Source organism: Cnephaeus nilssonii (genome assembly GCF_951640355.1).
Source record: "Cnephaeus nilssonii genome assembly, chromosome: 17".
Taxonomy (NCBI): Eukaryota; Metazoa; Chordata; class Mammalia; order Chiroptera; family Vespertilionidae; genus Cnephaeus; species Cnephaeus nilssonii.
In genome coordinates, this window is record NC_137088.1 from 58,588,376 (window position 1) to 58,731,448 (window position 143,073).

General features: G+C 51.5%; 1 protein-coding gene, 1 long non-coding RNA gene and 1 pseudogene across 5 annotated transcripts; 2 read left to right on the plus strand and 1 right to left on the minus strand.

Annotated features, from left to right (window-relative positions):
* The first annotated feature begins 15,082 nt into the window (after window positions 1-15,082).
* On the plus strand, window positions 15,083-20,032 carry LOC307113664. Of its 2 annotated transcripts, none has more exons than XR_013814882.1 (4): window positions 15,083-15,447; window positions 15,688-16,466; window positions 17,045-19,459; window positions 19,544-20,032. It is a non-coding gene; the product is annotated as an uncharacterized lncRNA (long non-coding RNA). The 2 variants fall into 2 exon arrangements; XR_013814883.1 differs by having other exon boundaries at window positions 17,045-18,694; window positions 18,867-20,032.
* Window positions 20,033-31,416: 11,384 nt separating this feature from the next.
* RYBP (RING1 and YY1 binding protein) lies at window positions 31,417-117,576 on the minus strand. Of its 2 annotated transcripts, XR_013814890.1 has the most exons (6): window positions 117,401-117,576; window positions 116,660-116,785; window positions 35,823-35,999; window positions 35,631-35,729; window positions 33,988-35,181; window positions 31,417-33,542 (listed from the first exon to the last, which is right to left on the minus strand). XR_013814890.1 is itself a non-coding variant. In XM_079795700.1 (5 exons), the coding sequence occupies exons 1-5, from the start codon at window positions 117,430-117,432 to the stop codon at window positions 34,929-34,931; spliced, it is 687 nt and encodes a 228-aa protein (XP_079651826.1). In that variant the 5' UTR covers window positions 117,433-117,576; the 3' UTR covers window positions 31,417-34,928. The 2 variants fall into 2 exon arrangements, 1 of the variants encoding a protein (XP_079651826.1); XM_079795700.1 differs by having other exon boundaries at window positions 31,417-35,181.
* On the plus strand, window positions 100,119-100,724 carry LOC307113774 (non-histone chromosomal protein HMG-17-like; annotated as a pseudogene). The gene has a single exon. The product of its transcript is annotated as a non-histone chromosomal protein HMG-17-like (transcript).
* Window positions 117,577-143,073: the final 25,497 nt, after the last annotated feature.

The window sequence follows — 143,073 nt, forward strand, 5'->3', positions numbered from 1 at the left end:
CCACGCATGCCCCCACCCCCCTGTTGTCCGTGCCCATTGGTTAGGCTTATATGCATGCACACAAGTCCTTTGGTTGATCTCTCCCCCTTATCCCCAACCTCCCCTACCTTCCCTCTGAGGTCCGACAGTCTGATCCATGCCTCCTGTCTCCGGGTCTGTTCTTGTTCATCAGTCCATGTTGTTCATCTTTTCCCCTAGATGAGTGAGATCATGTGCTACTAGAAATACACTTATAAGAACCGAAAATGAGAAAAACAATAATGGTTATGCTGAGAGGCAAATGAATCAGCCTGTAGTGAGTTTCTTTCTGGGCCAACAGTTCTTTTGAGTCCCAATTTCAATGTCAAACAGTTCCTTATGTGTACATGTCAGCAATGATATTTCAGTCCTGGATGGTGGACAAATGGTGGTAATGCAGGTCCGACCCTCTCTGGTTTGGTCCTGGGCAACCTGCAGTGATGCACAGCTGCTGACTGCTAGTATGGCAAGGCATCGTCAGCATCTTCCATCTCTGGACTGTTTCTCTTCTGTCTTCATGGCTAGGGTAGTCCTGCCAATTCCTCTCTGTTGCAGGAATCCACATGGTCTCAGAGTTGTTTGTTTGTTTTTTTAATATATTTTATTGATTTTTTACAGAGAGGAAGGGAGAGGGATAGAGAGCTAGAAACATCAATGAGAGAGAAACATCAACCAGCTGCCTCCTGCACACCCCCTACCGGGGATGTGCCTGCAACTAAGGTACATGCCCTTGACCGGAATCGAACCTGGGACCTTTCAGTCTGCAGACCGACACTCTATCCACTGAGCCAAACCGGTTTCGGCTCAGAGTTGTTTTCTGAAGCATCCACTCTTTCTGCCACCATTTTTTAATCTCCCACCATTCCCTTATTAATTTTTTCTCTGGAAGATCTAGCCATTGATGTCAATGGAATGTTAAAATCCTCTACTATGAATGTATTACTGTCACTCTCTCCCTTTATGTCCATCAAGATTTGCTATTCCTATTTAGGTGCTCCTCTGTTGAGCACATAAATGTTTACAAGGGTTATATTCTCTCGTTGAATTGCTCCCTTTATTATTATGTAGTATCCTTCTTTTTCTGTTACTATAGCTTTTGTTTTAAAGTTTATTTTGTCAGATATAAGTATTACTACTCCACTTTTAAAAAAATTTTCCATTTGCATAAAAAGTCTTTTTCATCCTTTTACTTTTAGTCTGTGTGTATCTTTTGTTCTCCAGTTGGTCTCTTGTAGACAGCATATATATGGGTCTTGTTTTCTTATCCATTCAGCTACTCTATGTCTTTTGATTGGAGGATTTAAGCCATTTACATTAAAGTGATTATTAATAAGTAGGCCTTTATTGCTATTTTATTCTTTTAACTCAGTTCCCCTATAGTTATTTTTCTCCTCCTCCTCCTTCCCTTCCTCTTTTTCCTCCTCCTCCTCCTTCTTCTCCTCCTCTTTCTCCCCCTTATTCTTCTTGAAGGCCCTTTAACATATCTTGTAGTACTGGTTTGGTGGTAACAAACTCCTTTAGCATTTTCTTGTCTGGGAAGCTCTTTATTTCTCCTTCAATTTTAAATGATAGCCTTGCTGGGTAAAGTAGTCTTGGTTGCAGGTCCTGGCTTTTCATCATTTTCAATATTTCATGTCAAACTACTTTAAAAAAAAACACACACATGGTTGATCATTTAATTTAGATCAATATCAAATAACTTTTAAACCTTTAGATCTTTAGATATCCACCTGAGTTTTGGCTCAGATGTTCTAGATTCTTTGCAAGTCCCAGCCAGCTCTGCTTGTTAGTGAATTCAATTGTGGAGTGCAGATCTTCAACTTCCAGTGAAGCTCACTGCTCCCTTCCAAGGACCTATGTCCAGAGAGGAAAAATAATTAGCTATTAAAACAAATGCTTCGGAAACATGATAACCGTCAAGCCCCAGTCTTGCAGCTGGAAGGCATCCTGACATTTATAATAGTTCCACAGCCCCCTTCCAGTGCTCATGATGCATTATAAATCTGGTTTTCCAAGTTATAGTTGGTGACTCAAAGAACCCTTAGGCTGCCCTGCTGGCTGCAGACTCCATGTGCCCTGGCATGTTATGACTAACTCACTTTTTGTCATCTGTCTGGCAGATGTGGCATTACACACAGTGTCCCATGCTAACAATGCCAAAGTCATGGCCCTGGCTCCTACACACCCAACCACCAACCCACTTTTATTCATCCACCCACCAACTCACACACCTGTTTCTCCTTCTATTCACCCATCTGTACACCAACCTAGCTACCCACCCACCCATTCATTCATCCATCCACCTATCTACTCACCATCCATCTACCCATCTATCCACCCACCCATCCTTTCAGACCCAAGGGCATCCATCCTTTCATTTATTTACCCATTCATCCATCTATGCACCAACCTACATATCCACCCACTCCACCATTTAACCATCTATCCATCCACCTATCAACTCAACCCATTCCATCCATCTACCAGTCAACCCATCCATTTATCTAGCTGGGCAATAAACACTTAATGAGCACCTATTAGCCATTCATGTATTTATTAATTTACTCAGCAAGCATTTTTAGCAGCTACTATTAATTCATCCAGCCAGCCAACCAACATGTATAGAGAACTTAATATCTCATTCATTTATTCAGCAATGAGCACCTAGTGTTTATGCATTTACTTAATAATGATCAGATAGCAGCCATTCATTCATTCATTTAACAAACATTTGAGTAATCATTACTAGTCATCATCCAGCAAGCTAGCATTACTAACGCCAGACCCTGTTCTAGGCAGTTGGGATACTGTAATGATTAGGATAAGTCTATACCTTTAAGCAACAGACAGTCCAAGCAAGAAGATAGACCTGCAGCAGATGACTGCTATGCAAGGGTCCAGTGCCTTGACATACAGGGGGTGCAGGGTCTCCAAGAAGGCGTACACAGTCCATCTGGAAGCTTTAGAAAAGGCTTCCTGAGGGAGTGAGCTGAGTTTGAAATTCAGACCTTGCCTAACCCCGGGACTTGGGTAGTGACTTGCCATCTGAACGCCAGGTTTTCACTTTAGAAGAGAGAGGGTAGCAGTGCTCACTGTGTGAGTTGTGAGAGGGAAGCATGTGTGCTGACTCTCTTACTACTTAGACTTAAAGCACAAGTGAGAAGTGGGAGGGAGGGCGCCCCAGGCAGCAAGGCCCAGAGCCACGATCCAGGGGCCAGAAGTCTGTGGAAAGTGCGGCCGGCGCATTGGAGGTTGCTGCCAGCGTGTGAGGGAGGACAAGGAGGGGGGAGGCTGGGCAAACCCTGGCCACAGCGCCTAGGACAGAGGTTCTTGTCTCCCTGCCCTGGCCGGGTCGGCTCAGTGGATAGAGCATTGACCTCGGACTGAAGGGTCCCAGGTCCAATTCCGGTCAAGGGCGCAGACCTCAGTTGCAGGCTCGATTCCCAGCCCTGGTCAGGGCTCATGCAGGAGGCAACCAATTGATGTGTCTCTCTCACATCCATGTTTCTCTCTCTCTCTCTGTCTCCCCCTCCCTTGCACTCTCTCTAAAAATCAATGGGAAAATCTTCTTGGGTGAGGATTAACCAAAAAATAAAGTTCATTTCCCTGAGGGCAGCACCCGCATCAGATGTGCATGTTCGTGGCCCGACCCCACACCTGCTGGACAGGACGCTCGAGGCCCAGGCACACGCCTCCCTGTGTCTGCGATGCACTCAAGGTTGGGGTCTGGAAACACCTGGGATAGGAGCTACCCCACACTGCGGGGAGGGGCGCAGAGGAGCCCAGCGAGGCTTCCGTGGGGTGTTTATCCGCAGACTCGCTTTCCTTACCAAATAATAAAACACCTTTAGATGCAAGCTGTTGAAGACAGGATCACGGGGCAGAGCGTGTCAGAAGAGGAAACCCATCTCTCCTGCTGACAAGGCAAATCGCGGCCAGTCCCTGGTGGGAGGGGTGGCGCAGGGGCCCCGAGTGAGGAACCCTGGCCTTGGGTCCCCTTTCTCTGAAAGCAAGGAGCAGCTTCTGGCTAAGACCCCAGGCACCAGCCCACGGATCTGCCCCACGCCTCCCAGCCCGCACCCCCGCCTGGCACAGGATGCCACAGGAAGCCGGTGCCTTCGCGGGCGCCCGCTGCGTCGGCGGCTGCCTGGCAGCGGCCTCACCGCCACTCTCATTTCCTAGGAAACCGGCCCCACGGGTGCCGCTGCGCAGCCTCCGCATTTGGAGCTGCATGTGGCGCTGGGAGCTATTTTTAGCCTTTCCCTGCCTGCGTTGCAGGAAGAATGATTTGATGAAAATACTAAACGCATTGAAAGCCTGGGGGTGGGAAGGGAGGACGGGCAGCCGGAGCAGGAGGCGGCCACGCCGGCTGCGGCAGAGGCCCTGCAGAGGAGCCGCGCCTCCGGTGCCGGCGGCTGGCACGCGCTCAGGGCTGTTCCTGCATCGCTCTGCGTCTGCCTCACGCTCCCGGGGCAGAGGAACGCCTCGAATTGCAGATGAGGAAACTGAGGCTCAGGGGCTCAACCAAGTTGCTCAAGGTCATTAGCTTGGAAGCTTGTGAAGGGACCCGCGTGCTGCCGCTTCGAGCCGCTTTGGGGTGACGGTGTTCAGCTGGTTAGTGAGAAACACGGCTCAGGGGAGCTTTGACCCTCCCCTTTCCTGCCCAGGAGATGCAGACAGAGAACCTGCTTCAGGAGGGAGCCAGGCTTAGTCCCCCCTCCCCTCCCCCCAGCTCTAGGGGGAGACCCGGCCTGGGAGCAGTCCCCGCCCCGTCTCTGAGCCCCCAGCAAGGCCTCCCGCCTGGTCCGCTCTCCTCGCCCTGTGGCCGCCCCTCTCCCACTGAAACCAGCACCCACTGCCCCTCCTCCTGCGCAGACGTCTGCACCCCCAGCGCTGCCCCGCGGGCGCTGGGGTTTCCGTGGATTTCTCGTGTGCATGTGAGTGCCCACGCACGTGTTCAACTTCGGTTTCCTCCCGTGAGTCTGTGTCTGTTCCTGTGAGTGCCAGGCCAGCCAGAAGAGCTGAGCCGAGGGAGGGAAGGTACACTACCACAGCCCCACACGGAAACCCGGGACTCCCACCGGCCACCTGCAGAGAGCCCTGCGGTGGCCCCGTGCTCGGAGCGGAGAGGTGACTGGTCACAGGGCTGCGCTGTCCCATGCTCCTGGGCTCCATGTCGAACCCCCAGCCCTGTTGCACAGGAACCTGTGTTTGGTTTTGTTCTGGGTCCAGGTCCTGCGTGGAGAGCCTCTGGCCCGCTCAGCGGTCTCCTCGGATTTGCGTTTCCAGCGCGTCCTCTCCCTGTTTTCCTTCCTCCTCTTCAGCTCGAAGGGCTTGCCTTTTGCTGTGTTTGTGGCGAAGGTCCAGATGCTGGAGTCCCGCCCCATGTGGGTTCTCATCCCCGCACTGACCAGCTCTGTGCCTCCTCCCCGAGCCTCGGTCCCTCCCCCGAGAAAACGGAGACAATAACAGCTCCTCCCGCCTGGCCGCCCGGCGAGGCCATGCCTTGTGGCCAGGACGCAGCGGGGTTCCCGGGTCCGGCTGTCGGGAGTGGAGACGGCACATGCCTGTGGTTTGCCCACGGCCCGCGCGGCTTCCAGGCTCTGCAGCCCTCCACCTGCCTCCTGCCTGGGCCTCCTGGAGTGTCCTCAGCTGTGACCCCAATGCCAAGATGGCTGAATGGACCCCACCTCTAGGCCAAAGGCCTGTGAGGCTCCCAGGACGCTCCCAGGCTCAAACCCAGAGTCACCGCCGTGCTGGGAGGAAGCCCGCGCCGGGGGAAGACCCCCAGGAAGAGCCCGGCCAGGCTAAGGTGGGGAGACACATCCGTGGCCTCCTGGTCACTGTCACGCGTCACGGCACATCTCCCGGGAGGGAGCGGGAAGCAGGCCCGCCGCAGGCGCAGAGGGGGCGCGGGGGAGGGGAGGCTGTCCAGCCGGGACCAGGCGGGGACCAGGCGGGGAGCAGGCGGGGAGCAGGCGGGGAGCAGGCGGGGAGCAGCAGGCACAGGCAGGGGGAGGCAGCCCCACGAACATGCCCTGCACAGGGCTCAGAGCCAGGCCAGGCCGGGCCGGGCAAACAGCCAATGGCCGCCCCCCCCCGCCCCCCGTCGCCTGACCCCCAGGAGAGAACCTTCACCGACGCCTTCAGCCAAGAAGGTTTCCAATGCCCCACGCAAGCCAGCTCCTCCCGGCCTGCCAGCCCCGCCCCCCCCCCCCCCCCCCCGCTCCTGGACGAGGCGCCGGCGTGAGGGGGGCTCACTCAAGACAGAGACCCATCATTCTGAGGGAGCAATGTGCCCCCCAGGGTAGGGGCAGGTCGCGGACTGAGGGAGACGGCAACTAGAATCCTATTTTCTTTGGAGAACATCCGGAATCAGGGCGCCCGCAGAGGCCAAACTGAAGCCCTGCTGTTTGGCCTCCAAAGGCTGCTGAGGTGGGCACGGGGGGGGGGGGGGGGGGGGCGCGGAGAGAGTTGTTTAAATCCTACGGAGCTGGAAGCGGGGAGCAGCGGCATCTCCCCCGTGTGCGACCGGCACGCCTCCCGTCGGAGGAGGTCCGTCCTCTGTTGCCAGTGAAGGTGGCGACCTGAGAAAAGGCTTTCAACACGCGTGGAGAGGCTGAACCGCGAAGGCCAGAGCCTCTGTGAACTGAGGGCCGTGGAGGGTGGGCAGGCCCTACAGCCCCGCCCGCCTCTTCTTGGCTCAGGTGAAGGACAAAGAACCATTCAAACCACCCAGCCGAATTCCTTACGTTTCCTGGGCCTGGACTGGGCCCTCCTCCCAGTAAATTCCATGGTTTCCTGGCCTCGGTCCAATCCGATTGCCTTTCGGATTGCTGGCAGGCGAAGCCCTGCCCTGACCCTCACGCGGATCGCATGCCGGCCGCGCTGCCGCCCCGCGCCCAGTTCCCGCAGGTGCCGCTCGGGAACGTGCCCCTCGCGCCGGGCCAGCAGTCTTGGAGACGTCGGGTCTCATTCCGAGGCCTGAGGCTCCTGCTGTTCCGGTCCTGCTTCTGCTTCCCGCCATTCAGACTTATTCCCTTTGGCCTCCTTCCTCACCTGAAGGCTGGCTGCCCCGCTGACTCTCCTGGAATCCAGCAGCCTCGCGGCTTTGGTGGAAACGACACCACGTGACCCCCAGGCTGGGTCCCAACAGGCCGGCCCTTCCACCTGGCTCCGGGGACCTGGCTCCGGGGACCGCCCGCCGTGCTGGGGGAAGACGCGCAGGAAGAGCCCGGTGCTTGGCCCCCGCCTGGCCGGCTCCCGCCAGCCAGCACCTGCGGGAGGGCCTCCGTGATGGCGTGGGACTCACCCTCCAGCTGCAGCTCCGCTTTTGTCTCTCCCCACGGAACTCCGTCCAAACTGCGGACTCACGGACAGAACCTACGGCGGTTGTCGTTTGAAGCCCCTGAGCCGGGCGGCGCTGAGCTCGCAGCAGCAGGCCTGTTGGCGGAGAGGGGCCCAGGCCTGGGCGCAGGCTGCGGGTTCCCGCCTTCGTGCAGGGAGGATCTCGGAGCCGGTGACTGCGGGAACGCTCATTAAAGCTGGAGACGTAACCAAGGAAGGGCTGCGCCTGGAAGAAGCCACAGGAGAGCCAGGCGGGCCACCCAGCTCTCTGGGGAGCGCAGGAGAGGGGCCTTGGGGGCCGGGTGGGGTGAGCCTGAGACGAGCTGCCGCTGCCCATTGCTGCCCATTGCTGCCCTGGCTGCAAGTCTCCCGGGGTCCCCGCGGGTTTAGGAGTGTGTGCCCGTGGGGGGCGGGGAGGGGACTGCAGGGCTACTCCCTGAGGGAGGGCAGACTCGGGGTCCTTTGTCTGGAGGCTCGCGCGCTCTCTCTCTCTCTCTCTCTCTCTCTCTCTCCCCCCCTCCCCCCTCGCAGGCGGGAACCTTAGGGAGGCCTCAAGGGAGGTTCCAACAGAACATGCCTCAGTTCCCAGGAGGGCTCCTCCTGGGCGTGGTCTCCGCCGGTGGTCAGTGTCACGCAGGGGCTCGTCAGTCACCGCAGCTGGTGCTGGTGCTGGTCCTGGTGCTGTCCACCTGGTTCTGCTGCTTTTCTGGGTCCACAGCTGAAATACAACTGAGGCCTAGCTGTCATTTCTAGGAGGGGACCTTCTGTACCTGCTGTTGAACCATGTGTCAGTTTGTTCAGCTCTCTCTCAGCTTCCCCATTCCACTTGTCCTGGCTTACTGGCCTGTCTCAGACTGATTCAGAGAGGTTAAGGGACTTGCTCAAGGTCACACAGCTGGTGAGTAGAACTCAGCCTCCAATCAAAGCCCCCAGCATCCTGGGGCAATTAAATCTTCTTTTCACAATTCTCATTGAACAGATGAGGAAAAAGGGCTCAGAAAGGTTAAGTAACACACTCAAGGTCACAGAGCAGTGTGATGGGTTGAATTGTGTTTCCCAAAAAAGACATGTTGAAGTCACAGCCCCTGGGTCCTCAGAATCTGACCCCATTTGGAAATGGGGTTTTTACAAGTGTAATTAAGTTAAGTCAGGTCATTAGGGTGGACCCTAATTGCAATATGCCGGGTGTCCTTATGAGAAGGGGAAGTCTGGACACGGACAGCACACAAAGACCACGCAATGCGAAGGCACGGGGAGCGTGCCATCGCCCAGCCAAGGAGCCGAGGCCTCTGTGCGCTGGGCAGGCCGTTCCTTCTCGCGACTCTCAGAAAGAACCAACTCTGCGGACACGCTGGTTTCAGACTTCACCAATGAGTTCCGATTGTTTGCGTCCTAGAAAACCTAATACAGCTGGAAGGAGGACTCTAACCCGAGTATGGCTGATCCTAACAGGTATGCTCTACTGCCTTTCCCCTGAGGCATTCTAGGAAGGCTTCCTGGAGGAAGTGGCATCCAAGTCCTAAAGGATGCAGAGGAGTTAACCAAGAGGTGATGGGAGAAGAGTATTCTCTATAGGGGCAGGTTGGGTGGCCAGGACACCTGCTCTGAGGACCAAGGACTACAGAAGTCCCCACGGCTGGAAGAGCTGCCTGTGGCCAAGGCAGGGGCAGGAGCCAGGCCTGGAGGCCAGACGCAGCCAGCCTTTGCTAACCCAGCAGGCAGCCCTGCACTGTCCTCCGAGGGCAGTGGGAGCCAGCTGCCTTTTCTTCCGAGCCTGTCACCAGCAGGTTCTTTTTTTTTTTAAATATATTTTATTGATTTATTACAGAGAGGAAGGGAGAGGGATAGAGAGTTAGAAACATCGATGAGAGAGAAACATCGATCAGCTGCCTCCTGCACACCCCCTACTGGGGATGTGCCTGCAACCAAGGCACATGCCCTTGACCGGAATCGAACCTGGGACCTTTCAGTCTGCAGGCCGACGCTCTACCCACTGAGCCAAACCGGTGAGGGCACCAGCAGGTTCTGAGAAGAGCCTTTTGTCCGCTCTGGCCGGCTCTCGCCGGAGCGGGACACGAGGGGAGTGTGGGGCTCAGCAGGGAGAACTGTCTGCAAAGCCCCTCTGTTGGGAACGAAGGGCTCTGCCCACCCCCCTGAGCCCCTCAGGAGGCCTCCCCGCCCAGTGTGAACCCACGTCTAAAAGGCCACCGCGGGGCTGCCGGGCGGGCGCTGCCAGGGGCTGCCGGAGCCGTGGGCGCTCACTGTGCTGCGAGGGGCTGGGGTCTGTGAGGAGCTGCTGTTGACACGCCTGTGGTCTAGAGCAAGGCCTCCACGTCCCCCCAAAAGATGCTCCATTCCCTTCGGGCTCAAATTCCTCAGCCAGACCCGAGCCGCGGAGTCACCACCTCTCGCCCAGTCTCCCGAGTGTCCCGGCTCCAGCCACACCCCCCCAGCCCCATCGGACAGACAGGGTCCCATGGGACAGACGGATGGGTCAGGGAGCCCCTCGGGAGCCGAAGGGGGCAGACTGCCCGGCAGCGGCAGCAGACAGCACAGCCCTCGCAGGGTCTGAGGAGCCCGGGACTGTCCCGTGGAGGCTGCGTGAGAGGAGCCGGCTGCAGGGGCTCCCCACAGGCCCCGCCCCCAGGACCTGGTGTGATGTGCAGGGTGGGGACTGGGAGTGCAGGGAAGGCGGGCAGAGGGGTGTGTACCAGGCTTGGTGTGTGTCCTTGCTGCTGGGAGGACTCGGGAGGAGACCCTTCGTGGCTCGTCACACAGGGCCTGGGGGGCCGTCCTCACAGCTGCGGGGCTCGAGGCCACCTCCCCTCAGCGGCTGTGCCAGCTGCCGGAACCTAGAGGATCAGGCTGGGTGCCCACAGGGGAGAGAGGAGAACGGTCCCGGGGAAGAGGATGGGGGCCGGGCCTAGGAAGCAGTGGCCAGGCCTGGGGGGAGGGGGCCGGGCCTGGAGGAAGGGGGCCGGTCCTGGGGGGAGGGGGCCGGGCCTGGGGGGAGGGGGCCGGGCCTGGAGGAAGGGGGCCGGTCCTGGGGGGAGGGGGCCGGTCCTGGGGGGAGGGGGCTGGGCCTGGAGGAAGGGGACCGGTCCTGGGGGGAGGGGGCCGGGCCTGGGGGGAGGGGGCCGGGCCTGGAGGAAGGGGGCCGGGCCTGGGGGGAGGGGGCCGGGCCTGGGGGGAGGGGGCCGGGCCTGGGGAGAGGTGGCCGGTCCTGGAGGAAGGGGGCCAGTCCTGGGGGGAGGGGGCCGGGCCTGGAGGAAGGGGGCCGGTCCTGGGGGGAGGGGGCCGGGCCTGGGGGGAGGGGGCCGGTCCTGGAGGAAGGGGGCCGGTCCTGGGGGAGGGGCCAGTCCTGGGGGGAGGGGGCCGGGCCTGGGGAGAGGTGGCCGGGCCTGGGGGGAGGGGCTGGGCCTGGGGGAGGGGCCAGTCCTGGGGGGAGGGGGCCGGGCCTGGGGGGAGGGGCCCGGGCCTGGGGGGAGGGGGCCGGGCCTGGGGAGAGGTGGCCGGGCCTGGGGGGAGGGGCTGGGCCTGGGGGGAGGGGGCCGGGCCTGGGGGGAGGGGGCCGGGCCTGGGGGAGGGGCCAGTCCTGGGGGGAGGGGCCAGGCCTGGGGGCAGGGGGCCGGGCCTGGGGGGAGGGGCCTGGGGAGAGGTGCCCTGGCCTGGGGGGAAGGGGCCGGGCCTGGGGGGACGGGGCCAGGCCTGGGGGGAGGGGCCGGGCCTGGAGGGAGGGGGCCGATGATGAGGGCCACGTGTCTCACTGCAGAGCCCCATCTGACACCAGCCCAGCCCCCGCAGCTTGGAGCTGGGTCAGGCTTTCACGGAGACACTACAGACACGGCCACTCCTGCAGCCCTGAGTCCCTGGAGGTGGAAGGGCCAGGAGAGAGGGCGGGAGGACAGGTAGAGACAGAAGGAGACAGACGGACTGAGGAGGGGCAGGAGCAGGAGGGCTGGAAGGAAGAGGCGTCCACAGGCGGACTGGAGCAGAGGAGGACCTGCTGATGAGAAAGAACCCAGAAAGGAAAGGAAGGCATGTGGGTGGAGGGGAGGGAGCGGGAGGGGAGGGCTGAGGGGGGAGGGGGAGGGGGGAGCGGGAGGGGAGGGCTGAGGGGGGAGGGGAGGGGGGGAGTGGGGAACAGAGGGAGGAGAGGAGGCAGGGGAGAGGGAGGGAAGGACAGAGGGAGAGAGCAGGGAGGAGCAGAAGGGGAGGGGGAGGGGCAGGAAGTCCAGTGGCCCAGGCCACATCGCTCACAGCACAGGCTCCCTCTGCTCCCTCTGGGCCCTCGGTGTGCGGGGGCGGAGCCACGGCCACGGCAGCCTGAGGCCCGCGCCCCTGAGCCTGTGCCAGTGCCAGGCCTGCCTCTGTGGGGTGAGGGGAGCGGAAGGCCCAGGCCGCTGGCCCGCCTGTGCGCTGGGGGGCTTGCGCCCCTTTGCGCCCCTTCTCGCTGGCGCAGCCACGCCAGCAGGTGCTCAGAGGAAGGGCCGTTCTGACCCAGAGAGGGCGCCCCAGAGGCGCGAGCAGCCCGGTCCCTCCACTCAGGCCTTGGCGCCCGCAGCTGGGCCTGCGGGAAGGGCAGTGCATTCCGGTCACGGGAGGTTCCGTTCCTCTGGAAGCAGGACAACAAATGTGGAACAGCTCCAGGCAAGAGCAAAGCGAGTGCGGGGCCGGAGGCCAGTGTGGACGGAGGAGGGAGGAAGGCTGGAGGTGCCAGAGGTGGGTGCTGGGCAGTGGGGGTGCGTGTCATCGGAGGGGAGTGTGCCTTGTCTCCCTGGGCTGCTTGTGGGGATGGACTTCGTGAGGGTCCGCGGGAATTAGCATGTCCAGGCCCCCGGGGCCAATGTAACGTGGCAGACAGCTGCTTCCTGGTCTCCACAGCCCCGTTTCCCCTCACCGGCATGGAGCAGTGTGCCCACGTCTGCGTCAGGCAGCTGTGCCCACCGGTCCGGGGGGGGGGGGGGCTGCCAGGCCGTGGCCATCGGGGTGGAGACCAGGAAGCCAGGAGCACCCGAGCACCAAGAGCAGGAATTCCTGTTTGGGGGTTATGAGCCCCACATTTCTGCTCACTTGCAGTGGCCACGCCCATTCTAGCCAGTGTCCTCTTTCCGCTGTGACTGACAGCAAGCAGCTCCCCTAGTCCCCCAACTTCACTGGGCATGCGTCTGCCTCCCCTATGTTGGCCGCCGGGGAGTGTGAAACTGCAGCTTCTGGGACCTCCGCTTCTTCCTGTCTACAATGCGGGGCTGTGTGACCAGGGGGAGAAGGGGCGCGGGAGCCGCCTCTCGGAGCCCTGGCCTCGCACCTGTGTGCCTGCAGGAACACCGTCCCACGTTGGCAGTCACAGACGCTGCCTCCTCCAGGCCCGGCCCCTCGGCTCCGCCTCACCCAGACCCTGGAGGTGGGATCATTCTCGTCTTCATCTTAATGAGGGAGCCCGCTCTAAACCCAGCTGCTGTGCCAGCGTTGCCTCAAGGCCAATGCACGGCGGAGCAGGTGCCGACAGGGTCCAGAGCCCCCCCTGCGAGGCACAGCCTCGACTCAGAGACGGACAGTCTCCCGGGCTTAGCCCCCGTGGACGGAAGCTGCACGGAGCCAGTGTCTGCCCAGCAGCGACAGTAACAAGGGCAGCGGCCGGGAGCCCTGCCTGGCCTGGCTCCCGGAAAGTCCCTCCGGCCCTGTGTCTCTGAGCAGGACACACGCCCTCCCGGCCGCTGCGTGCTGTCCCTGCGCAGGGGCTTGGAGGAGGCCGCGCTGCAGCAGGAAGCCCACACCCCATCACTGCACGCGTGCCAGGAAGGGGAGTCCAGCAGGGCCGGGCCTGGCAGGAGAACCCGAGGGCGGGGCAGGCAGCTTGGAGCAGGCTGTTCTGAAATGAGAAGGCCAGCCAAGAAGCCAGGCGGCCGAGCACGTGTGTGTGCGTGCCTGTGAGTGTTTGTGTGTGTGCGCGTGAGTGTGTGTGTGCGTGTGTGTATGAGTGCATGTGTGTGCATGAGTATATGTATGTGTGTGCGTGCATGTGAGTGTGTGTATGTGTGCATGTGTGTGTGCACGCGCGCGCACTCAGGAGTGGCACTGGGGGGCGTCAGCTGCAGGGTCTGAGCTATGGGAAGTGGTGGGCGCCTATCTGGGCAGAGCAGGGGGTTCTGATGATGGAGGAAGGGGGAGGCGCCGAAGATTTCAGGGAGGGGCCTGCTCTCAGTCTCCCTTGCTCGGAAGGCCTGGGGCCTGGCTCTGAGAAGACCCTCAGGCGTGGGGGCAGAGAGCTGCCAAGGTGCCCTGCCCGTCTCCACGGCATCCTCCTCCGCGCCTCTCTGGCCGACACGTGGGAATCAGGGCTCAGCCCATCCCTCAGCCTGTCCTTCCTGTGAGCCAGAGCCGGAGGCTGGCTGGGGGCCACCAGCTCTGGACGTTGCTGAGGGGCAAAGGCACATCCCGTTGGATTTAGGGTTTCGGTCCGTGAGTCCCAGTGGCTGGTCTGCTCCTCGGTGTGGCCGAGGCTCACGGAGTGGTGGCGCTGCGGAGGCTGGCCTGCTGGCCAGGGCCTGACGGCCTCCCACACGGAGCCTGTGACTACCCACGGCCGCCTGGCCAGGCCCGGGCCGACGGGGGGAGTCTGACGGGCGAAGCGCCTGGCCGGCTGGGAGGCTGGCTCACTGCCAGGGCTGCCTGGCCGGCTGGCTGCTTGATGGCAACGGGCCTGGTGTTTGCTTGGTCGCCTAATTCAAACTGATCGGAGAGCGAGGAGCTCCCTGTGACGGGTGCTTTGGCTGCGTGGCTGGCCGGCGCCTGCAGTGCGGCTGCTGCTCACCCCGACGCTGGGGCTGGGCTCCGCCGCTGGTGGGGAGGGCGTCGCCTGATTTAGCTGGCTGCGCAGTGACTCGTGCTGACCCAGCGGGTGACGCTGTCCAGTGACCCTGGGGCCTGTGCAGCACTTCTGACCTGGAGAACGCCTGGCTGGCTGGTGTTTCTTCGTGGCTGTGACTGACCGGCCACAGACGGCTGCCGCCTGGATGGAGTTTCACAGACAGAAACTCAGAAACTGACATTGCCCGGCCGCCTGGGCCGACGGGGGCGGATGATCTGCGTAATCATTGAAAAGGACGGCCTGAGGTCGCCCAGGGCCTGGTGCACCCGGCCGGCTGGTGTGGATGGGCTGGCAGACCTGCCTGCCTGCCTGGCTGCGGACACACTGAGTGGCTGCGTGTGACCCTGCAGCCCCGGCGTGGCGCTGAGTGTGACCGCGGCAGTGACTGGCTGGGTGGCGGAGACCCGCCATGACTGGTATGAGCAGGTCCCACTGACAGTCAGTCCCTGGCTGCCTGGCCAGCTTCTGTGGGTGTGGCCCTGACCCCTAACGGCCGCTGGGCTCTGACGGTGACTGATGACAGGCTGCCTGCTGTCTCGCTGCCTCGGGGGCAGCCGCACAGTCCCTGCCTGTCCCAGAGGCATCCGGCCTACTGGGAGCTGCGCAGCCTGGGGCAGGCAGCCGGGGGTGGGGGGGGGGGGCAGGATGCGGGGCTGCCAGGGGAGAGTGGGCATGGGCCCTGCCCAGGGCCGGCCCCACTGTGGGCTCTCCACCTCACCCCGTGGGGGCGGCACGTCACTGAGCTATGGGGGTAAGGCTGGAGGGGAGGGAAGCAGGTAAAACCTATAAAGATATTGAGCCAATAACTCCCCAACAGCACTCCAATCCAGCAGCTTCGTGGGGGGGCGGGGGGTGAAGGAAGCCCGTGGCGGGGAGGGCAAGGCCACTGGCAAGTCAGGCCTGCAAGCTGGGCCGGAAGGACAACTCCCCGTTACCTGCGCCTCACGCAGCCCCAGGAGGCCGTGAGCTCCGCCTCCTTCGCTCCCGGGGAGGCGCGGGGCTGGGCGGCGGGAAGCCTTGGGAAGGCTCGCGCCTCTCAGAGCCTCAGTTTCCTCTTTCGGCAGACAGGTGTTTCTAACAGGAGGCCGGGCAGAGCGCAGACAGTTCACAGACGCCTCTGCCCAGGCAGCCCGCTTCCTCCCACACAGACGGAGGAAGGCCGACGCGGCTCTCAGCTGTCGGCTTGTCAAGAGGAAAAACCCCGAATCCAGGTAAAGGCTTCCGCTTGGCGCAGGCAGCGAGCGAGCAACCAAGAAATGTAGGCTCCCACGGTGAGCGGCGCTGTCTGGGGGTGGGGGTGGGGGGGGCTCTGTGTCAGGTTAATGAAGGTGCTTGATGCAAATGCACCTGGGAAGCCACGAACCCCGCCCCGAAAGGGGAGGGAGGGGCGGCAGAGGCTCCTTCACTGAGCCGGGCCAGCCCCCCTGAAATGCTTACCTGTCCCCCCACAGGCTCCACAGGCTCTCTGGGGAACCAGCTGCTCCAGACACCGCAGCGATGGGCTCTGGCCCCCAGGGACCGGAGGCCCGGGAGGAGGGACGTCTCTGGGTCCCCCTGGGAGGAGCGGGAGCCATGGTCAGGAGCAGGCCTGCTGGGGGGCCCTCTTTCCCGGGGCGGCCCGCGCTCCAGGGCAGGAGAAAGGCCACGCGGTCCTCTGAGTCGTGGGTGGGGGCGGACTCTCCCCACAGGCTGAGAACGCAGTGTGAGCCCAGGGCACCCTCCGCACTAACGCTGCCGCACGTTCCCCGGCTCCGGAGGCCCTGAGCCTCACAGCTACCAGAGTGTAAACCACCGGGACCAGGCGGGCAGCCCGTCCGCAGCCAGGGGGTGGGGGGGGCCTCCTGGGCCCCTTTGCAGGAACTCCTTCCTGGGGCGGGGACTCAGCCCGGAGCTCAGCTGGCTGCTGGAGCGGTGACCTTGGGCAGTGACCGCCCCTTCGTTCCCATTGTAGCACCACAAGGCCAGGACCTGACAGAACGCTCAGTCGGTGCTGAAGGATGTCGGGCTCGGGCACTGGGCGTGTCCCGTCTGCCCCACAGCAGGCCTCCTCTGTGGCCTGCAGTCAGGAACCTCCAGCCGTGGCTCTGAGCCGCTGGCTGCCCGCCTGGCACAGCTCCGGGCGCAGCTCAGCCTGTTGGAGCAGCCGCCGCCGCCGCAGCCCTGCTCACAGTGGCCTGCCCGCACACGAGGGCTGTTTGCGCGGAGAAGGAAGCCGGCACTTCAGCCCCGGGTGAGCGAGGGCACACGCAGTGCGGGGAGAGTGAGGGCGCGTGGGAAGTTTCCCTCGCTTGTCTGCAGGTTCCCCTGCAATCGCTCGCCCCCACGAGGCCGGCTGGGCCCTTGTGCTGCCATCGCCTGGCCCTGGCGGGCTATGGGTCGTCGCTGAGGGGCTACAGCACAGGCCTGTTGGCACCAAGCCTGCGGTCTCCCAGCCCTTCCTCCCGCCTGCTCCCGCCACTGCCCTCATGGCGGGCAGAGAGGAGCCCGGGAGTCGGGGCCACAGGACACCTGCAGAGTGGCCGCACCCCCCCCCTCAGCCTCCCCTTCAGGCATTCATCAGCCGGAGGGGGAAGCCATGTGCCTGGAGGAGCCCTCCCCCCAGGAGCCCTGCTCGCTCGGGCCCCACCAAACGTCCCCCAGGTCCCTTCCCCGGAGGCGCAGGGAGCCCAGGAGAAGGCGTGTCCAGGCCCTGCCCTGGAGCCTGTGGCTGTGTTTAAACTGGGGGGTGCAGTGGCTGTGGCTGTTAGGACCTCAGTTCTGGGTGACCCGGTAGGTGGGCCCTGAATCCAAGGCACGTGTGCTTTTAAGACACAGACGGAGGACGAGCCGCGTGGAGAGGCGGAGAGGAGCGCGGAGAGGAGCTCGGAGAGGAGCGCGGAGAGGGCGGAGAGGAGCGCGGAGAGTCAGAGAGGAGCGCAGAGCAGCAGGAGCGGGCGGGAGCGGGAAGGCCTCTCCCTCGGACCTGGGGAGGCCCTGCCACTGGTCAGACTGGACTGGAAACGCACTCCGTGGCCACAGCCCTCCGTGCGGGCAATCCTTGCAGCCGCCGCAGGAAAGGCTCCCCCCGGACAGGACTGCGGCCACAGGACGCGCTGTGGGGATCACAGACCTGCCGGGAGGGACCCCCGCTGCACACACCACCGGCCGTCCCCCAGCGCTGCCTTCCAGCGGGCCTCCTCCTGCCGCACGAGTTTCCGAGAGAACTTTCTCTGGAGAAGGGAGAGCCAGCGCCTGGGGTTCCCCCTCTCCCCCTGGACTCACGGACAGGACGCCAGGGCAGCGCCCGTGTGGCCCACCAGGCTCTGGAGACCAGGAGGAAGCAGCGGGTCCCCGTCTTGGGGGCTGGCATTCTCATGTGGAAGGCCTGGAGGACAGCTGACCAGATAAATACAAAGCTGTGACCATCGAAACCACCCATTAGCGTGTCCTCTAACACTGTCTCTGACCCACAGGGCAGCGGGGGAGGCAGCGACCAGGTGTGAATTCTGGGGGCGCCACTGATGAGCTCTGAGAGCCTCAGTGTACCCCACCCGGCTCCTCGGCCCTCCTGCAAGCCCGGGGCGCTGGCGGCAGGGACGTCCGCGACTGGGAGCTGTGGGCAGACAGGCTGTGGGCCGGGCTCCCAGGAGCAGGAAGGCCCTGGCGCCTGGCCGCAGGGAGGAACCAGCATGGCGGCGAGGGGACGGCTCAGCAGGCCGCAGCTCCCGCGGAGCCCGGTCTGGACCCAGGGCTGATCGTAGCATCTCGCTCCACCACCTTCAGCTCTAGCTCTGAATTTGTAAGGTGCTTATGGTGCAAGGAGCAATATCCAGTTCAAACGGCTGAGGCACACCTCCGTCCCCGGAAAGAATTCACTGTGAAGTGCAGGGCTTTCAGCACAGCTGTCGGATGTCAGCGCTCACAGCCCCTCCCACCTCTGGCCCTCTGGCCTCGCTCGGCGTGGCTCTGGGTCCCAGAGGTGGCCCGGCTGCTGCCTCCGTCACAGACTCACTGGAAACGTGACCCTCCGTCCAGCAGTTCTACCCAAGTCCCGAGTATCGTTATCATCATCATCATCATCATCATCATCATCATCAGCCCAGCGTGGGTCACATGACCAGCCTCTAACCAACCATTTGGCCAAGGGGATGCAGTATTCCCATTGGCCGGAAATGGATCCGGTGTCACTGCTGAAGTCGCCGGTGAGGACAGCACTCACCCCACATCACAGAGCCTGGGAGTGGGGCGAGGCGACTCCTCAGAGCGAAATCGAGACCGCGACAGCTGGCTGCCTCTTCCTTCAGTCTGCGGCTCCTTCGCAAACTCTCAGCGTGCCGTCAGGGAAGGAAGAGACCAAGCCCTTGCCGGGCAGCCGGCTGGTGCCCCGCGTGGCCTGGGTAGGAGTCGGCCGCAGCGAAGCGGATTGTCCATCATCCCACACCGGCGGACGCTGGCCGTTTGGCTGCGTGTGGCCAGCAGGTGGGTGTGCGGCAGAGGCGCCCAGCGTGTCTGCTTCCTCTGTCCTGGTCTCTGTGCCCCTTCCCTTCGTCATCATTCTCGGGGTGACCACTGGTCCCCAGTGAAGAAATACACGGGACAGGCCTGGTCACAGACCCCAAGCCTAATGCAGACCTTCCCCGATGACCCACAGCCCAGAGCGAGACACCGGGGCCGCGGCTCTTGTGAGTGCCGCCACGTGGGGAGTGTTTGCCGTGTGGCCGTATCCCAGCAGGCCTGCCCCACACGCCGTGCCAGGGGGCCACGCCAGGAGGGCCACGCCAGAGGGCCACGCCAGAGGGGCACGCCAGGAGGGCCATGCCAGGAGGGCCACGTTGTGGAGTCCCCAGTGTTCCCGGGGGGTCGGCGCTCAGGCCACACCATCTGCATTCGGGGAGACGCTGTGGTGAGCAGGAAGGCACCCACGGTCCAGCTCCCAGTCCTCGCAGCGGCAGCGGCAGCGGCAGCGGCAGCGGCAGCACCTCCTCTGGAGCCTGCAGTCCCTGCCTCCCCCGGCCCCTCGGTCTGCCGCCGTGCCTGGCCTCCTCACCCAGTGTCCTCGCTGCAAAAGGGTGTCAGAACCATCCCGGGCTGGGACGAGTTCCAAGAATACACACGAGCAGTCCCAGGGCCGGGCGATGCGCTGGCTGCACACGTCGCTGGACGCTCGCGCGCCCTCCAAGCCCCCGGAGGAGTGACGCTCCTGGGCGTCCTCTGCTCCTTGGGCCTGGGGGACGGATGCAGCAGGTGTGTCCCTTGGGGAAGACGCCCGGGCTGGCCCGGGAGAAGGGAACCGAGCCGGGCAGCTTGCCTTCTCTGTTTTCTGTTTAGTTCCTAGAAACCACACGGCCAGTTCACGTGTTTGATTGTTCATCACACGAGTAAAATACACAGAGACGTGCGAACAGCGCCAGCATTCCTACAGCTTAACCCGAGCCAGCGCGGCGGGAAGGAAGGGCGCGATTCCGCCTGGTGGAAAGCATGGGGCGCCCACTTCGCTTCCGTCGGAAATGCTCTGCGGGTGGAGACGTTAATGCCGATGGACAGGCAGGCCCCAGGCCAGGCTGCAGGCTCGGCTCTCTCAGACGCGAGGGCCGTGGATGCAGGGATAAGCCTTGTTCCATGGGAGCAGCAGAGCAACAACTGAACAGGCCTGGCGCCAGGTCCTGTGGTGCATACATGTGTGCAGCCAGGCCCTGTTACATGTGTGTGTGCAGCCAGACCCTGTTACATGCTTGTGTGCAGCCAGGCCCTGTTACACACGTGTGTGCAGCCAGGCCCTGTGGTGCACGTGTGTGTGCAGCCAGGCCCTGTTACACACGTGTGTGCAGCCAGGCCCTGTGGTGCACGTGTGTGTGCAGCCAGGCCCTGTTACACACGTGTGTGCAGCGAGGCCCTGCTACACACGTGTGTGCAGCCAGGCCCTGTGGTGCACGCGTGTGTGCAGAGTCGCACTTGGTTCTCCCAGGCTCCTATGGGGCTGCACTCGTCCTTCCTGAGATGAGGAAATGAGGCTCAGAGATTCCCAGGGGTGTGCCCACATCCCACCTCGCACGAGAGGCAGATTCAGGACCTGAACTCAGACCTGACGACCAAGCTTGTGCCCCCAGGTCCTCTGCCTCATGGTCCTGGGCACTGCCAGCCCCAGGGGATGCTGGGTCGGGGAAGTCACCTTGGACTTGTGTGGGGCCCCAGAAAGAAGCTCGACGGGCCTTGGGCCCTGCCTCCAGCCCCAGCCTGCGAGTGCAGGGAGGGCGGGCGTGCTCCGACTCAGACGCCCAGCGCACTGGCAGCCCAGGCCTCGGGGAGGCAGCCTGCTTCCCGCAGGGCCGTGGAGTGAGGGCTGCACACCCACCACCCGCCCTGGGGGGGGCCTCTTCCCAGCTGTGTGGCTCTCAGGCATCGCCCCAGGCTCAGTTTCCCCATCTGTAAAAGAGGGGCCGCACTCAGCTCCGGGGTTCCCAAACAGTGACCTCCAGTGAAGGTCACCAGACCTCCCCTGCGGCTGTGCCGAGCCCTGGGCCCCCCACAGCCACAGCTTCCTGTGCCGCGTGGATCTTAGTGATCCCAGACAAGCTTTTCTTCCCCAGCGTGTTAATCAGGACACTTGGTGGCAAAACTCAATTGAAACCAAGTTAAGCACAAAGGGGACCATGTGGACAGAGGCCCCAGCCTTCCACCTGGTTTTCAGCGTCAGGCCTTCGTGAGCGCTTCTCCCGGCCCAGCAGGGGGCGCCCTTCGTCTGCCCGGCCGGCCTCCTTCTGAGCCTCACTCCGCTTCCTGGGGGCCTTTGCGCGCTCTGATCTAGCTCATGCTCCCCATGCAGCTTCCACTCGGATGCCACCTTCAGAGCGCCTTCCTGTCTGCTCTCCCGAGGCACCTGCAGCCACTCCTTCCGCCTCGTCTGGCCCCGTTTCCTCCCCGTGGCAGACACTCACCTGCATGCCCGGGGTGTGGTCCATCTCCCCACGGAGTGCCCCTCGCACAGGCGCTCTGCCGTGTGCCCTGCTGTCCTGGCGCCGGCGGGTGTGTGCGTGCACAACTGCTCAGGCACCCGTGCAATGAGCAGATAGATGACCGCCACTCAGTCTTCGTGCGTGACCGAGTCTGGACTCCTCTGCCTCAAGTTCAACATCACCGGCTGTGGCTTCCCGGGGCTCCCCGTGCACTCCAGCCTGACCCCTCGGTGCCACCCGCTCCTGTGCCCGCCGCTCCACCAGCGGGAGCCCAGTGCCGTCCGTGCTTCCTGCCTCTTCCTCTGGCCGCTCAGCCAGCTCCGGCCCAGCCCGGCCCCCAGGTGGCGCACCGCCCGCTGTGGCGAGGCGCGGGCCTGGCTCTGCCCCGCCGGCTCCTGGCACTTACACATGGGAAGTGGAGAGATGATGAAAGTGGTTGAACACTGACCATGTGGCAGACATTAAGCTAACGTGAACATACCTTATCCCATTTTCTCAGCAACCTTGCGATGGAGGCACGTTTATGTTGACGCATTGAACACATGAGTGAGAAAGGGACTTAAATGCGGGCAGAGCCCAGGCCAAGGGCAGCAGAGGCCGGGCCGTGCTAGTGGGAGGCGCCAGGGAGGCCCAGAGAGGCAGGAAACACAGCGAGCTGCAGGTTGACGTGTTCCCTAAAAAGGCCCGTTGGAGCCTTCATGCTCAGCACCCGGAACGTGGCCTTCCCAGGAGAGGCCTCGCACAAGGTGGGGGCAGCCGGGGCACGAGGAGGCCCCGAGCCGGGACGCCTTGTTCTTACGGGAAGGGGGACTTGGACCGAGGGGGACGCGGGCGTGCAGAGACACCGGGGCCCTGCGGTGGCTCCGTCTGGCGGCACCTGGTCCCGGCACCACAAAAGTTGCGGGTTTGAGTCCCGGTCGGCACAGCCGAGGTTGCAGGTTCCGTCCCTGGTTGGTGCAGGTGAATGGGGAAGACAACGGATGGCTGCGTCTCTCTCATGCTGAAGTCGCTCCCTCCCTCCCTCCCTCGCGCTGTAAAGCAGTAAAACAGCATGTCCTTGGTGAGGACTTTCTTTAGAGACACAGGGAAAGTGGCCTCCTGCGAGCCAGCAGAGCCGGCCCTGTGAGCTGCTCGCTCAGCTGCAGAAGAAAGCACCTCCACCTTCACCTTGACTTCTGGTCCCCGAACTGCGACACCGTGAATTCTTTGACGCCGCCAGGCTGGTGCTTCCTGAGGGCGGGCGCCTTGGCAGGCCCCGCAGCCCCAAAGGCGTTCACACCCCGCGCTTCCCACGCAGCGATGGCGGGCTCTGGGGAGCGGAGGGCAGACGGACCGAAGGGGCATTCGGTTGCCGCTTGGAGACAAGTCCGTGAGCACCGACTGCGTGAGGGCGGGCTGGAGCGGCCCAAAGCTGGGTGCTGCCCCTCCCAGCTGGTGCCAGGGACCCCAGAACCCCCAGAGCGGAGAGATGGGCTGTTCAGACGTGACGGCCAGCGAACACCCGCACTCGCCCTCCGTAACGCCGTCGGGACTGCCGCTTCCGAGCACCTGCTGATGACTAAAGGGGAACCTACTTTTCCGGCTCCTTTTAGCCGAGAAACTTCATGTGACACAGAAAGGCTCCCCCAGACCAGCCTCGAGCCCCCTTTGTTGGAAGTGTCTGTTCCAGTTTCTCCAAGAGGAGCCCTCGATCTCCACGCCGGGGAGTGCGGGCTCGCTGGCTAAGCAGACCCCGGCCCCCACACCCCCCTGCAGTGCCCCCGGCCCCTCTGGCCCCCACGGCCCGGAGCCGCCTCTCCAGGGGCCCGAGGGAGCTGGGTGAGCCAGAGGCCGCGCCGTGCCTCCCAAACCATCTAAAATGTAGGTTTTCTCGTTTTTCCATTTAGACTGAAGACCACTGTCCTTTTCAACCTGCTGGTATGTTTGTAAAAGTAAGGGGTCTCCAGTCCTGGGCCCCAGGGAGAACCCGGGCACGCTCCGTCTTCTGGCTCCGACTGTGGGAAGGGAAATGGTGCGTCGCTGGTGGGGACATGTGCCACCTATCCTTCCCCCGCCTCCGGGGAGCGCCAGGCCTCTCTTCCTGTGGTCGCTGGACGGCAAGCACAGAGCAGGCCAAGCCCTTCCCCATCACAGCCTTCCCAGAATCCACTTCTCTGCTGCCAAGTGTCCTTGAAGATGGGGCAATGCTGGCTTCTGCCTGCGTCCTCCGGCCCCTCCTCACCCCACGTGTCCACATGTGGTCACAGGCTGTCAGCGCGGCCCCTGTCCTGGGCTTTGGGCGGGCCGAGCCTCGGGTCCCAGCCTGTTTGGGTCAGGCTCCCTCGGACTGACAGCAGTGTGCGCAGACGGGCCTCCTGGTGGGAAACAGATTCCGTTCTCTGCTGTCAGGATCATGCCCAGCTTCCAGGACCAGCTTTCTTGCCGGATGGAATGGTTCTGGCTCTGCTGGCTAACGACAGAGATGATGATGATGAAGAAGAAGAAGAAAACAGTTAAGTATTGTACAGTGTTCCTGTTCCACGCAGTACTCTAAGCGCACTGCATACACTACCTCAGCGGATCCCACAACTCTCCTCTTCCACCATCACCGGCCACAAGGCCGGAAGCCGAGGCCCAGAGGTGATGGAACTTGCAAAAGGCCCCATGACGAGCCAGAGTGAAACCCGGCACCAGAGTCCCCACTCCCACCGCTCCGCCTCGCGAGCAGGCAAGGAGGCGGCGAACCCCAGTGACACGCCAGTTCCCTCCCTCCGCCCAGCGCGTTCTTTGTCCGTCCCTGCAGCCGAAGGAGTCCGGCCTGGCCGGTCCCTGCTGGCATTCTCCCTGTGGCAGCCGGCGTCTCCTGGAGTCCATGCACAGAGTGCTGCCTGGAACAAAGTCCTCTCTATTGATCTTGTTCCACAGACGGCAACTGAGAGGCGTTGCCATTCACCCAAGAGCCCCTCAGGCCTGCCGGGCCCATTGTCCAGGACCGGGCCTCCGAACCTGCAGGGCATTCTGCCGATTCACAGCTCAGCCCAATCACTACCTCCGCCACCCAAGGCTCGCGTAGACCTGCAACGCCAGACACCCACGTGTTCTTAACGCAGATTGATTTATATGTTATCTATGGTTCATACCACACAGCCCACCATGTGAAGTGTAAGTCATGGTCTTTCAGCATATTTATAGAGCTGTGTAAGCATTGCCGAAATAACCTTCAGATCATTTCCTCACTCCCCAATACACCCTGTATCAGTTGCCCATTTTTCTCCAACCCTCTCCCCAGTCCTAGGCCATCACTACTCTGCTCTGTCTCTATAAATTTGCCAGTTCTGGACATTACATAGCAATAGAATCATACAATATATGTAACAGAGTTAGGGCTTCCACCTATGAATTCTGGGAAATAATTCAATCATAGCATTTAGCATTCCTTATTGATCTAGGACAGTGGTCGGCAAACTCATTAGTCAACAGAGCCAAATATCAACAGTACAACGATTGGAATTTCTTTTGAGAGCCAAATTTTTTAAACTTAAACTTCTTCTAACGCCACTTCTTCAAAATAGACTCGCCCAGGTCATGGTATTTTGTGGAAGAGCCACTCAAGGGGCCAAAGAGCCGCAGTTTGCCGACCACGGATCTAGGAGATTCTCTTGACTCGGGTGTTTCGAATAGGGTGTGTCTGGAGCACCGCCACGTGTCAAGCATCCTGCTTTACAGCCAGGATGGGGCCTGGAGAGCCGGCTAACCATGGACGCTGTTAGACACCATGAGTCCTTCGGGTCATCAGAGTCGCCGTCAAGAACTACAAAGAGGCCCAGATCCACACGGAGCTCTGCCAGAGCAGAAGCAAGGTGTGAACCTGTGGCTGAAAGCACATCTCTTCCCGCCCCGAAGCTCAGACCACAAGCCTCCCAACGCTGGTGGCCGTGCTCCGTCTTGGCTTTAGAGAAGTCTGAGGAGAAGCCAAACGGTGGGGGGACCGGGGAGCTCCCCCCCAGCATGGCCCTCCCTAATGCCGCCTGCAGCCGCTGGCTTCGCCTTTCCTCCAGCTGCAACAAGGCAGCGAGAATGGAGAAACAGGGCCCTGGCTGGGGGGGCTCAGTGGATAGAGCGTCGGCCTGTGGACCGAAGGGTCCCAGGTTCGATAATGGTCAAGGGCACATTCCTTGGTTGCAGGCTCCTCCCCGGCCCAGGCCCTGGTCAGGGGTCGTGCAGGAGGCAACCAATCGATGTGTTTCTCTCACATCGATCTTTCTCTCTGTCCCTCTAAAACTCAATGAGCGGACACACGAGTAACCTCTCAGAGGCTTGGTGGCCCGAGCTGGGTTGCTGCCCCTTCTGCCTGAACACTGACTATGACATCCGAGAGGGGCTGCTCCATCGGCCGGTTTCCAGAGCAAAGGTGACACGAGATGGAGCTGAGAGAGATTTTCAGGGTGGGTGACAACCAACCTTTGTGTTGTCAGCTCTGGAGCTTTAAGGGCATTTGTTATAGCAGCAAAATATAGCTTGAGCTGACTAAGGTGAGGAATTCTTCCGTTTGAAGCTGCCTCAACAGGTCCCCATTAACTCATACAGGCATCACATTCTCTGAATAATATAGATTCTTCCTTTTCATGGAGGACATCATTTAGAAGGAGAAGAGAGAGCCATACCAAAATCATCTGGATCCTTCTTAGCCTGTAGTGGTACTTCAATTTGGGACCGTGGAACCATTCTAGAATCCAATAAAACCTCTAAACACTGCCCTCTGTAGAAATGCATAATTGCAGTAAAAGACACACATTTTTAGTAAATAAATTCAAGGACTTCACCACACCTCTGAATCACCTCTGATTTAAGGTCTAACTTCAGTCTTTCTTCAAAAATCCCCGGCAGCAGGAGCTAAGCTGGAGAGCTGAGACCTGACAGGGCACGTCAGAGCCTCCGCTGGAGGAGCCTCCCCAGCTGCAGGGCACCAGTGTCAGCACAAGCAGACCCCCTAGGCCAGTGTGCTGAAGGGAACACAACAGTGTACTGGGAGGCATTCATTGGACAGGAAAGCTCCAGGCCCTCCAGCTGGCAAGTGAGAACTGGATCTTACCCTAAATCCACCGGCTTCAGACCTGGCATTGCCCACGGCCCTGCCACTCAAACCCGGGCACAGGACCCTGCATGAGAAATGGAGCACATTTCGCTGAAGCACCATTTCACTAGGAATTTTTTTAGCATCTGCACATAACAGAAAACCCCCAAACAACAGTGTGTGATGGTCAATTCTACCTGTCAACTTGCCTGGGCCCAGGGACACTCGGACAGCTGGTTAAATTATTTCTGGGCGTGTCTGTGCGGTGTGTCCGGAAGAGAGAGCAGTGGGATCAGTGACCGGGAAGATCTGCCCTCAGCCCCCAGAGGCCCAGCAGCACAGGAAGTGGGGGAAGGGTGCACTCCCTGTCCCTGCCTGAGCTGGGACACGCCGTCTCCGCCCTCAGACACCAGCGTTTCTGGTTCTTGAGATTATGGACTCAGACTGACGTTTCTATCAGAGTCTCCCGCAAACTCAGACTGAGTAACCCACCGTTTCTCCTGGGTCTCCAGCTGGAAGATGGCAGATTGGGGGACTTCTCAGCCTTGTGAGCCAATTTCTATTACCCCCTCCCCCCAGGATGCAGCTTCCATCTAAGGTCACTTCATAGTCCAAGATGACTGATAGAGTGTCAACCCTCAAGGTCGAGTTCTAAGATGCAGGCATGAGGAATCAGGCACAGCAACGGATGCTGCCCTCCTCCCACCTTCCAGAAGTGAGTGGGTGAACTGCTAAGCCTTTCCACGAGCCGTGGGAGGCTGCCCGCCCCCCCCCCCCCCCCCCCGTCCCTCCCCAAGCCTGCTGCCCTTGGGACGCAGCTCCCTGCAGGACGGGCTGGAGTGGGCGAGCCTGGGCCCGGTGAGGGTGGGGTCTTCAGTACGGGGCGGAGCCCAGGGAAGGGACGAGGGTGTCAGCAAGGTCACTGCCTGGAAACAAGGCCATTTTAACATCAAACAGTCAATGTGGTCTTCCTGAGGGGGAGTCAGCTTCATGGGGACAAACCACAGAGGGCGGGAGGTTCCCGAGTTTCTGAGGCAGTCGGGGTGGGAGTGTGCGAGGGCTGGGTGCTGCGATGCACCCGCAGGGCGGTGACCCGCCCCTCCTTCAATCACGTCCAGCCGGCTCCGAGTTCGGCTCCCTGGTGGGCAGGAAGGAGACAGGGTGCCCACTGCAGCTGCAGCACCCGCCAGGCAGGAGCGTAGCTGGGTCTGTGCTTTATTTCTTAACCCAGTGGGGTGTTCCCCCCGCACTGCCAGGCCGAGCTGCCTCCGGGAAGGACAGCCGCCCCCAGGCCCCGGCTCCAGCCCCTCCCCTCGGCTGGGCGGGTGGGGAGGGGGTCTTGAAGGCGCTTAAGTGTGGCTGCCACTGGGCTGCAGCTGCCCCTGCTGCCCGGAGAAAGGCCTTGGTGTCTGGGAAGGGCCGTGGCTCTGGCGCCCGCAGCTGCCGATCGCAGAGGCCGGGCCGGGCACGCGGCGCTGTGGGCAGCCTGCCGGGCGCTCCTGTTCGCAGTGAGAAGCAGGCCTTCCTGCTGGGGGTGTTGTCTTCGCTCCCACGGTCCTGCCTGCAATGAACGGGCGCCTGGGGTGGGCAGCAGCAGGCAGGGCTGGCGGGGTGCGGGGCGCGGGGCGGAGCCAGGGCCGTCACTCACGGGCACAGGGCTCTGTCCGCGTCTTCCCCACAACACACCACGAGGCCTGCCCGTGACGTCGTTGGGAGAAGGGCCACATGAGCTTTAAAAACATTAAAGAACGTGCCGAGCGCCCTGCGCCGTCGACATGCTGGCGTGACCGCACGCCAGGCGGGGTGTGAGCCGTGTCCGCAGCGGCGGCCACGCTTCCCTGGCGCAGGCTGCGGCTTCCAGGGGCCGCGGTTTGGAACAAGCTCCCCTTCAGCCTCTGGGCAGAGCCGGCTGGGCCGAGGGCGGACTCCGCTCCCCCCACAGCCAGCGGGGCCCCTCCCCCGCCCCCCCCCCCCCCCCCGGGGCGGCGTGCGGCGCACTCCGGACCAGAGGTGCGTCTTCCTTGCGGTGCAGGTAACAAACCCAGCTGCGAGGGCCAGTCCGTCCCCAGGACGCGGAAAGCGGCCCTAGACCATCACTGCGTGAGGTGGGCGCAGCCCGCTGACAGACGCCGTCTCCTCTGACCGCAGTCCCGGCCCCGCAGCCACTGAGGCCCCTCACAGGCCCCCGCCTCGCAGCGGGACAAGGGGTGCCGCAGGGCCCACCCCACGCACGTGTCTCCAGGCCCGCGTTTGTGGATGTCAGCTTCTACAGAAACGCGGGGACCGGGCCAGATGCCCACCAGAGCGGTCCTCGCCTCCTGCCACCTCGGGGGAGGCCGGCACGGGGTGGACAGGTGGTGGTCGCCTGTTTGCTCACCGCCTGTCCGCCGGTCAGGATGACTCTGCAAGTGCCATTCGTCAGAGGCCCAGCCGCTCGGACGCCTCGCCGGCACCGCTTCTCCACCCTGGCAGGCGCTACCATCCCAGCCCGGTCCACGTCCCCACCGTGCCGGTCCCCTCGCCGTGAGAGGCAGAGAGCGCATGCAGGTCTGCCTTGCCCACGCACGCAGCTCCTCCTGGGAGGCTGCTGGTGGCGGGGGCTCCGGCTGAGCATCAGCGCTCACCCAGGGCCACCGAGGGCACTGTGGCCGCCCAGCGGGCCTGCAGCCCAGACTTCTCTGTGCTAGCGGCTCGCGCCATTCACGCCTGAATTAACAAACCCCACGTGTGCCCTGAGACTCCTCGGGGTGACCACATTGTAAGGGGTATCAGTGTGCACCACTGCTGTACACCTGAATCTAACAGAACATCGTATGTCAACTGTAATTGAAAAACCAATTTTAAAACTCCCCTTCTTAACTGATATGCCGCTCCCGTGTGTGTACACAAGCGCGTACACGTGACCCAGCACTCACTCACTACGCGCCACTGTGCAGGGTGCCAGGCTCTCTCAGACCTCCCTCTCCCTCTCCTTTACTCACACCAGGTCAGCAGGCACCAGGACACACTCTCAGTGGAGAAAAGCCGTGTTCACTGGGAACATTATTTGCAGACAGACATACCCCGGGCAGCTGTCAACAGTACCAGGGGCTTTATTTCCCTGTGACCGACTGCCCCTCCCTCTGGGCCAAGAAAACAAATACGTAAATAAATAAATGACATTTGACCTTTGAAAACAGGATAAAACAATCGCAAAAACAAAGTAAGCTCTTTCGTTCATGCCTGGTGTTGACACCAGTTAAGCATTAGAAAACGTGTCCAGAAAAAATCGCCGCTTCCCGTTAAAAACACAGCATTATTACAAGCAAGCACTGGGCACGCGCAGGGCCCTGGCGCAGGGAGGGCACGGGGGGGGGGGGGGGGGGGGAGTGTTTCCGAGAGGAGCCAGTGAGCGGGGCCGCGCCCAGGCCGGCGGGTGGCTGGCGCCACAGGAGCATGTGGTCTCCAGGACTCCCGCGGCCTGGTGCCGAGAGCCCCGGGGCTGACAGAACCAGCGTGCCGCTGGGGCAGGTCCCGTCGGGCCTGCATGGCTGGCAGGCCATGGGTCTGGCTTTTCGAGCTGCACCAGCCGCTTGGTCTGGTCCACTTTTGAAGGGGGGCCGAGCCTTCGGAAGAGTTGGGTGTTCTCTTCGTCCTGACCCTCCAAGCCGCTCGCCAGCTCCCTCCAGGGAAGAGCTGAGTAAACACAGCCGCCCAGGTCCCAGGTGCTTTGGGTGGGTGTGCCCAGGGCAGGTAGGACACGCGTTGTGACTCACAGGAACATGGGGTGGTGGCACCAGAGCAGGTGGAGGGAGACACGCAGTGAATCCGCTGACCCGGAGTGCGGTGATTGATTGGTGCTGCCTGGCACAGCCCAGGAGGGCAGCCGGGGTGGCTTCCAGAGCACCTGCACCTGCCCCAGGAGTGGCCTGCCCAGTGTCCCCCTCTGCACCCTGGGGGCTCCTGCCAGCACGGGCGGCTCTACCCCGCACATCTGGATGTCTCCTTTCAGCCCAGGCTCTAGCCCCACCCCGTCTTCCCAGAGGTGCCCTAGGAACTTTCTGATGGAAGTCAGAGCTCGCAGGGGCTCACTGAGTGTGCTCAACAGCCCTTCCTGACAAAGGCCGTGACGGCGGCCGGCCCGGACTGGCTCCTTTAGACCCGCAGCAAACAGGAGTCTGAGCAGACGCTCCTTTTCATCCCCCAGGGCGGCCCTCCCCTTTCCTTGCCATGGTGTCCAGGTTTCAGCGTAGCCCCTCGAACTGCTGGAGTCAGGGACCGAGGCCCCGGCCGCTCTCCTCTCCTCTCCGCTGCCCAGGAAGATGCTGAGAGCAGAGCACAAGCTGGGGCACGTTCCAGCTTAAAACCTCTTCCGACCCTTGACCAAGATTAACCCAGCAAGAGCTGACCCCATGGAGCCCATCCAGCCAGGGCACCCTGCAGGGCAGCTAAACGTGGCCGGCGCCGGGGGAGCCTCGCCTCCCTCCTGGCACTGTCCCTGTCGGGACCCACCCTGCGGCACGCTGTCCAGTGTGGGGACAGCTCCCGTCCTCCCAAACGGCGAAGCCAGTGCCCAGCAGGACTCCGACCCTCAGGACTCCCCAGGTAGCACAGAAAGCCTGCAGCCACAACGCCGCTGGGGGACACCAGACACCTCCCCGATTTCTGAGGGGCCAGCCTTGGGTTTGACTCCGGGAAATTAGGACAAGGACAAAGGAACGCGCCCACCTTCTGTCACCAGGACAAACTGTCTTCACATGAGGGTCCTGAGCCATTTCTAGTCCCTTCTCTTCAGTGCTGGTGCACTCGCTGACGGGACCTGCCCCCCGGGGATGCCTGGGGCTCTGGAGGCAGGGAGCCAGCTCTGCCTGTGGGGCGCCAGGTCTGACGCTGTCTTCTGCTTCAGCCGAGCGTTTACCTAACTGCAGGGCCAGAACCAGGCTGCCTTCTGAGGCTTTCAGCGTCACTGAACTAACCACTGTGGCGCCCTCCCCACCGCCTCCTTCAGCTCACTGCGCCCGTTCCAAAGGATGCGCGTGACACATCGCTCGTTTCCTTCCAAAGCTCGGCCATCCCTTGCCCAAGCACTTCCTGCAGCCACGTGCCACGCCAGCTCCCCAAACGCCCTTGCCTTCTGCTCCCAATGGGCATACTCCACCAGGTAACAAACTTAAGTTCAAAAAGGAATCATTTCCCACACAAAACTAAGATTTCAATGTAAATTTTACTATTTTATTTGTGAAAAAACTACAAGCAGAATTCATAAATAGACATTTCTATTTAAAGCAGGAAAATGATAAAGTGGCTTCTAATAACACAGTCGTGCACATGCCAGCAACAGGAATATATTAACATCTTTATTTGCTAGACGAAGAGCAGTGTCCAATATAAATTCCCCCAAACACTTAAGACCTGTGAATTTCTGACCAGTTCACAAAACCACCAACTGACACTTGCGCATGAAGAAAAATCAGACCTAAGACGCGGCTATCAAGACGGACAGAGCAGAAACCTCCGAAGCGAGACAAGCGGTCTTCCTGGGAAAATGAAAATATAGCTCGTATAATACAGTAACGAAAATTCACAAGGTTATGTTTGACATACTTAACAAGCATTCTCTATTTGTCTCCAACAAACAAAGCTAAGGAAATAATGTAACCATCTTTACACAGTAAATTAAGGTTACAAGTCATACACAAGAACAGAACTGCTTGCGCATTAAAAACTGTTCAGCTCCATTGTCATACTCTAAATGTTGGCTCTTAAACCATTTTCGGTTACATACAAGCAAAGGTTATTATATATTCGGCAATTAATAAATTTTCAATAATTTACGATATGGTAGCTTAGAAAAGGAGGCTGAGAATGGTCTTGATAAGGCAGGTGAGACGTCTTTGTGGAACGCAACTCCCAGAAGCTTCTGCCATAGTTTTCAAATATCCAGACTGGAACAGAAGGGCTTAGATGAAATGTTCTGTGGTGTCAGGACACTTCACCTTTCAACGGCTCCAACAGAGCGTGTCAGGTAAGCCGTGTGCTCGCGCTGAAGATCGGGTGGTTAAAACCAACGGAGACTTGAAGGGTAACACTGTGCTTTTTGTTTTGGCTTTATGACCTGCTGACTGTGCTACCGGACACCAGGTTTCTGACCCTTTAATATATTCCTTTCTAATCTACACTGATGTTTGTACACACTGCCCACCCTGTAGGGCAAACTGCAAATGCAGGAAGCTCCACGGATCCTCGTCTCCAGAGCACACGCCTGAGGGATCTCCATGTCAGACATGAAGCCTCAAGTGCCCACCACCTCGGGCCTCGGCAGCCTGCAGGCGCGGGGCCGGCCCAGGACGCGGCCCAGGAGGCTCCTGTCACTTGCAGGTCCACCAAAATGGCCACGTCATCCCACCGGTCCTAAAGCACCCTTCCATCCGCCACCTCCCGTTCTCTGCTCATCACGGAGGCAAAGCCAAAACACCAAGACATTGGCCATCACTAATTAGCAGCCGCGTAGCTGGTTCATCAGCTTTCCCCACTAATGTAGGAGTCCAATCACTTTACAGGAGACTAATTCTGAAAGTTACACAGTGTTTCTGAAATGCACACCAACACTTTATGGTTCGGAAAGCAGTGCAACCCACGAGTTTGGTGACATCTAATTTTTCTTATTAAAAAGGTAATTTTCAAACTTAGCAATTCCTTAAATCTCTGGAAAATAAATATGGCTGACTAATTTACCCTCCCTGAGACCCTTAATAAAAGGAATATTAAAACTTTAGAAGGAATGTCTTTGCAATATCCCACGAATATTAAATTGTGGATTTAAAATTCATAGTCAAATCACTATGTATTATATATTCTGATACTTACAGAAAGCATTTGATTTCCTTTGGTTCATTAATAAATACTTGAAAAAGGTATCTAAAAAGGTAAGCACAGCTTGCATCCCAGATGCAAGCATCATTGTGAAGAGGGGACATGTCCGAGCGTTTGCGAGCAGGACCCCAGCCACCACGCACTGCGTTGGACCCTGTGCTTGGAGGACAGACTGAGCTCACGCGCAGCAGTGACGGGAGGGACCTAATGTCAATGGGAAGGAGCCTTTCCTGTCGGCTACTCAATCAGGCTGTTGCTGTTTCCTTGGCCCTGTGGCCTCCAGACAGAAGTGACTTCTACTCTTCAGCATACCAGGCTTCTCACACCCACACGGGGGCTTCCTCACAGCAGCGGCCCTCCCAGGCACCCTCCAGGTATGACCAAATAAAGGAAGGGGCATCAAGTCCCCGACAGGACTCAAGTCTGGGACTCTGGACACGCGCGGTGGGAGTTACACCGAAGAGAGACCCTAATCCAAAGGACAAAACACAACATTGTAAAACGCTGGCGGGTGGAAACCTCAGTGGTCTTTGTTTTCGTCGTCCTCCCCCGCCCCCCCACCCCCCCAGATAGTAAAAACGGATGAAAAGAAACATTACAACAGCGTTTACTCGTTTCCCTCAGGCCCAGGAAGGAGCCGCCGGCTCCCACAGGTGCTCTTCCCAGCAGGGAGGTGAGCGCCTGCAGCTCCTCAGGACCAGAAAGGAGTGGGTTTTAGGGAGAAAAACAATTCCCACCACTGAATAAAGGAACACAGGAGGGAAAGGAGGGCAGGAGGCAAACCAATTTCAATGACAAAACCACCAGGGCAAGGCCCCGTGCGGAGTGGAGTCAGGGATTTGCTTCTTGTATGGACCAAAAATGCAGTTTAGTCAGTTTTAATCCTAAAACTAAGCGACAATTTATAGACTGACCTCAGCCCCGAGCAGAGGCCTGGGAAGTGGTGGGATCGCGGACAGAATACCGTGTTTTCACGAGCGAGCGCCATGTAAGAACAGCACTGTGAACACCACCGCATTCCGCGCGACACTCGGCATGGGAGCTCGCTGGGTGCTGCTGATGGACAGAGCCTCCAGCCAGCCCCTGGGTGTCAGCTATTCCGCTGCAAGTGCAGGCTATCTGGAGCAGTCCTGAAATGGGAGATCACATTGTCTAAAAATGTGTTTTCCTATCATCCAGTACTCTTGAGAAGGAGAGAGCCAAGCTGCCCGTGGGCCGGAACACAGCTCGTGTAAGACCGATTTTAATGCAATGTCAGCGCTCCCGTGGAAGGGACTGTCCCGGGTCTGTAACTGTTCAAGGTTGTACTCACTTCACAGTGTATCAAGCACCAGCGTTGCCATGGATTGGTTTCAAATAACCCTTTATATATAATTTTATATTTATATATAGTTATATCAAAACTGATAGTACATAGTATAACTGGAAGAAAGAAATAAACTTAGAAGGATATGCTGAGAGGATGGAGCTTGTGAACATAATAAATAAAAGTTCCCTCCCCCTCCCAGGCCACCCCCCAACAAAACAAAAACAAAAACCAGTTGTAATGTACATGGAAAATTGTGCACAGCAGATTTTTTTTTTTATATATAAAAAGTAGATTCAGGAGCACATCCAATTATAAATGATTGTTAGGAAAATCATATAAAACAATGGAATACATAAAAGTGTCAAGAGTAATCGTCAGGGTGCGAAATTCCTTGGTGGCCAAATGCCCATGGCAAGCAGAAATGATCCTGGCAGCATCACGATAGGTCGATGTCCACAGAAGGTTCTCCAGGTGCAAGCAGCATGGGCAGGTGGAGATTTGAATTTCAGACCCTGATTCATAGTTTTCACAATTCCATGTGCAATTTCAGAAAGACTCGTCGTTCACTGCGGACAGGTCGCCCTTGGGAGTGGAGGAGCGGGAAGAGCCCTTGTCTGTGCTCTCTGACCCCGAGCTGCTCTGGTGCTGCTGTTCGGACCCTGCACTGGAGGTCACTGTGGAGGAGGACGTGGAGGAGGAGCGAGTCTTTTCCTTAAAGTCTGTGATGATGACGGTGACGTTGCCCACAGTCACTGCCAGCTGCTGTGCGGTGCTCCTGTCCACATTTTTCAGTCGGGGCCTGCAAGCACCACCACGGGGAACAGTTACATAAGCTACGGGTTGGAAGCGGTTCTGGCAGACATCAACACACAGACTTCATGACACCCACCACATGCCACAGCTGACCACACAACCTGCAGCTTAACCTCAGCAGTAACAGAAACCACCGCCCGTCAGCAAAGCTCTGGACCACTCAAAAATTATCATCAATGCATCTGTCTCCTGTTTGGCCACAGTGGTATAAAGCAGCGCGCACACGCATGGACATACACAGACACAGACACACACACACACACACACACACACACACACACACACACACACACACACACACACAGCTGACAGTCTCGGACCTAGTTCTCCACCCTCCCCCTCGGCCTATATACCCACAGCACAAAACCATCTGGTTCTCGAGTAGGACTCAGGACACCAGAGCAGCACTGGAGCTTTGCGTTCTAGTTTCGGTACCTGGAGGTGTGATTTGACTCGCTGGTCTTGGTTGTAGCATTTGCAGACTGTATACTGTTTGCTTCACTAGGAGGATCTTTCAGGACATCGGACTTTGGTCTAAAGGGGCGGGGGGACCAAGAGAGACATTTAAAAGGTATCTTCGATTCACCTGTAAAATAACATATCATGCCGAGTTACCCAGGAACTTACTTTGTTTTCTTGTTGGTATTTTTCTTGGTAACACTGGGACTAATTTCCTTATCTTTCTCGGGTTTCTCTCTGTCTTGCTTTTCAACTTTCTCCTTCTTCTCCTTCTTCGGGGGGGGTGGGGTGGCGTACTGCTGTGCCACCTGCTGTGCCACCAGCTGAGAATTGATTCGAGGTTTTCTGAAACGTTCAAGGAAAGACACACCATTACTTGCTTTATAAACACCAGTCTTTATCTTGGTCTTCTAATTTCTCAGGTATTTTATTATTAGTGTCTGGCATCTCAGAACTCAATTAGATGGTGCTATTTCTACATTACTACTTCCCTGTAGCATGGAGGAGTCCATAAACCTTCTTCTCTTTCAAACTCACGTCTTGCACATCTACCTTTAAGGGCACGTACAGGTGCTTACACGAGCAGCCAAGTGTCTCTCAGCCATGAGGGCCCTGCGTTGGCTCTGGGAGTGCTGAGAGCTACTTCTTTTGAGCTGTCAGGATCACACAAATGCCCCCCCCCCCGCCCCCGCAGAGGGTTCACCTCTCTTCATTACACGGACACTGGTAACCCCTTGAGAAGGGGATAAAATCACAAGTGTGACATTGCTCCTCAATGATCCCGACGTGGTCTGCTGCCCGCAGCTCTGTGATCGGCACGGACAACAGACAACACAGAGCAATAAAGGGGGTGAAGACGGAACGTCACTATAAAAACGCTTAGATGATGACACGTCCATTGTGAGAGCAACCATCATGTCCTCACCAACCTGCAGCTGACGCTGGCTCTCAGCACGATTGTTTACCAATTGTAAGTGGTGCCAAACCCTTCTCACTCTGCACGACCATGCAGGCCCACGGGGAAGGCAGAGGGAAGGAAGCCTGTCCAGTACTCATCTTCAGAGACAGTCCACCAGGCGGCCATGTCCAGCATAATAACCTCTCTGAGCACAAGGCAGGGAACAAACAGAAAATGGATCCACTCTTGAGGGGAAACAACTAGTTGCCACCATTAATGATGCCCTCAGACCTACAGCTCCCTCTCTGCTCACCAGGATGGAGGACTGGACAAGAGAAAAGCAAACCAAAACGAGAGTTTGCTGGATCCATGGCTGCTCCGCGCTAGGCACGGTCTGCTCCGGACGGCCAGCGCTCAGTGGCATGTGCCTTCGCCAGAAACATGCCAACCAAGAGGCACGCTCAGAGCCAGTTCCTGGGGCTCCGGCAGCACAGGCCTTGGTACCATGGAAGCCAGTCAGGTACACCTCACACTGGATCGCAGAGGGCCACACTTGTCACTGGGCCAGGGCTTCAAACAGGTGGGAGCACCCCTAGAAAGGGAGGGAGGGACTGACCCTAAGCCACGCCCCCAGCAGGAGCCTCCTCCATCTCCGGCTCTAACCAAGGCAGCAGTAGCCATTTGGAGCCTCTCCTTCCAGCAGAAGTGTGATACGGGCACCCTCATGAAGAAGGTCATGCATCTCACAGACGCTAGCTGGGGACACAACAGCTCGCTGTCCACAGGGATCACCAACCATTTCCGTCTGCGTGCCATCCACACTAACCAGACTCAGCCAGTGTCAACCCTGTGAACAATCCATTAAGACTCAGAAGAGCTACACCTTGAGAACTTACACTACGCCAGTACGTGTGCTGTGCTCCAGGGAAATCTCACCCGAGAACAAGAAGACATGTGGACACCAGTCCAGGAGTATCTTCAATAGTCACCAGGCGCCTGGCCACTCCAGGACGCCTGCCCCATCTATGATGTCACTACCACTGGGCACTGTAATTGCCAATCAACTGTGTACTCCTCAGTGGCAAAACTGCATCCTAATCATCTTTGTTAGTAAAATTATCTACTGGGTAAATAACGAATAAACAAACATTGCAGAGAAAAACAAAGCAGAATGAGGACTGAGGAGAGGGCCTGAACTCTGGTGGTGCAGGAAGTCACTGCTGACTTTTAGAGCAGGCCACATGGGAGCAGGTGGCAAAGGCCAGGGCACCAGGGACCACCAGGGGGTAATTCAGAGCCTTCTGTGAGAACCTACTAGATAGAAGGGTGAGCAGGTTGGAGATTTCTATAGGGAAGGGAGACACACTGTGTTGTGCACTGAAAGAGGGAGAAAGACGGACGGCCATCGAGTTAATTCGGGGGACAGAGGAGAGAAAGAACACACTAAGAAGTCCTGGGGAAGAAGTGGGGACACTTTTCCTGAGACAGGAGAGGGATAGTAGGTAAGGGGCTGTAGCGGAACATGGAAATGAAAAGGCAGAGAGGAGATTCAGGAACCACGGGCACTAGACATAGTGCTGGTCTGGTGGGCAGCAGGCAGAGCAGCAGCAAGAGAGCTGGTGATGAGCAGAGAGAAGGGCGTCCTGCATCTCACACACGGCCTGAATGGCCGAGCGCGGTGTGCTTTAGGGACGCGCTCAGCTGCCCGACAAGCTTATCCAGGATGGGCCATCCCCTACTCAGGCACTCCACTCGGCTAGGGGCATCCTGGGCACCAGGGAGCTGCCCATCGCCATGGCTCTGCCACGGGCAATCCTCTAACATGTCGGCAAACACACCCCCAACATTCTTCAGCCCAGCACCACAATCCAAGATGGGTAGAGCAAACTTACACATGCAACAGGTAAGATGAGCTACACCCCTTCACAGGCAGCACGCGTGCCAGCCGTGTGCATGCTCTCCCGTGCTCCTAAGAACATGACTAGAATGGCAGATAGTCCAGTGCCCCTCTCCTCTAATGCTCAGCCAAACAAAATTTCACAAGTGAGGAGGAGCCAAGGCTATCTGGGATCTGCCTTGTTATCAATCAAGAAACTAGAGGCCCGGTGTACAGATTTGTGCACACTGAAAGGAAATTAATTAGAAGGTGGCTGGGGAGCAGGACTGGGTGAGATGGGCCGGACACACCCTGGAGCCAGCCTCCCGCGGTCCCTGCCAGGCTGGCCGCACCTGGGGCAGCACCGCAGCTTGAGGAGCATCTGCGGCCACCGCAGCTCAGCAGTAAACCAGACTGGGGGCTGACAGTGCCCCAGCAACAACATAACCCATGGCCAGAGGTGGACTCGCACGGCCCTGTGAGGAATCGGGCTCCCTCCTCTCGGTTCTGGGTGCGTTACCCGAGAACCACCGATGCCAAGTCACTGCAATTCAGCAGCTCCTGCATTGAGCATCTGCCCCCTGGTGGTCAGTGTTCATCATACCTACCGGACGGTCGAAGGGTCACTTAGCCTTTTATATACACTAGAGGCCCGGTGCACAGATTCGTACACATTGAAAGGAAATTAATTAGAAGGTGGCCAGGCGGGGCAGGGCTGGGTGAGACGGGCTTGATATGCCCTAGAGCCAACCTCCTGCAGTCCCTCCCCAGTTGGCCTCACCTGGGGCGGTGCTGGGGCTCGAAGTGTGTCTGTGGAGTGAGCGGGGTTTCTCTGTCAGGTGGGGGGGGTCCCTCGACCTGGCCTGTGAGTATCGGGCCAAAACCGGCAGTTTGACATCCCCCGAGGGGTTCCAGAGTGCAAGAGGGCACTCTGCAAAGCTGCTGTCGCGTGGCAGCTCCTGTGTTGAGCAGCTGCCCCTGGTGGTCAGTGTGTGTTCATAGCTACCGGCTGGGCATCCGGTCGCTTAGGCTCTTATATATATAGATTACAGCTGCTATTTCAAGTGAATTCTCCCAGGACCGAGGGATGTGGGTGAGGTAGAAAAATACACCCGACTTGTTTGGAAAAGGCCCACAATGCTTCTGAGCAAAGAGCTACTAGCACTTCCTGGCTAAAAAGCAGCACAGCCCTTTGGAAGGGGAAGGTGAGGAGACCCCCTGCTCTTGCAATGAAGGTGCTACGTACCCCAACGCTCCGGCAGCTCCTGCCATGTGCCCCTCCGTGTTTCTAGGCTAGTGTGCTCTGACTACGTGCGACAGAATGGAGATGGCCAGCCCCCAGGAACAGAGCTGCACACACTTCACTCCTGCGCAGCCCAAAGCCGGCTAGCTTCCAGGTCAGGCATTACCAGCTGCGCCTGGAGTCAAAGAGGCGGGGTGGTCCAGGCAGCCCAGACAGGCCCCCCACGCAGCTGGATGTGGCACAACAGCCTCTAGAGGAGGAAGTCGCTTCCCTTTCACAAGGAAGACAGAAAGATTAAGAAACGTAGCTAAGGGTTAGTTAAGTGGCTGAAGTGGGATTTTAAACCCAAATCCATCTGGAATTCCCATGGGTTCCTCTTACGAAGGAACTGCAATGAGTCTCTACTTTGGAAGAGCCCAGACTTGATTTTAGGGGTGTGTGTGGGGGTGGGGTGGGGGGGTACTCCGGCAGAAGGCACTAGGGATGAAAAGCCCAGGTCAACCCCAGGCTATGGTTCAGACACTGCCCTCACTCGTCTCACCAGCTTTACTCTGACAAGAAGAGACCACTGGGGTGTCCTTCAGAGAAGGGAAAAGGGGCAGGAGAAGCTGGCAAGCATGTCTCCCCTGTCTGTAAGGAATGAACCCCGATGAGATGGTGAACACTGCTGACCCTGACAGAGTCCTTCCCACAAATCAGCTGCTCAGTGAAGTCTTCCCCGAGTCACACAACAAACTGCCAACAGCTCGTCTGATGGGCAGAACTTTTAACGTGTTGTAGGAAAGAAAGTCAATGCTCCACTGTGGGTCTCCACAATGACCCAAGTTTCCCAACTAACAAACCTTAAATAAGCAATTAACAGCCACCACCATAGAGTGGAAAACATTAGATGACAGCACATGGCTTATAGCTTTTGGTGCCTAAGCCTCCAATGAAAGCTCATCAACCACCACCACCACCAAACAAGTAAAAAGCCTATTTGACCAGAAATGCTATCAACAGGGGTCTGGTTTCCTGTATGAAGCAGTTTGGCACCAAACAAGTTTCTGTATCTTCTTCTTCAAAACCATACATTTTTAAACAAAATACGCAGACAAGCAGAACAGAAACAGACTTACAGACACAGAAAACATTTTGACAGTTGCCAGATAGAGGGGGGTTGGGAGGATGGGTGAAAAGGCGAAGGCAGTAAGGAAGCTACAGAGCAGTCACGGGGATGTCAAGTACAGCACCGGGAATATCCTATATGACACAGAGCTAACACGCAAATGGTTGTCACACCCTGGACAACCGGGGCTGGAGGACCTGAGGCTGCACCCCCCACCCGGCGCGGGGCCAGGGGAACTGAGGCTGCGCTCTTCGCCCCGTGGGGCTTGAAGGCAGTGGGGCCGGCTGCATTTGGGTCTCATACGATTTCGAGGTGCGTGTGGGGCGGGGGGTGGGGGGGGGGACGGAACTTGACTCTGGTTCCCATGGTGTGCCCCAGACTCTGAGAGGAGGGAGATTTTCATATACATTTCACTAATTTTCTTTCATCACTGACACTTCTATTATAGAGAAAGGACAAGTAGCAATATTAAATTATTTTCTCTAATTAATTCCCTTTTAACGTGCATGAATTTCGTGCACCGGGCTACTAGTAGTCAGTAATATTGTAATAACTGTATGGTGTCAGGTGGATACTAGACTTACTGGGGTGGATCCCTTTATAAGTTATATAAACGTCTAATCGCTATGTTGTACACCTGAAACTAATATTGTACATCAAGCGTGGAAAAGTGTGCCTTCTTAAAATTATTTTATAAGATCTATTTTTATTTCAATAGAGTTTACAAGTGAAAATCTGTTGTGAAATTGCAATAAACAGTCATCATCAGGAAAACGTTTATTTGCATTTAAACAGCTAATACTTCAGAAAAGTCTATTCCATAAAAAGTGAAGTAAATCTTTATCTAGAGACATCAATTTGAAAAGGCAAAATTTCAGAGCTCAAGCATATCTGAGTGGGATCACAAACAAGATACCTTTCAGGGTTGTTTTGATATGTGTACCTGTGCCACTGGGGAACACAGGCAAACCCTACCTTTTAAAGAGACAGGTCTACCATATACCGTATTTTCCGGCGTATAAGACGACTAGGCGTATAAGAGTTTCCTGGTTTAAAAAGTCGTTTTATATGCCGGAAAATACAGTAGTCCAATATATCTAATCCCATCAGTATAGTCCAATATACCGTATTTTCCGGTGTATAAAATGACTTTTTAACCCAGGAAAATCTTATACGCCCAGTCGTCTTATACGCTGGAAAGTACGGTACCTTTCCTTTCCCTCTTGAGCACTTGGGGAACCTGAGATCTTGCCACTCGTTTCTCACTGTGATTCTCCATACAAGCAACAGGCATACAAGCCCTGTGGTTCAGGCAACCAAGAGCAACAGGCATCTCCAACAAATCATGGCTTTTCCTCAAGTTCAGCTCTTCCTAAATGATCACTTGTGCCTTTTTCATTTAAAATAAACCAAAGGCGTTAAAATCAGACAATTCATCTACCAAGGAGGGGGGCCCTAACCAGTTTGGACTGAAGGGTTCCAGGTTCGAGCCTGGTCAAGGGCATGTACCTTGGTTGCAGGCACATCCCCAGTGGAACTGAGCAGGAGACAGCTGATCGATGTTTCTCTCTCATTGCTGTTTCTGGCTCTCTATCCCTTTCCCTTTCTCTCTGTAAAAAAAAAAAAATCGATGAAATGTATTTGAAAAAAAAAAAAAGAAAAAAAGGAGGGGGTTACAAACGGTGTTCAAATTGCCCTAGCTGGTTTGGCTCAGTGGATAGAGCATCAGCCCGTGGACTGAAGGGCTATGGGTTCGATTCCGGTCAACATCATGTACCTCAGTTGCAGGCTCAATCACTGGCCCTGGTAGTTGGGGTACGTGCAGGAGGCAATCAATCGATGTGTCTCACATCACTGTATCTCTCTCTGTCTCCCTCCCTCCCTCCCACTCTCTCTAAGAATCTGTGGGAAAATATCCTTGGGTGAAGATCAACAACAAACACTGCCCTGGAGTTCTCTGGACATGGCCCCCCAACCCCTCCCTGCCCCAGTCCCTGTCTGCTGAGGAATGAACGTCAGGAGTTTTAACGACGCTGTGAATGCCTTCCCACTGAGCACTCTGTCAGGAGCCCGTGGTCCTTCATGCCAACCCATGGTACTTGAGCCTCTCCACGTGACCCTTTTCCTGTCCCTACGCTCAACAGATGGTCCTAAACATGTGCATTGGCGGGCTGGGACAGGGATGAATTTTGCATTACTGATATCCCAGAACATAAGTACTAGCTTGGGGGGGGGGGGGGGCAAAGTATTCTGTGCATGGCCGTTATTTAGTAATACCCACTAAAACATCTAATCTAATATGCAAATTAACTGTCACTCCACCACAAAGATGGCGGCGTCCGGCGCCACGGCTGCAGAGGGAGGGCGTGCGTCTGGGCAGGCAGCATGCCCCACCCCAGCAGACACAATGCAGGGGGCCTCTGTGCGTGAGCTGCAGAGGAAACACCTTTTCTGACCGCTCATTGGCTAAGCTCCCGGTACACCACACACACTGTTCTTGGTAACTTGGGTAATAAGAACCCAAGAAGGTGATCCAGGGTTTTTGCACCTCACTCCTGGAGGAAAAAACTAAGGTCCGCTGCTGGAGGGCTAAGAAATGTCATATCCTGCCCTAGCCAGTTTGGCTCAGTGGCTAGAGCCTCGGCCTGTGGACCGCAGGGTCCGGGTTCGATTCTGATCAAGAGCATGTACCTAGGTTGCAGGCTCCTCCCTGGCCAGGGCCCAGGTCAGGGCTCAAGCAGGAGGCAACCAATTGAAGTGTCCCTCTCACATTGATGTTTCTCTCTGTCTTTCCCTCTCTTTTCTACGCTCTCTAAAAAATCAATGGAAAAATATCCGCAGGTGAGGTAAAAAAAAGAAAGAAAGAAATGTCATATCCTATGAAAGAGACATCTTTAAAATGCCTAAAGAAAGTTGTCATCTTTTGTGGTGAAGGGACTGGAGTCCATGTTGATGAAAACACCCGGAGGGAGCGGGCCTAAGTCTGTGAAAGGGGGCAGGCTGGGCTGAGGGGACCGCCGCTGAGTGCACAAATTTCATGCACCGGGCCCCTAGTTCTAAAAATAAAATAGGAATAACAGTAAATTCAACCTTAGGAAATTGGGTAGGCCAAATGTGTAAAAATGCTTTATAAAGGAAACAAAATTTTTCTTTGCAGAAGTATCTTGTTAAACCACAATGAGGTTAATAAATCTGATCTTTGAACTAGTCTGCATACAATAATGCATTCCAAGTTGTAAACAACCAAATTTCAAATACATTTGTAGACTACAATCCACTTTTAAATTGGGTAAAGCCTGCATTTCTCTCTAAGGCAATGTAAGTGTTAAACATGGAGGGTTTGTCTGTCCCAACAATACCTTCCACTGAACAGAATGCTCCAGGCTTTGATGACTAATACTGGAGAGGCCTACAGGAACTACTTGTTTTCTGTCCATTTTACCCCGCTCCCAATTCATTCAATTTTGGAAAATGTCAAAGATAACGGAGAGGTGGGGAGGAGAAATGCTGCGAGTGGAACCCAGAAGAGTTCTAACTCCAACATTAACAACCACAAGACCTTATGTCGAATGAATCCGAGATTTATCGAATGACCACTTAGTAAATTATGTAAGGTCAACCACTAGGGTGTATACTGGAAACTAATATAATATTGTATGCCATCTGCAACTGAAAAGTAAAAAATGATTTAAATTTAAAAAGTAAATCACACACACACTATGAGACCTTTAAAGGTGATACAAGACTTTTTAAAAATCTAGAAATGCATAGGACAGATTTAAAGTAAGCAGGCTACTTTTTGGGGTCTTTCCCCTCCACCTGTATTTTTTGTTAAATGACTAATGCCCCACTTTAGCCTCAGCAATTCTAAAAGATAAGTTAGACAGCTGCTAAAAAAAAGAGAGGGTTAACAACCAGACCCAAGAGAATCAGAATTTCTAGACTATTAGTCTGATATCCTTTCAGCTATACCATGCTAGCTGAATGCTTCTTTTAAATAAAATCTTTTAATACCTTAAAGTTTTCTGTACCTTTTTCATATTTCACATGTTGTGGTGTTATAGTTCAGTATTACTAAGAATCACCAATGTGATCCCAATGAAGAATAAATAACACATGAGGAAATACGGTACATAATTTGGTTTATAAGTAAATTCCCAGGGAGTTTCCAGGTAAGTGCTTTCTTTTCAGTCATTTTATTTATTTATTTATTACTTTCTTATTGGTTTCAGAGAGGAAGGGGAAGGGGAAGGGGGAGAGAGAGAGAGAGAGAGAGAGAGAGAGAGAGAGAGAGAGATATCAATAATGAGAAAGAATCATTGATCGCCTGCCTCCTGCATGTCCCCTCCTGGGGATCGAGTCCGCAACCCGGGCATGTGCCCTGACCAGGAATCGAACTATGATCTCCTGGTTCATAGGTCGATGCTCAACCACTGAGCCACGCCGGCCGGGCCTTTGCAGTCATTTTAAAGGACTGAAACTTTGAGAACATTGGACAGATATTCATCTGTTCAGCTATGGGGAGAGGAAACCACACCACAGCTCCAGCCTCAGTCTCCCCGATGCAGGAGAGAAGACCTCGTACTAGTGGTCAGCCCCCGTTCGGCGGCCGGTTCAGGCCCATGTCTCCTTGACTCGTCTCCTTGACTCACATCACAATGCTCCTGCCATAGTGTCAGGCCACGAAGCCAACACCAAACAAGGATCACTCCGAGGTTCCCTGTCACCGTGCTGGGTCATCACGGCACGGCATTATTATTTCCCTCTGCTCCCCAGTCTCTCTCTCGTGTGTGTGTGTGTGTGTGTCCTAAACAGTTCTTTCCCCTCTCATGTAAGCACTTGTCTTCATGACATTTCTCAATCCTTTAGCTCGTCTTCTAGAATGAGCCAGTGGGTGATATGAAGGGGTGTTAGTTTGTCTTCCAGGTCATTCTTCCCCATCAGTACATATCCTTCACTCAGGAGAACTGCTGCTCAGACAACGAGTTATTTCCCCTCAAACTGACTACAAATTATTCAATGAAAAAACAAGGTGGGGGAGGAGACAAGCCGTCCCCTTTCTCCCACCTATCCTTCCTTCCGTCACCTTCAATGCGAGGCAGGTATGGACTTTGAGTATGACAGCCTTTGGACTTTTATCCACACCTAGCTAACTAAGCTCAGGTAAATTACTCAAAATGGGGACACACCTAATTTAACAGTGTTGAAGTAGATTAAATAAGGTCAAGTTCACTTAGTTGTTGCAATAATGTATGTACATACAGCATGTAGATATTCAACAAAATAATTCCCTTAAAAATAATATACACATTTCAAAGCAGCACCTCCCACCGGCCTCAGCGCTGGGCTCCGCGGGAAGCTGCACAAGCAGAAGGCGGGCAGGGCAGTCTTCCTCCCGGCCGTGGCTCTAGGTCAGAGCCCTCACATTAGCCAGGCTGTCCACAGCAACAGCAGCACTAAGCATGCTCACTAACTTAACCTGCTTTTCCTGCATGTTTCAGATAGAGTTTTGGTTTTGCAGATATTCCTTTTAAAAAAGGATGCCTTTAGGAGGCCACCAGACTTCAACTGTACAATATACATGGTACCACATGCACACTCACCACATACAACTTGGTTAGGAACAACTGGCTCCAACAGAACTAACATATCATTCTTAACGTAATAGACAGCAGAATCAGAAATGTTCTACTCTAGGTTCACAATGATCATTTTGAATACTCAGATGTGTCTATGTCCTGAAAGCACACTTAGTGTGGGCACTATGACTTTTCTGCAACTCAGGAGCATACATTCAGTAAGTAAAAGGAGCTACAAGTAGCTTAGATTCTTAAAAACAAAACACAAAACATCTATTTCATAAGCCAACCTGGCAGCAACAGATAGGTGTCTTAGCCTCTTAGGGGTCCTCAAAACCCTTGGGGGGGTGGGGGGAGAAGGGGAGGCAACGAGGCCACAACTACTTCCATAGTGATTTTGTTTTCTATAATAATTGTAAGACATTACTAGCCAGGGCGGAAAATAACAATTTTAAGCTTACTAAACACCCGAACAACATTCAAGAAGTGGGCTTCAGGTATTTCTTTTCTTTTTTTAAAAAACATTTTATTGATTTTTTTACAGAGAGGAAGGGAGAGGGATAGAGAGTTAGAAACATCGATGAGAGAGAAACATCGACCAGCTGCCTCCTGCACACCCCCCACTGGGGATGTGCCTGCAACCAAGGTACATGCCCTTGACTGGAATCGAACCTGGGACCCTTGAGTCGGCAGGCTGAGGCTCTTATACACTGAGTGAAACTGGTTAGGGCTGAGCTTAAGGTATTTCAACCAGAGTATAGATTTGGCTTCCTCTCTCCTGTGGTGCCTAAAAATAATTGTATTGTGGTCATTCGAATAGTTTAAGTAAATGTCCCATAATAAACACGCCCTTTGGATCTCACACAGCATTTCCCCAGAAGCCAGCCCACTGAAAAAGAACGTACAACGTGGGCCAAATCCTCAGAGCAAGGCCAGACCTCTGCTGAGGACTGGGTCTGGGCTGCAGTGCAAGGTCCCTGGCAAACTGAGCCGGTGTGCGTGTCCCAGCAGCTACGGGCACCGCAAGCACGCCTTTCCTCACCTGCCATGTTTCCGAGGGGGAAAGCCATGGAGGCCTCCCGTGGCTGCTCTGTCTGGGCCACGTCCCGTGCTTCCCAAACCCTGCTGGGGTGAAGAGGCGGAGATGTACCATGCCTCTGCTGCCCCCTCTCCGTTTCACCTTTGGCATTCTGGCTTATGGTTCCAAATTCTTCAGAGAGACTTTTCCTGGGACCTAGTGTATGCTGGGACAGGTGCTGCTTATGGTGTGCTTATGAGCGCATGGTGTGGATATGTGCTCATTCTCCATGAGTTGCTAAGACATGACACGATAGACGTCAGTGGCCTAGGTCTCTGGTGAAGGGCCCTTGTGTTTATGGGGTGCAGACTGCACACAAGCTGGACCATAGGACTTCACAGGCGAGGTGCCCGAGCTCTCCCCTCTACTTTCTGTCTTTCTTTGGGAATCTTACTCGGTGACCTCGGATGAGTTTTATGCTCTCCAACACTTGTGTTTCCTCACTAGTAGAGAGACTAGAGTAAGCCATTCCTACCGTTCCTTTAACTCAGGAACTTGTATTCAACATTTAATATAGACATTTAATAAAGACAACTAAATAGAGCATTTGTTCTTAAGGCACAACAGGCAAGCTTGCAGTTTATGCTGTTAGTAACTCATTTAGTCCTTATTTTGAAAGTCAGAAATAAGCATCATGAGGCACATTCTACAAACTAGAACTATAGTGTTGGTTTAGTGACTTTGATATGACCTCTCCCTTGCCCCCAAAAAGATAATAAAAAATCAACTTTTAAATCATGTCAATGATTTAGGAGGACTCACAGAAACTACAAATCTCTAAGCAAACCATATCTTCAAATAAACATGATAATGAGTCAGCTCTTTCTCCAAGAAACACTACACTAAAGCAATCCAATATGCTCTACAAATTACTTCATAGTTGTCAAAATCCCATTTAAAATGCATTTAACCATTTTGAAATAACAGCTCATGTCAAAAAAAAAAACTGGGCACTTGCAAAACACACAAAAGAATTAGTAATTCCTCAAGGAATAAAAAGCTCTGAGGTAATTCAAAGAAACCCAACGACTGAAATCAGCTGCTCTCTTCAGGTCTGGGTTTCCTCACCAGTAAAATTTAAAGAGTTCGACTCTTTAAAGAAGCCCTTCAATTCTACTGCTCCCAGTAGAAACATGCATACTAGAAAATGGCAGTTCTACCCAACACCTCGTTCATGGTCAAGGGATGTTATAATGGGCCTCCTAAATCACTGGGAATATCAAAGCTTTCTTAAAGCCCATCACCACTTCAGAAGGATGTCTAGTTTAGGGGTTCTCACCCACCGTGCTGCTGCTGGAGGGACCCCACAGTCTTTGCTACGGGGCTGTGCTGACGCACTGCAGGGTGTTTCGTGGCAGCCCGGCTTCTACCCACTAGAAGACAGTAGCCCAACCAACCCCTAGTGGTGACAGGTAAGAATCTCTCCAGCCTGACCGGTTTGGCTCAGTGGATAGAGCGTCAGCCTGCGGACTGAAGGGTCCCAGGTTCAATTCCAGACAAGGGCATGTACCTTGGTTGCGGGCACATTCCCGGCAGGTGGTGTGCAGGAGGCGGCTGATTGATGTTTCTCTCTCATCGATGTTTCTGACTCTCTGTCCCTCTCCCTTCCTCTCTATAAAAAAATCAATAAAATATATTTAAAAAAAAAAAAAAGAATCTCCCCAGACATTACCACATGTTCGCTGGGTGGGAACATTGCTCCCGAGAGAGAACCACTTGTCTACACAGGATACAGGAGAATGGGAATATTCACAAAAGTGTGAAGGCATCCCAGGAAAAACAGCACTTCAAACATTAACCCTGTAAGGCGTTCATCACTCTTAAAGAGAGTAGGGTTTAGGAGGAGAATCCCAGAACTCTGAATATACTGAGATTGTGGGGGTGTTTTTTAAACACATATTAAGTTGTAAGATCGTGCTTCTCAAAAATGTTGCAGTAGTTTGGAAGATGGCGGTGTGGGTAAGTAAAGGCTTGTATTTGCTGCCTCCCACAACCACATAAAAATTACAACTAAAACACAGAACCACCATCATCCAGACCCAGAAGTCCTGCAACCAGAGAGGTAAAGAAAGAGGCGCACCGAGACTGGTGGGAGGTGCGGAGGCGCGGAACGCCTGGTCCAGCGCCCACGTGTGCTGCCTTCTCAATCGAGATGGAGACCGTCTCTGAGGAGTGAGGGGTCCCAGAGCTGGGACAGGAAGTCCCTACGGGCAGTAAGATCCACGGGCTGTACAAACCAGTGCAGACTGAGGCTCTGTGACACACAGGCAGCTGGAGACCCAGCTGCTCCTCTTAAAAGGCCAGCACCACAAACTGAACTTAGAAGGCCCCACTTCCTCTGAGCTCCCGCACCAGGACAAGGCTCTGGGGGACACAGACACATATGAAGAGGTTTCAGGGCTGACGGGCAACCATTTCTGTTTGCTCCACCCTGGTGATTCCCTGAGACCCCGCCTCATCCAATTTACAGCCCCACCCAAGCGGTGTACAGTGGCTTTTGCATATGAATGGTCTGTCCTGGCTGAGGGTAACAAAGCTCAAAAAAGCTGCAGCTGGGTCAGGGAATACCAAACCGATCAATAAAAGGCGCAAGGCCCGGCACCAGCACCAGCCTGTCTTGCTTCACAGCTGGGCCTCGTCTGAGCCCTTCCAAACTGATACAAAGAACAGGAATCTGCAGATCTCTCTGTAGCTCCTGCTGGGTGGCCCCAGGCAGTGGCTGACTTTGCACCTCCCTGGAGACCCAAGAGCCAGTGTACCCAGTGGTCAGAGTGAGACCATCCAGATTACAACTCTTTACATCCATAAGCGACACACTCAAGGGGCAGACTCAGTGAGCACCAAAGCCACACTGAAGCAAGTCCTGCCCCATAAGGGTGTCTCCTGCACAGCAGCTCTCCTACTGTAGTCGCAGCTGGTCCCCACAGCCAACTGGCCCAGAGGTCAATTCCTCCCAGTGACACCAACAGCAATAAAGGCTCAACTGCGACAAAACTGTGCTCACAACCCACAAAGGGGTGCATCTGGAGTGCCCAGTTCAGGTGACTGGGGAGGCTGAGCCACTGGGCACTATATGACACCTACTACAAAAGGACACTCTACCAACTCAAGGAGACATAGCAACTCTACCCAATACATAGAAGCAAACACAGGGAAGCAGCCAAAACGCAGAGTCAAAGAAACATGTCACAAATGAAAGAAATGGAAGAAAGCAAACTATTGGATATAGAATTCAAAATTACAGTTATAAGGTTACTCAAGAATATTCCAGAACCCCCCCCCCCAAAAAAAAATAGAAAAGGACCAGTCAGAAATTAAGCATACACTGACTGAAATAAAGAATAATATACAGGGATTCAACAGTAGAGGATTCTGAGAATCAAATCAACATTGTGAAATATGAGGAAGCAAAAAACACCCAAACAGAAGAGCAAAAATAAAGAAGAATCCAAAAATATGAAGATAGTGTAAGGAGCCTCTGGGACAACTTCAAGCATACCAACATTCGCATTATGGGGATGCCAGAAGGAGAAGAAAGAGAGCAAGATGTTGAAAACCTATTTGAAGAAAAAATGACAGAAAACTTCCCATACCTGGTGAAAGAAATAGACTTACAAATCCAGGAAGCACAGAGAGTCCCAAACAAGAGGAACCAAAAGAAGCTCACACGAAGACACATCATAATTAAAATGCCAAGGGCAAAAGAAAAAGAGAGAATCTTAAAAGCAGCAAGAGAAAAGCAGTTAGTTACCTACATGGAGTGCCCACCCGACTGTCAGCTGATTTCTCAACAGAAACTATGCAGGCCAGAAGGGAGTGACAAGAAATATTCAAAGTGATGAAGCAAGGACCTACATCCAAGATTACTCTACCCAGCACAGCTATTATTTAGAATTGAAGGTCAGATAAAGAGCTTCACAGACAAGAAAAAGCTAAGGAGTTCATTCACCACGAAATCAGTATTATATGAAATGTTGAAGGGTATTCTTTAAGAAGAGAAAGAAGAAGAAAATGATTTAAAAAAATATGAACAGCAAAATGGCAATAAATACATACCACCTATCAACAACTGAATCTAAAAATAAAAATAAACAAATAAGAAATCTAATGAACAGAATAAACTGGTGAATAAAATAGACTCAGAGGCATGGAAATGGAACAGACTGATGATTCTCAGAGGGAAGAAGGATGGGAAGAGATTAAACAAAGATCTTACTAGCATATGCATACTAGAGGCCCAGTGCACAAAATTCGTGAACGGGTGCGGTCCGTAGGCCAGCGATCCAAGTGCGAATGTTTGGCATGGAAGGGCAGGTCCCAGCTGCCATCTGGGCCCTGAGCAGCACCTGAGCCCCTGCGTACCCCCCTCCACCAGAGTCACGGCGCCCAAGTCCCCACGCAGAGATGCAGCGTGGGCCTCTAGGCTGCCCAGAGGCACTGCACAGAAGCCAGGTGGTCAGCACACTCTCTCCTGGCCGGCCTCGCAGACCAGCTCCTGTGCGAACCCAGGGGGAGCCCAAAAGGCCCCTGCTGTCCCAGCAGCTGCAGCCCGGCTCACCCGGAAGAGGCCATGCGGGCGCGGGGCGGGCTCCTCATGGGCGCCCAGCACCTGAGCATGGGGCTTCCCCGGCGCACGAGCCCTGGTGTCCTGGGGGAAGGTAGCAGGGACAGTGAGAGTGAGCTCGGCAGACACCACGCATTATCACCCCACCTCCATCCCTGTCACCCCCAGGTAGTTGGTGAGAGGTCGCAGCCCCCCGCCCAGGCGCCATGGGAGGCTGGTTGCCACCACCCACCCCCAGTTTCTCATCCCAGCCTGGGGCCCAGCCCAATCAGGCGATCAGGGCCTGCCAGCCACCCTCTGCGGGGCGATCAGTCGAGGCCAGGCCCCCCACCTGGCTCCCTCAGCACCTGGGAGCCGGTGGCGACCCCACCCCATGCCACTGGTCACTGTCTGCGAGGCAGTCGGGCCCCCGCTCTGGTTGGGGCCCATTGGGGCTGGCAGCGCCTCCACTGCCGCCTGCGGCACGTCGCCAATGCCCATCCTGTTCTGCGCTGCCCCCTGGTGGTCAGTGCGCATCAAAGCGAGCAGTCGAACTCCCAGTTGAACAATTTGCATATTAGGCTTTTATTGTATAGGATATGCATTACCTATGGACACACTCAATAGGATGGCGAAGGCCTGGGGCAGGAACTGGGTGAAGGGGAGCAATAAAGGAGAAAAAGAGGGACATCTGTAATAATCTCAACAATAAAAATTAAAAATAATTTTTTACAGTAGTTTTATTAAATAAAGTCCTGTACTGCATAGCAGCACACACACTCACTCATCGTAAGATATACCATTTACACTTTTTAAAAATGATGTCTTTGGTTCTTCTAAGCATCACACTTGGTCAGGAACCTATCAGCTGCTTAGATCTAAGGAACATTATTTTCATGTGCAGCACCTATTCTAGGGGAACCCAGGACAATGTGAGGAGAACCTCTGTGTATAAGACCTGAGACCAGCTGGGCCAATCACCAGACAGAGGCTTGAGGGAAGACTACTTTGATGATCTCTACACAATTACAAACTCTGACAGTTCATATCATCTATACCTCAGGCATTTCGGGTTAATCGTGTTCTTTATTTCCAGGAAGGGAAGGGGATTTTAAGGTGTCTTGCTACTTCAAATAGTTAAAAATTAGAAACTTGAGTAAACAGGAGAGATTTTGAGATTACTGTTAATAGTCATATCTAACATCCTAACAAATCACCATATCTCAGTGCCTGGAAAATCAGTCCTGCTAACATCAAAAGCCACGTTAGCTAAAGAAAACATTGTGGGAAAAACTTGATAACAAACTTGGTCTGTACCCTTTTAATTCTGAAGGACCTGAAGAAATGGTGTTCCGGACATTACATCAACAAGCATGTGCAGCCCCTGCCCATGAGTACTTTTCTTACCTAAGCAAACTTCTCAAAAGAACTTTCCTAGCAAGGAAGTGTGGCGAGTGGCGAGTGTGTCCTACTGCCATGTCCCAAGCACTTCCTGGGAATACTCTGGAATTCGCTTTCTCCTCTTCCTCATTCTTCACGAGCCACGAGGTCTCCGAACACTGCCCACCACCTCTATCAGCAAGTCTTCGTCGCCCTTTTCCCTTTAGTCCAGGACCGACACACCTTTCTCCACAATGTCCTGGTCACTTTTGCTTTCCCTCTAGTTACCTTAGATGATACTATTGAGACTACAGGTCCAAAAAAGAAAGTGCAACTTATTTCTATGCTTGGAACGTCTGCCACACCTGTGCTTACGGAAGTAAATCTTACCTCTCTAGCTGGGTATCACAGGGCTCCTACAATTCAGTTCCAACATTCCCTACCAGCTCACCTTTCCTCTTCCTCCACTTGCCACCCCACATTGCTTCTGAGTTCTCGCTCAAGCCACACAAGCCTGTATCTTTTCAGAAGGTAACCCGGCCACTTTCATCTGCGGACCCTACGTTTCTGAAACGTCCTTCTGCATACTGCACATGCAGAACCCACACCTGCTTTAAAATCCCGTTCAAATGCCAGCAGTTGCTCCATTTCTCTGGCCAGATAACAGTGTGTGCCCGGATCTGCAGGGTTCCCACACTACCCTGACATGCCTCTACTACTTAATGCTCTTAAACATCACCCGGCTTCTGTCTCTCCCTACTAGAGATTATGAACATCTCTGAGGCGACAGCGGCCTCTAAATTCTATGCTATACTCCCCCAAAACCTGCTTCAAAATAATTGTTTTCTGACAGTAGCTCCTTTTATGCAGCTGCAAAAACGTGTGTCCTCTGGAGAGTGGTGCACGGCAGGGAACACCACACTGCACTGTAATGTCAGACTTCACAGTCTCTCTGGGCCTCAGAACTGAGGGACTTTGAGTAACGCATCTGTCATACTGCCATCCCCAAGCAGAGAGCCTAGGACACGGGAGGCTCTCAATGAACATACCTATCGACCGCAGTGACAGGAACTCCCAGTTTGAAAGGGAGGAAAGCAGGAAACCTCACAGGTATGATAGTGCTTCTTCGTGTAAGGAGGCACTGGGATGAACAGTCTACCTTCTCACAACTTTGTGAAGTTGCTGAAGGACGCCACACTGCCTGCCCAATGAAGTGTGACAAGAACTGCTCACTTCACCCTAGACCACCACATCGTCACAGTTACGAGTAAGCACCATGGCCTCAAGGGAGATGCGCAGGACCCCAAGCTCCCCACTCCGCGGATGTGGACACACTGGGAAGGTGGTGCAGCGCAGACATGCAGACAGTTGCCATCATTCTCATGCAAGGTTTTCAAGTTGGTATTCCACAATTATCTTTGGTGTCAAAGTAAGCCAATGTGCATGCCTTCCCATAAGGTTGCAATAAGGTGAGGATCCTATTGTGTCTCATAAACAACTCTGAAATGTGTGTTTGAAAAAGACTGCTTTTCCTCGTAAGCTAAGTTGCTGCAAGCGCACTGTCTTCAAAGACTCACCGCAAGTATAATTCACTAAGTCGCAAGGATAACGCAGATGTCTCTAATGCCTTTTGTAAGTCTGAAGTTTTAGTCATTTCCTTTTAACTGATGTCAGAGTTGCAAACAAAGTACAGAGTTCGTGTACCTCCTCACCCAGCTTCTAATGTTCACCTCTCATATAAACATAGTATAATTATCAAAACCAGAAAATGAGCCCTGGTTTAGTTAGTTTACAACACTGCTAACTAAACACCTTTTTTTGATTCTCACACCAGCTTTCCCATGAACTTCCTGTTCTGTTTCAGCATTGTAACCAGGTTCCCATGTCACTTTCTGCTGTTCTCATTTTTGTCTCCCGTTTTTTAATGGCCTTGACACTTTTGAAGACATTAGTTATTTTGTAGAAATGTCCCTCAATTTGGGTCTGTTTTCTTTTTTTAAAACTTCACCTGAAGATGTGTTTTTCTTGATTTTAGAGAGAGGAAGGGAGGCAGGGCATAGAGAGACGTTGATATGACAGAGAAACATGGATCGGCTGACTCCCGTAGGTACCCTGACCAAAGATCCAAGCCCATAACCTTTTGGTGTACAGGACGCTCAAACCAACGGAGCCTGCTGGCCAGGCTGTGTGGTGTTTGCTTAGGGCCGAGAATGAGGTCATGCGTGTTGACAACACCACAGCAAAGATGTGTGTCCTCCTGGTGCTTTTAATTAAGGGGCTCATGATATTTCTGTCTTATTACGGGCGATATTAACCATGATCTTGGGCTATGGTGGTGTCTACCAGGTTCCTTCACTTTACAGTTACTATCCTATCTAATAAAAGAGTAATATGCAAATTAGCCATCACTCCACGACAAAATGGCGGCCCCCATAGCCACAAGATGGCGGCACCCAGTCCCCTCAGCCCCACTGCTAGAGTGTCTGGGCCTGTCCACCGGTGCTGCAGCGGTTGGGCCCGTCAGCCCTGCGGGGGTTCGCGCGGACTAAGCGGCGAAGCTGGATCTGCCCCCAGACACAGCAGACAGAGCCCAGACAGCAGGGCTTGGGGGCTTCCTTAGTAAGGTGGTGGTGGGAGCACCCCCAGGCCCTGCAGACAGAGCCCAGACAGCAGGGCTTGGGGGGCTTCCTTAGTAAGGTGGTGGCGGGAACACCCCCAGGCCCCAAAGACAGAGCCCAGACAGCAGGGCTTGGGGGCTTCCTTAGTAAGGTGGTGGTGGGAACACCCTCAGGCCCCAAAGACAGAGCCAGGACAACAGGGCATTGGGGCTTCCTTAGTAAGGTGGTGGTGGGAACACCCTCAGGCCCCACAGACAGAGCCCGGACATCAGGGCATGGGGGCTTCCTTAGTGTGTCCCTGTCGGCGAAGCCCCCAGGCCTGGCAGACAGAGCACACTGCAGGGCATTGGGGCTTACTTCGCATGGCGCATGGGGAGGCCGGCAGAGAGCGACAGTAGGGCATAGGGGCTTCATCTCCAGCGAAACCCCCAGGCCCCGCAGAGAGCAGAGAACCACGGGAGTGGGCGTGAGCCATCAGTAGGACATCCCCTGAGAGCTCCTGGATTGTAGAGGGTGCAGGTTGAGCTGAGGGACCCCCGTGCACGAATTTCGTGCACCGGGCCTCCAGTCTTTTAAATAAATATCTTAGAAGAGACATTTTGAGATTAGGATCCAAATGTAGATTCTGCAAACATTACTATTTTTGTTTGTTTTGTTTTGGCCTAATGGGGAACCCTTTCCCTCTGCATCTAGTGACTGAAATTCTTGTGTAAATGTCTCTTCTTTCCCACTTCCTTACTCATGAAGTGACTGACATATGTACAAGATCACAAGTATTCATTTTATCCCCTGGGTCTGACCAGCGCTACATGCTTGCTGCTCACGGGGCCCAGCTTTTGGAGCTGCCACTTGGAGCTCTTCCTTCAGGTCAAGATCTTTGGATGACTCCCATCCTTGAGCCCTTAGAATCAAGACGCTTTTAGGAACGAATAAATGTTTCTTAGAATATTTTACAGTCCTAAGCACTGTACTAAAAAAAACACAAAACCACCACCACCACAGCAAATACACTGCAGACCAGCTAGAGAAAGAATATTATAACTTGTCAGTCGTGAAAAATGATAAACCCTTACATCCTATCCTAATGGCATGACATCCCATTAACAGAAGCTGGGTGGTGTGGAAGACAGTGGGAGCTCTGATCTAATGAGAGCATTTTCTCAGAATGCACACACTCATCTAATGCCCTTTACACACAGGAAACTACAGACATCATATTCTGCAGCCAGAGGTCAAAGTGCCAGGAGGAATGAGACAGAGGTCAGAGTAGCGGGATCCCGACAATTACTCCCTGCTTGCTTATGGCTGCGTGGTCTCCTGCCATACACACAAACAAAAAAGAGGACTAGGAAGAGGAACAAACAAGTGCTGAGGTTTGCTGACTTGGCCAATTTTTTTCTAGGATAAATTTTAATGAAGTAGAATCCTATCTAATAAAGAGGGAATATGCTAATTGACCCTCACACTGTCACAAAGATAGCAGCGCCCACAGCCAATAAGGAGGGAATATGCTAATTGACTGCCCTGCCCTCAAAGATGGTGGCACCCACAGCCACAAGATGATGGCGCCCAGTCCTCTCAGCCCTGCCGGGGTGGCAGGCACAGAGCAAGGCCACTCAGCGTGCCTGGCTCCGAAGTCCCCCAGTCCCCTTAGCCCCCCAGCAGCCCAGGGCCAGCCTGAGGCACAGGTAACCAGGGCCAGCCGAGGTTTGCACTGCTGGCAGTGGCAGCAGCAGAGGTGTGATGGGGCATTGCCTTCCCCTGATCGCCGGGTCACCTCCCACCCCTGAGGGCTCCCAGACTGTGAGAGGGGGCAGGCTGGGATGAGGGACCCCCACCAGTGCATGAATTTTCATGCACTGGGCCTCTAGTTCAGATATAAAAAACCACGCATTTTTTGGTTAATACTCACCCAGGATATTTTTTTCACTGGTTTTCAGAGAATGCAAGGGGGGCTGGGGAGAGTAAGAAACATGATGCCACATTGGCTGGCTGCCCCCACACTTGCCAATCAGGGCCGGGGATCAAGCCTGCAACCAAGGCAGATGCTCTTGACTGGAATCGAACCTGGGACCCTTCAGTCCTGGGGCCTATGTTCTAGCCACTGAGCCAAACTGGCTATGGCAAGGACGCACTTCTATACTTGCATAGTTGATGGCTTTTACAATATTTGTGTAGACCCGTGGTTGGCACACTGCAGCTCGCGAGCCACATGCGGCTCTTTGGCCCCTTGAGTGTGGCTCTTCCACAAAATACCACGGCCTGGGCTTGTCTATTTTGAAGAAGTGGCGTTAGAAGAAGTTTAAGTTTAAAAAATGTGGCTCTCAAAAGAAATTTCAATCATTGTACTGTTGATATTTGGCTCTGTTGACTAATGAGTTTGCTGACCACTGGTATAGACCAACAAGCTTGTCAATATGATAACTGACAAAGCTGGATGACTGACAGAGAGACTGTTGTCTCTATTGTGTGTTAAACTGTGTTCATTAAAAAAAAAAAAAAAATACATATGCATACCCAGGGGCTGTCTTAATGTCTGAACTGAGGTACAAGGGCCCAGGAAGGAGACCCAATCAGCAAGGTTTGTAGAAGTCAGTGGACAGGCCCTGGGAAAGGGTGGCTTGGGGGCTGCCTAGCACTTCAGACAGCAGAAGGGAAATCTGAAGGGGTTCCGTGAATTGCAATGGCAACTTTGAGATCGCTACTGGCTTTACAGGATAGCAGCATTTAAGGAGATAACCTGCTTGCTGTGTTTCTTCATCTGAACGTAACTGGCCCAGTGAAGAGTGGCGATGTCCAGAAAGCAGACGTACAGCCCTAGTTCTTTTCATCCATCTGCAGGATGACTTGTAACCAAGAACCACAGGCTGCAGCCTCAGGGTTCCCGCTGATAAAAGAGAGCGCGTATCTGTCCTACGTGTGGTTGAGGATAAAACGCTGGGACCAGCCAAATACTTGGGGGCAAAGTATGGAAGTGATTTTGGTTTTCACATTCGCACATATACACATTCATAAGCAAACTACAGTAGAAGAATCTTTTCCCAAGTTTTACACCAATACGGGCTGACACTACGTCAACACTCCAACCAGAAAAGGACAGACCTCACTGGCCGTCCTGTGCTTCAGGAGCGAATTTCCTGGAAAAGGCACTCTGCCCAGTGCCAACAGTGTTTTAAACTGGTTTAAAAAGCGGTTCTGCGCATTCTCATATAACTGAGCACAACACAGAAAACGTCTAACCTGACTGCAGTAGGCTGCGATCACAGGCAGAGCTACTGCAGCCCGCGGAGTGGGCCTCCGCGGCCACGGTAGGCACCAATGACGCTGTAGTCTATTGTGCCCTCCTTACCCTAGAACAGGGTGGGGGCCTTTTTCTGCCAAGGGGCGTCTGGTTATTTATACAATGTCATTTGTGGCCCATACAAAATTATCAACTTAGAAATTAGCCTGCTCTATTTATTCAAACATTGAATTAACTCACCCAGACCAAACGATTTCTCATGGCCAGATGTTCCCAACCCCTGCCCAGGAGCTATCCACTGCTCCTGCTGGTAATGTAGAATATCTACACCCACTCTCATTTTGGGAGACTAAAATTCACTTAAAATAATATGCTAAAATTGAGAATATAATTTTTCAGAAGCAGATTACAATGCTTCTGACCACTAATTTGGCATCGTTTAAAGAAAATTGTTCTTGCAAATGAGTTATTGCATTGAATCAATCATAAAAAATATATTTTAACCTTTTGCACTCGGATGTCGAGTGTGACTCGACACGGTTAGCATTAGAATAAAGGAATCGAGAAAAAAGCAAGCGAGTGCAAAGGGTTAAACTTCCTCCATACTTAACTGTTCTTAACAAATAAGCTACAACCATGCTTTCTCAATATGTATGCACATCCAAAACTGAAAATCCAGTAAGGAAAACTTCCAAGACACAAACACATTAATAATCATATTCATTCTGTAAGTATGAAATATTATCTCATGGGAATGACAAATACAGTAATTTAAGACCAAAGTCCTTCACTTCAAACACCAGCTAGGAAATATACAGTATTTTTGATCCACAGGGATATGGTGAAGACGTATCAGACTAACCATTAAAATCTTAATCATAGAGAGGTGTTTCCTACCGAGCAAATGACACGTCTTCTGAAAGAATTAGAAAACTCAATCCCTAATTTTTACAAAAGTACAAAGCTCTAAATAATATTAATTATTATTTAAACTGGTTTGTTGTGAATAATCACAGAATTAGTTTCATTCAACCTTTTTAGCTGCTGAAGAACATTATGAACCTCTGATGACTAAGCTTTGGCAAAACTGAACAAACGATCCCACAGAATTAAGAAAATAGAAATGTGTTTAAAACAGAGAATAAGGAGAGTAAGGGGTAACTGTGGGGGGCGGGGCAGCACGAAGCAATTTCACACTCCAACCTGTTGGGGTGTGAGTGGTTATCCACAGTCCAAGATCCACAGGTGGCAGTGACTAGTCTGGACCAGGGGGCTGACAGTCAAGCTTCCATATGGCACCAAGCTCCTGAAAAGCCCTTCTGTGGGCCAACAGGATCTGGCCAGAAGCCCCGATCCTGTCCCTGCACAGCTGCACTGCGGAGAGGGAAATAAGCAGTGCTTCAGAAAAAGCCAGAGAGATGCCTGTCTATGTCTTGTGCTGTTTATCAGGGAGGATAGGGTTTCACACCTATACACATTAAGGGCCTCCTCTTAATGTACTGAATGCAAAAGTGACCCCTACTAGATGCTGTAAGAAAATAACAAGACAGGACCATAGCTACAGCAGGATAAAGAATAAAAAGCCAAAAAGTGTATCCGAATTTCATGCAAAGAGGAAAGTAAGTGTAGTTGGTGTGACGAAAAAAACCCACAAAAAACCTTACAAGGGAAGGCTTCAAGTGGGTTTTAGGGAATAAACAAGATTTCAAACCCTTCAAGATTTAGCTTGGCCCTGCAGTCCTACTGTGACTTACAGAAACCCAGAGCATTTGTCAAGCAGTGTTTGGCAAAGTGCAAACAGACGCTTCCTGAAGAAATCCGTTTGAGAAACACACCTCACAGAGGCCTCTTTAAGGTTCACAACAGACTTAGGTAAGCCTTTAAGACCAAGATCTATAGTAAATGTGTGCGGCTTTGTTTTACCCAGCGGTTCCACATTTGATCGCAGAACCTTCTGTGCTTGGGTTGTTTTCCGGTCCCGCTCACGGACTTTCCAGCTTTTGACCCCTCGGTGTCGCGATCGAGCTAATCTATAGGACGTGCTTTTCTTCTGAGGGGTGGGATGGGAGAAGTTCTCAAGTTGTGATTCATTGTTTTCCTTTTTTCTAGTAACTCCAAAATGTGCTAAGTGTTTGTGATGAAAAGGCTGAGTTAGTAACCAAGAGGGTAATGAGTTTGTACGTTTTACTCATTACAATTCCAAGGGCAATCTCATTGCAGGTGCGTGATTATCACTGCTGTCCAGCAACGCGAAGTGCTGGCATCCTTCAGTTTTTGAAAGTTTGCATATGCCACTCGCTTTTAGGAAAGACCGACATCAGTGCCTGTATTTCACAACTAACACCCCTTAGGAAGAAAGGCAAAAGGAAGTCTGTTCTGCAGCAGCCACGACAGAGGCCGCGTGCCCCCAGGGCTGCCAAGCTCCTTCCCGGGGAACCACACTCAGCATCTCAGCCTCCAGCCGCCAGAGCGTGGGCCTGTGGGTGAGACGTGGGCTTTTCTCCCCTTACTCCGAGCACTGTCCTCAGTGTGACAAAGCCGGAGAGCTGGCAGGGGTGCCGTGGTTGGTGTACAACTGCACGTAATTAGGTATTTTGATCGTGGTGTACGAAATGGACATTGTGTGTGCTTAAAGTGGTGTGCATCCACCATTTGCACTATTTATATTCAGAGAGAAAACTCTTGAAGGCTGCGGAAATTGCGGTTGGTTATGCTGGTAGCAAAGTGGTCTCTTTAATGGGCAACCAGTAGTGGGAAAATAGGAAGTAGTGTTTGACTAGGTTGATGGGTGTGCAAAGTATGTTGTTCCAGGAAGTTATCACTCAAAAATTTTTCCATATAGGCTAATGCAGTGATGGCGAACCTATGACATGCGTGTCAGCACTGACATGCGTAGCCATTTTTGATGACACACGGCTGCATGCCAAGGATGAAACTTCTGCTGCTCCTGAGGATGAAACATTTGCGAATAGAGTCTTAGAGTCCGGCACAGAGCGTCTAGTTCTGGGACTTCCGGTTAAGCCGGGATCTTGGCCCTCACTTCCGCCGGCAGAGCAGGGAGCAGCGGAACGCAGCGGGGGACGCATCTCTGAGGGCCCTGCCATTACCAGTAACCAAATAACAGTTAACCACAGCAACCATTATCTACTGTTCTGGGGTGTCATGGATTTCTAATCCATCATTACTGAGATAAGTGAGGGGGAGGCTGGGAGAGGCGAGGGTTTGTGGCGTGCTATGGGTGCCGTTTCCCGCCATTAGAAATAGCACCAGCCATTTTAATTCACATAGGAACACCATCTTGCTCCATAGTGCAGACTCCATTTCACCACTATTACTGTTGTGCATCCTTATTAACCCCTATTTCTGCTTATTAACCCTGCCCTTTCCTAAAAGACAGTTATATGCACCATTTTGTGGTTAGTTTGGCTAGTTAACCCCTAATTGCCTGCAGGCCTAACAAGCTATCTATAATTCTATCTTCTGTCACTGCCCCCCTGATGGAGAACCCAAAAAATAAAAAACTAAGGTTAAGTAAAGGAAGTGGTAGTAGCAGTGGCCGACCCTTTCAAGAGACATGGACCGAGATGTATGGCTTTATAGAAAAAAATGGCAGATCATTTTGCCTTCTATGTACTGAAACGGTAATAAGCAGAACGTGGAATATAAATAGACATTTTGAAACTAATCATTCCCAGCTCTTGGAAAAAAGTGAGGATGAAAGGAAGGAATACATTTCCAGGCAGCTACACCTTATAAAGCGCTCAGTGAGGGAGAATTTATTAAAGAAACTCTCCTAAGATGTGCACCAGTTCTATTTCACGATATGCAGGATAAAGATGCAATTATTAAGAGAATTTCTGAGTTACCACTCGGTAGAAATATCATAAAAGACCGAATAATGAGACTGAACACAAACGTACAACATCAATTAAAGAGAGACATAAGGAAGTGTAAATATTTTTGGATCTCTCTTGATGAAACTACTGATATCACATCACATGCTCAGGTGGCCATTATTGGTCGATATTCTGATGGTCTCACAATGAGAGAAGAGTTGATAAAGTTAGTATCAGTGTCAACAAGTAAATCAGGAAGCAAAATATGTAGGGTTGTTATACAAACATTTCGTGACCTAAGCATTGATATCTCTAAAGTTGTGTCAGTGACGACAGATGGGGCACCAAATATGGTGGGGGAAAAAGTCAGATTTGTCAAATTATTTACAGAAGCTATTGGACATCCGATTGTGCCTTTTCATTGTATTATCCATCAGGAGGCTTTATATGCCAAGGCAGGATTCACCGACTTAAACCACTTAATGTCAGTTGTTACAAAAATAGTTAATTTAATAGCTGCTCGCCCCCTTAACAAGCGAGAATTTTCGGCACTTTTACTGGAGGTTGATTCCACCTACAGTGGACTGCTGATGTACAATAATGTAAGATGGCTGAGCCAAGGCAAAGTTCTTGAGCGCTTTGAAGAAATTAAGGTATTTCTTGACGATAAGGATCTGGGAAACTTTCCTCAGCTTAATGATGATAAGTGGGTCAACACCCTGATGTTTTTTACAGATCTCTCTGTTCATATTAATGAACTGAACTTAAAGTTACAAGGTTTTGGCAAAAGCATTCACGTTATGTTTGGATACATAAAAGCTTTTGAAAGTAAAGTTAAAATTTTCAAGCGAGATGTAGAAACTAAAACTTATAAGTATTTTCCTCGAGTAACAAAGTATTTTGAGAAGGCCAGTGCAGCTGTACAAAATGAAATGGAACTCTTGCATATGAAGTACCAGCATGTTTTAGACTCGTTACTTGACCAGTTTAGTGATAGATTTAATCAATTTAGAAGTCTAGAACAGACCATGAAAATAATTAAGTATCCTGATGTAGTAGTCTACAGTAGTTTGGAATTAAATGGTTTCCAATGGATGTAAATTGATGATTTGGAGATGCAACTTGCAGAATTTCAAGACAGTATCTGGGCTCAGGTGTTCGTCGACTTGAGATCAAAGCTTGAGAATCTGGAAAGGTGCCGCTTGGAGAATCAAGAGGAGTGCCACTACGAACAGGAAATTTGGAGTGCCTGGAACCGACTACCAGACACTTCTAGCACCCTGAAAAATATAGCAATGGCTTTACTCACAATTTTTCCCTCTACATACTTTTGTGAGGCCTTATTCTCAGCGTTAAGTAATATCAAAACCAACAAAAGAAACAGATTGACAGATGAAGTTAGTAGCGCTTGCTTGGGCCTGAAGTGTACAAAATACCAACCTTCAATTGAAGATTTAGCCAATGAAATTCAGCAATAAAAAAGTCACTAATAGGCAGGTTAGTTAAAGAATTCCCCCTCCCCCTCACTTATCTTAGTTCATGGCACCCCACACAAGCTAAATAATATCAAGACCAACAAAAGAAACCGACTGACGGATGAACAAAGAAGTCACTAAGCAGGCAAGTTAAATATTTAGTTTTTGGTTTATTAAATACAATTATATATAACAATTATACATTTATGTTATTTAAACTATAAATATCGCGAAATAATGTTTTTTCCTCAAAGTGACACACTACCCGAGTTATGCTCAGTTTTTTGGCGAAGTTTGACACACCAAGCTCAACAGGTTGCCCATCACTGGGCTAATGGTTAGCTGCTTCTTTGTCTTACACCATTTATGCCATTGAGAAAGGTTTTGTCCTGGCCGGTTTGCTCAGTGTTTAGAACGTTGGCATGGGTTCAAATCTGGTCAAGGGCATGTACCTCAGTAGCAGGATGGATCTGATCCCTGGCCCTAGTTGGGCACACCCAGGAGGCAGCCAATCAATGTGTCTCTCTCATACTGATATCTCTCTCTCTCTCTCTCTCTCTCTCTCTCTCCCCCCCCCCCCCCCCATCCTCCCTCCCTCCCACTGTCTCTAAAAATCAATGTATCAATGGGAAAAATATCCTCGGGTGAGGATTAACAACAAAAAAATGGGAGGGAGAAAGAAAAAAAGATGAGGGGAGGGGAGGTTTCATAAGAACACTCTACTTTCAGATACTGGGAAAACTTCCCACACCCCTCAAGCCACCCCCAAATCCACCCACACAGGCCGATAGATTCCTCAAATGCACATGCTCTTCAAACACACACCCTGACACCAACAAAATGCACACACAGATATACCACCCAAGGGACACATACCCACACACCTTCGCTGTCACTTACCTAGAGAAGCTGCCAACACTTGATGTACTATATGTAATACATTCACACAAGAACGGATCCCATTCACACCTCCCAAAGCATATACCACCCCCGTTTCTACCACTATCACCACTGAAATAGACGGTGCTGGTTTTAAAATCTGTCCAAATGCTTTGATACTTCTCACTTCACAAACACAAAACACCCCAAAACTAGGGAGCCTAATTTTCTTCTTGGCTGTGAGCCGCCCTTAATGACATACACCTAACAAACAGAATATGACTTAGGTGATTTCTGAGCTTAAGTTTAAAGGAATGAGGCTTTCTCCTGGCACTTCTTGGACCACAGGGGAAGCCAGCAACCTGTCATGAGGACACTTGGAAAGCCTTCAGAAGAGGTTCAGATGGTGAGCAACTAAGAACGCCTGCCTGGCCTGCCAACAGCCGGCAAGGAACTGGAGGTCTCGGCAAAGTCCTGTAAGTCGTCTTGAAAATCGGATCCTCCAGCCCCAGCCAAGCCTTCACATGACTGCAGCCCATTCCAACATCTTGCTACAACCTCATTGGGGACCCTGAGCCCAAACCACTTGTAAAATCCTAACTCTTAAAAAATGTGTAAGAATTAGATAAAGGTGGTCAAAAGGTACAAACTTCTAGATGTAAGACTAAGTAATTACTGGAGATGTTATGTAAAGCATGATTACAATGGTTAACACTGTTGAATGGTACATTGGAATGCTGCTAAGAGAGTAAATCCTAAACATTCCCAGCACAAAGAAAAATAAAACTTGTTTTTCTGTACTTAATAAAGTGATGTGTTTAACTAAACCTACTGTGATAACCATTTCACAATGTATGTGAGTCAAGTCATGATGCTACACACCTTAAACGTATACAGTGCTGATTGTCAATTGTGTCTCAATAAAACTGAAAGAAAAAAGGTGCATGAGATAATATGTGTTTTAATGGTTATTTTGGGGATTTGTTACACAGCAATAGATAACACATAACAGACACAAGTCTCCCACATTAATTTTTAAATAAAATATAGAAAAATGCCTAGAAAATGCTCCAGGTTATGATACATCTATTTTCTACAAAACATTCTGATCAGATCTACTATTGAGGGAATAATGGTTAACTTGAGGAAGCCAGAAGTGCAACAATGTAAGTAACCCAGCTCTGACCTCACAGCCAACTCTTCAGACATTAAATCAAATATTGTCAATATTTATTGTATTCCTTTAGACTAGGGGTCAGCAAACTATTTCATCTTTATAGGCTAGGAGTCAAAATAAGATGATTACGTAGACACAGTAACGACCATTTAAAAATACAAGTGTTGCCAAAACCGAAACTAGGATTTACTCTCTTAGCAGCATTCCAATGTACCATTCAACAGTGAATAGAGCGTCGGCCTGCGGACTCAAGGGTCCCAGGTTCGATTCCGGTCAAGGGCATGTACCTTGGTTGCGGGCACATCCCCCTACTGCGGGCACATCCCCAGTAGGGGGTGTGCAAGAGGCAGCTGATCAATGTTTCTCTCTCATCGATGTTTGTAACTCTCTATCCCTCTCTCTTCCTCTCTGTAAAAAATCAATAAAATATATTTTTAAAAAAATACAAGTGTTGAGGCATAGTTTGACAACTAGAGTCTAGGCCATAAAAAGTATATGGTTTCTCATACTAAAGCAAGTCTGAAACTTTCAGTGTCTATATTTCAAAGAACTCCCCCATAGGTTGCATAGTATGCAAATCTTAATAAAACAGCAACAAAACTTGTAACTAGAATAGCTGCTTTTTCATGAGAGCAACAGCTGCCATTCCAAAGTTAATAGTATCTCAACACCAGAGTCCTAAGAACAAAGACCTTTTGTATCAAACTGCAAAAATGCAAATTTGTTTCAGTCAGAATATTCAGGGCGAAATGGTGATGGTCATAATGTAGCAAATAAATTTATCATAAGCAAGTAAGGGGTTTGAATAGCAAGCATGATATACTGGTTAGCCAACACAGCAAGGAGTCATGCAGCTGACCATCAATTACTGCCATTATCACATGCTCTGGCTTTAAAACCCCACAAGTTACAGATTATCTCTTTAAGGTACACGCAACTCTGTAAATCCAACTGGTTTGGACGAATGGATGGTTGGAATGAGAGTCGTCGTTACATAAGCCCTCGCAGCGCTAAGAGCCAGGAGACTCCAGTGCCCAGGCCTTCCCCACTGGCACTAGCTGCTCAACCTCTGCTCAGTCGCTTTCTCTTGGTGTACAGACTTCACCTGGTGGAGCTAAAATGTTTATCTGAATGGCCAAAATCCATGATTTATACTTAAAACAAACATGAACAAGCCTAAAATAATTTAATTCTGCCTACTTAAGTGACATTAGGTGGTCGGTAAGCAGTGCTCTTATACTAAAAAAGGCAATGAAAATAAACTAAGGTCTGGAGAATATTTCATTTGCTTAGGTCCTCTAGCAAGAAAATTCTCTAAGAAGCCAATGAAATGTTTTCTGAAGGGGATGCAATTTCCTTGATTGATCTGCCTTAAAAGACAGTGTTTTGCTTCTGTCTCTAAATTATAGACCCACTAATCTTCCCAAAATTCATCCCTTCCACCCCCGAATAAAACCTTGTTAAATGTACTCTCTTCAAGTGAAAGTAAAGCACTTAAAATCAGTCCGTTGGGCCAATCAATGACCCTGAAGACCCCCAGAGGAAACATTAAGCTCCAGCTACCCCTGCCACAAATGAAGAGCTGGATACTCCCTGAGCCGTACGAAGTCCTGCACTCACCTGGCGACATGGCCTCCTGTGTGCTGGCTGAGAGCATTAGTGAAGCCTCATTATCCTACCTGGGCATCCGGTGACAGGTACAGATCTGGTTGCAATGGAGGTACAAGCAGCGGTCACCAACCTTTCGGACTTCAAGGACCACCAGGGGTCCGCAGACCACCAGTTAGTGATCGCTGGTTTAAAGTCTTCAATATTTTAGACACACTTAGCATGAAGATGTGACTGTACATACTTAAGAACCTTAAGAAAACTTACATTTCCTTAAATTTATTTAATAAATTTAGTGCTATGCCATGGCTAATCATCTCTTTGACAATAAATGTATTACATATATTACTTCAATGGGGTTGAAAAGAATAGGAAAGGTCTAAATGTTTCAAAGTATAGAGTGGACATGAAAGTAATATTTAATGGGCTGATTTGGTACGTAAAAATATATAACCATTATTTTATTCTCCTTTCACTGTGTTCCACAAAAGGTGAGGCAGTTTGAAAATTTAATTGCATGTACATATTTAATCAATGCTAATGAAAAATGCAGAAAATTAAGACCAGGGGAAAAGAATATACATTGTTGCTACAGTTTAGCAATTTTAACCTTTTTCGTTCCATGGCACACATAAACTAATTCTACAGCGCACCAAAAAATACATCTTTTGCCAATCTGACAAAAAATAAATAGTTGTAATTTTGATTCACTCACACTGGACAGCTATTGTTGTGTTGGCTGCTGTCATTTTCTAGTCTGACAATCTAAAGGAGAAGAGGTCAGTGCCTCAGACTAAATAGTCAGGTCTGCATGTTTTAAACATTCTTGCAGCACACTGCTGCAAATCGCTGCCCCAACCACAGAGGTCTGGCAGTAAATGCGGACCCCACCCTTAGGGTTCCTTTCCTCCCTACTTCTCTACCTAAAATCCCTGCCGCACTGCTGCTGTCGACCTAGTAGCCACAGCAGTCTTTTTCTGTGAGCTCTCCTATTCATTTGGTTCTATAGACACGTGTTAGCTAGTGCAATTTTTATTCAGTTGCCCTGCACTCTTTTTCATTCATTCATTCATTCCACATATGCTGTATGTCAAGCTTTGTGCTAGATGCTAGAAATGCAATGGTGTGTGAAAACAGGCAATCCCTGCTCTTCAAGAACTCGGTCTAAACAGGGAGAGATAGCAGCAAATAAGCACACACCTCAATGAAATATTACCACCGAGGGAAGTGTTCTCAAGAACAGGAACATCAGGGGCATATTCAAAGAAAGTGGCTTTGGGGTGAGGAAGCTACCCAGGGAGGGGCGAGTCTCAGGTACCGCCAAGATGGAAGGAAGACCTTGTCGCTGTTAAGACCACATCACAGGTGAGGCAGGAAGGCAGGCAGGGAGCCGATAGGCACTCTCACTTAGGACCATGTATTCAGGACTACAAATCCCCTCTACTGTCTACTATAGGACTATAGAGATGGAAACTTAAAACTCACTGGCCACATCGATAGGAACATGCTGAACAAAATACACACCAATTGCCAAAGAAATAAGCAGCCTGGCAGACAGATTGCTGATTCTCATCTATGCCTACCCTTAAATTATACTTAAATTATTCTCAAATCTGGCTGATTCGAATCAACAGGGGTCTGGCTCCAACAACAGTTATTCCTTTAATGGATCTGAGAAAGTGTTTTAAATGGATCCCCACGAGACTCTAATGTGAAGTCTGGGTAGAGAACCAGCTGTCTTAGGCAGAGCGTCCTAACTTCTCAGAAATTGCTGTTTCTCAGAGCCCTTCCCCACACCTAGACATTCCCGCCGGCCCCCAAGTTAACCCCCTGTGCTGCCTCCAAGCACATCGGAGCAACCAAATCCCAGGGAAGAACACCAATTCCTCCCACACCCTTTCAAACGAGCACGTTGGTATAAAAAAATGAAGTGGGGGTGGAGTGAGGTGTTGAGTTGGACAGTAAGCAGTTCAATCTTGAATATTCAAGTAAAAACTCTAGTTTGTAGAAGAGGGTAAGATTCATAAGGTGGCTGACTTCGGTCCAAGAGAAAGAGGCTCCCCTCTATCACCAGCAGAAAGGGAAAGAACAAGGAAAGGGAGGCTACCTGAACGGTGTTCACCTGTGTCCCAGGCAAAAAGCTTTGAGAAGCTGAGAACATCAGTCAGCAGTGTCTCAAGAAACGAGGAGAGGAGTGCCTTCAAATTGGCTCCGGAAGTTACAGGCAAGTGACAGTCATAACTCCAGTATAGGTCAACTCGTAAACTATTAAAACTGCCTGAATGTAAGTAGGCAGACTTTGGCTACAGCTTGTATTTTGTTACATAACAAAACTGCTCGTCAATGTGATGTTCATGGACCCGAGAAAGGAGGTACCTACCAACTAGAGCTCTGGGTGGACAACTAGCCTCAAACGGTAAAGAGACAGAGCTTACCCAGCCAGCAGAGCTGGTGTTTGAGCGGTGACCTATGAACCAGGAGGTCAGGGTTCGATTCCCGGTCAGGGCACAGGCCCTGGTTGCAGGCTCAATTCCCAGTGTGGGGCGTGCAGGAAGCAGCCTATCAATGATTCTCTCTCATCATTAATGTTTCTATCTCTCTCCCTCTCCCTTTCTCTCTGTAACCAATAAAAATATATATTAAAAAACACACAAAACAAAACCACACAGAGCCTAGCAGCCATTTCTAAATAAGGGCCTCTCATGCAAACAGCAGACCTGCTCTAAGCTGCAGGCCTCCCAGCCTGTCCCGCCTGCCTGCACTGTGCTCCTGCCCTCTGAGCCAGCCTTTATGAAGGAGTCCCTAGAACCCTATTTCAGCCAAAAGGACTGCAGCTTTCCCCATCCACTCAGACCTATATTCCCATCAGCTTCTTCACTGACCAATCAGAGCAGCTCCATTCTGACCAGCCAGGACCGTGTCTTCTGGACCAAACTGTGAGGACTTGATGTCCTCATCTGCATGAGGACACACAAATCTGCTTATAAGTCAGCTCCCCTCCGGCTCTGAGAGTCCTTTCCCTTCCCACTGAAGACTGCTTTACCCCCCATATGTTTTGCCACAGCAGACCAGTGCAGACCAGAATAAGAATAAGACACCATGAGAAAAAATTGCTCTTTCCAAGAACTTTCCATCCTAAAATGAACCTGGGGAAATTGTAAATCACACCACACAGGCACCATTATTTGAAGTCATTTTCCATTTAAAGAGTCTCACATCCATGGCAGAAGTGCCTTTTCTTACCCATCCCACTTAATACCTAAAATCTCTCCCCAGTCCCACTGACCACAGTACAGAGCTGATTTGAGAATGGATTATTGGGCTCCTGAATGCCTTTCCTTCCTGTTAGCTACAGGTTGAACACTTGACCTTGTGCCTGAACTATATAACCTATATGGGATTGTCAGCTCAACATAAAATGTCTTTAAAGAGAGTCTTGAACGAATGAATGAAAATAATGCCTGCTCAGCAAATGCCTTGAGCCTCCAAACTTCTGTAACTTTCAAACATACGTTAAATTTTTTTTCTTTAAATCCAGGAAACAAGAACATTTCCATTCCAACTTTTGATGACAGTTTAAAACACATTTCATTCCAATTTTTATTTCCTTCTTGAAACACAGTTACACTTTGGGGAAAAAGATGACTTGAAATGTTATCCAGTCCTTTTAACAATGTTGCATTCTTGTAAATGTGTACTCTATTCCATTATCACCTAAGGCAACAGTATATGTCTTTGTGTTTTACAAAACTTAACATGTTATAAAAGTTAGAACTAAATAGTGAGAAATTACTGTATCATACATCAGGCATCTTTTTCAAACACATTTCTTGACCTTTAGTTTTTAATTTAATTAAAGTAGCTTAAAAGACACACACACTTACTAAAACTCTGTTTAAAGTTATGAGACTGTTTATACTGGGCTAAGCTCAATACTAAACAAATGAAAGACATTACAATTCCCTTTTAGAGATTATGACCTAACCTATAAACAACACAAAATATTCAGGGCACACAAAGTAAAAATAATAATAAAATAAAATATTTAATGCAAGCTAAATAGTGCACTCAGTGAACTGGTGAAAAAAGCACAGGACAAATGGCAGTACGTTGCAATAAATCATCACAACTCCTATAGGTGAACACTTCCTGATATTATAGAAAGCTACATAATTCACATTTCTGAGGTTACCGAGGGGAGAAATATGACAAACTGATATAAGGCACACTTCAAAAATAAATGCAATTAGAAAGAAGGCTGGCGTGCAGGAATAGAAAACGTAAACGAAGTGACTCACTGTGGATAAATCTATAGGGTCTACAGAAGGCAAAGAAGTGTGAACACACAGGAGGAAAATGAAGTACCTGCTGGAGAGAGGGCGTTGAAGCCACCACCAATGCATGTGCACAGACAAGACGGAAGGGTAAAAACTTTGTTTTCATCTCTTCTTCGGGTGGTTAATGTGATTAGGTTAGTGAAGTGAAAAATTAATTACTGAACAGTCCTTAGCTTTACTTTCAAAAGTATGTAACTTATTTTTCTCCCAAATTCAGAATTTTAATACATCACCACCAGTCATTCATCAGAAAATCTTTTAAAAATAATATACATTCTCAAAGTGGTTAAAGATCCTTCCTCACAGTAAGATTAATGTTCACCATAACAGAACAAACTTAAAGGTCTGACTTATTTAAATAATAATTAGTAAATAATTTGAACAAAACCAAGTACCATTTCCAAAGAAATCAAAACTAGCTTCACCTTAGTTCTCCATCAAATCTGTAACGGCAAAGCCTCAACAGGCTGGAGGCAATCCTTCACACCACCCCTACTCCCCCACTTTGATGTACCTCCTTCCTCTGCAACTCAAGTTAGTATATCATCCAATCCTATACAATAAAAGGCTAATAAGCAAATAGACCAAATAGCAGAACAACCGAACAGCCGGTCGCTATGACATGCATTGACCACCAGGAGGTGTGTGTGGAACATGGCGGGCGTTGGCCACAGCGGGATGGTGGAGCAGGTGAGCAGAGGCACCAGACCAAGGCAGGGCGCTGGTTGCTGTCATCGGGCAAGCCTCTGGTGGTTACTGAAAATTCTTTGCTCCCGCACGCCGTGATCCTGCCTGGCACGTGCACCCGCTGCCAGAACTGCAGCCGCCGCTTGCACCCACTGCCAGTGCCAGCCCCGCTCACTCCTGCAGCCAGCGCTGGAGCCGCCGCTCGCACCCGCTGCCAGTGACGGGCGCTGGTCCCAATCACTCAGTGCCATCAGTGCACGGGAGCGGCAGTGGCGGGAGCGGGCCGGCAGACAGGGGTCCGGGGCCACAGTGGGATGGGCTGGGCAGCGGTGCAGAGGATGGGCCGAGACCCGCCTTGAGGCCCACAGTTCCTTTAAGGTGCGCGAATTCGTGCACTGGGCCCCTAGTACTACTGTATGTATGCTGTGGATGGGTTTTGTCTATCCTCATCTTTAAAACTGGAATAATACTAGGTATCTTCATAGCTGCTGTACTGATTGAAGTCATCTAGAACAGCAATCACCAACCGTGGTCCCTGAGGTCCGAAAGGTTGGTGACCGCTGATCTAGAATATGCCTTGTATCAGGCCTGATATATAATAGCCACTCAGTAAAAGATTATTATCTCATCTTCTGCTACTCACTACAAACCTCCTCTTTGTTGAGTTTATCGCCAAGAAGGGAAAAATCCGTTCTACTGCTGTCACAAATTAATTATTCCACTCCCTTCCTCAAAAGTATCAGCATGCACTTCCAAATGCACCATGGGCCAGATCTGGGCTCTTACCTTCACCATCCATTCCCAAGAATGCACCGGTGCTTCTAGACATTCGCAAGAGGTACCTTTAGCAGGACTACTCTTTCTGCACCCCAATTCAACTTAGTCATTCTTGTTCATTATATCCTGGAGCCTCACTTTTTCCAGTTCACTCAAGAAATCTCTCATAAACATCCACTATATTTATTAACCTGACTGAATGACAAGAGATAGCTAGAAACCTAGAATATGTTTCGTTTCCTTACACTTCAAAGTTCTATTTTGTTGCCTTCTCCTTTCAACACAGTTGCTCATACACTCTTTTTTTTTTAATATATTTTTATTAATTTTTTACAGAGTGAAAGGGAGAGGGATAGAGAGTTAGGAACATCGATCAGCTGCCTCCTGCACACCCCCCACTGGGGATGTGCCCACAACCAAGGTACGTGGCCTTGACCGGAATCGAAGCTGGGACCCTTCAGTCCGCAGGCCGACGCTCTATCCACTGAGCCACACCGGTTGCGGCAGCTCATACACTCTTAAGCAATTCTCTCAAAACAAGGATTTCCCAAATAAGAAAACTTTGAGAGGCCCAGAGATGGGTATTGACCTTTTAAAACCTTCTAACTAATGACAATGAAGGCAATCTCATTTTCGTCTTCTGGGTACATACTTCCTTTGAAGCTCTCATTATCCATCTTATCTAATCTAAGTCAATCATCCCATCCATCCATTTGTTAAAAGACTCCATTGACTTGTTCTCTGCCATTAAATACATACCAGTATTTGGTCATTGCCTTATATCACTCAGGACATGTCTTATTTCATTTACTTATTTATTTATTTATTTACTTACTTACTTACTTAATTACTAGAGGCCCAATGCACAAGATTCGTGCACAGGGGGAGGGGTGTCCCTCAACCAGACCTGCACCCTCTCCAATCTAGGACCCCCTGGTGGGATGTCCGGCTGCCAATTTAGGCCCGATCCCTAAACCGGCAGTTGAACATCACTCTTGCAATCCGGGACCTCTGGCTCCTAACCGCTCGTCTGCCTGCCTGCCTGATCGCCCCTAACCACCTCTGCCTGCTGGCCTGATCGCCCCCTAACTGCTCCCCTGCCGGCCTGATCGCCCCTAACTGCCCTCCCCTGCCAGCCTAATCGCCCCTAATTGCCCTCCCCTGTTGGCCTGATTGCCCCCCAACTGCCCTCCCCTGCCAACTGATTGCCCCCTAACTGCTCCACCCTGCCAACCTGATCGCCCCCTAACTGCCTCTGCCTAGGCCCCCGTCACCGTGCCTTTGTCCGGAAGGACGTCCAGAAGATGTCTGGTCTAATTAGCATATTACCCTTTTATTAGTATAGATTGTTGACACCATTACAGATGTCTCCCATTTCCCCTCCTTTTGCCCACCTCCACCCCAGCCAGTCCTTCACCACCCTATTGTCTGTGTCCATGGGCTATGCATACATGCATATATGTTCTTTGGCCAATCTCTTCCTGTCACCTCCCTTCTTCCCCTCTGAAATCTGTCAGTTCCATGTATCCATACCTCTGGTCCTATTTCGTCCATCAGTTTATGTTGTTCATTTAGATTCCACTTATAGGTGAGATCATATGGTACTTGTCCTTTCTCTGACTGACTTAGGGCAGTTGGGAGGCACCCAGCCTGCAAGGGAGGGCAGTTGAGAAGGACCAGGCTTGCAAGGGAGGGCAGTTGGAGGTGATCAACCCTGCAGGAGAGGGCAATTAGGGGTGACCAGGCCGGCAGAGGAGGGAAGTTGGGGGCAAACAGGCTGGCAGCGGAGTGGTTAGGGGGTGATCAGGCTGGCAGGCAGCAGCAGTTAGGGGCAATCAGGAAGGCAGGTAGGCAAGCAGTTGGGAGCCAGCAGTCCTGGATTGTGAGAGGGATGTCCGACTGCCCGTTTAGGCCCGATCCTACTGGACCCCTTGAGGGGTCCCAGATTGGAGAGGGTACAGGCTGGGCTGAGGGACAACGCCCCTCCGTGCACGAATTTCGTGCACCGGGCCTCTAGTTGTAAATAATGCTGCTATGAACATAGGGGTGCATATATCTAAAAAACCTTCTACACAGCAAAAGAAACCATCAACAAAATGAAAAGCGAATCCACTGTGTGGGAGAACATATTCAGCAATGATACATTTGATAAGGGGCTAATTTCCAAAATATATAAAGAACTCATACAACTCAACAAAAGAAAGACAATCCAATTAATAAGTGGGCAAAGGACCTGAATAGACTCTTCTCCAAAGTGGACATACAGATGGTCAACAGACATATGAAAAAATGCTTAACGTCACTGATCATCAGAGATGCAAATTAAAACTACAATGAGGTATCGTCTCACACTGTCAGAATGACCACCATCAACAATAACAATTTTGGCGAGGAGGTAGAGAAAAGGGGCCCTCGTGCACTGCTGGTGGGAATGCAGACTGGAGCAGCCACTGTGGAGAACAGTGTGGAGTTTCCTCAAAAAACTAAAACTGGAACTGCCATTGGACCAGCAATCACACTTCTGGGAATATATTCTAAGAATCCCGAAACACCACCCAGAAAGAATGTATGCACTCAGGACATGTTAAATGTCTTTATCCCAGCAGTAGTGGTTATGGGTTCAGCTCATTTGAGTGTTCGGTTAATGAAACCAAGACTGTATTTCTATCTCCATGCAGACCAATGTGTTCTGCTATTTGGTGCCCAGATTCACTGCTGCTGTGACTAGTGGAAACCTTTACTATAAATGTCTACCATTACACAGCAAGAGCGTATAAATGAATCATTCAATATTCAACCAACATACAGTGGACAGTGACAAGTCTTACAGTCCCTGCTCTCTGGGGACAAGTAAGGTCAGGAGTGGTGAGAAGATTTTAAATGTGGAAGATGGTGGTCATGAGGCCAGGTATGCGGCACAAAAGAGTGAATACCAACTTGGCCCTGAGGGGTGAGTAAGCAAGAGGGCTGAGGGAACATGGCTAGAGAGAAGGATACCTGTAAGGCGCAGCATCACTAGTGACAGGAAGGACTGTAGGCGTTCACTAAGTATTTGGGTGGGGGGGCGGATATTGGAGTGTGTGTATGGGGGAGGGGGTGTCAAGTACAAAGAACATCTATGTTGCAGTCTGTTTTGCATTTCTAAGTTCACATGAGAATGGACTAGGTCCAAAGAGGGGAAGGTAGTTCACTATCTCCGATGGAAACCTTAGAGCAATAGAGCTTAATTCTCTCAAAACCGGTTAAGAAAGGCTTTGGGGTTGAAGAAGACTGTCTTTGCAGTTATCTCAGTACTGAACACAAAGCATCATTACTGATCCCAGGAATAAATGCACTCTGGAGAAGGGCCCCTGCCAGCTACCTGGGCTCAAATATATAAACAGCCCAGCAGCCACTGCTAAACAGAGGCCTCTCACAGAAACTGCACCTGCGGGAGAAGCCTCCTGCACCGTGTTCTTGCCATCTGAGCCAACCTATGAGAGTTCCTGGAATCCTATTTCAACCAACAGGCTACAGACTTTCCTGTACAATGGGCGATGTGCAGCTATTACCCCCACCCCCATTACCTTATTCACTAACCAATCTGGACAGTGATTTTTGGACCAAAATAAACTATGAAGACTTGGACCAATCAGGGAGCAGGGGCAGGGACTTCTCTTTATCCACGTCATTTCCCTTCTAGCTTGGGGAGGACACTCCCTTTCCACCTCAGACGAGGCCTGCATTTCCCGGGCAGCAGAGCAGGAAGGAAGCAGAGCCGTCTAGCCCAGGGCCACCTCGGAGCCAGCTGTCCCCTACCCCTGCAGTCTTAATCTAGCTGTTCGTACTGCAGAATCTTTCCTCCTTTACCACACCCGATTAGGGATTCCTATTGGCATTGAATTGGCCCTGATGACCATCTGTTGACAATGTATATAACTCAATGTGAGCTCTGCGCCCTTATATGAAAGCTAGTAAATAAGGAATTTCCATCGCTGTTGTATTTTTCTCAAAGAGGTGAAAGGCGAAAAGGCAGTGAGATGTGTGCTAATTCTCTCAGATGGTATATTTATTTAAAACAAAACTTGATAAAAAAAAGTCCAGCCCACACATTAGAGGATTTAAGCGGGAGGCACTAGCAAGTATGAGCCTTTCGTTGTGTTGATTAGAAAGCAGAAGCTGGGGTGGTTTAGGTCAGTGATGGCGAACCTATGACACGCGTGTCAGCACTGACACGCGTAGCCATTTCTGATGACACGTGGCCGCTGAGGCGGCCGCATGCCGAGGATGAAACATTTGCTGCTCCTGAGGATGAAACATTTGCGAAATAATGTTTTTTCCTCAAAGTGACACACTACCCGAGTTATGCTCAGTTTTTTGGCGAAGTTTGACACACCGAGCTCAAAAGGTTGCCCATCACTGGTTTAGGTGACTGCCTTAGTCCATGTGGTGCTCAGGCACAGGCAGCACAGAGCTCCAGAGGCTCCCCACTCTCCCCAGTCCTGCTGGTCCTCTTTTCAACTGGCCCACCCTCCAGACAAAAGGACTTGATGCTGGAGGAATCGTGAGCAACAGCAAGGACGGGAGCAAGAGCTCTACAGTGCCTGCTGCGCAGACTCCGCATTTATACTCCCTTGACCGTGCACTACAAGAACTAGGCACATCTGGTTGTGCTTCCAGGTTGACTTGAAGGTCTGAAATACCTCTGAATTCGCTCACTCTTACTGATGTGCATGTTCTAGGCAGTGAGGAACTGATGATTTGGTCAGGAGAAATGTCCTCTAATGTGCTAAGAACATCTAACTTACATGCAGGCAATTTTATAGCAGGTTTTAATTAAAGCTTAAAATACAAATTCCATCTCTGAGGTTCTGTAACAAGATATTTTACAAATTCACCCTTAACAGCACCTTTGCTTTGCCAGAAGGAATAAATGAAGTTTGAATTTACGTGGCTCAAGCCAAAGTAACTTACTTTCACTGGGCTGCAGGCTCCAACAGTGGTTATCACTTAGCTTTTGCTGTGATCTACTCAAAAATTTCAAAACATATAGACACCTCAGAATATATAAACCAAGTACGTTCTGTACCTAAGGAAAATGACAAATTCTAGACCAACAAATAGCAAAAATTAAGGATGATGCAGCCAATTTGTAAACTGTGATGAGACACTATCTCCATATATGTGAAAAGATGATCTCCCAGGTCCCATGGAACCATTTCTTAGGTGATGTTTTTTGTTTTGTTTTGTGCTTTAAAGGCCAAAATGGGGGGAGGGAGGGACTGAGGTTGGTTTACCTTTATTCTCAAAAGATTCAGAAGGGTTCCTACCAATCAGTCCTTGGGCAGGCATACTAATGATGTGAATAAGAGATGACGTAATCTAACAAATTTTCCTATATTGCACCAAATGAGATTATTTGTTGGCACATTTACCTTTTTATACATATTTATTAGTGGCCTGGTGCACGAGATTTGTGCACATTAAAAGGGGATTAATTAGAGGAAATATTTTAATATTGCTATTTGGCCTATCTCTATAATAGAAGTGTCAGAGATGAAAGAAAATTAGTAAAATGTATATGAAAATCTCCCTGTCAGAGTCTGGGGCGCTCTCCAGGACCCAGAGGCAAGTCCCGCCCATCCACGGTGCTTCAAACTTGCGCAAGACCCAGACCCAGCCAGCCCCACCCTTGTCAAGCCCCCCTGGGCAGGGTTGCAGCCTCAGGTCCCCCGTGAAGCCCCGCAAGGTAGGGGTGCAGCCTAAGGGCCCCAATCAAGCCCTGCATGGTGGGGGGCACAGCCTCAGGTCCCCTGTCAAGCCCCGCCGGGCGGGAGGCACAGCTTCAGGTCCCCCTGCATGGCACCAAGGCAGGCGGCACCGGGGCGCGCCTTTGAGGTCCCTCGTCAAGTTGGAGGCGTGGCCTGAGATCCCCGTCAAGCCCCACCGGGGGGGGGGGGGGGGGGGGGCGCACAGCCTCAGGTCCCCTGGCCTGAGGGCGTGGCCTGAGGTCCCCCGTCAAGCCCTGCAAGGTGGGGGGTGTGGCCTGAGGTCCCCAGCCCGGTGCCGAGGCGGGGGCATGGCCTAAGGTCCCCCAGCCCAGTCTGGGGTAGGGGGCACACCTTGAGGTCCCTGCTGATTATCGTTAAGGCTCGTTATGGGAACTCGGTGTCTGCTGTGGGCGCAGCCATCTTGTGTTACGGAAAACCTCCCCCCACCTCCGCTGTGGGTGCCGCCATCTTTGTGACAGTGTGATGGTCAATTTGCATATTCCCTCTTTATTAGATAGGACTAGAGGCCCAGTGCATGAAATTCATGCACTGGAGGGGGGGAGGGTCCCTCAGCCCAGCCTGCCCCCTCTCACAGTCTGGGAGCCCTCAGGGGCGGGAGGAGACCCGGCGATCAGGGGAAGGTGATGCCCCATCACACCTCTGCTGCTGCCACTGCCAACAGCGCAAGCCTCGGCTGGCCCTGGTTACCTGACCCTCGGGCCGCCCTGGACGGCTGGGGGCCTGGGGAAACTGAGGGACTCTGGACGCAGGCACACGGGGTGGCCCAGCCCACCTGCCACCCTAGTGGGGCTGAGGGGACTGGGCGCCGCCATCTTGTGGCTGTGGGCACCGCCATCTTTTAGGGGAAGCAGTCAATTAGCATATTACCTCCTTATTGCCTGTGGGCGCCGCCATATTTTAGGGTGGGATAGTCAATTAGCATATTCCCTCTTTATTAGATAGGATGCTTAACCCTTTGCACTTGCTTGCTTTCTTCCCCGATTCCTTTATTCTAATGCTAACCGTGTCGAGTCACACTCGACATCCGAGTGCAAAGGTTAAATGGAGTAGAACAGCCTAGAGTTTGCTGGTAAATTCAAAATGCCTTCCCCAAACAACCTCCTCCCAAAGATATGAACATAATTAAATCATACAGTGAAAATGTGGCCAGTAAGAACAAAGCCATCAATTACATCCAGTCGCCTGCTTGTTGAATGCCCGCATTTCTTCAAAACATGCTTTCTGGTGTGTGACTGAGGGAGAGCATTCAAGTCAGCTCGAGGGCTATCCACTCAGCTGCCTAGTGTGGTTGGTAGGACAGGACCAGACTGCCTGTACCTGCAGCGCAACAAAAGCTCCTGGTTAACTCCGCAGGACCCCACCAAGAAAGCTGCAAGCCCTTATTGAAATCCGTTTAAAAGATTATAGCATGCAGATGACAACAGTTTCCCATATTTTCATTTCCAGCTATGATGTAAAAACAGAAAAAAAAAAAAACACTGTACGAAGTAAAATGTCTGCACAAGCAGGCGTTCCCACGCGAGAAGCTTCCACATTATTGTGCTCGACGAAGAACAAAGGAGACACCGTACAAAAAGGCACAGCTATTCTCTGATGGGAATGCCACATGCCACACACACTTTCTCCCTCACAGAATTCTCTCACATAAGCAGCTTTTCAGTGAAGCAACACCACAATTCCTCTCACCAGCCCCCCGCAGCCCCAATCTTGTCACCAAGTTTAGACATGTCCTTTGACTTCTTGTAAGAAACAGTTGGAGCTTCTGCAGGACACAACACGCACATGAATTAGGAAGTTTACACTACTTAGTCCACGCCACTGCGTCTGACCTGAGAGATGACCTCAGGCCCCTCTCCTTTCTGACCTCCTGATCAGTAGTCACTGAGTTGGCCTGCAGTCCATACATGGCTGCACACTGCCCCAGAGCAAGGACTGTACTGCGCAGGGGAGACTCATCAGAGATGGCTGCTGCAGAGCAGGGTTAAGCCTATGGGGGGAAAAGCTCTCCATCTCGTAACGTGTACTCACCTTAGATGCTCACATTCAATTAACTGTTACCACTGTGCTGCCTTTTGCATACAAAGATGACTGGGTAAGAAATCTAACCCTGATGCCATAATTAAGTGTCCAGTTGGCATTTCTTCCTTTATAAGAGTTTCTCCATTTTTTTTTAAAGTTTTACTCAAGATCTACCTTGCACTTTGATAATCCTATATAATAAAGAGGTAATACGCAAATTAACCCTCATACCCTCACAAGATGGCTGCCTACAACCAGGCCGGAGGGGGGTAGTGAGGGATGACTGAAAAGCAGGTTGTGTGGGGCAACCAGGCTGGCGGGGTGGGGGCGCAGTTGGGGGCGACTAGGCCGGCAGAGGGGACAGTTGGGGGGCAATCAGGCCACACGCAGAGGCAGTGAGGGGCGATCAGGCCAGCAGGGGGGGTAGTCGGACATTCCCCCGAGGAGTCCCGGATTGAAGAGGATACAGACTGGGCTGAGGGGACCTCCCACACACACGATGCACGAATTCCGTGCACCGCGTCTCTAGTCTAGTAATAGTGAGCCAATGACAAATAAAGACAGAACTGAGATATATAGGTATGAAGGGAGGAAAAATTACCGCAAAATTTTGACATCTCTCACCCCACCAGTATGACTTAGTGGTTAACATGCACCTATGAACCAGGAGGTTATGGTTCAATTCACAGTCAGGGCACATGCCTGGGTTGAGGGTTGGATCCCCAGTGAGGGGAGTGCAGGAGGCAGCTGACCAATGATTCTCTCTCATCATTAATGTTTCTATTTCTCCCTCTCCCTCTCTGAAATCAATAATAAATACATATTAAAAATTATTTTTGACATCTCTCAAGCCAGAATTAGTGCTGTAATTGACCTCCAGATGGCAATTTTTAAAAGTTTGCTGCAACAATCAAGTCTACATTAAATAGTTACAAAAGGAAAAATTAGTCTTTTTATTCTTCTGCTCCGAGTTCTAAACAGAATGACGACAACAAAGCTCCAATAGAGACACTTGTTCCCAACTAGCCTGAATTTCTCACAATGATCTGAGGGCACTCCGTGTTAGCTTTCTCACACACACATGCACACACACACAAATACATTGCATCTCAATCAACTTTATTACTTGCTCAAGAAAATGTCCTGAACAGGTCTGATGAAAGTATTTCTTGCTATCTCTTGCTTTTTCAATATAAAGTAATATGATGAAAACCAAAACATTTCACACAAGATTTATAATACATTCAGAAGTTTGGGGACAAAAAAAAAAATAGATACTATTACCTGTTTTTTCATTTGAGGGGTAAGAACACTAAAAAACAAGAATTAAGGCAGTAACCCAATAACATTTTAGAAACAAACTAATAAAGGCTCAGCTCATAAGACATATGCATCATTCTCTCACAGGTACAGCAGCCTTCTTAAAAAAAATTTCTTTTATAAGAACAAAAGGATAAATTGAAGTTTATCAAAATTTAAAACTTTTGCTCTTCAAAACACATCAGTAAGAAAATTAAAAGACACATATACTTGATAAAGGGCATAGAGCCAGAATATAGAAGGAACTCTTGCAACTCTTAAAAGACAGACAACCCAATTTTAAAAATAGATGAAATAATGAACAGACAATTGACTAAAGATATACAGATGGCTAATAAGCACAAGAATTGCTCGACATCATTCGTCACTTGAGAAATGCAAATCACAGCCACAAAGAGGCTCCACAGTAACCCACCAACAGGCTGTACCACAAAGACAATGCCAGGTGTTGGAGAGGAACCCTCCGGCATTGCTGGTGGTTAATATAAAGTCATCAAACCACTTTGGAAACAGTCTGACTTTTTTTTACAGAATTAACCATATAAATCAGCAATCCACACCTATGTTATCTACCTAAGAACAAATGTGCCACACAAACGTTTACAGCAGCAGTATTCATAACACCCACAAATTAGAAACCATCCTAATCCACTCACAGGCAAATACAGAAAATGTGCTTTACCCATGCAAGGAAACACTACACAGAAATAATGTAACAAGGTGGACAGACCTCGAAAACAGTCATGTTAACTGAGAGAAGCCAGACACAGAAGCCTATCCACCGAATGATCCCACTGACATGAGATTTCTAGAGACTCCACGGAGATCAAGGGTTGGTGCCCGAAGAGTGAGTGAGGACTGACTGCACACAGGCACAAAGGAATGTTGTGAGGTGAATTTTCCATTGAAAAACTCCTGTTTCATCATGCACTTCTAAGAACCTTCTGAGAACCTCATATAACCAGCTTCAAATGCATAGAAATGTACAACCAACCAGATAAGCTTCAAAAAGGATAAAGACAAGTAAAGCATTCCAGTCTGCCAAAGCACCCACACCCCCTATCTCCCACTGAGAGAATTAGGTGGGAAGAAAAACAAATATATCAAGAGAAAGCAAGTTCACACCCAAGGCCTCTTGTATCAATAAGAAGTTTACTTACCAAGCAAACCAAGTCATAGACTGGGAAACATTACACTAGTGAAAGAAGCCAATCACAAAAGACTACATTTTATGATTCCATTTCTATGGAATATCCAGAATAGGCAGATCTTTAGAGACAAAAATTATATGAGTGGTTTCTTAGGACTGGGATGGGTGTGTGGGGAAGGAGCTGGAGTACCTTGAGGGTCACAGCTAAAAAGTATGGATTTCTTCTGGGTTGATGGAATATGGTGATGTCACAATTCTGAATACACAAAACACCAGTGAATTACACACTCTAATAGATGAACTAAATAATATGTGAATTGTATCTTAATAAAGCTGTTAAGTGAAGAACAAAATAAAAACGTGTTAGACATAAAACACAGACGTAAAATAATCACCGACCACAGGGAAACCTGGGTCCACAACAAAGGAATAAAGAACACAAAAAATGGCAAATGAATATGTGGGAAAATGTAAAAGCTTCTTCCATTATATGTTGAAATCCCTTTAAAAGATAACTGAGCCCTAATCAGTTTGGCTCAGTGGATAGAGCGTCAGCCTGTGGACTGAAAGGTCCCAGGTTCAATTCCGGTCAAGGGCATGTACCTTGGTTGCGGGCACATCCCCAGTAGGGGGTGTGCAGGAGGCAGCTGATCGATGTTTCTCTCTCATCCATGTTTCTAACTCTCTATCCCTCTACCTTCCTCTCTGTAAAAAAATCAATAAAATATTTTTAAAAATTTTTTAAAAAAGATAATAGATTACTCAAAGGAAAAGTTAATTTGTGGGGGACTACAACATGTGTGTGAGTCAGTACATGCCAATAATACCACAAAGGCTTTGGTGTAGCTCTGCTGGGGGGTTCAGAGGCTGAGTATCCACCCGGAACCAAGACTCGGGTCAGGGCACATGCCCTGGTTGTGGGCTCGATCCTCAGTAGGTGCGTGCTGAAGGCAGCCAGTCAGTAATGTCTCTATTTCTCTCTCACCCTTCCTCTCTAAAAATCAATAAAAATATTCTTAAAATTTTGTAAAGGCTTGGTGTAGGAAAGGTGCAGTATACTATTATAAGGTTCTTATGCTATATGTAAAGAAGTAGAATATCACTTGAAGGAAAATTGTGGTAAGTTAAAGATGTATACAAAAGCAACAACTAAAACAACCAAGAGTTATAGCTAAGAAGTTAAGAAAAAACATATATGGGATTAAAAAAATACTCAATCCAAAAAAAAGTAGAAAAGAGGGAACAAAGAATGGGAGGGAAAAATAGAAAATAGCAAAAGAGTAGATTTAAAACCAATCACATCAGTAATCACATTAAATGTAAACAGTTCTACCACAATTTAAATGCAAAGATTATGATGTGATTAGAAAAACAAAATCCAACTTATCTGTAGTCTATGTAAACTATCTAATCTAATAATAGACAAATATGCAAATTGCCCGCACCTTCGCTACACCCAAGCCACGCCCACCAACCAAGCCATACCCACCAACCAATCAGGACGAATATGCAAATTATCCCAACAAAGATGGCGGCTAATTTGCATATCACGACAGCGTAGAAAGAAGCCAAGAGCTGCAGAAGGGAGCAAAGCTGCAAAGAAGCAAGCAAGCCGGGGGGAGGAGAAGGGAGGAGCAGAGGCGGGGCCGGGGGAGAAGGAAGGAGCGGAGGTGGGGCCGGGGGAGAAGGAAGGAGAGCGGGCTGGCGGAGAAGGCGGGGCGGGGGAGAAGGGAAAAGCAGGCGGGCTGGCAGAGAAGGCGGGCGGGGGAGAAGGGAGGAGCGGAGGCGGGGCCAGGGAAGAAGGAAGGAGAGCGGGCTGGTGGAGAAGTTAGAAAAGCAGGGGGGCTGGCGGAGATCGCGGGGCAGGGGACAAGGGAGGAGAGCAGACAGGGTGGGGTAGAGTGCAGCAGGAAACCCTATTGCAGGATTTTTCCTGCAACGGGAATGCTAGTACTATATAAGACACCCATTTCAAACATAGACACAAAAAATGGGAAAAGGTAAGCCATGCTAACCCAAGTCAAACAAACAAGCAAAAAAAAAGCTGGAGTGGCTATATTATTTTATGACAAAGTAGGTATCAGAGCAATAAAATTACCAGGGACATTTCACAATGACGAAAGACTCCACTGAGGAATTTTAAATGTTTATGCACCTAATAACAAAACTGACATAATTAAATTAGATGTCAAAACAGAAAGTTATCTGGAAAATCCACACATACTCTGAAACTAAATAACATGATTCTAAATACAGTCATGCACCACATAATGACATCTTGGTCAAAGTCAGGCCACATATATGATGGTGATCCCATAAGACTGTAAGAGAGCTGCAAATTCCTATCGCCTAGTGATGTCACAGGAGTCTTAATGTTGCAGCCCAACACATTACGCATGTGTTTTTTGGTGATGCTGGTATCAACTCACCTACTCCACTGCCAGTTGCCTAACAGTGTATACAGTTACAGAAGTAGCTCCAACACTTAGGTTTGAGTAAGCGCACTCTATGATGTTTGCATAACGAAGAAATCACCAGACACATTTCTCAGACTGAATCCTGGTCATTAGGCAGCACGTGACTGTAATGTATGAGTAAAAAAAAAAATTAAAGGGAAAACTGGGAAGTATTTTGAATTGAATGAAAATGAAAACACAAAATTACTTAACTTTATGGGTTGTAACAAAAGTAGTACTTGAGAGGGAAATTACCAAATATATAACCTGAAAAACAAAGTTCCCAAATCAGTGCCCTCAATTTATACTTTAAGTAACTATGGAGAGAAGAACAAATAACATTTAAGCAAAAGAAAGTAAATAGTAAAATCAGACAAGAAATCAATAAAATCAAAGGTGAAACGAAGAAAACTCAGTGAAATCAAAAGCTTGTTGAGATCAATAAAATCCTAGTAAGCCAAACTCATCAGGAAAAAGAGAAGAAATAAATTATCATAGAGAAATAAGAGAGGTGACATTTCTATAGATACTAAAAAGGATGATGTGAGCATACTTTATTTCAATGAATGGAAAAAGTACTACATTCCTTGAGAAGCACAAACTGCCAAAGTTCACTCAAAAGAAAAGAGTAATCTGAGTATTCCTATACATTTTAAAGAAATTTAATTTATAGTTAAAATCTATCTAGGGCCAGATGGCCCCACTGGTGTATTCTACCCAACATATCCAACATGGATTACTGCTATGAGAATACATCATGACAAAGTGAGATTTACCCCAGAAATACCAGGTTGGTTTATAATTCTAAAAATCAACCAATGTAATTCAGCACTTAATATGAAGAACCATAAAATTATCTTAATGTAGGAGGAAAAATGTATTTTACAAAGTCCAACATCTATTCCTTAATAAAAAGTCTCAGCAAACCAGGATAGAAAGGAACTTCCTCAATCTACCAAAAACAAAACAAAACAAAACAAAACAAAACAAAACAAAACCACCCTATAGCTTATACCAGTGGTCGGCAAACTCATTAGTCAACAGAGCCAAATAACATTACAGCGATTGAAATTTCTTTTGAGAGCCAAAAACTGACTTCTGCGCATGGGCCACGAAGTTTCGATCGCACTGTACGTGCGCGCCCACACGTGGCATTTTGTGGAAGAGCCACACTCAAGGGGCCAAAGAGCCGCATGTGGCTCGCGAGCCGCGGTTTGCCGACCACTGGCTTATACCATACTTAATAGTAGTAAGCCCTCCCTGAAAATCAGAAACATAAGGATGTTCACTCTTACAACTTCCATTCAACACTGTAATGAAAGTGTCAGCCAGTGCAATAGGCAAGTAAAAAAAAAGAAAAGCGTCCAAATTAGAAAAGTAAAACTACCTTCATTCACATACAAGATCATCTATGAGAAAAACTACAAAGAAAAAAACACCTACTTAGAATAGCTAAGTTTAGCAAAGTTGCAGTATATACAAAATTAACGATTTCTATACATCAGCTACAACCAGAAATTGTGAAACTTAAAGCAATAACATTTACTTAGCATAAAAAGTGTTAAGCACTTTGTGATAAATTTTATAGAAGATATGCAAGGCTTGAAAACCACAAAACAATGCTGAGAGAAGATTTACATAAATGGAGAGCTATACCATATTCAGGGATTAGAATACTGAATTCAATATTGTTGAAATGTCAGTTTACCCCAAGTTTACCTATAGATTCAATACATCCCAATAAAAATTATAGCAGGCTTTTTGTAGAAATTGACAAGATGATTCTAAAATTTACATAGAAACACAAAGGATCTAGAATTGCCAAAATAACTTTGAGAATGCACAAAGTCAGAAGTGTTATACTCTCTGATTTTTCAAGACCTTATAAATCTACATTAAGATAGTAGTACCCATGTAAAACAAGACAAATAGGTCAATAGAAAAAAAGTCTAGAAACAGAATGACGTACATACAGTTCACATCAATTTTCAAAAGAAGTGCCAAGGCAGCTCGGTGAGGAGAGAATCATCTTTTCAATAAATGGTGCTGGAACACCTAAATAGCCGAAAGTAATAAAAAATTGCCTCACCCTTACAAATTGGTATACAGGTATTAACTCAAAATAGACTAAAGAACTGTAGGAGGTAAAACTATAAAACTGAAGCAAAGATCGAGAAAACCTTAGTAATGTTGGATTTGGCAAAGATTTCTTAAATATGACACAAAAAGTGAAACTTATTTAAAAAAATAATTGGGCTTCATCAAAATTAGTAAGTCTGCTCTTCAAAAGACTTTGAAAACATACCTGAATCCAGAATAATGAGCCCTCACAATTCAATAAATTAAACAATGAAATTTAAAAATGGTTTGTAAAAACTATGAAAAGAAAACAACTTAAAAGGAAAATATACAAAACAAGGTGAAGGGAGTAAGCAAAACAAAACAAAACAAAAAAGATCAGATGGTAAATAAGCGCATGAAAACATGTCAACATAATTTAGTTATTAGGAAACACAAATTAAAACCATAAAGAGCTACCATTAGATACCCACTATCAGTCTAAAATGAAAAAGACTAACCATATCAAGGCTAGCTAGGATGTGGAGCAATCAGAACTCTTAGCAAAGATACAATCTATCTACCTAATAAAAGAGTAACATGCTAATTGACCGTATCTTTGCGATGCCCACCAGCCAATAAAGAGCAAGTATGCAAATTAACCCAACAAAGATGGCAGGTTAATTTGCATACACAGGTGCCGAGCAGCTGGGGGCGGGGTGGTATGCTTGCCAGGCAATCTGCACCACCCCAGCCACTCAGGGCCTCTGGGCAGCATGGGAAGGCGGAAAGGTGGCTCCGGCCAGAGCGAAGGCGCTGCCAGCAGCCAGGATAAGGAAGGCCCATTCTTACACGAATCTTCGTTAATTGGGCCTCTAGTATCCTCTCTAATAAAATGGTAATATGCAAATTAACCATCACTCCGCTACATAAGCCACGCCTACCAGCCAAGCCATGCCCACCAGTCAATCAGGGCGAGTATGCAAATTAACCCCAATCCAAGATGGCTACAGCCACAGAGAGCAAGGTTTCCCAGGAAACAGAGTAAGCCAAGCTTTCCATAGCCTTTGCAGGCCTAAGCCTCCACTCAAGCTACAAAGTTTCAATTATAGAAGGTAAACAAATTCAAACAAATGGCGGCAGAATGGAGCTTGAGAGAGCAGGCCAGGGTTGCCGGCGGCAACAGGGGAAGCAAAGCTTTCCACACACCCTGGCCGGGCTCACCCGCTTAAGGCTACAAAGTTTCAATTGTAGAAGGTGAATTAACTGCCACAGAAATGGCTGCCTCCCCGGAGGGAGCAGCAGGCTTGGCTCCGCTCCAGGCTACAAAGTTTCAATTGTAGAAGGAAAATAAATTCCAGATACCAGGGCCTCCGCTTGGGTCGCCAAGGGGCGTGGCCGGCCTGCAAACCACCACAGGCCCCTCGCTCAGGCCGCCCCATGCCCCAAGGGAACCCCACCCTGATCCGTGACACCCTTCAGGGCAAACCAGCTGGCCCACACCCGTGCACCAGGCCTCTATCCTATCTAATAAAAGAGTAATATACAGATTGATCATCACTCCAACACACAATATAGCTGGCCCCCTGTAGTCAAAGATCCTGCCCCCATGTGGACACAAGATGGCCACCACAAGATGGCCAGCAGGAGAGGGCAGTTGGGAGGCACCCGGCCTGCAAGGGAGGGCAGTTGTGAGGGACCAGGCCTGCAAGGGAGGGCAGTTGAGAGGGACCAGGCTTGCAAGGGAGGGCAGTTGGAGGTGATCAACCCTGCAGGAGAGGGCAGTTAGGGGTGACCAGGCTGGCAGAGGAGGGAAGTTGGGGGCAAACAGGCTGGCAGGGGAGCAGTTAAGCATCAACCAGGCTGGCAGAGGAGTGGTTAGGGGGTGATCAGGCTGGCAGGCAGAAGCGGTTAGGGGCAATCAGGAAGGCAGGAAGGCAAGCAGTTGGGAGCCAGCAGTCCTGGATTGTGAGAGGGCAGTCGGACATCCCTCCAGGAGTCCCAGATTGGAGAGGGTACAGGCTGGGCTGAGGGACAACCCCCCGCCGTGCACGAATTTCGTGCACCGGGCTTCTAGTATATCCTCTTTAATAAAATGGTAATATGCAAATTAACCATCACTCTGCTACATAAGCCATGCCCACCAGCCAAGCCACGCCCATCAGCCAATCAGGGCGTGTATGCAAATTAACCCCATTCAAGATGGCTACAGCCACAGAGAGCAAGGTTTCCTAGGTAACAGAGGAAGCCAAGCTTTCCGCCTGCCATTGCCAGGCCTAAGCCTCCACTCAAGCTACAAAGTTTCAATTATAGAAGGTAAACAAATTCAAACAAATGCTGGCAGAATGGAGCTTGAGAGAGCAGGCCAGGGTTGCCGGCGGCAACAGGGGAAGCAAAGCTTTCCACACACCCTGGCCGGGCTCACCCGCTTAAGGCTACAAAGTTTCAATTGTAGAAGGTGAATTAACTGCCACAGAAATGGCTGCCTCCCCGGAGGGAGCAGCAGGCTTGGCTCCGCTCCAGGCTACAAAGTTTCAATTGTAGAAGGAAAATAAATTCCAGATACCAGGGCCTCCTCTTGGGTCTCCAGGGTGCGTGGCCGGCCTGCAAACCACCACAGGCCATCCCACGCCCCAAGGGAACCCCACCCTGATCCGGGACACCTTTCAGGGCAAACCAGCTGGCCGCCACCTGTGCACCAGGCCTCTATCCTATCTAATAAAAGAGTACTATGCAGATTGATCATCACTGCAACACACAATATAGCTGCCCCCATGTGGTCAAAGATCCTGCCCCCATGTGGACATAAGATGGCCACTACAAGATGGCCAGCAGGAGAGGGCAGTTGGGAGGCACCTGGCCTGCAAGGGAGGGCAGTTGAGAGGGACCAGGCTTGCAAGGGAGGGCAGTTGGAGGTGATCAACCCTGCAGGAGAGGGCATTTAGGGGTGACCAGGCTGGCAGAGGAGGGAAGTTGGGGGCAAACAGGCTGGCAGGGGGGCAGTTAAGCATCAACCAGGCTGGCAGCGGAGTGGTTAGGGGGTGATCAGGCTGGCAGGCAGAAGCGGTTAGGGGCAATCAGGAAGGCAGGCAGGCAAGCAGTTGGGAGCCAGCAGTCCTGGATTGTGAAAGGGATGTCCGACTGCCCGTTTAGGCCCGATCCCACCAGGATTGGGCCTAAACGGGCAGTTGGACATCCCTCCAGGAGTCCCAGATTGGAGAGGGTACAGGCTGGGCTGAGGGACAACCCCCCGCCGTGCACGAATTTCGTGCACCGGGCTTCTAGTATATATATAAAAAGCCAGCAACCACAAAGCCATAATGACCTAAATGCCATAATGACCATGACCGGTTGCTATGACGCCCACTGCAGCCAGAGAACCACCCAAGGGGGGGGGGGGCCTGCAAGCCAACCTCCTGCAGCCCCTCCCCCTGGCTTGTCCCACCCCCAATGTGTCCCCACCACCCGGATTGGCCTGCAGCCCCTCCATCCAGCTGGGCCCATCCCTGATCGCCTCCCTACCCCAACCTCCTGCAGTCACTACCCACACCTGGGCCCACCCCAGATTGTCCCCCCACCCCAATCAGGGGCAGGGCCAGCCCACCCACCGCCTGCAGCCCTTCCCCATGGCCTGTCCCACCCCCAATCGACCCCCACCACCCCAATCAGCCTGCAGCCCCTCCCCCCAGCCAGCTCCACCCCCGATCGGCCCCAAATACACCAATCGGGGGTGGGCTTGGCCAGCCAACCCCCACGCTCCCTACCCTAGCCACTCATTCCCAATTGGCTCCCCCACCCCATTTGGGGGTGGGGCCAGCCGGCTCACCACAGCCCCTCCCCACAGCTGGCCCGGCCCTGATTGGGCCCTGATCAGGGCGGACTGGCCAGCCAACCTCCTGCCGTCTCCGCCCTGATTGGGGCTGGGCTGGCCGGACCCCACCCGTGCACGAATTCGTGCACTGGGCCTCTAGTCACTTTAAAAACAGTTTGGCAGTTAAGTTAAAACTTACCCACTGATTCCCTCCTAGATCTTTAAGCATGAGAAAGGAGAGCATATGTCCACAGAGAGGTGTTCAGGAATGGGCAAAGGAGCTTTAGAATAGCCAGAACATGGAAACTCAAATGTCTGCCCAAAGGTGAATGGATAAACAAATAGCAGAATATGCACACAATAAAATATTATTCAGCAATAAAAAGGGATGTACATGGATGAGTCTCATGAGCAGGCCAACCGCAAGACAATAGACCCGCCCCCCCCCCCCCCAGAAGACTGCATACATGATTACATTTCTATAAAACTAGAGTCCCGTTGCATGAAAATTCATGCGCTGGAGGGGGGGTCCCTCAGCTCGGCCTGCCCCCTCTCAACAGTCCAGGAGCCCTCAGGGACAGGAAGTGACCCAGTGATCAGAGGAAGGCGACACCCCATCACTCCTCTGCTGCTGCCGCTGCTGGCAGCACAAGCCTCGGCTGGCCCTGGGCAGCTGGGCAGCCGCCATCCAAGGCTTGCTTGTGCCTCGGGCCAGCCCTGGGCAGCTGAGCAGCCTCCATCTGAGGATGTCCTGCACCTTGGGCCGGCCCTGGGCGGCTGGGGGGCTGAGGGAACTGGGGGACTCCAGAGGCAGGCGCGTGGAGCAGCCAGGCCCGCCTGGGGGCAGGCCCGGCCTTGCTGCGCACGTGCAGCCCCAGCAGGGTTGAGGGGACTGGGCACCACCATCTTGTGGCTGTGGGCACCACCTCTTTGAGGGTGTGGCAGTCAATTAGCATATGTTCTCCTTATTGGCTGTGGGCGCAGCCATCTTTGAGGGCGGGGAAGCCGATTAGAATATTCCCTCCTTATTGGCTGTGGGTGCCGCCATCTTTGCAAAGGGATGAGGGTCAAAACTAACCTACAGTGACAAAGCAGATCAGTGTTGCCTGAGGACATAAAAGGAATGACTAAGAGGAAGAGAAATGTTTTAGAGGTGACAGATGTGATCACTACAGAAATACAGAAACTATACACTAGTGCACAAGATTTATTTTATATAAGGGTTACTGTTTATCACCTTTTAAAATCAAGATAAAATCTAGTTGTTTATAATTATTTGAGGATGTATTCTAGAAATGCTACAAAATAGAGCATATTTTTATAGAGAAACGAGTAGCCCTGCGCACGAATCCCTGCGCCAGTTGGCCGCTGCCACCCTCCTGTAGCTCCCCCCGCCTCCCCATTCATAGCTTGCTGCCCTTCCCTCTCCTGTAGCTCCCTGCCGCCCGCTTGTAGTTCGCTGCCCCACCCTCCTGCTGATCCATGATTCGGTCGTTACTAAATAGCATATTCCTCTCTTATTATATAAGACAGTGATGGTGAACCTATGACACGCGTGTCAGCACTGACACACGTAGCCATTTCTGATGACACGCGGCCGCTAAGGCGGCCGCATGCCGAGGATGAAACATTTGCTGCTCCTGAGGATGAAACATTTGCGAAATAATGTTTTTTCCTCAAAGTGATACAGTACCCAAGTTATGCTCAGTTTTTTGGCGAAGTTTGACACACCAAGCTCAAAAGGTTGCCCATCACTGATATAGGAGGTATTTTCAAAATGTTGTATCTTATTCCTAGTTATTATCATAGAGCCTAACATTTTAGCTGTAAATTTATTATCAACTAGAGGCCCAATGCACAAAATTCTTGCAAGGGGCTTGGCACTCGCAGCTCCAGCTTCGACCAGATGGTCATCTGGAAGGACATCCGAAAGGTCGTTCGGCTGCCCAGTCTAATTAGCATATTACACCTTTATTATTATAGATACCATGAATACCATCACACACACACCCCACAAATGTGTCTCTTCAGAAACAATCTGTTCAGCCAGGATTCCACCAAGGCATCGAGTGGCTTTCCTGATGACGGGAAGAGATCATAAATCCAGCCTGTTTACAACTTCACCTACTTGAGGTCACTACGCTATTTCTCCTATTCCCTAGAGCAGAGTAATCCGACTCTTTTCCTCATCTCCACACGTTATGGGGCCAAACATTTTTAGGGACGGCACAAGAAAACATGTGCAAGGAAAGACACAACCAGGCTGAGTTTACTCAAAAGTCAGTCCCCTAGTCAGCTCTTTCCTGCTTCCTGCTGTCTGTTTTCCTGCAGCTCTAGATGGTTTGGCTCAGTGGCTCGAGTGCAGACCCATGGACTGAAGATGCCAGTCAAAGGCATGTACCTCGGCTGCAGGCTCGATCCCGGCACTGGTCGAGGCACGTGCAGGAGGCAACCAATCAATGTGTCTCTCTCATATTGATGTTTCGCACTCTCGGTCTCTCCTCCTCACTTCTACTCTCTAAAAATTCACTGGAAAAATATCCTTTGGTGACGATTAACAGTTTCTTGCAGCTTGACAATGGGATAAGTGGGACTTCTTTCACTACTTTTGAATCCCTTTAAAAAGCAAAAGGTAAAGAAAAGAAGAAAAAACACAGTAAATCAATTTTCACTTGCCAGAAGCCTTCTTTTCTTTAATTCCAGGATTTGGGTTTTTTGGGAGGTAGTGGTAGTGATGAAAAAGTCCAAAGGTAATGATTAAAATAAATTTTAGGGTTACATGAGAAAATTCTAAATCATAAAACAACTGGGCTAACTGCTCTGCATTCATCATTGTTAAGAGGCCAGCAGGATTGCTGTTTCTGATTCTAAATATAAATAGCCCATGGCAAGAATTTAAAATGTGTTCAATCATATACAATAAAAAGTACTCCACAACTTAATGCAAATACTTGCTAAACTTAAGGTCAAATTATATACTCAAGAACAGAACTATTTAAAAAGTCTGATTTATCTGCACGCTACACATATTCTGATTCTTATTAAAGAAAAATCCACAGTATTGAGTTTCCTCAAAAAATTAAAAATGAACTCCCATTTGACCCAGGGATCCCACTTCTAGGACTATAACCTAAGAAACCTGAAACTCCAATCAGAAAGAATATATGCACCCCTATGTTCACAGCAGCACACTTTACAATAGCTAAGATGTGGAAACAGCCCAAGTGCCCATCAGCAGATGAGTGGATAAAAAAAGCTGTGGTACATCTGCACAATGGAATACTAGGCAGCAGTAAAAAAGAAAGAACGTTTACCCTTTGGTACAGCATGGATGGACGTGGAGCATATTATGCTAAGCGAAATAAGCCAGTCAGAGAAAGACAAGTATCACACTGTCTCACTCATATGTGGAATCTAATGAACAAAATAAACTGTAGAACAAAATAGACCCAGAGACATAGAAGCATAGAACAGACTGTGTAATCTCAGAGGTAATGGAGGGTTGGGTGGGTCGGTGGGAAGAGATCAACCAAAGAACTTGTATGGAGATGCATAACCCATGGACACAGACAATAGGGTGGGGAAGGCCTGGGGCAGGGGGGGCTAGAAGGGGTCAATGGGGGGAAAAGTGGACACATGTAATACTTTCAACAATAAAGATTTTAAAAAAACAATCCATCAGTCCGCATCTATTCTTTAAAGAACATACCATAAAGAACACAAGAAAACAACATACTGTATATTACTTCCTAAAATTCAAATACATGCATTATTATATAGACAAAAGTTTTAAAGTGAAAATCTAAGTAGTGCACACCACCATAAAATCAAAGTTAGAAGTTTTAGCTCTTTCTTATCACTCTCCTGGAAAATCAGTTCATTATCGCTAGAAGCAGAAGTTAAAATGGCACAAAAATGTCCAAGATATGGGACACTGCATATTACTAAGAAGTTGGAGAACAATAAAAACTACTGTGAATTTGAATTTCACTTTATAGACATGACAGTTGTAACTAAAGACTTACTAATAAAAAGTCTCATTTTGTCCTACCCGGTTTGACTCAGTGGATAGAGCATCGGCCTGCGGACTGAAGGGTCCCAGGTTCGATTCCAGTCAAGGGCACATGCCCGGGTTGTGGGCTCAATCTCCAGTGGGGTCGTGCAGGAGGCAGCCAATCAATGACTCTCTCTCTCATCATTGATGCTTCTATCTCTCTCTCCCTCTTCCTTCCTCTCTGAAATCAATTAAAATTTTTTTTTTAAAGTCTCATTTCTAAAGCATTATTTCATACAAAACTATAGAGCCTGGATAAAGGACAGGGAAGTAGGAAGAGATAATCAGAACATATTTACATGACAAAATCACAACTGGAAGCAAAACAAACTGCTGGTGACAACAAAACAATGCTTAAAAGTGCATTTTAAAGATGATACTGTACTGAGAAAAATAATATCCTTATGCTAATTTTCCATGATCATGTTATCAATAAAATTAATTCTGAAAATACTGTACACCTTTCAAAATGACCCAAGTTACCATTACTTGGTTTAACTATTGGGATTAAGTAAATTTTGTAAAAATTCCCCCAACTAGGGAACAACCTGGTTGCTCTGTACTAAATGTATTTATTTTTGTATAGGACATTTTCGGTTGTAGCTATTTTTTAAAACTAGGTCTTGACTTCACAAAAGCTTTCATATAACATCTATTTAGAGACCAACTCTGAGGTTCACTATTAATCTCTATTTTCACTGAGAATTTATCTATTCTCAAAGTTCATGTTCCAGTAAGTGATTAATGTAACAAATCCTCTTTTTAACAAAACATCCCAATTCATCCTGAGAAATACCTTCTCTGAGAAAATTCATTATTAGGCCAGAGTTCTGAAAATGCTAACATGCAATTCTAACACTTCATTTATAAAATGGAACCAGCTGAGAGGGAAAGACCATCCAGAACTTCACTCCTGAAGAATCCTATATAATAATCATATATAATAAAAGGCTAATATGTCATTCGACCCAACAGTGGATCGACCAGTCGCTATGACATGGACTGACCACCAGGGGCCAGACGCTCAATGCAGGAGCTGCCCTCTTGTGGTCAGTGTGCTCCCACAGGGGGAGCACTGCTCAGCCAGAAGCCCTGAGCTGGGCTCACAGCTGGCGAGCGCAGTGGCGATGTCCCGCCTCCACGGCAGACTGCAAGAGGGAGCAGGCTGGGCTGAGGGACACCTCCCCTGGCCCCAAATGCACCAATTTCGTGCACCAGGCCTCTGTAACAGATAAAATTCTGGTATGTATGAAGCGGTTATAGGGTTAAGCCTTGGACTGACCTGCTGGCAAAGTCACAAACAAGTCCCAAGCTTGGAAGGGCACAGTCCTCTAAGCATAATTAAGCTTGATCCTGTAACTTATCTCTAGATCCTTCCTGGGTAGCTAGTGGGCTGTGGGAGGGGCAGCAAGTGCTGCCAAAACAGGTGAAACTTACAACAACATTGTAGATTACCTTGTTTGTCCCTGATTATAAATAAAGCACCAGCTTTGCAGTCTGGATCTGTTCTGTGGCCTCAGCCAGGCACAGAAAGATCCACCCAGGCTCCCAGCTTCATGAATCTATTTCTGCGTCTTGTTTTCTTTATTACTAATATTTCTCAATCCCTGGCCGCCTCCATTTAGAACTGGTTCGTTCATCTCTCTTTCCGCGCGGGACGCGGAAAAGGGAGATCCCCGCCATGTCTGGCCCCTGCCGCATCAGGCCCCCGCACTGGTATCTAAATTATTCATCCGTTCAAAAAAGTCTGTAGTCAACCTCTTGAAAATCCTCTCCCAAGAGAATTAACAACCATTATGAGTCCTAATTCAGCTACAAAATTTTTAAGAAAAACATAGACTTCGTGATCTTGCCGATTTTAACCCACTTTTAACTCCTGAAGCATATTCTTCGTCTTGAAAGGCCCTCTCTAGCAGCGGTCGCCAACCTTTCAGACCTCATGGACCAGCAGTGGTCCGCGGACCACCAGTTGGTGACTGCTGCTCTATAGTCACTGCTTTACAGACCTTTCTGAGATACTTGTTTCCAAAGCCTTAAGCCAGACACACAGAACAGAATGCAATTCCAGAGGAAGGCATTCTTTAGTTCTCCTGAGGACACCTTTTTTAAACAGACAGTGCTTCAGAATATTTTTTTAATTGGTTTCAGAGAGGGAGTGAGAGGGAGAGAGAGAAACATCAATAATGAGAGAGAATCATTGATTAGCCACTTCCCACACACCCCACACCAGGATCCTGCCAGCAACCCGGGCACGTGACCTCCTGGTTCATCGGCCAGGCATGTTATATTGCAGTATCATTGACATACATTATATTATCACAATTATTAGTTTCAGGTGTACAACATAACAATTCACTATTCATATATATAGTACTGTGAAATGATCATCACTATACTGTATATAGTTAACATGTCATCATACATAGTTATCAATTTTTTTTCTGGTGATGAGAATGCTTAAGATTTCTTGGCAACATATGAATATGCAAGGGTCCCCTTTTGTGACTGCTATGAATGGATGTCTAGGTTGAGTCTATAGATTGGGTGGCTATGGGTAGATTGATGATAGTGCCATTACTAGAGAAAAAAAAAACTAAAGAGAAACAACAGAGAATACTGTGACACTGGGAAAGACCAGAGTCCAGGGCAGCTCTGCTATATAGACTTGGGTTAGGAATGGAGCTTTAGGCCTGTATGTTACCTGTAAATGGGACTATATCTATGTATACATCATAGACTCTTAGGTTAAATGAGACCATGCATGAAATGGATTTAACATAGTAACTGCACTATGTAACACCTATTAAATGTTGGCCCTTACAAGCATTCTTACTGCAGTGGATGAAGATCACCAATAAAGCCTTTGATGAGCCAAGGTCTTGGTGTTATCTAATGAAATTCCTTCTGGGCCTGCGATACCCTTACAGCACCTAGCTAACTCAGTAAAAGTTGTTAACAAATGCTAAGCATGAAAAATGTCCAAGATACACCTGTTCTATTAGAACCAAGCATTGCCTTGGGGCATGACCCAAGTACTATTTCAGTAATATAAATATTTCCCCCCCCCTCCAAAAAAAAAAGATGGACCAAAGTCATTCTTTTTTTTTTTTTTTTTAAATCCTCACCAGAGGATATGTTTTCCATTCGTTTTTAGAGAGAGTGGAAGGGAGAGGGAGAGACAGAAACACCGATGTGAGAGAGACACATCCACTGGTTGCCTCCCGCATGCCCCCGACCATGGCCAGGAGGCTGCAACCAAGGTCTGTGCCCTTAACCGGAATCAAACCTGGGACCCTTCAGCCTGCAGGCCGACGCTCTCTCCACTGACCCAAACTGGCTAGGGCCAAAGTAATTCTGTAAGTGACATAACAAAGACCACGTAAGAATACGTAGGACTATCCCAAGGGCTGTAGTCCACCTGTAGCAAATCTCACGCACTGCTGCATCCCCGCGTCCCGCCCGGACACCCCGCCACCATCGCCATCATGCCCAAGAGAAAGGCTGAAGGGGATGCTAAAGGAGATAAAGCCAAGGTGAAGGACGAACCACAGAGAAGATCCGCCAGGTTATCAGCTAAACCTGCTCCTCCAGAGCCAGAGCCCAAGCCTAAAAAGGCCCCTGCAAAGGGAGAGAAGGTGCCGAAGGGAAAGGGGAAAGCTGGTGCTGGCCCGGGTGGGAATAACCCGGCAGAAAACGGAGCTGCCAAGCGGACCAGGCGCAGAGAGCTGAGGTGCTGCAGGTGCCAGGGGAAGTGTGTGCCTTTTTTTATAACTGTGTATTTCTGGTGACTGTACAGTCTGAAATACTATTTTTTATCAAGTTTTATAAAAATGCAGAACTTTGTTTTACTTTTGTTTTCAAGCTATGTTGTTAGCACACAGAACACTTCGCTGTTATTTTGGGGGAAGGACATACAGTACTAATAGAATGTCTCCGAAGCTGACTGACATGGGGAAGCACCTTTCCCTTCTACTGCTGAGAAACTTCCTCTGAATTCCTAGGAGGAGGGATCTCTTGCTATTGACACACATTAGCCATCTTGGCACAAACACTTGTCGTTTGGGAAAACTAAAATTCGTTTTTATGTCCTTTCCTCCCTCTCCACTTTAAGCATAGACTTTGGCTCTCCTAAGCCCAGAGACCGATGGGGACCTGACCCAAAAATGTGGTTTGCAGCATGCTGGGCAATCTGGACTTTCCAGTGTCACCACTGCGATGGCATTCCTCAAAAGAGCAGCAGCTCCATTTTAGATTGTGGATCTACAGTTTGATATTCTCTGCCATTTCATTTCATTTCCTGAAAGTCAGGGTCGGCTTGTGGAAAGTTAAACAACATGCTCAATGTGAAATGTCAACGCTCACTCTAAACTTTCCCTGTTCAGAGCATCAGATGAAGACTTTATTGGGTTTTACAGTGGCTTTCTTTCTGATTTTGGTAGTTCATTGAAGAAAGGAGTTTGAAAGTTGTTGTATACTGTGAACAATCAGCTGCCCTGTCCTGCCTGAAATACCATGATTGTTTATGAAAAGTATCTTTAATAAAGCTGTTTGGAAAAACATACACACAGATAAACAAAAAAGAACCCTCATCTCCCACACTAGGTGTTCTCAGAGGACATCCTTAAAAGGAAATAACATTCTTAACAGGAGATTAACTGAATCTAGTATTTTGGTCAGCTGCAATGAATTTCTTAGACTGGGATATCAGGCACAAGGATACCCATACATGAAGGATTGCAAAATAAAAAACATTAACTATAACTTAAATAAGGAAACTGTTCAGCTACACATAAACTCTACAATGCCAAAACATTTTAAAAGATAAAGCTTTCCTATTCAGATACTCTGAAATATATAAATATCTCTGAATATATATTGGGAAGTGAGACATTACAAATAAATTATTTTCTATGTATTTTTAGACAATTTGGCACTGTGACAGCTAAGGGTCATTTTATTATTTATTATAAATTGCCAAAGCTACACAAATCACAGTATTTTAGAACCAAAGAAGACATAGAAATCATGTAGTTCCAGAAATTTCAGAAAATTTCAAATATCAATTGCAATGCACATTTTAAAATTCAAACTCAGCATAGATACCTATCTGCACATATTTAGTGTCTTACAATGTGGTTATTTTTAAAGTTTTTATTCACAATATAACTGCAGTAGCAGAGACTGGGTACGATTACACTTTTCAGAAATCCTAGGCACCGAGATTCCCCCTGCCAAAACAGAAATATTTGAAACATGATTGTGTTACACAAAACTTCATCCCAAAATTCAATTGGGATAGCTACATTCCACAACCCTCCAATAAAGAAAACACCAATGAAGAATTTTATGTTGCTAAGATTCACCAAGATCAGGAGTGATCAGTTCTTAGCATAAGATTCTGATGGTTTTTGTGTAAGATTTACAGTCCTAGATCTATAGTAAAGGTTAGGTAGACAAGAAGAGAGGCATTGCATTCTCAGGCAAATAACGTGAAGCCAAAGGGGAAAAAAATCTGAAAAGGTAGGAAACCAAGGGGCAAAGAATACACCACCTACTTCCCCAATTCTGAGCACCAATACAAATTACCCCTTATAAATATACTAGAGGCCCGATGCATGGAATTTGTGCAAGGGGCTCGGCCCTTGCAGCCCCAGCTGCCTCTGCCGGCTGTTGTCCGGAAGGTCATCCAGACAGTTGTTGTGCTATTTGGTCTAATTAGCATATTAGCTCTTTATCATATAGAACTAGCAGCCCTGCACACGAATCTGTGTGCCAGTAGCTCGCTGCCGCCCTCCAGTAGCTCTCCACCCGCTGCCCCACCCTCCTGTAGCTCCCCCCGCCCTCCCTCATAGCTTGCTGCCCTGCCCCCTCCTATAGCTCTCCGCTGCCCACTTGTAGCTCACTGCCCTACGCTCCTGCTGATCAGTAATCCACCATTTGCATATTACATCTTTATTATATAGAATACCGTTGATGCATACCAAAAATACTTGTCAAAATGAGCTGATAGATTACTATCATACATTTTGTCCCAGAGCACCCAACAACAAATGGACATCATGTGACTTCCTTAATTTCCTAACTGGAGAAGAAACGTGAAATAAATGAAAGCAGAATCTATATGTTAGAACATGAACACTGAACATCCATCGACATATCTTATACTGACTCTACCCAGGGGACAAGTGCCTTCACTGCACTCCTGCCTGGGAGAGTCAATCATTCACAAACGGACTTTAAAGATGGCATGCAATGTTCTCTCAAAGAACTGTGCAGCCCTGGCCAGTTAGAGCTGGCTCCATGGTTAGAGCGCCATCCTGCTGTTCACCAAAAGTCTGCAGGTTCCATCCCAGGTCAGGGGCGTGCGTGAGGCAACCAATCAATGTTTCTCTTTGTCCCCCTCTCCCTTCCTTTCCTTCTAGACTCAATAAAAAAGCATATCCTCTGGTGAGGATAAAACAAAAAAAGCAAGAACTGTTAATTTTCTGAATAAATCAACCGATGAACAGCACTTCAAAGAATATGATTTTAAGGCAGTCAGTATATATTGCATATTCTCAGCCTATTTTTATAGATATATTATCCAAGAGACAGAATGATAAACATTCTATAAAGAGAAACACCACAACAAGCAAAATAAGCCAAGTAATCTACACAGGCATATGTTAACTTGTACATCATAGCTGCTCTGATCAGGCTAATAATCTCAGGATAATTATCATCCCCTCTTCTAATTCATATGGCCCTGGAGCAGGAGGAGGATGCCCTCTCCAAGACAGCCCAGGTGCAAGGGAAAGATCAAAAGAATGCAGTGAATAATGTGTCCATTCAAGTAAGCCACCTTTCTGTTTCTTCTCTTCCACTGAATGTGAAATCAACGAAGTCACTAGGCTTGTCTGAGCCCGGGCTTCTTCATCGGTGAGATGAATAACGAGTCTCTCTCAGGATTCTGAGTGTTACAGTGGGAATGTGCCTATAAAATGGGCATGCAAAATGTAAAATACTGGGCTAATATATGGTATTGGAGGACATCACCTCAAAATTTAAGTATAAATATTCAAATGGCTGGTGCTCAAGTATCTGTCCATTCACTAGTCATAACATAAAGATTACCTCATGTACTAATTATATATTTATTCACTAGTAATATTAAAAGAAATCAGTCATGTCTTTAGAATGATCAGTCATTCAATCTAATACACACTCCATTGGAATAACGATAACATTACCAAAAGGTGAATGAATACTGCTTACACCATGTATCCGTACCAGGTCCTATGCCTAGTATGCTACACTCATTTAACCCTTACAATGCCCACCTCCTGTGGAGAAGTTATTATCCATCATGAAGAATGAAAGCACGAGCTCCAGCAGCATGCCCCAGGTCACAGGTTAGCGAAGGACAGAGCGGGCGGTGTGACACCAAAGCCCTGCTCTCACCTCCTCTCCAACACGGCCATAATGTGAAATGCACACCAAATCCTGAAGACTTATGTAAAAAGAATGTGAGATATCTCACTGCAAGTATATAATGATTGCATGTTTAAGTATTTTTTTAAAAAATGTATTCTTAAAAGTTATTTCACCTGCTTCTTTTTACATTCTTACGGTGGCTACTAGAAAGTTTAAATTTACATGTGGCCTGCAATGCATTTACGTACATTGGGCAGCACTGATTTAGAACATCAACAGGATATTTTGCAAATACAAAGCAATTTTAAATTTACAAACAACATGTTTAGAGCACAGATACTTTCCAATCTTAATAGCTGTTCTAATATCAAGTTAATGTAACCAATATAAACAAGACTTTAAAATCCCTTAGTGTAAAAATATAGTTCCAGTTATTTAAATGTCAATAATGCAGAATTTTTTTAAATGCCCTATTATGAAAATTAGTCTTTCCAACTATAAAAGTGATACCAACTCATCCACACTATAGAAATTATAGAAAAACACACACAAGGATAACCCTACCAATCAGAATATTCTGATCAGTAATTACTTCTAGGTGTATACTAGTATATTAAATGGTATGAATACTACTTAAAGTGGAATCACACTGCTTATCATTTTGTAACTTGCTTCTTTCTATTATGACATTATCTTTTATTACAAAGTCTTCCTGAAATTTTTATCTTTTATTTTGAAATGATAGATTCACAGGAAGTTGCAAAAATAGTACGAGGTCCCATAAACCCATCATCCAGTTTCCTGGAAATGGTTGCATCTTCTTGATTACAGAACAGTATCAAAACCAGAAAGTTGACATTGGTACACTGTGTGTGTACATAGGTCTTTGCCATCTTATCACACACATAGATTCACGTAACCATGATCACAATTAAGACACAGATTGATTCACAACCACAAAGATCTCTCTTGTTACCCTTCATAGTCAACCCGTCTCCCTGCTCCCCACAAGCCCTAAACCCTGGTGGCCACTAACCAGTTCTCTCTAGGTGCTTTGTCATTTCAAGAATGTTAACGGTACCCTCGAGCACGTGCCCCCTTGAGACTGGATTTTCCACTCAGAATGATGCCCCTGAGACCCAGGACAGTTGCACGGGTCAACAGTGCGCTCCTTTTCCACGGCGGAGTGGTACTCCACGGCAGGAAGGTGCCCTGCACGTACTGAAGGACTTAGGTTGTTTCCAGTTTTAGGCTACTACACACACAGATACCACAAACAGGTTTTACGTGAAAGTAAATTTTTACTTCTCTGGGATAAACACCACGAGTGCAAACCCTAGGTCATATGATAGGTATCTGTTTAGTTTTGTAAGAAACTGCCAAACTATTTTCTAGAGTAGTTGTGCTATTTTACATCCCATTCCCAATGTATGAGAGCTCTCAAAACATTTTCAAGAGATGCAAAATATTCATGGCTATTCCATACTTTTTTAAACAACTCCCTGCTGATTCCTATATAGGTAGTTTTCATTTTGTTATAATAAGGGCACAATTAATATACCTGTATGTACACAAAAATTTTTAAATGCAGATCACACAAATTCCTAGAATTGGGTCACAGGGTACAAATATTTTAAAGAAATTTGATGCCAACCACCATACATAATAGCCTTCAGAAAACATAAGTCAACTTACCCACCTGCCAAAGGTCTGTGAGAGAATGCCCATTTTCCAACTTCATCAAAAAATTTTTTTTAATATTTGACTTGCTAAAAAGTATTAGCTTTTTTTTGTATTCGAGAAATGGGAAGGTTATACATTTCTCATCTTTTCTAACAATTTGTTGTTCTCTTATGAATTACCTGTTCATGTTCTTTGCCAACATTATTGGAATGTGGATTTACTGATTATAAAGACCTAGTTCTGTTTCTCTTGCATATGATACAAAAAAATATGTTTTTAAAATACATATACCTGAAATCCAATGCAAGTGCTAGTAATGGGAGACAACAGCTGATTTTCGGATGTAAATGAGGTACGAGGTTAGCTACGTCTCCCAACTGGTAAGCATCCCGACACTTCCCATGAGGTATTGCTGCGTAAGGCATCTCCTCTGGTGCCAGCTCCATGATGGCTCCCAGAACGCTGGTCCCTTATTTCTCTAAGTTCACTGTGAATGTCAAGGCATCATTTGCCACAGCAAACACCAAATACTATCAACCAGCTTCAGTAGGAAGCCTGGCTGGCCACCTAAACCAGCAGTTCTCAAAGTGTGCTCCCCAGACAAGCAGCATCACCGTCACCCAGGAACTTATAAAAATGCAAATTCTCAGGCACCCTAGACCTACTTCATCAAACATTCTGGGGGTGGGGCCCAGCAGTATGGTTCAACAGCCCTCCAGGTGATTCTGATGCATACTAGTTTGAGAACCGCCAATCCAAACAAACTTAACATAAAAACATTAAATCAAGGTTGCCTTATGTACATAATCGTTCTTTGATAAAAGATTTGGGAGACGTAAATTATGCTACAGAAATATTAATTCAATAACATTTTTGTTCTTCCTCAAATTAAATTAAGAAAACACCTGCAAACTGGATTTTAGCCTTATTTTCTACAAGTAGGAATCCTAAAGCCATTAAGTGTTCACAAAAATTTTCCTTAGAATCCAAAATGAACATATAAACTAATCAGCTATTACACAAAAAGATGCCACATACAAGTTTTATGTGAATGTAAGTTTTTTACTTCTCTGGGATAAATACCATGAGTGCAAATGCTAGGTCATATGATGTTTTGTAAGAAACTGCCAAACTATTTTTTAAAAAATTAAAAAATGAATTTACTACGTATTATTCAAATCAAGAGACTTGATTTGTTCATCACATACTGCCTGATTTCCCAACTCCCACATGGGACTATCATCTACATCATTTTGAAAATTCAATGAACTAGCATATGAAAACACGGCATGTGAAAAACTATAGTTTCTTAAATATTTGTGGTTTTGTGAATAAATTGCTTAATAAGTAAAAATAATTCTGGCCCTGCCCGGTATGGCTCAGTGGATAGAACATCGGCCTGCAGACTGAAGGATCCCAGGTTCAATTCCAGTCAAGGGCACATGCCCGGGTTGTGGGCTTGATCCCCAGTGGGGTCATGCAGGAGGCAGCCAATCAATGACTCTCTCTCATCATTGATGTTTCTATCTCTCTCTCCCTCTTCCTTCCTCTCAGAAATCAATGAAAATATATTAAAAAATAATAATAATAATTCTGGATAGCAGAATTATGAGTGACCTTTGTTTACGTTTTTAGTTGTTTTCCCCCAAATTTTCTGTAATGAGAAATTCATTAACTAAAATAAAGGACAAAGAACCAGTGCCCATACATAATGATAAAGGAAATTAACCTATAGAACATCACTGACCATTTTTATTTTAACTATGTGATAAAAATTAAGGTGCTGGGGTAAGAAATTATAGTTGGAATTTCAAACAGAGCCTATCAGGAGTACTAACCCAGTAACAAACTGAAATGGAGTACTAAACTATGGCAGCTCTTTCCTGTCCACCGGGCTTAAGTGTCCCTTCACGTAGCATCTCCTGCAGATGTGTTAGTGCTGGCCAATCTCAGTATCCCACCCTCCAGACAACTACAAATGGTCCAGGAACTGGGCAAGTGACAGGAGTCCTGATTCCTGCAGTTACTGCTTTGATTCTGAGTTCAAATGGTATCCTTGTCTTTGCTGTGTTATGTGGGCCAGTAAATTCTTTTTCCCCCCAGAATTAATGTTGTTTAAGTTAAATTCCCATTTCTTGCAACCCTGAATGTTCTTGCAGCTCTTAAGAAATTAAACAACTTTTAATTTTGTAAAAGAATGAAGAGAACAGTGCATAAACCTCACATCCTCCATACATGGAAGTGAAATTATAACTAAACTAGAGGCCTGGTGCACAGATTCGTGCACCAGTGGGGTCCTTCGGCCTGCCCAGTGGGGATCCAGCCTAAACTGGCAGCCCGACATCCCCCAAGGGGTCCCAGAGTGTGAGAGGGTACTCTGCAAAGTTGCTGTCGTTCAGCAGCTCCTGCGTTGAGCATCTGCCCCCTGGTGGTCAGTGCACAACATAGCTACCAGCCAGTCGGCTGGTGGCTTAGGCTTTTATATATATATATAGATAAAGCAAATGAGTCAAGATTTCAACCCAACAGAAGTAATTTATCCAAATTACTTAACAGAATAGTAATGTACACCATGTACATGGTACAATGCCCAAGTTATGAGTAAGTGGACAGCATAACATTTCTATAACCCAAAAAGTTCTGTAGCTATTTTGTATTTTTTTCAAATATATTTTGTTGATTTTTTACACAGAGGAAGGGAAAGGGATAGAGAGCCAGAAACATCGATTAGAGAGAAACATCGACCAGCTGCCTCCTACACACCCCCCACTGAGGATGTGCCTGAAACCAGAGTATATGCCCTTGACGGGAATTGAACCCAGGACCCTTCAGTCCGCAGGCCGACGCTCTACCCACTGAGCCAAACTGACCAGGGCATGTAGCCATTTTAAAACTATCTTTAGGTGCCAACTTACCAGCACACCCATCCAGTTCCTTATCAGATCTCAAAATTGGTTTTGCACACCAAAATGGGCCTCTGCTTTATTACCAGGCTTTCCAATGTCTTTCGGTTGCTTAAACCAGCAAATGAGCAGCCAGAGAGGATTAAGAAGCATCCGGGTACTGCAACGTAGGCCACTGAGGCACTCCTGGAAGCACTTAAGTGCATGGCTACGCCTCCGAAGCGCTAATTCTGTTGAATTTCTAATACACGTTTAGGAAACAAAGCCGAAAAGCAGGCATACTACTTTCAGGGACATACTTCTAAAGACAACTTCACCCTAATCCAGTGACATTTTCATACACAAGACAGATGTCCTAATATGAAAGAATATTTATTGGAACTCTTAACTAGAACTGTTTTAAAGGGGACTCCAGTTGAAACCCCGGGTCTTCATCTATTCTTTACATATTTACTGAACCCCTGCCCAGTGCCAGGCACTGTGACAGACATAGGAAAATAAAGCTATGAAAAGAAAGGTCCCGCCCAAAACAAAGATGAAAACAGCAAAAGTGATCAATGACAACACAGTTCAACTGTCCTGAGGAGGTCTATGGCAATGGAGGGCGATGGCAACATCCAGAAGCACAGACAAGAGTCAGCCAAGACAAAAGGAAAGGAAAAGCATTCAGGACAATCCAGAGGAACACCTGCATGAAGGTATGGAAACAAGACAGCATAATCCTTGCTTGGAAAACACCAAGAATTTGGTATGAAACGCACAAGCTGTTTACGATGGCAGGCTGCTTCCAGACAGTCTAAAGCAGGGGTCCTCAAACTTTTTCAACAGGGGCCAGTTCACTGTCCCTCAGACCGTTGGGGGGCCGGACTATAGTTTAAAAACACTATGAACGAATTCCTATGCACACTGCACATATCTTATTTTGAAGTAAAAAAACAAAACGGCAAAAACACCCGCATGTGGCCCGCGGGCCGCAGTTTGAGGACGCCTGGTCCAGAGAAAGAACAGCCAGGCTCCGTCCATGCACCTTTTCCCTTTGCTCTTTTGCTTTTATGTTTTTACTGTAATAAACCATAGCCATGAAAACAAACAAAAAAGACACGTCAAAAAGACAAAAATAAAGAAAAAACAGTCAAGAACCAACTAAAAAGTCCCCCGTGATGCTCCGGGTCTGGACTGTACCCTAGTGGCAGTGGGAACCAGGAGGCAATCTAAGCTGTCCGAGAGAGGCCCAGGCACCAGCTGACGCTGTGTCCGTGTTCTCGTGTGTGCGCCTGGGGCGGTGCCAGGGGCCCCGTCAGTAGAACTGGGGGGTTTCCAGCCTGTGGGAGCAGTGGACGGGGCGGATGCCATCTGAAGAGAGCAGTTCATAAGGAGGCAGGAGGAAACCAGAACTACTTAACGTGCACAGGTCAGCCTGCAGAGCACACCCTACACCCACGAATCATAAAGGCCGAGTTTCCAGCCCAGACTGCGTGAGGCACCCTCAATGCACCCCCTCAGACTGAGGGGCTGCCTCCTCTGAAAAGCACTGTGTTCTCTGCCATGTACCATCCACCCGACGCCTGCCGTGAAGTTCATTCACTCACCGGCTGCTTCACACCACTGGTTATCTTCCTATGGGCTTAACTTTTCAACAAGTTTGTTAGGTTCCCTGAATGCAGAAATTTTCTGTCCATTTAACCAATATCTTGAAATACAAGTGACTGATGAACAACACTACCGATGAGAGACAAAGTTTACTTCCACTTACGTCCTCTAGAAAGTTCCACACACCAGGTTTTGTCCCTTTCACCTTATGATGTGGGGACTTATGCTACTGTTGGGAGGAGACACCTCTAGTGGAGAAAGATCCCATCTCTAGAATGCATAAGGGTCTGCATGCCCAGTCGAGCTCTCGGATATTCTCAGGATTCAACAACCCTGGTAAAATAAGCAAACCACACCCAACGGGGATGGGTCTCACAACCCAGATGTGTACATACCGTGCGATCCACTTAACGTAACCTTCAAAAAGAAGCAAAACTCATCTCAGGTGTTAGAAAGGGGGGGGGGGGGGGGGAACGGCAGGGGGGGCGGTGACAACAGCATACCAGGGGCTTCTGGGGTTCTCGTACTGTTCTGCTTCTTAACCTGGGTGCTGGTTACACGGGTGTGCTCACTTTGTGAAAGTTCATCAAGTCTTATCATTGACTGCACAATTCTTCGTATGTATGCTGCAGTTCAAAACATTTACTGAAATCAACAGGCTAAAACAACAAGAGGAAGCACCAGTGATGAGGAGTATAAAGGAAGATGCCACAAAGAAAAGGCCCTGGTGATGGGGCAAAAGAGAAAAGAGCCAGAAGACTGTAGAATGTTTTAGTTCAAGTGGGAAAGCAGACATTTAGAGACCTACCATCACCTAAAGTACTAATTAATGAATTAGTGCTGAGAACTATTTTGGTAAATTATAGCCACTTAAGGAACTTTTTATTAATCTTAAAATTCCTTCAGCATCTACAGAAGCACATTGTAAATGTATGCCACATTAACAAATACACAACTGAATCCATTCTGAACCTCCCACCCAGTAACTAATAAGATATCCTGGCAGTCTGGCCAATGTGGTTTGATGGTTGAGCATCAACCCATGAACCAAGAGGTCGCTGGTTCAATTCCCCATCACGGCACATGCCCAGGTTGCAGACTTGATCCCCAGAAGGGGGCATGCAGGAGGCAGCCAATCCATGTTTCTCTCTCATCGATGTTTCTATCTCTCTATCCCTCTCCCTTCCTTTCTCTCTTAAAAAAAAAAAAAAATCAATAAAAACATTTAAAAAAAAAAAAGATGTACTGGCAAGTTAGCTGCCTAGATTTAGTATGCAACAAGCAACTAAAAAACGTTGAGTAGCTTGTACACCAAGGTTCCAACTCTACTGTTCCAAACAAATGAACTACATGGCACTAGTCAACCTACAGGAATAACTGTCTCCTTTCCCAAAAGAAAGCATTATTGTTTCCTAGAAAGTTTCAGAAAGGGGGGGTGCAGGAGGCAGCCTATCAGTGATGTTTCTATCTCTCTATCCTTCTCCCTTCCTCTCTCAAATCAATAAAAACATATTTTAAAAAAGAGAAAAGCATTGGTAAGCAAAGGCTTTGTAAAGTAAGGTATTATTTCTGCCCTCCTTTTCGGCCTGAAAATTTTATTAAAGTAACAATTTCCTGATTATAAAGTTCCTGATCCTGCTCTAAATTCTTTGTAGCACTTGCCACTCGCTGAAATTATCTTGTTTACTTGTTTATTTTCTTTCTCTCCATAGCATTTTAAGCTCCGTGAGAACAAGGACCTTATCTGTCTTTATACCACTGTAGCCAGAGCCCAGATGGCTGTGTGCTCAACAAAAACTTGTTAAATAACCACAGCTACCCAGGTAATTTACTTTAAGGTCCCCAAGAACTAGTACCATCCGTAAGATCATGTCAGTACCAAGAAATCGGTAGGTTCAAGGTCACCTATTTCTGGGTGAGAGTAACTGACCCAGCTTTTGTACCAGGTTAGAGGTTAGACAAGGTTTGGAAATGTGGAAGACAGGTAATTTTCTATGTGTTTTTTGAAGCAGTTTTATGAAGACAAACATGTGATAAAATCAGCCTGACCTGAGGAACAAAAGCCCAGTGGCGGGTGGCAGCCCCTGCAGAATGGGCTCGCCCTGCTCCAGATCAGGTACCTACTCGCTCTGCTTTCTTGGCGTTCTCCTCTCGGAAACCTCTTACAGGATGATGCACTTCTGAAGCTTCAGCAAAGATCAAAATTTTGACATTATCACTAATTATGTATGTGACCCCCTATAACTTCTAAAGTACTTCATGTCTACTAAAGAGATTCTGAGTTGTCAGCGTATCGGAATTTAATGGGAGAAAAAGTCCAGTTACAACTGCAAAGAATCAGGAAACAAGGAAAACATTTTACACACAAAACAACTGAGTACCAACTTCCAATTCAATATCCTAAAGCACCAACTTTTTATTAAGCTACACAATCTTATTACACATCTAAAGTAAATGCCTCACTTTTACTTGTCTGTAAAATCTCTAGAAACAGTACTATTTTCAGAGAGGTAGCATTAAAATAAACAGGGATTAAATAAAACATGATTACAACTCAACATGGTGATAAAATCTGGAGTTGAAGACCAATAAAGTTCTAAATCTCTGATAATTACACAAAGCAAAAAATTTCTAATTTTTCAAGTGAGTGTGATTTAAGCAGTAGCTCCAAGTAAAAAACCATTCATCAGCAAGACTTGCAAACCATCTTGGTAATTCTTATTTTACAGTAAAGACATCACTGCATTCACAGAAACAAGACTAAAAGTAAAATACACTTACTCTGCCCAACACTCAAGAAAGGCAGCTTAACAATGGTTAGATAAATCTGCCAATTTGTGGGGTGTGTTTTTTTTCCTCTTAAAAGCTGGTGTCCCCTCTTTCAAGAAACGGGCGAAGTGGGCTGGGAAATACTAGCTATCACCTGGGAAGGAATGGTGTTTCTTCCCACCACCATCGCCTTACACACACTCCCTCCCTTTTCAGCTTGCAAGGCTGAGTCTGTCAGCAGGGTGGGTGGTGGGTGCAGAAGCAGCCTTCCTCACTGCAGTGCCCCTCGGGTGCCGGTGCCAAGACTTAACAGTGAATCACACCACAGGCAGGGGGAGACCCAGGAGGGAAATGTCCTGACCTGGTCCCACCCTCTTCAAAACCACTAAGTCAGTACAATGGGTGAATGTTATGGTGTGTATACAATACCTCAATAAGGCTACAAAAAACAACCAGCAAGGGGTAGACCCAACACATAACTGATAATACATCCAAAATGTAAGACCTCTACTTCCCCCTGAACTCCAAGTAGTCTCTACTAAGTATTCCCTCCTTCTTCCCGTAACATATTCCTTAGAAGTTTCTAAACTTCCTTTCATTCTGCTCTATGCTGCTCCGAAAAGGAAGAATAAATACCTTCTGAATCACTTTCATGACTCCACCTGCAGCATTAAATATATTTGGCATATATGGCACTAATAGTGAAGAGTTGGCAGGTAATTTTGTAGAAATCAATTCTCCTGTTCTGAAGAAGGGAGGGGGGACTCCTCCTAATTGATCCCCAAGCCAGACTGCTCCAACCTCCCATAGCTTTTTATACCTCTCTTAGGGCCTTTATACCTTGGAGTATGGTCATTCCGGTACATGTCTTACCAACCTTTAACACCCTCCTTCTCTCCCCAATGTCTTGAGCAGTATCTTTCACATCCCTCCCGAGAATATAAAAATGTTCTCTAGATAAGGGGCAGTTATTTTCCTAACCAAACTGAGGAATATCAATTCTATTCTCAGAGGATAAATACAGTTCTGAGTCCTACTGCACTACCGATAATTCAAAGCTGACTTCTTTGGTTGGCTGGTCAATGATGGCAACAATGATGACAAGGATGAACTAACTCAAAAATCACCTTGGGCTAGCCAACCAGCTGCTGTTCTAAAACCAAACACTAACTCAGAACACAAAACCCAATTTCTATGCCAGTCAACAGGTTAGAAAAACCCTTTTATTATTTAAAATTACAAATTTTTGCGTATTGCCCAGCATCCAAAAACTGAGCAACAAGTTTTCTACTACCATCACTACCAAGTCTGACTAAAACATTATGCAAGGCAGAAAATGTCAAACCTTTCAAGTACAGAGAAAATTACAAGAAAAAGTCCCAGGAAAAAAAAAACATGAAGTAACTAGAATCAGAAAAATTAATCAATACGCTAAGTAGGATAAGATGAAAACCTGTGAAATTTACCTTTCCACATGAAGTACAAATATTATTTGCCTTCCATTAGTGATGACTTCTAGAATAGCTCTAAAACACCAAAATACTGGAATAACCAAAATGAAACAAATTTAGATGGTAAGAGTATCTATCATGAGCTGATAAGACATTAAGTCCTCAGGTCTCTGAAATCTGTGTTCAAAGCCTACTCAATAAAAAAATTACACAAAGATCCTTAAAGATACTAGGTGAGTATCCTATTCCTGAAGAGACTCTAAAATATTTTAATAACTAATGTTTGCTTAAAACTGAATTTCACTGTCATCTGTGATTCTGAAAAAAACTTTAAACATCCATATTTTTTCCTTTTTTTCCATATTGTTTTTAAAGTCAAAATCTTCCACGTGCTTCCAAAAAGTTACTGAGTCAGATTTTTAATACATGTAAAAACTGAAATACATTTCATTATGTGAGATAAGTAGTCCCAGCAATATATCATATGCAAACTTTGAATTTGGTAATAAGTTTCTTTTCACCAGTAAAGTTCTCAAGTTCTTATGCGTTTCCTAGTCACTTACTTGAACATCACCTACGGTAAATCAAAACAAAACCACGATAAAGAGGTCTGGCCTCTGAGGGAGTCTCCATGTAAAAAAAAGTACTCATAAATACCATCACAATTGCTTTAAACAACCCGTACATTTCTAAGCTTCCATGCCATTTGATCACATCCCCTGTTTCGGATAGCAAAACAAAACCTAGCCCTCGCTCGGTCTGGCTCAGTGAAGAGCACCGGCCCCTCAGAGTGGGCTGAAGAGTTCTGGGTTCGGATTCGGTCCAGGGCACGGCACGTCCCTTGATTGCAGGCTCGATCCTGGGTGCGAGCTGCTGAAGGCAACCAATGTGTCTCTCACATCAGTACTACTGTCTCTCCCTCTCCCTCCCACTCTCTTTAAAAATCAATGGAAAAATATCCTTGGTGAGGATTAACAACAAAAAAGAGAAAAACCTATTAAGCTCACAATGAATTTTTTACTTTAATCTGTTTATAATACAAAATAATTGACCTGAATTTACTTGAAAAACTACTTATGATGAAATACCTTCACTTTTTGAGTATTTTTACTCAAAGGTCTCATTTCTAACAGATGTAGTGGAATTCACATTAACTGTTTCATCAGTATTAGGACCAATTGATCTGATATATTCTTTAGCCTGCCCAATATCCTATTTAATCCCAGGTATAAATAAAGCAATGATATCCTAACAGACACACTGAGTTAGTGGAAGAAAAACATCCAGTTAAACTATGGAGTACTACTACAGTCACATTGAATACCACCCATCAAAAACAAGTACCTGATGAAATGAGACCTCGGGCAAATCAAAGTTGTCTTCCAGGACTTACCAGAAACTCACTCATTCTGTCTCTTTCACACACATATCCCAATGTCTGCACGTTATATGACATCGAGAATAGTTTAACTTCAAACTAGAACATCGGTGAAAGAAATTCAAGATGTAAGTCAAAAGATGACTGGAAGGCTACAAAACCGACTCTGACCTCCAGTTTTGATGCCAGACGCAGTTTACTACCGTCACCAACATTACAAGAAATTCTTCCAGCGCTTTGCATTATCATAAAGTTTTAAACGCCAACTTCAATATGGTCACACAATTCATTTCACCATTTTGCAAAATCGTCTTCCATCAGCGCTCTGCGCCAAGATCAGGCAAAAGCACACCAAACGGGCCGCTAGGCTTTCCAAAAAAAACGCACTTTCTTTATCGAAGCTCACGCTTTACTTTCAAGTGCACAAAAATGACAAACACTTGCAGCTCAAGACGGGAAAAGCACAACCAGCGTTACTGTATAACCACCACTGAATTTCTCAGAGAAAAGTAATTCAAGACAGGCAAATTAAAAACATCCTGCGCGAGCCAAAAATAAAAGCTCTCCTGTCCTACAGCCCATGGCCAAGTCCCGCTTCCTCTCCTGAGGGAGCCGTACCAATGAGCCAACGGACACGAGCATAAAGTGAACTCGGTGTCTGTTTGAAAGAAGACAAAAACCTAGATCACTTATCCAGCATGAGGCTTTGCAGCCAAATGAAATACAACCAAAGCCACCATCGCGGACCCACCGATGGCAGAAGCCGCGATCAACAAGTTGGGAAGGGCGGGACGAGCAGCTCACTGCCCTCTCCTTCACCGGAGGGAACCCCCGCGTACCTGGTGGAGGTGCCTTTCCTCACGTCGCAGATGCTGCACTTAAAGGCTTCCGCGCTGTTTCGGAAGGTGCAGACGCTACAATCCCAAAAGCCTTCGTCTGCGGCAGGCTTCGCTTGTCTCTTCGGCCTGCAGAGGAGAGGGGCGGGGAGAGGGGCGAGGGGCGAGGGACGGGAGAGCAGGGAAGGGGGAGACAGCAATCACAGGCGCTGGTGAGCCGCCGTAATTTCGCAGGAATCCTGCGCTGGAAACTTCGCCCCGGCGACCACCCACCCATCCTTTTCCGGAACCAGAGGAGGGACCCGGCCCCCACCGGCGCCCTGCACCCCCGGGCCGCGTGGCCTCCCGCGGCGGGCGGCTCCGGAGCTGGGCCGCGGCCGCGCAGGAAGCTGGCGGACTCGGCGACCCGAGCGAGGGGCCGGGGGCCGGGAGGAGCGGCGGCCGGGCCCGGGGCGCGCAGGGCCGCCCGCGACGGCGGCCGGGCAGGGCCGCCCCCTCCCCTCCCGCCGGCCCGCTCCCTCCCGCCCACCTGGTTAAATCTCCCTTTGTCTGGGCGGAGCGGCGGCGGAGGCCCGGGAGGAGCCGCCATGGCTGCGGCGCGCACGGCCGCCGGCCCGAACGCAGCGACGCCGCCCCCGCCCCGATCTCCATCTTAGCGGCGCCTCCCCCGCCCGGGGGCTCCGGGCCTAGCCGCCGGCCCCCGCCCGTCCTCCCTCCCCTTCCGCCCCGGCTCCGAGCAGGTACCTGGTCGGGCTCTTCTTGTCGCCCATGGTCATGGATCGGCTGGACCGCCGCCCCCCCAAAGCCGACACCGGCGCGCCTCGGAGGAGAAACGCCGTCCGGGGAGTCGTCGCGGACCGACCCCCCTCCCTCCCCCGCGCGCACCCGCCCTCAGCCGCTGCGGCCCGAGCTCCAGCCGCCGCCGCCGCCGCCGCCAGTCTCCGGCCGAGACTAGTCCCTGCCAGCGCCGCCTCCGCCGAGTGACTGACGAGGGGCGGGGCTGGCGCCGCGCGTCACGCCTCGTGCGGCCAATGGGAAGCCACGGCCTGCGCCGCGGGGCGGGGAGCGGGGCGGGCGGACGTGGGCCGGCCGGCGGGTGCGTGCGCTGCCGTGCGCTCCGGAGGCGCGCGTGCCTGCCGGCGGCCCCGGCCCCGCGGCGGAGCGGGCGTGCCCGGCGGGGCGGCCGCGGCCGCGCCGGGAGCCCGAGGCGGGCTTGGGACCGCGCGCGGTCGCCTAGTGCAGCCGCCCTCGGGCCCGCACCCCGACCGCGCCCCGGGGAAGTAGTTCCACGCAGAGGCTGGCAGTGCCCGGGCCGGCGGGCCTCCGGCCTGGGTTCGCCCGCGCCCTCGCGCTCCTCGGCCACGCAGAGCTGGCATCCGCTCCCCCGGCCCACCTCCCGCCCCAAGACCCCGCGCAGGGCCCTGGCGCCGGGCGCTGCAGAAAGGGTGTGGCGCAAGCGAAGCTTCCCGAGGCCCGCGCGGCCGCGGCGCACCGACCCCCTCCGTCGCCCGCCGGAACCTAAGTAGGGCGTTTCCCTGAGGAAGTAGCTGCTGGAATCCTGGCCGCCACGTGCCAGCAGTCACACCTCGGGCCTCAGCGCCTTTATCTCCAAAACGAGGCCCATAACCCTCCTCCCAGGAGTGTTCGGAAAACTCAGAGACCTGGGCACAGTGAGCACGCAGGTCAGCCTGGCACTTGGGAAGGACCGTAGAAACCCTGGGTGGGAGCTACCATACCGGGCCGGGCGGTGCCCCCCGCCCCCCACTTTAGCCGCGCAGCACCAGGGCTTCCCGCCGCTCTGAGGCTGCCTGCCAAACCGACTGGACCGCCACCCAGGGCCCTGAGCCCTCAGGCCTCCGCAGTCCTGGCCGGGAGGATCCCAGGTGATAAGATAGAAGGCTGGGCGGGCTGCAGCCCGGGTGGGGTAGGACGGAGTCAAACAATGCTGCTAGAGGCTGGGGGATGTCCTCTGGGCACCACTGCCATAGGCCCCATATTTATGTAAACCAGTGGGTCCTCATCGGGACTGCCCCGCGAAGAGAAGTGCACGGAGGCCAGGGAGCAGGAAGCCCTAGGTCAGTCCAGGGGTCAGAACCCAGAGAAGGAAGGAGGGAAGGAACGGCCGCTGGAAGCCTGACCAGCACATGCCGTCCTTTCTGGGCAGGCCCGGGGGGACGGCCCTGTGCAGCGGGCCAGCCCCGCAGGCCACTCTGCCACCTGCTTCTCAGACAGGAAAGGAGGAGGGAGGAGGGAGGCAGGGCAGAGGGCCCACGGGGACAGAGAAAGCCTGGCCCTGTGCCCGAAGCCTTGGCCTCAGGTGTCAGCCTGGCATGCCTCCAGGACCCCAGCCCTGGGGTGACGGTGCTGAGAGGAAATGGGTGGTAAAGTCCCAGGTGCAGAAGGGGCCTCTGGGCAGGAGAACTGGGTAGCTGGGAGCCACAGGTATGGGAAGGAGACTTACTTTGTTATTGTTATTATTATTGTTACTAATAATAATAATTAGTCATAATAATAATAAATGGAGTAAAATGCACAAACCATTTTGCAGCCCTGTGAATTAATAGATGATAGATAGACACTAAACCTTTGCATCCACCACCCAGATCAAGATAGAGAATATTTTCACCCTTGCATCCCTTCCCCCCAGGTAACCACTATTTCAACTTCTGTCACCAAAGACTCGCTCTCCTGTCTGTGGCTGTCATGTTCCTGGGTTTATGATATGCACGCATATGTCTGGTACCTTTTTCTCAACGTGATAATTGTGGCATTTATCCATATTGTTGCCTATATCACTAGTTCATTTTTGTTTGCTTGCTTAAGTGTGTAGAATTCCACTACAAATACAACATAGTTTAGTTGTCACCCACAGGAGACTGACGTTTTTAGTGTTGTTTTTTGTTTTGTGTGTGTATGCTTGTATTTTAAGCTGTTTTACCTTTCCAAAAAAAATACATAGTTTTAAACATGCTTTAAGGGGGGAAAGAGAAGTTCCAGTACAGAGAACTCATTTCTAGGAACAGATCAGACCCAACATCGCCATGTGGCTGGAACTGTAGAGGCTCTTGTTTCATTTGCGCCCCCCGAAAAGCTCCTTGTAGTGACAGAGCCGGACAGGACTCTGAGCAGGCGCTCGGGGAGCAGGCTCTGCAGGGAAGCCTGAGCGGCGGCCTCCCTCTGCAGCGTTGCTGTGAACCATCGTGGTGTGACGTGTGGTGAGGAGCCAGCCCCTCCCCTGCCCCTCTGTTTCCTATCTGGAACTTCCAGTTCATGTTTCACTTAAAGGGTGCTACTGCTGTAAAAATTATTTGAAACCCTTGGTTTTAGAATAGACGTTGGTTAGAAGCATCTCCTGTAAATGATTCCACGGAGCACAGCACAGAGTAAAAGACCACCTTCTGCCTCCAGGTCCCTCCAGTCCAGTCATGCCCGCTTCTTGCTGTTCCTGGAACTGTCACCTCCCACCCAGGGCCTTCGCACCTGCTGCTCTGCCCCCCAGATAAGCACGTTTTCACCCCTCCCTTCCTCCAGGCCTCTGCCCCAAAGTCAGGTTTTCAGTAAGGATCCCGGTCACCGAGTCTAAAAATCTTGAGCCGAATCTAGGTGCCATGCCTCATTCCAGGGACTAGAAGATCAGATAAACAAGAGAGACTTGATTCCTAACCTTTTGGAGTTCACATTCTAGTTGAGAAGCCAAACTTTTTACACTTAATTAATTATGATTGTGACAACTGCTGCAAAGGCAAAGTGCAGGATGCCAGGCCAGAGGCGAGGGAGGGAGGGAGGGAGGGAGGGAGGGAGGGAGGGAGGGAGGGAGGGAGGCCCTGAAGAAGTTCAGGCTGCCTGGGGGAGAAGGAAAGCCAGTTCAGAGGGGAGGGAAGCTTTGGAGGAGCTGAAGGCCAGCCGCTGGGCTGGAGCCCAGTGTCCCCAGGGGAGAGGAGAGATGAGGCTGATGAGACAGGTTCTAGCTGGGTCCTGTGGGGAGGGCAGGCTTAGCTGGGAATGGGGTCTTCATCCTGAGTGCATGGAAGCCATTGTCTAAGTAAGGAACATCCTGCAGAAAATTTTTATGAGTATATTTGTGCCAAAAGTGACAATTGGTAAACCAAGGTCGCAAATGTTCTGGAGAATAACAATTTGCATTTTCTTTTGTGGTTTGGAAATAAGGTGGGAACATGGGAATATTACATGGAGGTGAAAGAAAGCAAGGTGGGGATTAGATTACAGGCTAGTTAAAATTAGGTGCTCTCTCGAGGGATGTTAACCTGGCATTTCAAAGGTGCATTAACCTTGATGCTCAAGAACAATGGGCAGGGTGGCTTAAAAACCTTTCACTGAAGAAGTTATAGGCCTGAGGGTACTACCCGCCATGGGCTGCCCAGTTAGGAGTTTATGATTTTGTACAGCACCCCTTTTTTCCACACCATTGCTAAGTGTGCCAAGAATATCTGGCTACCTGGGACTGCCTGCAGGCTCCCTCAGTGACTGAGGTGCTGGGAGAAGGCAGAGCCCTGGAGGAGGAGATCGGGGGGGGGGGGGGGGGGGGACCCTTAGATTGGCCAGAGACATGGACCAGGAGGGGCAGCTGGCGTGGCCTCCGGCCTTTCTTTTATCCAAGAAAGAAGCAAAACCACTGGTGCCTGCAAAGGCAGGGTCTGGATTATTACCAACGCTGCATCCTCCGGTCTTTATTCGCAAACATTACTCCCAGGCAGAAAACGTAAATACTCACTGAGACCCGGACTTTAACCTTAGGAACACCCAATGAAGTTATCCTAAATAAGCGAAAGCAAAAGGCCTTTCTCCAAATAGCTCAGGGCTTACACCACCCCACCCTGTTACACCTTCTTAAGGTCTCAGTTCCAAATTGTGGTTTGGGGCGGGGTTTTCACCGATCTGCAGTGAAATGAGAAAACTAAGGGGTAAGTGTATAAATACTTGTCTACACCCAAGTAAATTACCAACAGTTGATTCTCAGGGAAAAACTTTTTTATTTGGAGATTATGTCTTTCCAAATAGTTTCTTGGAGGGTTGGGTACATTGTTTTCATTTTTTTCAAATACACGTGAAAGTTTATTTGGAAAGTCACAGAGGTAGAGGGAGCCAGCTGGGCTGCGTGGACCCAGGAACCAGTTACAGGGCCCAGGCAGGGCCTTGGAGCCACGGAGAGAGGAGAGGAAAGCGCTGGGCGGAGGAGGGGAAGATGCACATGCTCCGGAGGCCGGGTACCAGGCGCCCCTTTTCGAGGAGGTTCCAGGCGCCCCTTTTCGAGGAGCGGTGGCAGTAGCAGAGGGTAGTGGCCTTTCTTCAAATGTCCTCAGTTGGTCAGATCACAAGTTGATGGTTTTGTGTTGGCTTCCCAACCTTCTCTCTTGTCACCAATTTTATCCTTGAAATGTGAATAGCCAAGGTCTAAATGGTTCTAATGAAACATTCCGAGCTGGTGTTGAGGGGAAGGAAGGTGAGAACAGTATCATTGGTGGCTGAGAAGGCCACCCAAAAAGACAGTAACTGGGAAGGCCTAAGGTTTGGTTCTATTTGCTAAGACTTAGTGTCCTACTTTGCACTCATGTTCCTCCAGTGGTTTTAAGAGAGAACATTGTTCCTGGAAGCAACCAAGTGCCCGGAGTGCCTCGGGAGCTGGGAGCACCCCGCTCTCTCCCCTCGGAGGCGCGGCTTGTGCGGACCTCACTGGGGCCTGTCTCACGAGGACGAGGACGTTAACTTCTAAAGAAGCCGCAGTCCCTGGATCCGGGTGAGCTTGGCCCCGGGTCCGGGTGAGGCCGTGGGTCCCTGGATCTGGGTGAGGCCACGCGACCCTGGGTCTGGGAGAGGCCACGCGCCCCTGGGTCCGGGTGAGGCCACGTGCCCCTGGGTCCGGGGGAAGCTAGATCCCGGGTCCGGGCGAGGCCGTGTGCCCCTGGATCCGGGTGAGCCTGGGTCCCGGGTCCGGGTGAGGCCGTGGGCCCCTGGATCCGGGTGAGCCTGGGTCCCGGGTCCGGGTGAGGAAGTGGCCCCTGGATCCGGGTGAGCCTGGGTCCCGGGTCCGGGTGAGGCCGTGGGCCCCTGGATCTGGGTGAGGCCACGCGACCCTGGGTCTGGGAGAGGCCATGCGCCCCTGGGTCCGGGTGAGGCCACGTGCCCCTGGGTCCGGAGGAAGCTAGATCCCGGGTCCGGGCGAGGCCGTGTGCCCCTGGATCCGGGTGAGCCTGGCCCCGGGTCCGGGTGAGGCCGTGGGCCCCTGGATCTGGGTGAGGCCACGCGACCCTGGGTCTGGGAGAGGCCATGCGCCCCTGGGTCCGGGTGAGGCCACGCGCCCCTGGGTCCGGGTGAAGCTGAATCCTGGGTCTGGGCGAGGCCGTGTGCCCCTGGAGCCGGGTGAGGCTGGGTCCCGGGTCCGGGTGAGGCCGTGGGCCCCTGGATCCGGGTGAAGCCGTGCCCCTGGGTCCGGCCGAGACCAAACCAGAGGGAGTCGGACCTGCATTACCACCATTTGTCCACCATCCAGAGCTGAGGGGTCAGTGCCGACATGTACTCATAAGGAACTGGTGGACATTGATATTGGGTCTCAAAAGAACTGTTGGTCCAGAAAGAAACTCACTACAGACTGATTCATTTGCCTGTCAGCATAACTATTATTGCTCCTCGCACATTCAATTCCTATAAGTATATCTCTAGTGACACATGATTTCGCTCATCTAGGGGAAATGATGAACAACATAGACTGATGAACAAGAACAGAACCAGAAACAAGGAGGCATCGATCGGACTATCGGGCCTCAGAGGGAGGATAGGGGAGGGTGGGGGGAGGGGGGAGAGATCAACCAAAGGTCTTGTGTGCATGCATATGAGCCTAACCAATGGTTAAGTTCAACAGGGGGTTGGGGCATCCATGGGGAGGGGTGTGGGATGGGAATGGGGGGATGAGGACAAATATGTGACACCTTAATCAATAAAGAAATTTAAAAAAAAAAAAAAGAAGAAGAAGAAGCCGCAGGAGTCAGAGAGGTGGAGCCTCCGACCACCTGGGTTTGAACCTCAGCCAGATTTGGCAATCAGCTGCAAAGCCACTGTGTGTGCTGATCAGAGAGGTGAGGTCTTATTGGTCTGCTTCTTGCATGGTGGGAAGTACCACCAGACACAACTGCCCTGGGTTATATCTTACACCGTTTATAACAATTAATTAATTAATCTTTTTAAAGAATTGATTATTTATTTATTTTATTTCTTTATTGATTAAGGTGTTACATATGTGTCCTCCTCCCCCCATGATCCCCCAACTCCTCCATCCATGCCCTCACCCCCCTGGTGTTCATGTCCATTGGTTAGGCTTATATTCATGCATACTAGAGGCCCGGTGCACGAAATTCGTGCACTGGGGAGGGTGTTCCTCAGCCCAGCTTGCACCCTCTCTAATATGGGACCCCTCGGGGGATGTCCAACTGCAGGTTTAGGCCAGATCCCTGTGGAATCGGGCCTAAACCTGCAGTTGGACATCCCTCTCACAATCCGGGACTGCTGGCTCCTAACCGCTCACCTACCTGCCTGATTGCCCCCTAAATGCTCCCTTGCTGGCCTGATTGCCCCCTAACTGCTCCTCTGCAGGCCTGATTGCCCCCAAATACCCTCCCCTGCTGGCCTGATCACCCCCAAGGCTTTTATTAGTATAGATATGACCCTGCACAGAAAATTTTACTAACCCTGCTTTACAATAAGGGCTGGACGATTGAATCATTGGGACAGACACCAAGATTTCCTTTCTTTGAATAGTGGAGGGAATACTTATCTTGTCTTTAAGTTGCCCGGAAATTAAAATGAGATAATGACTTAGAAAAGTATAAAAGCACCATATAAAGACAACTGTCTTTTTAATGAAGTGGTAAAATGAAAAGCACTTTTTATTCTCCCCTTCCTTCCTTTACAGCTTTCATTTAAACTTTGAAATTTATAAAAATTTCACTCCAATTTTCATTTCTTTACATTCAACATTATTTTGTATTTGTTTCAGGTTTTATATTAGTTACAGAATAGTGGTTAGACAATCATATACTTTACAAAGTGTTCCCTGATATTTCTAGTACCCACCTGGCATCATACCATCATTACAACACTATTGACTATATTCCCTATTTAAGTGACAATGGGTTTACAGGTTCCTTTCAGTCTTTCATTTGTGTTGCTCGTCCTTCCTTTTCTTTCTCACTTCTTCCCTCATTTTCTTTATATAGTATCTCAATTGGCCCTCAAAGCTCAGTGAAGGCACTGGGACACGCTTCATCCATTTTACAGACCAGGAAACTGAGGCCAATTCTAGTTAGCTGTGGAACTTGACTCAGCACACAGGAAGCCCTCAGAGCCATGCTCTTTGCGCTTCCTAAGAGGCAGCCGCCCAGCAAAAAGAACAAACCTTCCAGTCAGGCTTCCGAGCCTCTTTCTCAAGCACCTCTTCATTGCGGATGCTCCACATTCTTTCCTCTCCCCGTCCCCTGCCCCCCATTCTTTACTGTCCCCCCTTCTCCGAAGCAGGTGGAAGGCTTCCCACTCACTGCCTAGGCATGCTCTGCCATGAGGCAGGGTGTCGCGAGCTTGCTTTTGGGTCAAGGCAGGAGCAGGAGTCACTGCCTCTGAAGTGTGAAGGCCGCCTGAGCGAGGCCCGTTAGCACTGGGAGCTTCTCTGAATCACATCAGTCAGTCCGATACCCTGCAGTGCAGCACCCCTCCACTGAGGTGGCACCACCCCTCAACCCCGCCTCAGGGGTGAGGGTCATTGCCCCTCTGCCAGGAGTCCTTCCATGCCCCTTGATCCCTGGCTGGGCCCACCCACGTCTTGGGGGCACTGCAGAACCTCTGTCTCTCTGCAGATGAGGCAGATCCCTGCCCTAGGTCTCCCTGAAGCTATGAATCTGTGGCCAGAGGCCTGGTCTGGGTCTCAGCAACCACATGCCTGCAATGTTCCCAGGGACCCCGGGAGTGGCTGGGCGAGTCCCGCCTCACCTCCCCGGGGTGCCGATCTCCCCAGGGACCCCCAGGAGCGGCTGGGCGGGGTGGCCACGCCCCCCCGGGTTGCCGATCTCCCCAGGGACCCCCAGGAGAGGCTGGGCGGCCTGGCCACGCCCCCCCGAGTTGCCGATCTCCCCAGGGACCTCCGGGAGCGGCTGGATGGGCCCGGCCACGCCCCCCGGGTTGCCGATCTCCCCAGGGACCACTGGGAGCCGCTGGGCGGGGCGGCCACGCCCCCCCGGGTTGCTGATCTCCCCAGGAGAGGCTGGGCGGCCCGGCCATGCCCCCCCGGGTTGACGATCTCCCCAGGGCCCCCGGGGAGTGGCTGGGCGGGCCCAGCCACGCCCCCCCAGGTTGAGGATCTCCCCAGGGACCCTCGGGAGCGGCTGGATGGGCCCGGCCATGCCCCCCCGTTTTGCTGATCTCCCCAGGGACCCCCGGGAGCGGCTGGGCGGGGCGGCCACGCCCCCCGGGTTGCCGATCTCCCCAGGGACCCCCGGGAGCGGCTGGATGGGCCTGGCCACGCCCCCCCAGGTTACCGATCTCCCCAGGGCCCCCGGGAGCGGCTGGATGCGCCCGGCCACACCCCCCCAGGTTGCCAATCTCCCCAGGGACCCCCGGGAGCGGCTGGGCGGGGTGGCCAAGCCCCCCGGGTTTCCGATCTCCCCAGGGACCCTCGGGAGAGGCTGGGTGGGCCTGGCCATGCCCCCCCCCCCAGGTTGACGATCTCCCCAGGGACCCCCAGGAACGGCTGGATGGGCCCGGCCACGCCCCCCGGGTTGCCGATCTCCCCAGGGACCGCCGGGAGAGGCTGGGCCGGCCCAGCCGCGCCACCCCCCCCCCCTTGCCGATCTCCCCAGGGACCGCTGGGAGAGGCTGGGCAGCGATCTCCCCAGGGACCCCTGGGAGCGGCTGGGCAGCCCGGCCTGGCCTCCCCGGGGTGGCGATCTTCCCAGGGACCCCCGAAACTAAGAGGACTGGGCGCCGCCATCTTGATCTTCTCAACAGCCAGATAGGCCACCCGGAGTCCCACCCCCCAGCCTCCCGCCTGCTCAATCGTGGGCGTAGCGGAGGTGCGGTCAATTTGCATGTTTCTCTATTATAAGGTAGGACAAGTCCTTTGGTTGATCTCTCCTCCTTACCCCCACCCTCCCCTACCTTCCCTCTGAGGTTTGACAGTCTGATCGACGCTTCTCTGTCTCTGGATCTGTTTTGGTTCATCAGTTTATGTTGTTCATTATTTCACAAATGAGTGAGATCATGTGATATTTATCTTTCTCTGACTGGCTTATTTCACTTAGCATAATGCTCTCCAGTTCCATCCATGCTGTTGCAAATGGTAAGAATTCCTTCTTTCTTACTGCAGCGTAGTATTCCATTGTGTAGATGTACCACAGTTTTCTAATCCATTCATCTGCTGATGGGCACTTAGGCTGTTTCCAAATCTTAGCTATGGTGAATTGTGCTGCTATGAACATAGGGGTGCATATGTCCTTTCTGATTGGTGTTTCTGTTTTCTTGGGATATATTCCCAGAAATGGGATTACTGGGTCGAATGGGAGTTTCATTTTCAGTTTTTTGAGGAAATTCCATACTCTTCTGCACAGTGGCTGCACCAGTCTGCATTCCCACCAGCAATGCACGAGGGTTCCTTTTTCTCCGCATCCTCGCCAGCACTTGTCGTTTGTTGATTTGTTGATAATAGCCATTCTGACAGGTGTGAAATGACAATGCGGTACAACAATTAATTTAAAGATTGGAAGAAAATACTTGCAAATCACGTATTTGGTAAAGGAATCTAGAATATAAGAAGACAAGCAACTTAATGAAAACATGACCAAAATATTTAAATGGACATTTCACCCAAAAAGATGTAGGAATAGTTAATAAACACATGAAAAGATGCCCAACATTATTATTCATTAGGGAAATGCCGATGAAGACCACAGGAGATACCACTGTACCTTGAAACGGCTTACGTCAAACAACCCCTTACGTCAAACAACCCTGACAATGCCGAGTGCTGGGAGGAGGTGGAGCGGCCCTCCCACCGTGCTGGTGGGAGTGCAGTATGGTGCAGTTCCTCTGGGAAATGGTTTGGCAATTTCTTACAAAGTGCCAGAAATCCCACTTTGGAAGTTTACCAAGAGAAATAAAGACCTGTGTTCACAGTAAAATCTGTACTCAGATATTTATAGTTTTATTTATAATCACCAAAAGCTGGAAGCAGCCCGAATGCCCTTCAGCAAGTGGATGCTGTCCATCCACGCCATGGGAGAAAAAGGAAGAAAGACTTACATGTGCAGCACAGCGGAATCTCGACTTCATATCCTACGTGAAAGAAGCCAGTCTCCAAGGTCACATACTTTGTGATCCCACTCATGGGACGTTCTAGAAAAGGCAAAATTATAGGATGGAGAACAGATCAGTGGCTTCTGGGGTGAGGGGTGGAATGAGGGTTTGAATATAAAGGAAGAGCAGCAAAAGGGAATTTGGAGAGGTGATGGACGTAATTTACGTCTTGATTGTGGGGGTGGTTACAAGACAAAAATGCATTTGTCAAAGCTTGGACCTATATGCCAAAAAGAGTAAATTTTACTGCATACAAACTACACTTTAATAATCTGGTCATTCCGAATGGAGAGTTCTCCAAGCCTCTGCTTCCACACTGCCTGCTCCCTTCAAGTAACAGCCACAGAGCTCGCGTGCTGCAGTTTAGCTGTGTACCTGCCCCGGGGGTAAGCCTGTCCTTTCCTGAGTGTTCGTTTCACTGCTGGGGCCATACGTCTTGGATCTCGTTCCCTACCCCCTACATCAGCCCATCAGCAAACCCTTTGTGCTTGACCTTCAGTATAGATCCTGAGTCCGACTCCTTTTTGTGCCATTGCCACAACAGCCTTTATTCCTCATTCACGTTCCAGTCGGTGGTGCCGGCGGCTGCTGCAGCTCTGCCCCACATGTCTTACCATTCTGGTGCCCAGGCTGAAGGAGCAGCCTCCATTTGGAAAATACGTTCTCGTGGCAAAGGGAAAAGAACATGAGTGTCCACACCATGGCTCTGCACGGAGTCCCCTCCTCCCCGGGGAGGGCTGGGCGCTGCAGGAAGTCACCTGCCTGCAGTGAGGACACAGGAAGCCCTCCAGGTACATGAGGACAATGACTCCATGTGCCGAAAGGGTTTCCAGTTTAAAAGGCACAGAATTCTAAAATGTGGAAACTGGGGAAGAATACAGAGTCCACTGCCCAAGTGTATCATAGTCCTCCTGTGGCAAAGATCGGGAAAACTGGCAAACCTTCTGGAGGGCCCCAGATTGTAGGTGTTTACAGATGCAGCAACAGGACCCAGCTGTCCTGGCCCCCTCCTCCCCCTAGGCACCCAGTATCCACAGAGCAGCCCTCCTGGCTCATGAGATAACTGGAGGCCAGTCTCAACTTCAGTGCCTTAAATTACATGCATGGCATGCGCAGTTTGAGGGGTAGCTTCTCCGAAGCCTCTACCTCCACCAAGGTTCAGAGCCAGGCCGCTGGATCCTGAGTCAGTCCAGGGAGTGCTTTGGGTCAGCTGCTGTGGTCACTGCAGCAGATGGTCCCTTCAGAGAGAGGCTGGGTTAGCACAGCCCAGAGCCCAAGGATGTCATGACCAAGGCACCGAGCTCTGCATCAACAGAAGAGAGCGAGGACGCGCTGAGGCTCAGCACCTTGACCAGCGGCTGCAGCTCCAGGAAGGCAGCAGCCCTTCCCCGCCCACAACGTGAGGAAGGACCGTGTCCAGGGTGACAGAGAGAAGGTGCTGGATTCCAGGACAATGTCCAGCTGATTCAGGAATGCTGTATTCCAGGCAGAGGAGGGTCTGGGAGGAGATGCAGGTAGCCTGGCTCATCAGCCTGGCTCAGTCACTCTACCTGTTGCACCTTTCTCCCCCGGAGATAATGTCTACAAAAAGGAGAGAATCTCACACGGACCGAAAATGCTGGTGTCAGGGTTTTTACCAAGTGCCTGGGTGCCGCAGCACCTGCAGCTGGGTGCTCTTAGGGCACCTGGTACAGCTCTGTCCTGTCCTCATCCTCAAAGTAGACCTCTACATTATCAGGGCAGTCTTTTTCTTAATTTTATTTGGGAGAGGGAGGGAGAGAAACATCAATGGCAAGAGAGCATCTGCCTCCTGCACACCCCACACTGGGGATCGAGCCCCCCAACCCGGGCATGTGCCCTGACTGGGAATCGAACCATGACCTCCTGGTTCACAGGTCAACGCTCAACCACTGAGCCACGTGGGCCGGGCAGCAGGGCAGTGTGTTTGCTCTGAGTCCCAAGAGGGTGTTCCACCCAACATCTCCATCAGACGGTCAGTAACCCTGGAGTCCTCGTGAAAGGCAGAGGGAGGCTGACGGGCACTCTGCGTCCAGAAAGAGCACAGGCAGCTGTCTGCCCGGGTCCCCTCCGCTCCGCCTGGCGTAGGGGCTCTCCCGCTGAGCCCCCGAGTGCACTCAGCCCCCCGAGGCAGCGCGGTCATCACCGCTGGCCCAGGGCTCCTGGCCCCAGGGCCTGGGCTCTCCTTCTGGTTCTGCTCCTTCTCTTCCAGCTTTGCTCTCCTTGTATCCCTCGGTTCAGTTCGCTTCAGCGTATCTGCTTTAGTCCTCATTTCCAGAAGCTTCCTCTCTTTGGCATCTCTCTGCAGCCCTCGTCACAGCAGCTCACAGCCTCAGCAGTGTTTCCCTCCGGATGGCGAAGGCGCCCCTTACATGGCGGGGCGGTGGCGGGGTTTTCGTTTCTGGCAGCCGTCACGTCACGGAGAGCAACGCCCAGATGGCACAACGCTGCTGCCCGGTGGGCAAAGACCGACATTCAGACCGGGGCGTGCACGTCCTCTAAGCTTCCGACTGCGAAACCGCAGCTTCCCATCGCCTGTTCTCCGACGTGCGCATTGCCTGGCCTGTTCTCTGGAGGTCGCTCGTCACCACAAATAACTGACTGGAGGCAAGCCAAGTCAGGATTCTCCTGGGGATCAATTTCTGACGGTGCTTTCTTCACCAACGGGCATCTTTTCGAATTCCTCTTCCCCTCCGGTCCTCGCGGAGGCGGCCCCAGGAAGGCCGGCTCGGGAACTTCTCCGGGAACAAGTCCACGTGGTCGTCATCGGAGGCGGCGTCCAGCTCAGCCCTCACGGCAGCTCCTGGGCCCGGCGCTGCTCCGCTCCTCCTCCTCATCGCGGCGCCACCCATCCCCGCGCAGGCTCGTCTTTTAGACCCGTGATTGGCCTCCCTACTTCTGCTCTTGAACTGTCAGGTCATTCTAGACTGTGCTGTGGTGTGAGTCCCAGACCTTCTGACTTGTCCCTGCAGAGGGCAGGTGCTCACTCAAGTGGCCTCACCGTTGCTGCTGGGCCCACGGGCCTCCCGGCGCTCGGGCGGGAGGGGCAGTGCCGGCCCCTGAGCCCAGGAGCAGGGCCTCCCCAGGGCAAGAACTGCCCGGCCTGGAGGTGACACTGTGCCGTCTGCTCACAAAGCCGCATGGCCCGTCAGCAGCAGGGACAGCCCCCGCGTGCCGGGCGGTGAGAGCTGGGAACACTGGGCCGGCAGTTCTGTGGTCACCGTGATCCTTTAAACCCTCTCCTCCCAACAGCAGGCCCTTTAAGACGCATGTGACAGTCCCCCTGCCTGAAGCCCTCTAATGACTTCTCACGACACCGACTAAAATTCAGAATCTTGACCCTCAGCTTCAAGGCCGCTGGCCAGCTCCAGGTGCACTGACCTGGGACGGTGTCTGCCAAGTCCAGCCCCGCCTGGGGCCCTCCCAGCCGTCCTCCCGGAGCTCCTGGGCACATCTCTGCTCCCCGGGCCTGATCAGGGTCCCCTTCAGGAGGCCCGCGCTGACGAAGGCGTCCTGCGTGGCCTCCCGAGTCGGCGCCATCCCTGTCCTACGCCTTTTTCTTTACAGCCTATGACTGAGCGCTTCATGACGTGTTGTTTGTTTTCGCCTGACTATTCCACTGGAATTTAGTTTCTAGCAGGACAGTGACTTTGTCTTGTTTTATTCTGTGTCTAGTAGAAAGAGCAGTGTGGTAAATGTTCCCACACATGGCAGGAACACAAAAATCATGTACAGAATGAATGAAACACTTATATTTGTTACCCCATTGAGAGCCCAAATGACTCAGTGAGGAAGACCTATTGTTGCCCGAGTTGGTAGATGAGGAAACAGCCAGAGAAGTGATTTGGCCAGAGTCAGGGTCAGAATCTGAATTCTTACTCAACAGCTGATCTCCCAGTCCACCCTGACCTCTCCCTTCACCACGCTGCTTCTGAAGCCCACGCCGCTGAGAGGGCCGGAGGCTCTGGAGAGGCCGGGCAGGCGGGCAGGCAGGGAAGCTGGCCTGGTCCTTTCCGGCAGAGGGCCCAGGTCCCCGTGAATCGGGCGGTCCCCTGGCCTTGTACTCCCAGTTTGTCAGTCCTGTCCCTGTGAGTTCCTGCCAAAGCAGGCAGCCCCACACGTGCCAGACCCAGGGAATGTGTGGGCGCCGCTCCTGTCTGGGCCTCAGGAATATGCAGAGGGGTTCCCTGTAACGGCGATTTCCTTCACTGAGTCAATGATACCTACCGATGCCTCGGGCCAGAAACTGCTTCCCCAGCAGCTTGTCCTTGGTCCTTGAATTTCCACCCTTAGAATCAGAGTCACAGAATTCTGGGGGTGGAAGGAGAGGGAAGGCCACTCATCCAGGCCTGTCTTTGAGTTCAGAGGCAGAGACCGGAGCGCGGAGGCCACAGAAGCCCCCACAAACGGTCCTGGAACAGCACCGAGCCCGCGCGTCAGCAGCCCCGGCTCCTCCGGATGAGGCTGCTCGCTGAGGCTCAGCAGGGCCGCGGCTGGCCCAAGGCCACAGGACCTGAGCAGGTTTTGAGCTCAGTTTTAACCTTTTGCACTTGGATGTCGAGTGTGACTCGACACGGTTAGCATTAGAACAAAGGAATTGAGAAAAAAGCAAGCGAGTGCAAAGGGTTAAAACCTGATCCCAAGTTCTTTCTACTGTGACCACAAATGGAGTCCCTAGAACCCAAACAGCCTGGGATTCATTAATTATGAATTAGATTAGGAAAGAGGCTCAGCACCTAGTGTTGTCTTGCACTGAACTCTTTCCCCCTTAAATTCATTAAGGCTTCCCTTGTGCCTCATCCGTGACTGCGTTCGGAGGCAGGGCTTTCACGGGGCCTTAAATTAACATGAGGCTGTCAGGGTGGCCCTGACCCCGTCTCACTGTGGCCTTATACACAGAGGAAGAAGCCCAGGGCCACACGTGTTTAGGGGGAAGGCCACGTGAGGCACAGCAAGAAGGCGGCCCCTGCAGCCAAGGAGGGAGGCCCCAGGAGAAACAGCCTGCTGACACCTCGACCTTGCACTTCCAGCCGTTACCACTGTGAGGCAACAGATGCTGTTACCTAAGTGCCAGTCTGGGCAAGTGGCTGTGGCTGCCGGGCAGACTGTACACAGGTTAGAATTTGTGTGTGGCTAAGGAAACATGGCCTGAGGGATAACAACCAAAGTCTGTGGAGTGTTTATTTAGGTGCTTTAACTCACTGACGGCGAATGATGACCTGCAGGCAGGTTCTGTGATGAGGCCCCGTTTATAAACAAGGGGAGCAGGACCCGAAACGGTCACTCTCGCAGAGCCGCACTTTCTGAAAGCAGCAGGGCTGGGCTTTGAACCCTGGGCTCCTGGGCTCCTGAGCCCATTCTTTCAAGAACCTGGTAAGGTCAGATATCACTCCTGTTTTTCACATGAGGAAACTGATACTCACTTGTCCGACATCCCACAGTCAGGGCAGGGTGGAACCAGAATTGACGTGCTTTGTACTTACTCACAAACGGAATCCCTGGGCCTCCAGGCTCCTAAATATCGTTACTTAGAGGGATGGAGGGGTGGGGAAGTTTGCAGGGGCGTCTGACATGGGAGGCTGGGCCACATGAGGGTCGGGAGAGATGGTAGAATTGAGCCAGGAAGGGGAGGAAGGGGAAATGGGCAAAGGACAGAGCTGCAGGAGCGCCGGGTCCCCTCGGCTCGGTCCTCTCCTCCCTGTCGCTGCTGCCGTGGACAGAGAGGCCCAGCAGTCTGCCCAGCCCACACCACCAGGAAGGCAGCCGGCGAGCCATTCAGATCTCCTGGACTCCAAAGTCCACGCGTCTCACTTTTATTGTAAGTTTGACAGCTATTTATGAGGCAACTACTGTGCCCGAGCCAGGCGCTGAGCCCGCGGCGAAGGACGCAGCAGGCCTGGGCCTCTGGGAAGCGGTCGGGGAAGCGGGCACAGACGCAGGTAATGATGTGCTGGGAGGGTCGTGAGCTCAGTGGCCGCCATCGCCCCTCTGTGCTCCTTTGTCTTCTGGTACCGTTCCCTTTCCCAGGCGTTCGTGGGCTCGTGTTCTCTGTCGTCAGGAAGAAACGTGATAGAGGAGAAGCAAAAGGCCTGTCAGTGCCCAGCCGTCTGGCTCGGTGGTTGAGCACTGACCTATGAACCAGGAGGTCACAGTTCAATTCCCGGTCAGGGCACATGCCTGGGTTGCTGGCTCCATCCCCAGTGAGGGGGGTACAGGAGGCAGCCGACCCATGATTCTCTCTCATCATTGATGTTTCTCTCTCTCCCTCTCCCTTCCTCTCTGAGATCAATAAGAATGTAGATATATTTTTTAAAAGGCCTGTCAGCTTCTGTCTCTGTGTTCCATCATCCTAACCTCTCCTCGCCCTGAATTCCCACCGGAGAACTCACTCGGGAAGGCGCAGGTCAGACGCGTGTTTGGAAGAAGGAAGTGGAGGGGAGTGCTTTTTCCAGATGAGAAAAGCCTTCCAGCTGCCGTGGGAGGGAGGGAGGCGGGAAGTGCTGGAAAGGAGGGCCTGAGGACACGGAGCAGAGTGGCCTGTCAGCAAACAGCTCCAGGAGGGTGGCACGGAGCAGGAGCGATGGGGATGGCATTGGTGCAGACAAAGCCGAGGCCTCCTGGCGGCCATTCTGGACCCGGAGGAGTGGGCGTTGTCAAGACGACTCCTGGACGTGAAGGCGCCGCGGAGAGAAAAGCAGGCCACGATGAGCAGATGCTCTGAGACCGGCACCTGCACCAGGTCTGCCCCGAGGCACGCGCTGAGGAAACGGGAACCCCAAGCTGGCTGGGGTCAACATGAAAATGAGGGTGCTGGCTATGCCCGAGGAGGAGCAGTGCTGGGTGCTGGTTATGCCAGAGGCAAAGCGAAGTGCAGGAGAAAGGAGACAAGGGGGCGGGCGCCAGCCCAGGGCACAGCTGCGTGACAGTCAGAGCAGTGCCTGGACGCAGGACATCCATGTGCTGGAGCTCAGTGCACGTGGGGGGGGGGGGGGGCGGGGGAGGCTGGAGCCAACCCAGCCTCTCCCAGCCTCCCCCAGCCTCCCCCAGCCTCCCCCAGCCTCTCCCAGCCTCCCCCAGCCTCTCCCAGCCTCCCCCAGCCTCCCCCAGCCTCTCCCAGTCTCCCCCAGCCTCTCCCAGCCTCCCCCAGCCTCCCCCAGCCTCCCCCAGCCTCTCCCAGCCTCTCCCAGTCTCCCCCAGCCTCTCCCAGCCTCCCCCAGCCTCCCCCAGCCTCTCCCAGCCTCTCTCAGCCTCCCCCGGCCTCCCCCGGCCTCCCCCGGTCTCTCCCGGCCTCCCCCGGCCTCCCCCAGCCTCTCCCAGTCTCCCCCAGCCTCTCCCAGCCTCCCCCAGCCTCCCCCAGCCTCCCCCAGCCTCTCCCAGCCTCTCCCGGTCTCTCCCATCAGTGTGATCGGCAGAATCAGGTCGAGTGCCCACCCCGTAAGCAGGCACGGGTTTGGGCAGTCACCGGTGGGACTGGCAGTGGGAGTGGTGACTGGCCCAGGACAAGTCTTGGAAACAGTTGGCAATGAGGGTCAGAGGCCAGCACTTGCCTGAAGACATCTGAGAGGAGCTGTGAGAGGAGGCAGAGAGAAGGGGGCCTCGCAGAACCCCGAGACGCCCTCCCTGTGAGGAGCTGCCTGGAGAAGAGACCGGACAGTGTTGCTGAGAGCCTGACTCTGACCTCAGAGCCACCTGGTGGGGGCCCCGCGCCCCTCGGAGCCTCACTGTCCTGTTTGTCAAGTGGAACCACTAAGTCCCCCCCGCAGGCTGCTGGGAGAGCTGATGGGAGGTGAACACAAAGCCTCCCAGGACCTCAGCCACAGCAGCTTCTCACAGCTCTTGGCGGAGAGGAGACCAGACTGGAGGGTCGGAGAGAGACAGGGAAGGGGGGCGGGAGCCCCCCGCGGGGATCGCGTCGTGGAGGACGGGCAGCCAGGGGCCTTACAGAGGGAAGAGTGGACAGCACCGTCATCTGCTGACCCGTCAGCTCAGAAGCGGATGAAAAGCGCCCGGGGACTTAGCCACCAGAAGGGCACGGGGCCCTTGGCAAGAGCGCTGAATGGAGCCAGGGCCCGGGCCCACGTCAAGCCCGAACTCCAGTCGCCTGGCGGCCAGCTCAGGGCCCCTCGCCAGCCAGGAGCTGCTGCAGGCGGAACCCCGCTCCGCGCCTCCCTCAGCAAGGCTGGCCGGCGCAGGGAGAGCGCTGGGCTGTTTCCTTCCCTTAGAAACAGGCCCATCCTTTGGGGGGGGGGGGGGGTGCGTTACGTTACTTTGTTGCTATGCGGTTCTTGTTTAATAGTACACATAGTGCAACCATAAACACAAACAAACAAAACCCAAACAACATATGTACTTTGCATTAAAAGTTCAAACTCCTCATTCTTGAGGCAAAGTGAGTGCACATTTTAGAGGCAAATTGTGAGACTAGGAAAGACTGGAATTCGGCAATTTGGCAAACCCACCGTTACTAGCGAGAGCAGCTGCTTCGAGGCCAGTTTGCCACACAGATCGTGGCGGTCGGTCGGGGCTGTCATTACAGCCTGACCCTGTCCCCTGCTCAGTGCCTCCCCGGGCGCCTCTGTCCGCCTCCTGCCCCCGCCCGCTGGCTCCCACCCGGACGATCCCCAGCACCAGCGAGGCTGCAGCTGCTTCTGCCTCTGGGCTCGGGCTCAGAGCGGCTGGGGCCGGCCTGTGGCCCAGGGCGCCTGCGGAGGGTGCGGGAAGAGAGCGCGGACGCCTGGCTGCAGCCTCGTTCAGGTCCCGCGTTCCCCCTGGCCGGCCCTGGCGGAGGAGCCCGTTCAGACCAAAGCCCGGCCCGCTTGGGGGGAGGCTGGTGCCAAATGTACATGCGAACTCGCCATCTTCCCCACAGGCCTTTGGGGCGGAGGGGCACCTGACCCCTGCGGGCCCCCCGCTGCCCGCCCCCCAGCCGGTTGGAGGCTGGCTTCCTTTAGCGGCACCTCCCGAACCTAAACAAAACCCTGTTCAATGGGAACTGTCACTGGAAATGACCAGGTAAAGCTCTTTTCAAAAAGTTAGTCTCTGTCCCAGCTCTTTCCCCTGTGAGGCCCATGGAGCCTCCTGCTGCCAGGGTGTGTGCCGGGTGCTGGGGTGTCTGCCGGGTGCTGGGGTGTCTGCCGGGTGCTAGGGTGCTGCCGGGTGCTGGGGTGTCTGCCGGGTGCTAGGGTGCTGCCGGGTGCTGGGGTGTGTGCCGGGTGCCGGGGTGTCTGCCGGGTGCTAGGGTGCTGCCGGGTGCTGGGGTGCTGCCGGGTGCTGGGGTGTGTGCCGGGTGCTGGGGTGTCTGCGGGGTGCTGGGGTGCTGCCGGGTGCTGGGGTGTGTGCCGGGTGCTGGGGTGTCTGCCGGATGCTGGGGTGCTGCCGGGTGCTGGGGTGTGTGCCGGGTGCTAGGGTGCTGCCGGGTGCTGGGGTGCTGCCGGGTGCTGGGGTGCTGCCGGGTGCTGGGGTGTCTGCCGGGTGCTGGGGTGCTGCCCGGTGCTGGGGTGTCTGCCGGGTGGGCCTCCTGTCCTGGGAGGAGCCGTGCATGCTCAGAGCTCAGTGGCAGGCTGGACCAGCACACAGCGAAGGGCCCATCTCTCCGTGGCCGCTCCAGGCCCATCTCTCCGTGGCCGCTCCGGGCCCTTCCCTCCGTGGCCGCTCCGTGCCCTTCCCTCCGTGGCCGCTGTGGGCCCTTCCCTCCGTGGCCGCTGTGGGCCCTTCCCTCCGTGGCCGCTCCGGGCCCATCTCTCCGTGGCCGCTCCGGGCCCTTCCCTCCGTGGCCGCTCCGGGCCCTTCCCTCCGTGGCCGCTCCGGGCCCTACCCTCCGTGGCCGCTCCGTGCCCTTCCCTCCGTGGCCGCTGTGGGCCCTTCTCTTCGTGGCCGCTCCGGGCCCTTCCCTCCGTGGCCGCTGTGGGCCCTTCCCTCCGTGGCCGCTCCGGGCCCTTCCCTCCGTGGCCGCTCCGGGCCCTTCCCTCCGTGGCCGCTCCGGGCCCTACCCTCCGTGGCCGCTCCGTGCCCTTCCCTCCGTGGCCGCTGTGGGCCCTTCTCTTCGTGGCCGCTCCGGGCCCTTCCCTCCGTGGCCGCTGTGGGCCCTTCCCTCCGTGGCCGCTGTGGGCCCATCTCTCCGTGGCCGCTGTGGGCCCTTCCCTCCGTGGCGGCTGTGAGCCCTTCCCTCCGTGGCCGCTCCGGGCCCTTCCCTCCGTGGCCGCTGTGGGCCCTTCCCTCCGTGGCCGCTGTGGGCCCATCTCTCCGTGGCCGCTGTGGGCCCTTCTCTTCGTGGCCGCTGTGGGCCCTTCCCTCCGTGGCCGCTGTGGGCCCATCTCTCCGTGGCCGCTGTGGGCCCTTCTCTTCGTGGCCGCTCCGGGCCCTTCCCTCCGTGGCCGCTGTGGGCCCTTCCCTCCGTGGCCGCTGTGGGCCCATCTCTCCGTGGCCGCTGTGGGCCCTTCCCTCCGTGGCCGCTCCGGGCCCTTCCCTCCGTGGCCGCTGTGGGCCCATCTCTCCGTGGCCGCTGTGGGCCCTTCTCTTCGTGGCCGCTCCGGGCCCTTCCCTCCGTGGCCGCTGTGGGCCCTTCCCTCCGTGGCCGCTGTGGGCCCATCTCTCCGTGGCCGCTGTGGGCCCTTCCCTCCGTGGCCGCTCCGGGCCCTTCCCTCCGTGGCCGCTCCGGGCCCTTCCCTCCGTGGCCGCTGTGGGCCCTTCCCTCCGTGGCCGCTCTGTGCCCTTCCCTCCGTGGCCGCTGTGGGCCCTTCTCTTCGTGGCCGCTCCGGGCCCTTCTCTCCGTGGCCGCTCCGGGCCCTTCTCTCCGTGGCCGCTGTGGGCCCTTCTCTCCGTGGCCGCTCCGGGCCCATCTCTCCGTGGCCGCTCCGGGCCCTTCCCTCCGTGGCCGCTGTGAGCCCTTCCCTCCGTGGCCGCTCCGGGCCCTTCCCTCCGTGGCCGCTCTGTGCCCTTCCCTCCGTGGCCGCTCTGTGCCCTTCCCTCCATGGCCGCTCTGGGCCCTTCCCTCCGTGGCCGCTGTGGACCCTTCCCTCCGTGGCCGCTGTGGGCCCATCTCTCCGTGGCCGCTGTGGACCCTTCCCTCCGTGGCCGCTCCGGGCCCTTCTCTCCGTGGCCGCTCCGGGCCCATCTCTCCGTGGCGCCGGGGAAGGGAGGGTGGTGGGGGTGTGGCGGGTGCGGGCTGAGAGCAGAGGACAGGCCCAGGAGAAGGAGACCGTGAGGTCCCGGCTTCTGTTCCCAGAGAGGCCGATGGAGAGCGGACGGAGTCCCCACAGGGTTTGTTCGCGATGGTGGTAATCATTCCCCAGAAAGCAGGCGCTGAGAGACCCCGCGGGGAAGAGCAGGCTGGCCTTGATGAGACGCTGGGCACAGGCCCCTCAGAGAGAGCGCGGGCCTGGCTTCCCGCTCCTTCCTCGGCACGCGGTGCGGAGGCTCCCCGCGGGCGCACATCGTCCCCCACGGAGCTCACTGCCTGCATGTGGCCGGGCGCCTCTGGGAGAGAACAGTCTGGAAACCGATGAGCCAATCAGACAAGTCGTGCCGGGAGCGGCGGTCGTGGAGCAGGGCACAGGGAGGTGATTAGAGCCCCCCCCCCCCTCGGCCGCCCCCTGCGACACCCGGAAACATCTGGACACATTTTGGATTGTTGCACCTGAGGGAGGAGGGCGATCAGCATCTAGTATGGAGAGAGAGGCCAGGGATGCCTCTAAGCATATCACTGCCCCCCCCCCCAAATTACCCAGCCCCACGTGCCACATGCCCGGCTGAGAGTGTGCCCGGGCGGGCGGGACTCAGGGTGCTTCGGGGAAGACGTGCATTTTGATCTGAGAGGCGGAGGCCAGCTGCTCAGGATGCTGGGAGCAGGGGTGCAGCACTGAGCTAAGGCGCAGGGAAGGAGGGAGGGTGGGAGCACACATTCCAGGGGGCACTCAGCTGACCAGAGGGTCTTCGGCGCCAGTGATGGGCATGGTGGCTCCCGAAGCTCCTCACCATGCCCTCACACGCACCGCCTCCTTGGAAGGTTGTGACCTCAGTGGCATTCAGTTTGGTTGGGGCATTCGCTCTAGCTCCTGCAGTTGGTCGGAGAGGGGAGAGGGGGTGCGGGTGGTCGGAGAGGGGAGAGTGGGTGCGGGTGGTCAGAGAGGGGAGAGGGGGTGCGGGTGATGGGAGAGGGGAGGGGGTGCGGGTGGTCGGAGAGGGGAGGGGGTGCGGGTGATGGGAGAGGGGAGGGGGTGCGGGTGGTCAGAGAGGGGAGAGGGGGTGCGGGTGGTCAGAGAGGGGAGAGGGGGTGCGGGTGATGGGAGAGGGGAGGGGGTGCGGGTGGTCGGGGAGGGAAGGGGGGGGAGCCTGCAGCAGACTCAGGAGGAGAGAGGCCTGTCGTTCCTTCGCTGAGCATCTTTACATCATGTGCCCGCCTCTCCCCCCCCCCCCCCCCCAGTTTGTACTGATGAGCACTCGGAGTTGGGGGAGAAGGCTGTTGGGGTCTCTCTGAGGTTCCCAGCGGAGGGCTCCGGGGGGTGGTGAGGAGTGTCACAGGTAAGTGGTTTGGGGGGACAGAGCCGATGGTCCTGTGGGGCCATCAGGGGACACATCCTGCTCCCGGGGGGGTGGGGTCCGGTGCTGAGACGTGGGTGTGGGGTCGCCGGGGCCGTGGAGTCACCACAGTCCTGAAGGCGGAGAACCTGCTCAGGGCAATGCCTGGGGAGACGGGGCGGAGGGCAGGAAACTGGCTCCCCCCTAGTTCGGGGCAGAAAGAGGGAGGCCCCCAGGAGACAGAGAGACAGGAAGAGGCACTGGCTTTAGGAGCAGGAGCGGGTGGGGGGCCAGAGGGAGCAAAGGGGACTCTGTGGCACTGTCAACAATAAAGGTGAGTGATTTAAGGAAAGACTGAGAGAAGGTCAAGCTGTCCGCAAGCAGAGGTCAGGCGGGCGGCGGGGCCCAGGAGACAGCCAGCCCATTAGTGTGGGACACACGGATGGGAGGAGCCGCTTCCCGCGGTGTGAGCGTGGGGTTTGCTCAGAGACGCTGACCTCCCAGGTGCGGGGAGGAACGCGGGAGGCACCCCTTCCTTCGGGCAGGCGGGGACGGCCTCCCCGGGCTGGCAAACAGAAAGCCCGTGTCAGCGACAAGGCAGGACCAGACGGACGGGGCGGCCCCAAGCACTGCTCCTCTGCTGGAACAGGAGCTCAGAGGGACCGCCCATCGCGGGGTCGGCAGCCGGCACCCTCGTCCGCACCCGGACTCCCTCCACTTTCCGGCTCTGCCTGTCCTCACCCTGGTGACCAGCCACCCACGGCGCCCGCAGCTCCCAGCACCGCCGCTCCCCGCTCCCCGGGGCAGGAGCAGGCAGGGCCAGAAGGCGGCGCACTCACACTTTCCCGGAGACCGCGCCTTTAGGTGCCCTGGCCGGAAGGCAGCACAGGCCTCCCCGCCCGTGAGGTCAGGTGCGCGGCTGGCACCCTCCACGCCGCCCCTGGGCTGAGCCAGGCGGAAGGGGGCTGGCTGCCGTGGCCAGCGGGGTGGCTGCCACAGGAAAGGCCCTTGCTCACCCTTTGGTAGCCACGGGCGGGGTGGGGAGGAAACGACCACCTTGCAGAACGGGAGGAGCCCTGAAGGACTAGAAGGGAGAGAAGGGTTACATTTTAGAGTTGATGTGCACGACCGAGACGTGACACGCCGCCATCAACTGAGAGCCACCGTGGGCCGGAGGCAGGCTGCTTTCCGACTTTATTTCGTACCCTGAGCGCCACCAAGACGAGGTCCAGCTCTGGTGGCGGAGCTGGTGGCAGGGCCCTGCCCTCACCGAGCGCCCGCTGTGCCTCCTCCTCAGAGCAGGGGGAGAGGTGGGCGCCAGGACAGCTGTTTTAAGAGGAGGAAGCGGAAGTGGGTGGAGATGGGTCATTTGCCTGAGCCCCTCAGCTAGCAGCAGCCAGCCCTGGGCCCGTCCCAGAGGTCACCCCCTGCTCCCCCCCCCCCCCCCACTCCGCAGGTGAGAAGAAGCTTCTGGCAAGCTCTGCTAGGTCCAGAGTGGGGATGGGCTGCCGTAGCATCCTGCTCACCGTGCCCTGAGTCTGCAGCGTTTCACCTTCCACACAATTTTGCAACTAAAGCACATCCAGCAGACAGCACGCTCCTTCCATCTTGCCCTGTTCGCAGCTCACTGGTCTTCACGGCACCTCTGGGGCCCGCAGAAGCAGGCGGTTAGGCGTGCGCACGGGCTAAGGGCCCGCCTGGGACCAGGACTCCTTCCGGGGGACAGCAGTGACACAGGTGACGCTGGGGGCATGAGGGTCACATTCTGAGGGGGGAAGAGACGACACAGCTGTGGGGGTGGCACAGGCTCCCCACGCGGTTCCCTGAGGAGAGGCGGCATCGAGCCTCTGGCACCGCTCGGTGCTCAGCGCTTCACCTGCGGGTCTCCCTGCTCCTCGCCAGAGGCCTGGAGAGGCACCTGCATTATCTGTTTTGCAGCCAGAAAACGAGGCCTTGAATGTCTGCGCAGTTTGGTTAAGGCTATGCAGCTCGTGAGAGGCAGCGATGAATCTGGCGCCCGGCTCCGTCTCCGGACCACGGTGCTCAGCCTGTGCTCACGGCCCAGGCGCCCGGCAGAGCGAGCTGGGCCCAGGGAGGGGGGCAGAGAAAGGGGTCCTGAAACCCATAGTCCTTGTTTCTTTAAAATCCTATTTCTCTATATTCCAAGATGTGCACATTTCAGGACGAGCACGCATGCACAGTCAGTCCTGGCAGGGCTGGGAAGGCGTCTGTGACCAGGTGACCCCACGCTGACCCAGCGTGGCCCAGGGGAGGGAGCGGGCGAGGCCGCCAGCCTTCCCCGGGATACACGGGCTGCTCCAGGCTGGGTCTTCAGACAGTCACTTTGCTGAGTTCAGTTTCTTTCCTCGCCATTCCCAAGCTGCTGGCCTTGCCCCCTGGGGCTTGGATTAGGGCTTCGGGCAGAGGGGGAGAGGCGGGGAGTGCGGACCCAGTTCCAACCACCACTGTCAGCCCCGCTCTCCCTTCAGGATGACTTACAGAATTCGGAGGTTAGAGGTATTCTCTAGAAA

Bases quoted from the DNA above. Each gene is read 5' to 3' on its own strand.
- RYBP (XM_079795700.1), bottom strand. From the start codon at position 117,432: ATGACCATGGGCGACAAGAAGAGCCCGACCAG. The intron at 35,730-35,822 runs GTAAGTTCCTGG...CCGCCCCTTTAG, and splicing joins AATACCAACAAGAAAACAAA to ACCAAAGTCCGATGTCCTGA. The intron at 35,182-35,630 runs GTACCGAAACTA...TGGTGCTTGCAG, and splicing joins GAGTCAAATCACACCTCCAG to GCCCCGACTGAAAAATGTGG.